General features: G+C 35.7%; 1 long non-coding RNA gene and 1 pseudogene across 1 annotated transcript; both read right to left on the bottom strand.

Moving 5' to 3' along the window:
- Positions 1-21,969: 21,969 nt before the first annotated feature.
- On the bottom strand, positions 21,970-22,088 carry LOC118605509 (annotated as a pseudogene).
- A 33,397-nt stretch (positions 22,089-55,485) lies between these two features.
- On the bottom strand, positions 55,486-130,708 carry LOC118601790. The gene is made up of 4 exons (XR_004950620.1): positions 127,909-130,708; positions 119,221-119,257; positions 64,335-64,462; positions 55,486-56,608 (listed from the first exon to the last, which is right to left on the bottom strand). It is a non-coding gene; the product is annotated as an uncharacterized LOC118601790 (long non-coding RNA).
- Between the last annotated feature and the right edge of the window lie 13,471 nt (positions 130,709-144,179).

Here is a 144,179-nt window from a genome sequence, read left to right as displayed (position 1 = left end):
TACAATTAGTTGGAGATTAGTTGGAGATTACTCTTGATAAAGTGGGTGGGCCTCATCCAATTAGTTGAGGGCTTTAAGAGCAAAAACAGATCGCTCGAAAAAGAGAATATAACCAACTCCCTCAGTTTCCAGCCTGTTGGACTTGCCAGCCCTCACAATTGCATAAGACAATTTCTTAAAATAAATCTCGTGTGTGTGTGTGTGTGTGTGTGTGTGTGTGTGTGTGTTTGTGTGTGTGTTTTGATTCTCTGGAGACCTCTAACTAATACAGTGAGTATGTGGAGACCCAAAAGTAAATGCTTAAGTGTCAGTGTCAGTGGATGTTTCTTATACCCCTTCTATGGGAGAAGAGAAGGCAGACCCTCTTTTTAAGTAGCACTTCTGGTATGATGGAACACTCTCTCTCTGTCTCTCTCTGTCTCTCTGTCTCTGTCTCTGTCTCTGTCTCTCTCTCTCTCCCTCTCTCTCTCCCTCCCTCTCTCTTTCAACAACTTGTGTTCAAAACTAATGACTCTTATTCTCCATTCAGCCAACCACCCTGGAAAGAACCTCTCCAAGGAGGGGGACCTCTCATTCTCCATGTATTCTCCCATGATTGTGTAATCATTTCAGAGCTATGAAGTTCTCAAAGCTCAGTTTCAAAACTCTAATTTTGCTGGCATCACCCTCCCCTTTTGACTCCTGTGCCATAGTTTGGTCTTATCACTGATTACTGTTCAGCTTCTGTCTGGATGTCATGTCACTGCCCAACATTGGTGCATTCCCATCTTAACTGTTGGCACCTCAAAAATCTCCTTTTTTGAATCCCTCTGTGTTACATGGGATGCTTCCCAAGTCTTCTTTGTCCTTGGCTTCCTCCTGTTCTTTCAGTGACACCATTCTCTCAAAGAACTTGTTTTATTTCAGGATGTTCTTTCATCACATCAACCTGGACAACTACCTGAGCCTACATTCTCTTCTTCCATGTGCTGTACCAGCTCACATGAGGGATTTGTACTCAGGGATTTGGGCAGCATGTGCACTGTCGACTCTGACATAGGATATACCTAAAATATGACCTAAGTAGGAAGCCTGAATTCGGAGCAGAAAAGGGCAGACAAAAGTATTTACCTGGGGCAGAAAAAGGTAGGTAGGCTCAGTGGCTGCATAGGTATGCTATCTTTAATATGATTTCTAATACTGATTTTAATATTTGTCCTGTTCTCCCTATGAACTATGTGTGCTTGCTGGGTGACATAGGCTGGTTTTGGATTCAAGTGATTTTTAAGCTCGGGTACAGGAAAGTCAGTGCTGCTTGGCTTCCTTTTCATATTGGTTCTATCCTTGCATTCTGAAGATTTTGCTAATATCTCTAGGCACTTACTAAGTGTATTGATATTGGAAGGATTTTATCAATCCATTTATTCTTCTAAAATTGTATAATAGGTTTTTATCTCACAATATTATTTTTTTCTCGCAGTATTTTAAAAACCTTTTCAATGGTTTCTTTATAAGCTTTAGTCTCTGATACCTCTCACAAATTTAATCACATTCAACTAATTAAATTTTGACATAAGACTAGCAGTGAAGATTACCAATGGAGATATCTAATGGGATCCTCTACAGCAATGTTCACCTGTATGGCTCATTAATATGGTTGGCCAAGGAATGCTGGACACTAATGCTCATTTGTGAACCTATTTTTATTTATCCATTAATTTATTCGATAAATGGTTGTCAAGTACTTCTCTGTGAAAGGTGCTCCTAGGGATCCACTGCTGAGCAAGAATGAGTAGTCCCTGTTCTCATAGAGCTGGTGAGCAAAATAAGTATCCGATGATGCAAGTATTTGATCCATTTGAGATATGTGCTATGAAGGAGAAAACTAGTGAGTTCTGGGAATGTGTAACTGGAGGACTTCACCCTAGGTGACTCTTCAAGAAAGCCATCCTTCAGGAAGAAACCTTTGGGCTGGGCCTGAAGGAATTCGAGAACAAGTTGACTCAGCAAGTTGAGGCAGAGGCAGCAAACTCCAGCGGGACGCCCGGAGATGGGCAGTAACAGGGTTAGTGGAAACAAACAAACCACAACAAATAAACCCAACACCATCAACAAAAAAACCACCAATAACTAGAAGCGCTACATGCTTATTGGAATTGCCAAAATCTAGAACACTGACAACACAAATACTGAGAATATGAAGCAACAGGGACTCTCATTCATTGCTGGTAGAAATGCAAAATGGTACAGCCACTTTGGAAGACAGTTTCCTAGAAAATTAAACATATCCTTACTATATAATCTAGCAATCACACTTCTTGGTATTTACCCAAAGGAGTTAAAAACTTACGTTTGCACAAAATTGTGTACATGGATGCTTTATTCATAATTGCTCAAATTTGGCAGTAACCAATATGCCCTTTGGTAAGTGAATGGACAAACCGTAGACAATGAAATATTATCCAGTATTAAGAAGAAATGAGCTATCAAGCTATGAGAAGATATACATATTACTAAGTTAAATAAACCAGTCCAAAAAGGCTACATACTGTATGATTCCAACTCTACGATGTTCCAAGAAAGGGAAAAACATGGAGACATTAAAAATGGTCAGTGGTTTCCAGGATTTAGGAGGGGAGAGAGGAATCAATGGCAGAGTACAGAAGAATTTTTAGGGCAGTGAACTACTTTGTTGTTATAAAGGTGGATACAAGTCATTATACATTTATTTAAACTGATAAAATACACAACCCCAGGAGTGACCCCTAATGTAAACTATGGGCTTTGGATGATAATGATGTGTTAAGGTAGGTTCATCAATTATAATATATCATTCTGGTGAGAGATGTTGATAATGGGGTAGGCTATGCATGTGTGGGGTATATGGGAAATATCTGTGCTTTCCCTTCAATTTTGCTATTAACTATAACTGCTCTAAAAAATAAAGTCTATTAAAACAAAACAAAAATCTAGGAGTTTCAGTGGAGTAGGTGAGCCAAAAGCAAGTTGCAATGCAGCAGAGAGGTGACCTGTGAGCTAGGCACAGTCATGGAGCAGTGCATAAATGCACAAATCGGACCCTAACATTCACACTTTTCTGTTTTCCTGTTTTCATTTTCTATATTTCTAGCTGACTCTTCCACCTCTCCTAAATAGGGTTAAAAAGAGAAAAAATTATGAATACTCCACAAAATAGTTGGTAATAAGAAACTTTAGTGAGAATAATTTATATTAGCATTTTTAGAGATAAAATATTTTTTTTTCAGGACTAGGATAATATTTTACTTACCAAGACTAGGTACATTCTATAAGGACACAGGACAGAGAAATTTAGAACAACATCAAAAATACTAAAATGCATCATAACGAGTCAGGAAATGTTGATGTAAACTCCAAGAATGCATTGAATAATAATTGTGTGATCTTTAGAAACCAATCCTTGCTTTAACTGGAAACGCACTCTTTAATGTGTATAGTCTAATTTCATTTGGGAAAAGAAAGAATCCGCCTGTCGCTGGAGCCCTCACTCATAGGCCCAGATGAGAACGTTAATACCTAAAACCCAGTTCCATGGTTATTCAGTCTTCATGTGCTCATAGCAAATAGCAGAGTTGAAAAGTCACTATATGCTTTTAAAGTATATTAATGACAAGTGCAGGATACGAAAATGTATATAGTGTATGGTAACTATTTTGTAATATGTTTGTGGGCTGACTTTCTCTAAGGGTCACCAGTTTATTCTATGAATACAAATGAGGTCTCATGAATGTGTGTCACAAATTTTACTGTCTAGTGCCTCTGTATAATTCAGTCTCATTGGCCATGCCTAGGAGGCTTTGAAGTTGTCTTATATGAACTTACAAAAGTTCTGGTTTCTTTCACTTCGGGTCCCTTTGTTGGTATACAGGGCCTACATAGTCCAAGGCACTCAGCTTAAATTCAAGCTGGGGCTATACACATACAAATTTAGGTTCACACAGAAAAATCTCTAGAAGAAAATTAACCAACTGTTTGCTCCATGGAGTGAGATTATGGATAACTTATTGCTGTACTTTTGTATTTTCCAAATTGTTTTCAATGAATTGTTTTCTGTTGTACTCAAAAAAAATTGATAAAGTAAGAGGAGAGAGAGAAGAATGGAGGGGGAGGGAGAGAGAGAAGGAAAAAGGGAGTGGTATGGAAAGAAAGGAGAAGGAGAGAGATTGAGAAGAAAGGCAGAAAGTAAACTTCACCTATTGGATTGAAGAAATGATTTTATGAATTATGCTAAAAAATGTGGCAAAGTCATAGGCTCTTTCCACATTGGAGGTTACCAGATGCAGAACCACATACAGAGCTGCTTGGAAATTCAATGACTTGCTGGGAGGCTAGAGAACAAACAACTTCTGCAAACCTTTCAACAACTCTGAGGGATGAGCAAGTCATTTTGCTCCTGTGAGTCTAACAATCCTCTCTGTAAAACAGAAGTCATGAGCTAGGTCTAATAAATTTCTTGCAGCTCTGTTATGTGATACTGTAATTCTTGTGGCAGCAATATTTGCTCAAGAGCCATAGAGATGGAGTGTGACTTGTGGGTGTCTGGTAATCCTACTTGTTTTATGGAGAGTGGGAGTCTGGTTTGAGTAAACACAAGACACTGCATGTGAGATGACTAGTGTCATTCCCTGGAAGATGGCTGGAAATGGGGCCAAAAAGAGCAGGTGAAGCTTAGCAGTGTGTTAAAGAGAGAGGTAGGCAAAAGACCATTAGGACAGTGGGAGATGAGCATGCCCTCATATTTCTGGCCAGTCTCCTAACTTTCTTGTTCAGCTCAGGAAAGATATGGCAAAATGAAAATAGATGGAAGACCCCCAGGCTGCCCCTTGTGAAGGAACGTTTATTGTATATTAGCATTTCCTAATTCTAAAATCCCCATAGTTTTTCTTTATTTTTCTAATAAAACTGACAACTTGCCAAAATAAATATATAAATAAATAAAGGGATCTGAAGTCTACTTTCTCTTGTAGTATTGAATATTGCCCTTCTAAATTTGATTCTTTGGTTACTAAGGCTACTTTCATAAAACCTCAGCTCATAGTTTGGAGTAATGATTCTCTAGACCAAGCTGATACTAGATTTTTCTTATGTTTAATATATTTGTTATTCTTATTCTTTGAAAGATTTCTGTAAGGGGTAGGTTTACTTAATAGTGTCTTATTCATGCTCCAATTCTGAAGGAGTAACATGAAGACCTTGAAGTGTTGCTGTTGGATGTACAGACTTTCATGACAAAGTAATTTGAAAGTCAGGGATTGAGAGTCAACAAAAATCTGTTTGAAGTGATGCCTCTTTTAAAAGTGCTTCACAGCACTATTTCATCTCAAAGAACCCTGTTGTTGCCTCAATCATTTTTGCTGCATCTTCTAGTGAACAATGCTATTTTTAAAAACTTTTTATTTGGAAATAATTTCAGTCACAGAAAAGTTGCAAGAGTAAGAATAGCACAAAGAACACCTATATATCTTTTACCCAGATTCACTCATTGTTAACATTTTACTGCATTTGCTTTATCACTGGCTTGTGTCACCCTCCACATCCATATATATATATTTTATATATATGCACATACATTTTTTTTTCTGAACCACTCAGGAGTAAGCTGCATGCTTCATTGTCCTTTCCCCCTTCAATACCTCTGTGTTTTTTTTCTAAGAATGAGGATATCTTCTCCTATAGAAATAATATAGCTAACTAATTTCAGAAAGTTCAACATTAATACATTTTACATAACCCATCTTTCACATTTCAACTTTTTTCATTTGATCTAATAATGTCTTTATTTTTCCTCAGTACAGAATATAGCTTAGGATCATGTTTTGCATTTAGTTATATCTTTTGGGCTCTTTTAAACTGGGATATTATATTGTGGTGTCAACATTTTTGAAGACTAATTTTTTTAAAAGAGAATGTTACTCACTTTGGGTTTGTCTGCTGATTTCTCTTGCTTATATTCTGGTCATGTATTCTTGGTTGCAGTACTTCATAAGTGATGTTGTATTCTTGTCAGGTCATCACCTTGAGGCTCATGATTTCCACCTGCCCCTTAATGGTGACGTTAATTGGAACCCAGTCAAGGTGTTCAATTCTCCACTCTGTAATCACTATCTTTTTCCTTGTAATCAATAAGCAATCTAGAGGAAACTCTTTAAGACAATCTAAATTTAATAAAAATTTCCCCCTACATTTATGCCCATTGATGGTGCTTGCCTGAACCAACCTTTAATATGATGCTTGCAAAATGGTACTTTGCCAGCTCCAGCATTTCTTCCACATTTTGTTGTCTGCGCTTGGCGTTTTACTATGAGCTGCAAAGTGCCATTCTCCTTCATTGATGGATATATCCTTTATTTATTTGATAAATGGATCACAGATTCCAACTTTTTCAATAGGTTGTAATTCATTACTGTCCTTAATGATTTTAGCATTCAAATTATCACAGGTATGACCAGTCAGAGCCTCTGAAGGTTTGCTTCTCTGTCTTCAGATATGCCCTACCATTTGCTGATTAATTCCTTACTTTTTGGCATAAGATATTCCAGGTTTTTTGTAATCCACATTGTCCAAGTTCTGAAACCAGCCATTTCTCTCAGGAGCCCTGGTGTTTTGTAGTAGGAAATGGTATTAGAGATTAATGTCTGTGTGCTAAGTGTACTCATCACTACTGGGGTGTCTTTGCTTCTAGTTCCTAGTAGGCCAAATTGGGAAATATTTGCTGGTATATATACACACACTCACGCATGTGTGTGTGCATACACATACATATATACATATATACATATATGTATATATACAGGCATATACATATATATGTTTTAGAAATAATAATTTATTTACAGTACCACTAAATCTAATTCTCCATAAGGTTCTTTTTTGCTTTTCTTTATTCCATATTTTTATGCCCCTTCTACAATGTGAACCCTGCTTCTCAAAACATCAGTATATTTACTCATTTGTTCATTCCTATAATTCATTTCAAATTGTTTCAGAATTGCTTTGTCCACACTATTACAAGTTAAAAATAAACCTACAAAAATGGTCTAGGATTTGTTTTCAGTTAGTTGTTTCTGGTGCCCATTTGGCACCCCAGCCCTTCCAGGACTGATGTAAAAGTTCAAATACTGTGATGATACATTATTTGGATTAATATTATCTCTCCCACTCCTTAGGTAAGATTATATTATTTACTTGAAATATTAGCAATTTCTTTCAGTTTGCTTTCAGCTTAAGGTTTGTTCTCCTTTCTCATTCTTTGATTTAACTACTTTTAAGTATAAAAAACATTAACGTGTTCCCCAAGTGTCAAAAGAATATAAGGTATTCTGAGAGAAGTGTCTCTCCCTCCTATATTCCTTCCACTTCATTCCTTCTGTCTTTATTTGTAACTAAGTTCATTGTTGTAGCAGACTGATTAATGGCCTCCTAAAGCTATTCGTATCCTAAGCCCTGGAGACTGTGAATGTTACCTTATATGGCAAAAAAAAAAAAAAAAAAAAAAAGAGGAGGATCTTCTCATGGTAATTAAATTAAGGATCTGCAGATGGGGAGATTATTCTGTATTATTCGTGTAAACTCTAAATGCAATCACAGGTGCTTTTATGAGAGAAGCAGGAGGACATTTCATACAAGTACAGAATAGCAGGCAACGTAACCACAGACACAGAGATTGGAGTGATGCAGCCACAAGCCAAGGAATACTAGCAGCAGCCAGAAGCTGGAAGAGGCAAGGAGAAGATTCTTCCCAAGAACATCTGGAGGGAGGGTAGGCCCTGCTGGAACCTTGATTTTAGCTCAGTGAAACTGATTTTGGATTTCTGGCCTCCAGAACTGTAAGAAAGTTAGTGTGTAATGTTTTAAGCCACTAAATTTGTGGTTATTTGATGCAGCAGCCATGGGAAACTAATACAGTTGCCTTTTGGTTTCTTTGCATTGAAAGGAGACTCTAAGTTCTATCTTAATTTTCTTCCTTCAGCTCATTTTCATGAGTGTTGATTGAACTTTTACTCTCTGTGAGAAACTGCCCAAATATTGGGTGCATAAACATACCTATGACATAGGTACCTCCACCAAGTGTGCAGAGTCTGTGGTGGTGCCAAAGGGACATCAGTTCTGCTAGGGGGTTGTGAAATCAAGGGAGGGGAATCCAGGAAGAAATCCCAGGGGAGGTGGTTATCCTGCCAGGCATAATATCTGCCTGCCTGCTGTGCTTTCTATCTATAGGCTCTGCCCAGGTTTCTCTTCTTGATCTGCCTTTGCCCCATGGCCCCATCCTGCTTTCTTTCCTGCCACCACACCTAGGATTTGATACATGCTTTCCCCCTAGGCTGCTTATACATGGCCTGGCTCCTGGGAATCATTCTTGCTGAGCTGCCTGAGTGATAACCACTCCCTCCTCTCTGTTGGATAGGCTCCGGAACTGCTCAAATACTGCTTGTGCTCTGAACTCAGGTGGTACCTGCACCAGAGGATTTGACATTGACTTCCTGTGAGGCATTTTTTTCTCTTAGAGATACAGCTGTAGGCAGTTCGCCACCTCTTTGACACTCCCTCCTGATCTTCTTCCTTTTTATGGCACTAAATATTTTTCTGGCTTAAAGTAATTAGCATGTTTTCAGAAAAGATTGTGAGATTTTTTTTAGTTCTGTGTTCTAGGAGAGAAGGATGGAATATAGAGGGTGGAAAGGAATGCTCTTGGAAGTCCATTCTTGTGTTCACTGAGAAGTATTGATAAATCCTGTCATCTCATGGCTTTTATAATGTGCCTATAAACTCTATGACATTTGCGAGAAAAAAAGGAGAAAGGCAGCAACAAACCCAGGCCTTAGAAAATGATCTACATACTGCTTTACCCTTTTGTTGTCTTCCTTTTCTTGGCAAATGGCGATTATTTTCTTCAGATGCTCAGAACAAAAATCTTAAGAGTCATTCTTGACATTTCTTATACCCTGTATACAATCTATCAGCAAATCCTGTTGGCCTTGTCTTAAAACCATGTCTGGAGTTTAATCACTACTCTTACCCAGGACCAGGCAGCCTTGATCTCTTGCCTGGATTGTGCATTAGTTTACTTACTGGTCTCCTGGCTTCTAACCTCGAGCCTTTAAAGTCTATTCTTAAGATAGTAGCCAGAGGGCCCCTTGTGAAAAGATAAATTGTATTCTGCCGCTCCTCTGCTTTAGGCCCTGGAATGGTTTTTATTTGGCTCAGCATGCAAGGCAATTTTCTTCTAGTAGTCTACAAGGGCCTCCAGGATCTGGCCCCACCTTTTTACCTAGTCCCACTCCCTGCTGTTTCTTGAATTCACTAAGCATGTTGTTGCCTTAAGGCCTTTGCTGTTCCATTGTCTGTAACATTCTCCTTTCAGTTATTTTTATTGTTTACTGCTCCTGTCAAACCTCCATGGATTAAAATATTAATTTACCGATAATATCTTTCTTGCTTACCCTTTATAAAACACCAACATCCCTTCGCTAGCATCCCTATCACTCTTTTACTGCTTTATTTATTTCCAGAGCACGTATCAGCGTCTGGAGTACTATTAATTTTTTTTGTTACTATCTGTTTCTTTGTTAATTATAAACTCCTTTAGAACTCCTTGTTTGTTTTGTTAATCGCTATATCTTCAATGCTTGAAACAATGCCTGGCATGTTTTCAGTTTTCAAATAATGGAATAAATGATTCCATGAAAATGATTGAGTTGGGGACCTATAAAACTAAATTCTAGTATGAGTAATTTAGCTAAGGAATTATGGAGAGAATTTCTTTTTAATGCATTATGTTCAATAAATAGAAAAATTCTAAGAAATATCAAAGAATCTCCGAAAGTCTTTAAAAGAATAAATGATTGTCTTTAAAGTTTCATGACGTACTTTTTAGAAAGCACCTCAACATAACACTTTAATTCTAGAAATTTTAGCAGGTTGTTCTCATAAACCTAAAATGTTAGGTGATGATAAATCCAGACTAGGGGAATAGGGACTAAGGTCTCCATAATTAAATGGGGTGGCATTCAAGTTCCTTTAAATAGCAGTTATGTTTTTCATAAGGAGTCTGGTGTCCAAGTCACTCTCTTTCTTGGACTTATGCACAGGTGGCTTCTCTTGTTCCTTAAGGCCCTTAAGCCAGTTCGAACCCGCGATAGCACTTTGCTTAATATACTTAAATATGAAGAGCCCAGCGAGAGAACAACTAAGTAAGGATGGAGACACACAAACAAATAAGATTGCAAGCATGCTAGGGTTTATTCATACCACATCCTGATGGCTTTCAGTCTTAGCAGACCACCTGGCGATGCTGGCTGAGACAGACACACGATGAGCAGGAACAGCGCCATATCAATGCTGGGTCAATTGCTGGTCGATCAACTGTCGATCAGCGAAGAGCCCTCTTGTTCGGATGGACAGAGTCTTGGGCCAAGAAGGGAATCAAGGTACAGAGAGACACGGTCTTGTGTGACAGAGAGAATGCTCTGATTCAGGCAGAGAGTCCTGGAGATTTTATGTGTAGTGGTGACATCTTCAGTGTCTTATCAGCCAGGCACACGGGTGTCTGGTTATCACTCTTGGTCAAAACAATTTCACTCTTGGGGGTAAACATTTTCAGTTCGACGAAACAGGTTGTTTACATTTCTGAGGTTTGACATTGGTGAGGCCATTTTACACACATGTAATATAATTCAAATCTAGTTCACACAAGGGCAAATAAACTTGCAATCCACATGTAATAAATTTCTATAACATCTGGGAGGATCAACGTTGATGGCAGTGATCAGCACTGGAAGTAATGATGTGCACATCACCTCTGCAGTAGCTAAATGTCGAATGAAGGGCAAGTGGCATGGACATAAGAACAATGAGGGCTCTTCTCTTACCAATTAGAATAGTTACAAAGGGAATCTCGTTCTTTTGATTTCTTGATTTTCCAGTTTCTACAGAGTTCCAGATCAGAGATATCTGGAAATAGGAGATGAATTTGAATGCAATTAAGCAATTCTAAATATATGCACTTTAAATGGTTATTTGTTCATAGGTCTCATTGAAATGGAAAAGTCCAGAGTGATTTCCTATACTCAAAGAACCCTCTTTCTACATTTTTAAATTTAATTTTTAATGTGAAAATTTTCAAACATACAATTAGAATATGATAGTGAACCACCATGCACTCATCACTGAGCTTCAATAATTACCACACTTTGGCATTCTCAGGATCCTCTTAAGACATCTACATTTCACACTGTGTGACTTTTGCATTTCTGTGTGGCTACTAGATGATTATATCCTGACAAAACAAAGACACTGCAGACAACTGAAAAGTCAACTGCATAAGAAAATACTACCTCACGTTGCAAAACATTTGTTTTCTTTAAAAACGGTTTTACTAGTTATAAATGATGTATCAGGCATAGGTTCACATCCAAAGAACTTCAGCTTGATGGCTTCTTTTCCTGAATCTAAGAGAGGATGGAAAATAAATCCTTAGATGAATTAGATACAGGAGAGACTAAGAAATCTTAAAAAAAAAAAATCATAGTTTTATGTAGATGAAATTATTTATGATAACAAATGTATAAAGTATGACTATTTTAATGGGAGAAATATGGGTTTTTAAATGAGAAATAGAGAATTTAGAGGATGTAAGAAGTTATTTTGGAAGATTCTGGGCAAGAACATATTTTATATGATCCCTAGTTGCGGGCCGAACACTTTTTAAACTGGACGTAAGACTATTTTGGCATGCTTCCTTATATAACTGGTTCTAGGTGTGGGCCTGAAGTCAAAGGTTGGAGATGGTGTGGTGCTTTTTTTGAATAGATCTTGGAGAAATTGGTTTTTTCTGTATTTGGTTTGCTCTATTTTTAGAGTGGGCAATCTTATGGCAGTTTAGTAATTTGTGAAGATTTATAGAACTTAACTGCTCTTAAATAAGGCCATGTTGTTGAAGAGCTTTTCATCATTTCCAGACTTATATAGTCAAAGAAAATTTATTACTCTATAACAATCGGCTAAGTTTTAATAACTTTTTATAGTGTTGTAAATTGGCATAAAAGCAGAGCTATTTTCATATTAAGTTTTAGTGGATGGCACAGAAAATATACTTTGTTATAACTTACAAATACTTTTTATATGATTACATAAGGATTTTTTAACTGTTGAAAAATGCAAGACGGAAGGAGAAAATGTTTATCACAAAATATTCACATTTGACTATCTGCAAGATACTTTATATGATAGAAAACGAGTACAAAGATACGATTCATCTGTTAGAACAGGAGGCTGTGATGAAGCTGGGACATATATTAACAAAGGCTGCAATGTTAATTAAACACTATACATGATATTATGCCTCAGTAAAATTTTGAAGCTATCAAATTATATAAGAAACTTTTTTATCGCAAGAAATTTCTCAGAATTATAATAGTAAAAGTTTTAATGAAACAAAAATTCAAGGATTTTCCAGTGGGGCTTGAAGTTTAATGCTGAGGCTCATAATTCTTTCAGCAACAAAGTTCTTTGATTTGGGGAATGTAGACTTATTAACTGCTTGTTGGCATACGGTACTGCTAGAAACTTATTGGGCTGGAGTTGAGCACATCTTGGTTGTAGCTCCTGCTGTGTAATGTAGTGTGGGAACTTATTTGTAATTTGATTATATAAGATCTAAAGATTTTAAAAATTCTATCTAGTTTCTAAAAAAAATTTGAGCTCCCCCAATGATTATTTTCTACTATATTCCTGCTTGATTTTCTTCTCTTACATCACTCACTTTTTGTCAGACTCTCTGATTATCACTACTTAGGGACTTAATGAAAGATTTGGGGAGCTAGTAAATGTTTTTTTGTTTGTTTGTTTGTTTTTTCTGGAGACTCAGAATATCCAAATTCTGCTGCCTAAACACTCCTTCTTTCTGTGAATTTCTTCGAGGGAAAATTATAAAAAGAATCTGAATACTAACAAAGTGCCCTTAGGTTTTCCAAAGAGGTCTTAGATATGGGGTCTTAACTTCTTAAACCCAGATCTCAAATCTACCTCTAATTAAGCACTGAAAATGAAACAATGAAATTGTCTCAGCGTTCCTGGTGGAAAGAAAAAAACGTGATTTGATTTTTCTACTTGTGGAATTTGGCATCGACTCTGTTTAAGGAATCACATTGACTTTTGAACAAACAATGACCCTGCCCACAAGTAAATACAGTCTGTTCAGTGTTCTGGAATCTGACCTTATCAGATTAGAGTTTCTTTCTCTTGGAAAAGGTAGGAGTGGTCTAGATATTTTTGCACCTTTTACCACTAATCCTGCCCAAATCCTGTGGAGAGTAGAATTTAAGTACAATTATCAGTCTGTGTGCTTCTGATACGGCTGAGTAAGCTTCTATAAGACTGACTCTCCCACAAATAACAGGTATAAACTCTTGAAAAAATACAAAGATCAACCACGGGAAGGCAATGGAGAACAAATTAAGCAGGCAGTTTCTGAAAGGAACTTAGCATTTATGTAAATGGAATGATAAAAGGAAATTTTCTTGAATTTTATAAATTGTGGATTGAGGGTAGACTCCAATTGCTGCTGTGTGAGGTGAGCAAAACTCTTAAAGAAAATTTGAGATCCCATTGCCCAAAAGATAAATTTCAGGGCAACCAAAAGCCACTGGAAAGTGAGGGCGAAATTGTAGAAAAGCGAGAACCAGAGAGGAAGGAAACACAAATTCTGTGTATAAACTTTGGCTGAACCTCTGGCAGATCCCTGAATCACGCATATGCATGGTAAATTGTGGGCAGTCCCCTTAAAAATTAAAAAATTAAATAAGATTTGAGCTGCTTCTCAAGACACAGAATTTACAGTTTTAGTCCAACCAAGTTAATTGACTTCTAAGCCAAAAAAAGAAAAAGAAAAAGAAAAAAATCAACATTCATCAGAGGACAATAACAGAACTTAATTTCTGCAACTGAACATTCACAATATCAGGTTACAATTCAAAAGTTCTTGTCAAAGAACACGAAAGTGTGTACCATTCTCAAAAGAAAAGATGATCAATGGACACTGACCCTGATGTTGAAAATAGTAAACAAGGGCTTTAAAGTAGCTCTTATAATTACTCTCAATGACATAATGGGATATATGTTGGAAATGATTAAGAAGATAGAAATTCTTAGCAGAGAAACAAAAAATTTTACAACAAACTAAATGAAAATTCCAAAACTAAAATATGCAATATCTCAATAAAAATTCATTGGTTAGATTTAACAGCAGAATGGAAGTGACAGAAGGAAGAGTTGGTGAATTAGAAGATAAATTAATAGAAAGATTGATGTCAGTACACTAATTGCTTACAGAATTTACTGTAATCTTATATCTTCATCTCCTAACCATGACTTAAAAATCTTTGCAGAACTAATATTAGCTCCATTGCCTTAACCATAGAATATGCTCTGTTATTCAACTCTAAAGAGAACAATAGTGATTCAAAAGAAACAGTGCAGTTGGCATATAGCAATTAACTAATCAACTAGAGGTTGATGTCTCTTTCTCCTTATCATAAAACCATTTGAGTCATTTTAGGAGTTAATGATTAAGTGCTTTAATTGGCATGGATGTTTATAAAATCAAAGCATTTTCCAATTAGAGATCCCCTACAATACTTAATTTTTAGCTCTTGGAGTGTTTTATAGTAATGAATCCCAGGTAAAAACAATAGCTGAAAGTTATTGAGTATTTATGAGCCAGGCACTATGCTTAGAATTTTCATGGTATACTCCTCAGAACAATCCTAAGAAGTAGGTATCATTTTAATACTATTTTTGTAGATAAAGAAATAGCGGCTTTATAATGCTGCCTTACATATGTTGTCACATAGCTAGTAAATAAATGGTGATGACAGGAGTTAAACCCGAGCTCTTTGACGTCAAAGGCCATGTACTTCACCCTTATATTACACTGCCTCTCAGGTCTTATTCATTTTGTAATCAAAACAGTCACAGGGGCAATGAGACTCTACAACCTTAAATACATGCAAATTAAAGCTGCATGTTTTTAATTACAAATAATTCTAACTTTTGTCAGTTATTTAAATTTAATCTCCACCAGTGACTTCCAAAAGCTAAACATTTAATGAAGTGTGACTAATGACTATGAAAAAATACTTGTCTTCATAATGTTTATTCATTGTTTCAGTGTGAACTCTGTTTAGAATAAACAGAAATTCTTGAACACTTTCTCTTCTCCAGGTTATCTGCGGCAATGTTTCTTCTGATTTAAGCGCTACAAAATACACTCATTATGATGATTAATTCACAGGTAATTTTAAAAATACAAGGCAACTAATAAGGATTTTGCATAATAGTATATTTTAATTAAACACAGGTAACATGCTATTGTAAAAAGAACTCTGAAACTACTTTGGTTTATTCATTTAAAAATTTTTTTTTTGTTAATTTCAGCCTATTTTCTAGAAGTCAAACCCCTTAATTATTTTCTTAACTTAGCTAGTTTCACTGGTATTTATCTATTTTTATGAATGATATGGATATTGTACTATTTTTTAAATTTATTGAAAATGTTGTCTATAGAAGTTATCCCATCAGTGAAGAAGGGCTATTTGTGGTGAGAGAATAAATTTCTAAAAAGACAGATAATACGAATGTTGCAAGGATGTAGAGGAACTGGAACTCTCACAAACTGCTGGTGGAAATGTAAAATGATACAAGTGTTTTGAAAAAGGATTTGTCCTTTTGTTTAAAAGTTAAATGTTTACCTACCATGTGATCCAGCTATTCCATGACTAGATATTTACCCAAGAGAAATGAAATCATATCTTCATACAAAGAGTTGTTCATGAATATTTATAGTAGCTTTACTTGTAATAGCCCCCAGCTGGAAATAAACGAAATGTTCATCAACAGATATATGGAAGCAAACTGGTATATCCACACAAAGAAATAGTACTCAGCGATAAAAAGAAATGAACTACTGATGCATACCATAACATGGTTGACTTTCAAAGTATTTATGTAGAGTGAAAGAATCTAGACAAAAGAGAGAATGTACTTTAGAATTCCATTTATACAGAATTCTACAATGTGCGAACTAATTTATAGTTGACAGAAAGCAAATCATTAGTTACTTGGAGATTAGGGGTATGAGTAAGAGAGAGAGATTACAAAGGAATTACAAAGAGAAAATTTTGGAGAATGATGGATATGTTTATTATCTTGATTGTGGAATTGGTTTTATAGGTATATACATATGTCAAAACTTGTCAAATTGTACATTTCAAACATGTGCAATTTATTATATGTCAGTTATATTTCAATGAAGCCATCACATATAATTTCAAAAGTTTTAAATCTATCTCTAATTTTATGCAGCCTAAAAAATCTGCACTAGCTGGGTCCATCTATAATTATTAACTTTCACTTTTGCTGAACCATTTTCATCTCATTCTTAGTCATTATCACAGTTTCTGAATTATATTCAAATGAGAGCTAACATTAGATTAACTTATTGAGCCTTAACTGTATGCCAGACACCATGCTTGGGTGCTTTCACTCACGTAATATTATTTACACATGTGTACATTTACTTAGCCCCTACCTTTTTAATGCTATGTTAACACAGGACCATTAACTGTCCCATGCACAACTTTTATTCCTGCCTCCAGATCTATGCTCAAGTGTTCTCTGCAAAGAAATTCCTTTGCATCTTGGTTTCTGGCCTTCGTTATTCATATTTTATTAAAAACCTAGCAGACATTCCTACTCCTCCAGGAAGCATAATTGTACCACTTTCATAATTAACCTCTTCTTTCCCTATTAAGCGCAGTCTGCCTTATATCAGTATCTTTTATGTGGATATATCAAGTTCTCTATTCTATTAAGCTCTGAATACAGGATAGAAGGACCATTTCTCATTTTTTCTCATACTTTCAACCAGTCCTTGCACTTGAGGGACACTAAACACATTTGTTGAATTGAATTTAGACTTTTAATGGGCTTGTTATTGTGTCTATCTACTGCATTCTACCCACAAAGATTCCTCATCCTTCTAATATTGTCTCAAGGAATTTTAGGTAAAAAAAACTTTTAATGTTGGAACAGAATTTGGGGGAGTGGTTAGTTTCTTAATTTTACCTTCTGCTTCAATTAAAAAAAAAAACACTAAAATAAATAAATAGATACATAAATAAAACCCTGAATATGTGAGGGCAATTTTCAGTTTTCAAAGAATTCTAAGGCATTACATGTATGTGTTACATGTAAAATATTTTTTTCAACAGTTTCTGTGGCAGCAGAAACTCACCTGGCCCCAGACAGTGCTTTTGTTTGCTGCCGTAACATTCTCTGAAATGTTGTTCTCACATCAGGATGCCCTCGGTGCAGTTCTTCTCAAAATCAGAGATTTGCCAAGCTTTGCTTCCAACTTTTGTTCTACAAGGTGTTTCTTTCAAATTCATTTTCCCCTTGAACTTTAGCTACTTTTGCTATTCACACAAGGTAATGGACTATGGGGAAGAATAGGGACTTCGTATGTAGGAGGTGAGTAAATGTTTATATCATGAATGAATGACTAAGTGGTTTTATGGGTAGAAAGCCATTACCATCTAGAGGAATTTCACTCGCTGCCCAGAATGTCAAGGTAAAAGAATTAAACCAAAATTATGTTTTGGGTATGTTTTTAGTTAAGATCCAGAATCAGAGAATCTGTTTTCAAGGCTTCTGACAAAATTCACCCTCTTGCAGTGTCTATACTGGAACTGTGCTAATTTTCTGGATGAATGTTTTATTAGTTTGGAGTAGAGAATTAGGTCAGAAATGCAAAGGAATATCTATCTTCCTTACTTCCAAACTCTAAATGAATGTGTACACACACACACACACACACACACACACACACACACACACACCTTCTTACATATACACTTGGATGTCTAAATGACATCTCAAACTTTATGTGTTCGAAACTGAATTCCTAATCTTTCCTCATCAAACCTATTCCTCAGATGATTTTTCCATTTCAGTTGATGACACCTTTGTCCTTCTAGTTCCTCAGGCCACTAGCTGTGAGGTCATCCTTGAGTCCTCTTCATCTCACCCTCATACCCTCCTCATCCCCTTCATGTTACTACTCAAATTTAAGCTGTCATGATATGTCGTCTGGATTATGGCACTTATCTTCTAATGAGTCTTCTTGCTTGGCTCCTTTATCCCTTTGTACTTTACTCTCTTTACTGCAGGCAGTATGATCCTTTAAAAATGTACCTCACATCAGAGCACTCCTCCACTCAAAACTCTGCAATTGTTCCTCATCTCACTCAAATAAGAGCTAAAGTCCTCTCCATGGCCAGAGGCCTTTCATGGTGTCACCTGCCCCCCAGCACTCCCTCTGATCTTCTCTCCTTTACCTGCTTCAGTCTCTCCACTCCAGACTGGCCTCTTCGCTTGCCTCCGACATACCTGGTATGTCCTACCTTAGGGCCTGCACTCCGGTTCTTTCCTCTGCTCAAAACATCCTTTTCACAGATGTTCACTTGGCTAATTTCCTTACTTATTTTAAGTGTCATCCCCATACTTCCAAACCTTCTTCTCTTACTCTACTCTTTCTTTTTGCCCTTAACTTTTACTTAAATTTATTTTTTATTGTCTGTCTTTCCCTGATAAAATATAAGTACCAAATATCAGGGATCTTAGTTTTATTAAAGGATATACTCAAAGTTCCTAAAGTAATGTGAGTCACACAGTGGGTGCACAACAAATATTTGTTGAAAGAATGAATTGGGAGCATTATCTTAGGAAAAAATACAGAGTATAAAACATTAGTGTCTGTCCATCTTTTCTGAGGATACCACAAAAACAGTGCAGCTAAAACAGCATAAGGGAATTAGGTTAGAGCTAACCAGTGTTCCAAATTACAGAATAAATCTAACAAATATAATGCCAGGATACAGTATTAGCAGGCAAAAGGTAATTAGGCAAAGTTTGGGACTCGTGCTCCACCTGGGAAACCTCAAGACTTTGCCAGATATTTCAGATATTGCAGAAGTCCAGACCTACCATGTTATAGGGTCTCTTTATCTCAGTTTCCTCTTCATGTATCATAAACCTGGACCTTTCAGGACAATTATTTCCATGCAAAACAGGCAGGTATGTCTGTTCTACAGTTACCATTGTTTTTACTCATCATCACTTTATGGAGCAAACTTACAAGAATAACAGAGAATGGTTTTTATTGATTTTGCCTTAGTTTTTTACTCTGTTGATAGAAACAGATTACGAGAAATGCTGTACACAGTAGTTGTAGTCCTCAGTTTGCCATCATACATGGAATCTGTTCCTTAGTTTCAGTGCAAGGGTATGGAAAAGCAGGAAATTTTGTCAATCAGAAGTGCCTTGAAGGACTCATTAAGAAAATCCTAATTTAAAGAAATGGTATACTTTAAACATGTCAAAGTGAACTTAACTTCAAAACAGAGATGATTTTTGTCTCTTTTATTTTTCTCTGTATGGGCAATCCTTGATACATAGTTGTGTTACCAGGAGAGTCAAGATTGGCAGTGGCTCATTCATTCTAATTGCTAGAGGGAGAATAGAGCAGAATTTGTGTGTTCCTGATCCTTACGTAATATCCTATCGGAATCATTAAAGTGTCAACATCATCTTCCATCTCATGCAATGGGTCTATAACATCTAGTAAATAAAATGGCTCCCTCTCTGTCATAATTCTATTATTCAATAATGCTGCAGATGTTGGAGTACTATGTCGAATCTTCGATATTTTATGTGCTGGATTTTAATTGTTAATCATCTTTCTAAGTTAACAAATGACCTCAAGGTAGAAAGCAAGCATTTGTTTTGCATTTCCCAAAGCTTTGTTACTTGGCATACCCCAGATAAAACGTCCCATGAATATATAGATTTAAAAATTACTTAATTAAATTTAAATTCATTAATTTGTTGTAAAACCATATATTCTTCAAAAGATACTCTATGTAGCAAACTCCTTATACTTTTTTGATCAGAGAAACATCTTTTAAAAAAATAATTGTCAATGTAATGTAATAATAGTGTTAAAAATAGACGTTTTGTTTTTACTGTGAATGCTGTCTCCTGCTGAAAAAATAAAAAAAGACAAAACACATTTCCAAGAAAAGCTTAAACAATTTTATGAGCTTAAGATGTTTAGAATTCACATATATTTCATATCGCATCCTCTGTTTTTAAAAAGTATTTTTAATACTCTGAGGGAAATCTATATCTTTAAATAATATTCAATATCGATATTAATATAGATAATAATAGTGCTATGTATGTAGTGGTTAGTAAGAAGAAATAGTATGCCCCAAATGTATGAGTGAACTATTGATCAGTAGCACATATATATTGGGGGGAAATGTCAAGTGACTAGTGTGTCTTGAACTACAGTTTGGGAAACAGTTTATTAGGTGATTGATTAAAGACACTTATGCCTTATATCTTATTCAAAGGAAACAAAAACATTGCTGTGAAAGGGATGAGAGCAAAACTTTAGTGACTGTTGGAGCAAGGCACCCACTAATCAGGATGGACGACAGTCTTCTAGTGTGTTCCTTTATATCGACACACTGCTTGTCCCTGTTGTCTTGAGGAAAAAGAGCTCAGGCTTGAGGTTTATTGATCTTTCACTTCAAAAACAAACCAAAACCAAAACCAAATGAAAACAAACAAACAAATGAAAACATAAAAGAGAGAAAGGATTTCCAAACAATGGAAATTAATAGTTACTCAAATTGGCCAGCATGGAAATCAGTGCCCTGAAGTGGCACATTGTAATGGGAACACCCACAAGTGCACTTAATAGTTAAGGACATATGACACATGAACATACTGTTTTTTGCATACATAATAAGTTAAGGATGGTCACAACAGTTGACTTATTATATAATTCTAATGGATTTCTTTCGTGCCATCATTGTTCCTACTGAATTTAGCTTATACGTTAATTTAAAAAATATCTGATTTTCACACCACTATTGGGAAACTAATTATATGTGTAAAATGAAGTATAATTTTGTCCAAAGACCTGAATTGGGAAATAAAGGAAATAAAGGCATTAGAGAGCACTCCAAAATTTACTGGGAGGGAAACTTTGGATGAGATACTGGTTTGTTAAGGTGTTGCAGTTTGGGGACTATGGAAAATGTTACTGATTTGGTTTAATTGAGGCTTCAGAGGCAATACTTTTGAAATTCTTTAGCAATGTCTTTGGCCCCATACCTACTGTGAAAATGACAGGACAATACAGGAACTGGAAAGTCCAAGTAATCATTACCAAAAAGAACAAAACCCAAAAGCTTGTAAAGGCTATTGAATATTAGAGCAACACGTTCATTTGGCAATAAAAGCAGATTGGAAAACAAGAGCTCTTTATTTGCTGGTAGTCACCAAGTAACAAGTTGTACATTTCCAGTCACTCTGTGAGGGATGAGCCTTGCCAACACCATTGGGAGGGCCCACCAGATGCTAAGTAACCAGCAGAAAAGAGTGAAACAACTGAACAGCCAACACCTTATATGTTGAAAGACACCTTGAGGTATTCAACAGCAATTGACCATGCAAAAAGCTAAGGAAATGTCAGAAACCACTGCTAATGCTGGGCTATACAGCACTAATCTTTAGTCCTGGCATATGGTAGAAAACAAAATAAGTTCCCAGAATTTTTTCAAACATGATTTTCATGAACATACATTTGTCTTCATTATTTTGTAACTAAAAAGAAGAAAAGAAAAAAAAATTCAATTAATGACCTATGTTTTATTTATTTGTTTGTTTGTTTGATTATTTATTTATCTATCTATCTATCTATCTATTTATTTATTTATTTTTAGATGAGGTGGCCCTTGATTGATCTCACAGATTGCAAGGAACTTGTCATCTTATAATCCTTCATTTTTTAATTTTTTAACTTAATTTATTTTTTTTTTTTTACGCCTACCGTATCTGGTATTCCTACGTGGTCTCCCATCCAAGTACTAACCAGGTGCAGCACTGCTTAGCTTTCGAGATCGGACGGGATCAGGCTTGTTCAGGGTGGCATGGCCGTAGAATATTCTTTAAATTTGGATTTTTATGATTAAAAGAGCAGCCATAAAACCTCATTCAATCACACGGGAGTTTTATTCTTGGCTGTTGTCTGGAGGAGAATCTAGGCTGAGAGATGTTAATTACATGAGAGGGGATGACTGCAGGTGACAAATAGGTTCAGTTATGTTCATAATTAGTATTAAAACCCGACTGTTTTTTCACTTATCATAATATAAAGAGCCTCAAGAAACACACTGCATGTGAATACTTACATAGAAGAACATTTGATTAAGAACAGTGAATGACCATAACATAAATAATGATTATACGAAAGTAATGGTTAGGCAAATATCTTAGTAACTGACAGATAAAGAATGAGAAACTACATTTTACCTTTCATCAAAGAAAAATTATTTTCTCAATAAAGTCAGTTTTTTTCCTTTTAAATTATTTAGAGCTCAGAAGATGCTCCTTTATTTTGTTCTCCCAATGAACCAAGGGTTACATTCATCTTTTTCCTCCTTTAAGTCCTTTTATCTTTTTGAAGTGGTTTTATAGTCTTGCCTTATCCTCCTATGATATAACATATATCTTTTGCCCAGCCTGAGTCAGTCTCTCCAGTTTCTGATCCTTTTTCTCCTTGGGGAATTTGTGCCAGAATCTGCTGGACTTTCTCACATCCCTCATTTTTTTCAAAGTTGTTTTTATCCAGGAACCTGGCAGAGGACACCACTATTCACACCTTCAAAGCCAGGTCTACAGACATCAATCTTGGCTGTGAAACCGAAACGGCCCTGGGGCTCAGTTCCAGCTTGGCTCAGCCACCATCTAAGGCCAGTCCTGCCAACCCTGATTGTTGAGACATGGAGATAATTCTCAACCTTAGAGAAAAAGTATTCACCATAAAAACAACTTAAAAGATGCTGGTTATCACTTTTACACCATTATAGTGACTTTGATTTTCAAATGAATGGACAATGTACAGTAGTAGCTTTCACAATGTGGGCACTGGTTTTAAAAATGCCAACCTTGTTTTTTCATTCACTTTTGTGAAAAAAAGGGGGCTTATATGTCAGTTCCTGCCCCCTCCCCACCAGAGTGAAGTAAAACGTGGCTAGCAGTTAAGTACACTACTGTAGTTATCCGTGCATTCGTGATTTTATCACTCTCTTATTTCCTGTTAACAAAGGGCCCATCCAGTAATCAGATAGGATCCCTCCCACAGAACTGGCATGAATCACGCTCATTTTACTTTAATGCAACACATTTATCTTTTTGAAGTAAATATATATGCACCCAACATAGAAGCAACTAAATATTTAAAGCAATATTAACAGAATCAAAGGGAGAAATGGACTGACATACAATAAGAGAAGAGCATGTCAATACCCCACTTTCAACATTGGATAGATTTTCCAGAGAGAAAATTAAATTTAAAAGAAAACAGTAGACCTGAATAACACTAGAAACCAAACATAATTAAGAGCATACACAAAATAAGTCCATCTAAAAGCACCAGAATATACATTTTTTCCCCAAGCATACATGTAATATTCTTCAGAATAGATCATATGTAGAGCCTTACAGTAAGCCTTAACAAATTTTAAAAGACTGAAATCATATCAAGTATCTTTTCCAACCACAATGGTATGAAAGTAGATATCAATAAGAGAAGGAGAACTGGAATATTCACAAATAATTAAAAATTAAACAACACACTTGTGAATAAACAATTGACCAAAGAAGAAATCAAAAGGAAAATCAGAAAGCATCTTAAGACAAACAAAAATGAAAACACATACCAAAACTTATGAGGTGTAACAAAAACAGTTCTAAGAGGGATATTTATAGCAATAATGTCTACATTAAGAAAAAAGAAAACTATCAAATAACCTAACTTTATATCTCAAGTTATTAGGAAAAAAAACTAAGCCAAAAATTACAAGAGGGAAAGAAATAACAAAGATCAGAGCAGAAATAAATGAAATAGAGACTAGAAAAACAGTTGAAAAAAATCAATGAAACTAAGAATTTTTTTTTTTTTTAAGATAAACAAAAGTAGCAAAATTTAGGTAGGTTAACCGTAAAATAAGGAAAAAGGACTAGCTAAATAAAATTATAAGTGAAAGAAAAGACATTATGATGTTACCACAGAAATAAAAAGAATTATAAGAGGCTACTATGAACAATTATACACCAACAAATTGAATAACCTAGAAGAAATAAAAAATTTCTGGAAACATACAGCCTACCAACTGAATTATGAAGAAATAGAAAATCTGAACAGAACGATAAAGACTAAGGAGATTGAAGCAGTAATAAAAAAAGCTCCCATCAAAGAAAAGTACAAGACCAGATGTCTTCACTGGTGAATTTCACTAAACATTTAAAGGAGAATTAATGCCAATTCTCTCAATCTTTTAAAAACATTGAAGAGGAAACACTTCTACTACACTGACACAAAAGCTAGACACAGACACTACAAGAAAACTATAGGGTACTATCCTTGATGCCTATAAATGCAAAAATTCTCAACAAAATACTAGCAAATCAAATTCAAAAGTACATTAAAAGGATCACATACTATGAGCAAGTGGAATATATCATTGGGATGCAAAGATGGTTCAACATATGGAAATTAATAAATGTGATAAACCACATTAATAGGGTGAAGGATGAAAATTATATGATGTTCTCAGATGCATAAATAGCATTTGACAAAATTCAAAATTTTTTTCATGATAAAAGATCTCAACAATTTGGTTATAAAAGGAGCATACCTTAACATAATAAAGGCCATATATGATTAGCCCACAGCTTACATTATACTCAAGACTGTAAAGCTGAAATCTTATCTTCTAAAATAAAGAATAAGACGTGGGTGTTCACTCTCACCGTTCCTATTCAACATAGTACTGGAAGTCCTAGCCAGAGAAATTAAGAAAAAAAATAATAAAAGGCATCCAAGTTGGAAAGGAAGAAGTAAAATTATCTCTGTTCAGGCAGCATCATGTTACATGTAGAAAACCCTAGGGACTCCACCAAAAAAAGTGTTAGAACTAATAAATGAATTCAGTTACGCTGAAGGATAAAAAATCTGTTGTGTTTTTACACACTAACAATAAAATATAAGACAGAGAAGAGCAATCTCATTTTCACAAGAAATGTCGATCTTAGCATGCCATCACCATATTGATTGGCGGCAAAAAAAAAAAAAAGAAAGAAAGACAAAGAAAAAAAAAAAAGACATCATTTGGAATGATCTACAGGCTTTGCAAAGCAATGGTTTTGAAAACCTGTAAAGGAGGTAGGAACAATCACCCCCAAGGACTGACTCCATGGCTTAGAGCTTGTGGAGGGGATAGTGTGACCACCTTGGTAGCAGAAGGTACACTGTAAAGAAAGTCTTCTGCTACCACTTCAACCTTCATGTATAGAGACAGGAGTAGCACTGTGGTTGGAACATGAACAAGCAATAGCCAGAACATAAGTCTACACACATGGCTCAATACAAAGGGTTAGTAGTGAACTATTTATGGACCAGCTCTCTGAACTCATCCTGTATGTACTGTGAGTGAGAGTTAGTTAAATCGTCATGCCAGGACGATTCTAATGCCTATTCTTGCCTAATTCTGTGAAAGAGGAACTATGCTGGACAATAGAAAAAATCTGCTTATAAGACTTCCTCCTAGAACTGGAGCCCAGCTATGTGAGCCCAGGGCAATCCCACAGGCTCAAGTCCCAGAGCTCTGGAGGACATCTACTTGACCCTCTGGGTAGGATAGAGGGGCTGAGAGAGCCTCAGAGATGAGACAGAGTGATGGAACCCACGTGGTTCTCAGTTCAGAATCAGGTCACTCTTGCCAGGCAACATTGTTGGTCAGTTTCAGACACTACAGGGGACTTAGAACATTTTGAAGAAGGCATTCTAAAGAGTGGGGTTATTCTGAGGTCATTTCCTGCAGCTAAGGACAGAACTAATCTCTGGTTTCAGTCCTCCTTCACTCCTGACTGCTGTGTGTCTTTGGACAAGTCACTGGAAATTAGATCACTGTCTCATTGTGTGTAAGGTGAAGTGATTGATTCAACAAGCAGTCATATAGCCCAAAATGTTTATAATTCTCTAAGTTTGCAGTGAAGTAGACATAATAAAGTTTAGGTAAAAGTCTAGGCATAAAGACATTTTAAGAAAGAAAAATTATACATTAATTTAAAAAGCTCCAACTTTCTTGGCACTTAGTAATCAAATTAAGTCTCACTTCCAATTAACCATTTCTGTTCTTTTACTCCTCAACCCTGCGCTTAGTGGAAGTGAGGACAGGTTGTCATTAACCTGTGCAAAGAATACTCCATAAGCTGGGTTCAGGAGATTCCTTCTCTCCACGAATGAGGTTGTACACAGGCTGATTATACATCTACCTTTGTGCTGAATTTTAAGCACAGAGTCAAAGAGAAGAATTCCAACTTACCTGGAATTTGCCTAATGTAGAGAATAAATCCCTAAGATCCTTTGAGGGAGAATTCAATTTAAGTATTCTCATTTTCATACGCAATACCATCCCTACTGTGAGATGAATAATTTGAACCGCTTTAGTTTACTGCTTTGCGTTCATCTAACTCCCCTTATTTGGACTCGAAGTTCATAAACAACTTTCTGTTTAGGATTTGGCTTCTTTTGTAGATCTGTCCTTGGAGGCAGATCCTGTCACAGTGTATTTCTCATAATAATTTAATAAATTGGCTTTCTGGTTCTATGTTTCAGTCTTGGAGAACGTGGTTCATGTGTGACGGCCCCTGAGAGACAGCATTACACTAGGAATGTTGACATTCAGCTTGCAAGCCTATAAGTCTGAAGCTCTAGGCTTGAATCATAGTAAATTCATCATGTTATAAATGCCAACCAGCGCAGCCTCTCAGAACCAGCATGCTAGATTCATCCAGCAAGCAGACAACCTCTCTGCAGTGTCAAAGGGTCCATTTCATGCAGGTCCTAATTTCTACACTGGCCAGTTAAATTTTCATGCTACTAACCTTAGCCTCAAAATATGCAACCCTCCAATAGGACATTTCCGAGGAGTGTATGAAATAGTAAATATATACCTCAAAGGTTTCTCACCCTTACAACTTTATGATTCTAGACACGTGAGCACTAACACTGGAGAGGAGATATCACAGCATGCAGGATGCTGAGAATTTGGTCTTTTTTTTCCTGGGGTGCAAGCATGACAAATGAGCTCTGGCCTGTAAATCTTGAGATCTGGCTTTGCCACTAACTAATAGTACCATCTTGGGGAAATTACTTACCACATAGGTCTCGTTTTCCTCACTTATAAAATAAAGAGGTGGGAGTAGATGGTCTTATAATGTCTTTATATCTGTTAGTTTCTATTAATCTCCATTATTTCCATAAACAGGAGGAAGAAAAGAGGTAATGTATATGTTTATGTTCCTAGGGGATTATTACTGGTATTGGCACAGTTCTGGGTATGAAGAATCAGGATATTTTATCTTTAAAATATGTATTTCTATATTCCTCCATCCTATGGATTTTTGCCCTCGGTTAAATAGATAAGTTTCAGATGGTCTGTGAGTTTCTTGGTTTTGGATGAAAAGTTTTGAGCGTATATGTATCTGTTTTCCATGGAGAGTGCCAGTAGTTTTTATCAGGCCTCAAAAGGTTTATAATGCTTATAAATACAAAGCCAATTAAAGGTGTGATAGGAGCTAGTTCTCTGGATTGAATTCCATCAGTTTGGTATTTCCATTCATTTCTAAATCTTTAGACACAAATGATTCCAATTAGGAAGGAGCAATTATATCCTAAGTGAATCATCTTCCCATCTAGGCATGGAAGAAAACAATTGTCCCGATAACTCTGTTATTATATTATCATTAATAACTATTAAACTATCTAGCTAATTTTTCATTTCATAAAAGTCTATGTAAAGAAAGCAGTCAAGTAGAAACAGTCATTTCTTGTACATTTATATTGCATTTGTTTTAAATAGTGAGAAATGAAAAGAACTTAATTGAAGAGATTTCTTCGGGAAAAAAATATTATATTTCACAAAATGATCCCTAAGCATATGAATCCAAATCAGCTGGGATTTAAAGAACAAAAGAACATAAATCTAAAGAGGTGATTACAAAATAACTAATGAACCACCCTGATATTTACTTCCTATAAAATATTATGCCTCATATGATGAAAATCTCTACTGTTTGAAATAAACTTTAGCATATAAATTTAAATATTTATTTAAATTAGTTTTAAGTATACAGTACATTGGTTAGATATCTATAATGCTTATAAAATGATCTTCCCAATTGCTCCCTCTTTCCCCTGGCCCTCCACTTAGCCATCATATTATACTAACTATATTCCCTCTTCCATGTTCCCCATGCTCAACTATCAACTACTAATTTGTACTTCATCCCATTCTCCCAGCCTCCCAACCCCCCTCCCCGCTGTCCGACACCAAATAGACAAACATATTTTAAAGCATCAAAATTCATTTCAAGAGACATGATGGACTGTATTTACCATTAAGAAACAAAAATTGATTTGAAAAATAATTCTGCATCTATATAAGATCACAATTTGTCAAATCTACCAATTTTAGAGAAGCATGGCCCTTCAAGAGTGCACTAATGGCTCATTAAAAGTAGAATATGTGTCTTCTTTCTAGTCCAGTATTATTTTGGGGCAAACATAAGGCACCATTGCTAAGAACTGAGATTATTGAATTTGCTTATATAAAGGCAGAAAGTTCCTCTACAATAATTTTAGCCAAGCCAACATATCTCTAATACCACTGATTTTACCAACAAAAAAATCATTTCCAACATCTATGAAACTCATCAACAAAACCTATATTGTTGATTAGAGATTTGAAGCATAGTAAGATACTTGTAGTAGCTGCCTCTGGTATGTAACTTTTTAATTAAATGTTAGTTCATCACCCTTAGAGAGCATATTCCAAATTAGGGCAACTGAATACCACTATGGTGTAATTAAAACCAACTGATAGACACATATAAATCACGCTCTCTAAGGTGAAAAAAATTTAAGGCAAATTACAAACAATATAAATTTATACTCTTAAATATTTCTGTATGCTCCTCTAAAAAAATTGGATTGTGATCTTACAAGGCCAAAATAATAGCATTGCATTTAATAAAATAAATAATACATTCCTAATAACATAGATGCTCATTCTATATTCATATTTTCCCAATTGTTCTTGTCAAAATCAAATTCGATCCAGGATCTCATTTTGCATCTGGTTTTCCTGTGTCTTAAGTGTATTTCAATATTTAATAGTATTTTTTTGTGCTGCCACTCTGGCTATTGAGGATTCATGCCATTTATCTTGCAGAATGTCTTTACTATGAGTTTTGTGTGATTGCTTTATTTAGTATCATTTAGCTTATTTCTATTTCTACTGTTGGAAGTCAAATCTAAACACTTGTTTGGGTATAAGTTAAACGTTTTGAAAAAAGATATTTTAAGTAATTTGTACATTTTTTTCCACTTTTAACCATCACATAGACTCATGAATTTAAAAATAGATTTTCTCTCTCTCTCTCTCTCTCTCTCTCTGCAGTATGACGCCCAAATTGTTATGATTTTGGCCAGTGGGGACTTGTTTCTGAATTCCTTTGACCTAACCTTTTGACATTAAGTTTTGAAAGGTTCTTTGCTTTCTAGAACAAAAATTTATTCCAGACTCACCTTGTCCCATCTTTTCAGAGTCACCTTGTACTATCTGTTCTTTAAATAAGGTATCAGTGTATCGGTCATTTCTTCGGGGAGTCTTGGTTCCTTTTAGTGGAAAATAGTATTACAGACCAAATTTAAAGGAGGTGGGAATTCCAGCCGCCTTGTAGCCTCTACTGACATCACCACGGTGGGAGAGAGGCCAAGTAGTGATCCTCCTCGAAGCCTCTTCTCCTGGGAGGGTGGGGGAAGGCAGAGAGGCTTCCCATGTAATCTTCACTGATAGCAGGGTAGGGTCCTTGTCACTCCAGCTCTCTGATACCTTCCGGGCAGGGGAGGTAGGGCACCTGTTTGCAGCCTTGCAAAGGTGAAAGGTCAAGGTTTACCACCACACCTTTGCTCAAGTAGATAGGGCCACCATTTCCTTTCTGTGCTGTCTGGCTGGAGTGGAGCAGTCATAGATAAAGGTTTTCGCCTTGTCAGGTTTCTTCTTCCCTAGCCCTCTGACTAAAGAGAGCAGGATTTTAATAAGGATTTTTCTATTTGTGTCCTTTGGCATTTCTGGTTTTCTGGCTTTTGTAGCTCTATATCTGAGGCCAAAGAAACCCCTGAGAATAAGGAAATTCACCACCAGGTTTCCTCAGGTCTTGAATATTCTAGACAGTCTGGCTTCTCCTGAGCACCTTTGTGTACTTATGTTTGTTTTACATATAACATCTAGGATTTTTAGTTGTGCTTAGTGGGAGGAATAGGAAAAAGTGCCTCTACTCTATTTTCCTGGAAGCGATTCTAGTCAATACAATTTTTAACTCTGCTATTTTGTCTGCTTATGAAATTTCTTAACTTATCTTGCTCTCTTTTCTGAGTTATATTTTCCTATCATGTATAGGATTCTCTTACCAGCTCAATGTATCATGGCAGCGTTTTCCCAGTTTATATTATTTTGACCCATCTTCAGTTTTGAGGTCTTAATAGTCCTCTAGAGGCATCTAAAAGAAAACTATTATCTTGGAACTGTGTATGTTTTGCAATGAACTCTTGAAGATTTGTTTGAAGTCTTTTTTTAGATCATGGATCGAAATGGAAACCTCACTTCAAATATGTATTACAAAATCCTGATTGTAATTTTAGGCAATATAGCAAGAAAACTGCAAAGTCTCAGAGTCATTTGGTTAAATACAAGTATACATTAATCCAGTGTTATAAAAATTAAGACTGTTAAGATGTATGACCTAAATTAAGATAATGTTTCATTAAATTATTAAACTCTTACTTTAAAAAAAGTGCCAGATATTTTATATTAAACTTACCTGGAAAATTCTAGTGGAAACTATTATTTTTAGATCCATTTTTTAGATTACTACCTGGCTTTCACTTAAACCACTTCATAAAAGACTAGTTTTTAATAATAGTTAGCATACTATAATTATATTTTTAATTTTAGTTATAATCTCATATTAAATCACATTTAAATAACTTACAGTTTAGTTTTAATGCAGAAGTTAAACTTTTTGCAAAATTTAGTTATATCATGGCCTCAAATTCTCAATTTTGCATTCTGTACTAACTGTAATGATTATCACAGAAAAAAGCACTAAATTATTGCCCTTTAGAATTAATATTAAATGTAAATCTTCTCTCATTATACATTATTTAAAATCACATTAAAATCATTTGTCTAAGCTCTAATTTTTTCACTCAGTAGCTTCACCTCTACATCAACTTCCTGTGGTCACTAATTTTTGAATGTTCAGTGATCTGCTATCACTCATCTCAGTCCTCCTGGAAATAGGTCACCTTACTGGGGTTAAAGGGAGACAGCTCTTCTTTATCTGTTAATCAATCACTTAGACTAAAAATGTATAAAAATTATATACATTTTTTCCAAATATTGATAAGCATTTTATCACCGGTCGTGCCCACATTTTTCTCTATTTTATTTCTTACAGCATATACACTGAGTTAAATATTAAGTAGGAGAGGCGATAAAACCCCCTTAAGTCAGGCTATCTTGCTGCTCCTAATGTTCTAATTTTTCATCAGTGGAACACCATGATCTGTTTTGAAATAGCCCCCAGGGTTCCTTCTGTCACAACATATGCATTTAGACAAACATGAGGACTAGTCCACACAGTTTTCTTATCTTCAGATTTTGCATTTTAGAAAAGATATTTGTTTTCTGCTTTTGCTAAATATCCATGTAAATCCTACCTTGCTATGTGGGCCAAATCTTATAACTGGTCTGAGCTAATTTGGTTGTTTACAATTATTTGGAGGTTTTGGGGCCTCCCATAGAAATAAGTTGAGGGCCATAGGATTTTTCCTTATATCTTGAACCCTGTTACACCAGTGACAATAAAGTCAGAACTCAGAATTTTATCACTTATGCAAGCATTTCTCATATCTATGTATAGAAACAGTCACATAAACCACTGTGAGCACTATTTTTTTAGGTGATGCAACCATACCTTGAGTGAAAAGTTTATTCAAAGCTTGGATTCTGCTAATGTTATAGATTGCATCATGTAACAGAACTCTTTGAATCGAGAATGAATACAGCACCTTCTGGAATCGAGTCTCAAATACCATTCTGAAGGGTAAAAGACTTAAGAGATTTATACATCTTGTTTATGAAAAAACAGGCAATGTTGCTAAAATAATTTCAGCCAAAGAATAAATTTCACTAATAAAAACCATTGGCTAACATCTATTAGAATAAGAAACAAAACCTGTGTTAATGGTAAGAAATCAAGAGCGTCAAGCCCTAGAGGCTTTGACTATATTCTACATAGTGCTCCCTGAAGTGTTTTCCCAATAGACACAATAATTATTGCCAGAGTATGATTTAAAACCTCTCTCTCTCTCTCTCTCAGTCTCTCTCTCTCTCTCTCTCTCTCTCTCACACACACACACACACACACGCGCGCGCGCGCGCGCAAAAAGAAAGGAGAAATTGTATTAGTGAAGTCTCAGAAGTCTCAGCAAGGCAAATCAAAAACTTTGAGTGTTGGAGAGGAGGCAGTGAGTTGTGCTGCAGGCGCAGAGCTGTGGAGTCACACTGGATTTCATGGTCAATCTAGCTCCTGGTAGATGTGAAGAATCAGACTGAAGAGTCTGGACTTGACCTGGATGGGCATCTAATCTCCCAAGACCGTAGGTTGGGGGATCATTTATCTATTCAACCACCAGTTATTGAGTGCTACCTGTAAATTGAGAACAATATTAGGCCCAGAGAATTCACAAAATAAGTAAACTTTGTGGAGGAGGGAAGAAAAAACTCAACAGTGATTGAGCCCTTATTATGTGCTTGTTTGTGCACTACATGCTAAATATATTATCTTACCTTACCATTATAAAAACTCCATTATAAAAACTCCGTCACTTTACAATGATTTGTAATTGAAGTTCAGAGAGGTGAAGTGACTTGCTCTAAGTCCCAGTTACTCAGTAGTGCTTCTGGCATTTGAATTCAAGTCTGAATCCAACTATATGATGACATATCAAATAAATGTGAAGTGGTTATCAGGACAAAGAAAAATGCCCAAGGTCAATTAATTTATGCAAATGTTTAAGAAAACATTCCACTAGTAAGAATGACATAATTCAATCCTCTAGTGCTTGACTTTTAAGAATCAACAGCCAAAGGCCTATAGTAAATCTGAATAGGCAAGAAGATCCTCAGTATTACTCTCAGATAGAGAAGAGAGAAATATAATTTTGCTAAATGGTTTATCTAATAATAATCATCACGTGTGTTTTTCATTTTAGAATTTAAAGACCATTTTTGTATGCATTTTACCTTTTAATCCTCACTAAATTATGCTAAGTGGAATAAGTCAGAAAAAAGTTGAGAATCATATGATTTCATTTATACATAGGATATAAAACTGAAGGCAACAATTGAATAAGACAAACAAACAGAAATTCATAGACACAGATAGTGGTTGCCAGAGAGAAAGGGGGAGTGGTGAGGTAGATAAGGGTAAAAGGGATCAAAAATATGGTGACAGAAGGAAATTCATCTTTGAGTGGTGAACTCACAATGCAAGATACCTATGACGTATTAATGAATTACACACTTGAGACCTGTGTGATTTTTATGAACCAATGTCACTCCAATAAATTTAATTTAAAATCCTGATACATGTGTGCATTTACATATGTACACATATGTATATATGAGTGTGTGTGTGTGTATGGATATATGTGTATATAATATGTTTATGTGTGTGGGTGGAAACTGAGACATAGAGAAATTGAATCATGTGGCTATCAGGCCATAGAGTTTGATTGACTATTTCTCCTGGTTTTTTGTTTGTTTGTTTGTTTGTTTTGGTGAGGCAACTCTTGGTTGACCTTGTGAGCTTACAATCCTTTATTTTTTATTTTTTATGCCTATAGCACCTCGTCTTCCAAGGGGGGCTCCCATCCAAGTACTAACCAGGACTGACCCTGGTTAGCTTCTGAGGTCAGATGGGATTGAGCTTGTTCAGCGTGACATGGCCATAGACTTTCCTGGTTTTATGCCTAATAATTTTTCAACTCCACTACAGCTGTACTGTAAGACACTTCTAAAGTTATATTTAGTTCTCTATCTTAATCAGATAAGCTGGGCCATATTAAACCTATCTTAAATTATTAATCTTCTGAGTATTCAATAGCTGCTGGGGAAAAAGTACCAAAAGATTCCACTGAGTACTTTAATGGCTATAAAGCCATTCATACCCTCTGAAATATTTTATTTAATTAGTATTTAATTTTGCTGCTTAGATAAGTTAGAAATTACTTCATTTTTGTTAATTCAGATCATAATTCACATAAATTACAATTTTAAAATGTCTATAATACCCCAAATCCCATTCCCTTATTGCTAGAATTGTTACATAACAATATTCCATATGTCAGAAACTTGCCGCCTCATGGTCTCTTCCAATTGAACTTGAAAATTTTTCTCATTTACAATCTTGCTAATAGTGTTTTTTTAAAAAAATAAATTTGATAACATTAATAATTTTAAGCCCTTTTCAAGAGTGATGCTTATGTTAGCTGAAAACACTTTTCGTAAAGCAATTTTATGGGAGCCTTCACACAGATTGTCTTTGACAGAGTTCATTATTTGAACATTAAAAGTAAAAAACAAAAACAGTAATGACTGAAGTATCTTAGGCTTAAGTTCGATATTTTTTCCTTTTTTAATAGAAAAGCTATTCTAAATGAAAATTCATCTGCAATATAAAGTACTTATAAATATATTTTATACTCAATACACAGTAGATATGTAATAAATATTTGTTTGCCATTGTTTTTAAAATTTTTAAATAACTGATTTGACTCCTAAGATTTCTAAGTTAGAATTATGTCTCCTTAAATAAAAAAATAAGATTCTCTTGAATTTAGCATCCTCCATTTAGAGATTAATGGATACCACTAATGTTTTTTAGAAGCTGTTTTCTTAGCTAAGAATAACCATTTGAAATTGGTTTAAGACTTAGCAAATTTATTCTTCATTGAAAAAGTCATGACCTTTTAGGCTGGTCTATGTTGAATATTTTCAAATTCTAAATTAATGGAATCTGATTATTAAAAAAAGAACATTTTATTCTCTTTTACAATGCAGTTTAGATAAGCATTTTTAAATGTGTGATTTATAGGGCTCCCTGGGGAAAAAATGTTCTGGGGGTGAAACACAATTGTGAAATTCTCAACTAAAGGATATTAAACAGATTTTCAGGACTTCAAAGAACCTTTGATACTGTATTAATGTACATTGTAAATCTCTGAAAAGTGGTTATATTTTAAAGCATTTCTTTAATGTGTTTGCCTACAAGTCTTTCATGTGGAGAATATTTCAGGAATGCTGTGTTCTTCCTAAAACCTCACTTTCATTATCCAACAGGATACCTTTGAGCTCATATCGGTGATATTCCTCCTTCCTTTGTCTTAATTCCAAAACTGTATGCATTTAAAAATATATTTCTTTTAAATTGGCACTTGTTCATTGTCTTAGTTAGGTTCCCATAGAAACCATACTCTGAGCAAAGATGGAGTGAATGAAGTTTATTTGGAGCTGCAGGGATCATTGGGGAGTGTGTGGGGGTGGAGTGTGGGGAGGTGATTTCAAGAAGCACAGACAACCAATAAAAGACATGCAATTAAGACAACTCCCACAGTGGACAACTAAAGCTTGATCCCTAACCCCATCACAAGCTCTGGCAATTTACACATACCTCAGAATTATCCCAGCTGAAAGGCAAGGAAGGTGAGGTATTTATATCCTCACAGCAACAGTTTCAATTTAGGGTCCTGGGGGCGATGTTACTTTGTTAATTTGGAATCACTTGCATGGCCCTCCAAGCAAGCAAGCAAAATGGGTTCTGACTGCCTGCGGGTAATCCTTCAACAAAAATACAATATTTGGTCTTTGGAAGTCAGACTGACAAGCATAACAACACTAAGAGGATTCAAAGGAATATAGGCTGAAGACGCACAGCATCCACCAAAATTAGGAAAGATGTGTTAGAAACAAAAGTCAAATGTTCGACCCTAATACAACTAATAATCACTATAGTAAAATAATGCAAATTAACATACTCTTTTATTTACTTCTCAGCCAACATAAGATATATCCCTTCCATCGTGTATCACTTTAGTGTGGAATAAAGGACTAACCTACTTATAAAACTGGGTGAAAAATCTTATAGTAATAGTTTTTAATCCCTAAATATGATCTTTTTCATATGAATACATAGATAGAAAGTGCAAGCCTTTTATTATTAAAGGAACTAAGCTATATCAGTGTTTATTTCACCAAAATGATCATAGAAAATCTTCAGAAGACAACTAGGTAATTCTAAATATGTCCTAATAGTCACAAGATTGTAGAGATAGGGAATTAGTATTGTGTAAAATAAACTCAAGACAAGACTCTTCTTGATATAAAGTGCAAAGAAGTCCCAAGAAAATTCAGGCAGTCCTGGAAAGAAACAGCAAAAAGGACAAATGAAGAACAAAAAGAATACCCCTGTCAGTTAGTAATGACACTACTCCCTACCCCATCCTGACATGGCACATGATAAAGTCGATTGCCCTGGTCACCTTGTGACCAATTAATTGTGACTAGAAGTGACATATATCGCTTCTGGGCCAGAACATTTAATTCTGATGAGAGACTCTACAATAGTCTCTCTTTCTATTTGACATGTGGACAGGCACAATCTGAGATGGTAGGCCCAATCAGCATGAGTTTCTGAATGATTAGGATGAGGAGAGATTTCTTATTGCTCTGAGAAAAAGCAACAAATCTTTGTTGTTTTAAATCACTGAAATTTTGTTTTGACACCTGAACCTCTTGAATCTGAATCTATATTTTAATGTTAAAAAATCTCTAGCCACAATGATTCATCTTTCCCCCTCCCCAACATTTACGGACTATTATAGGAAATAATGGAAATAATATTCCCTAAATACAGACCACCATTGTCCTTTTGCTCATGAAGTGAAGGAGAATCTTTAAAAAACAAACAAGTGTCTAATTTCAGAGATGAAATATCTGTATGGCACCACAAGTTTAGTTTCTTTAATGTCACCATGATTATATCGGATAGGCAATTAATTTGTTTCATAATAAGTAAGACTAGAATTTTGAGCTGGTAATTTTATATTTCATTTCTCACAGTTTCTTTAAATTATTTATTCTTCAATGATTATCATAATATACAATAAATGTCTGAAACAAACATACATATGTAGGATGACATCTTGGACAATTTTACTCTATAGATGAATCAAAATAAACAAAAAAGGAATGACTTATTGAAAGTACTCAATCAGTTGTTTAACAAAAGGAAGAAACATCTTGTCCTACTGATAATGACTACTAACATCGTGATGATTACTAGGCTGAGTAATGAAAAATATAGGCCTTAGAGTCAAAGAGAACTGAATTTCAATCCTGACTCCAACAACTTCTGTGGGACCTTGAACAAGTTAGTTAAAATCTTTAAATCAAGTTTTCTTTTATAAAATGGGCATAAAATAACTGAATCAAAGGTTTATTGTGAGAACCCAGTTACCTGAGGTACATTAAGCACTTAGCACAGAATCTAGTATATAAGAAAGCTCTGAGATAATATAAAATAGATTTGCTTTCATCATAAATTCTTTAATTCTGTCTCTTACAATCTTACTACCTTAAACCTATAACCAGTTGAAACACATTTGTCCTCTTTAAACTGCTTTACCTGTTTATACCCAAATAGATATAAACATACATATTTGATAAAACTTCAAAGAAAAGACCACTTAATTGTAGGTCCAAAACATCAAGGCCAATGTACCAATTATTATTTGTCTCAGGGAGAAAACACCCATCTCTGGCCCATTAAAGGACTTCTATCAACATCACTCAATGAATGACTGGTACTTTGGGATAGAGAAGGTAAATTTCAACTTCTACTATATTTTGAGTCTAATAATACTTATTCCTTTATGAAGGATGAAAGTTTAATCAGAATACAAAGCACAGGAAAACACGTACCTCATCATTTGTATAGGCCCCTACTAGGTAGAAGCTGCCTTAGGTTCTCAAGGTATTTTCCTTTGAAAACAAATGCACCGTGTAGTATCCACAGCATTACAAATCCCAGTAAATGTTATTGTCTGTTACTTGGGAGTGAAATATCCAATAGTGACTTAGAATGAATGAGAAGAAAGCTAGCCCAGTGTGATGGCTGAATCCGCAGCTTTTATTTGCTGTCAAATGACTGACGATCTAAGGGGTACTTTGAGTATACCTATCGGAAATTTCTTACACAAGCTTCCTTATGGAACAGACATCTCACTGTTTGCCTTAATCCCAAAGATTACTTTTAAAGATATGGATATTTTACCTGGTTTTGGGAATTATCTTGCCTCAAAGATGAAATAGATTAATTGGCTTTGTATTTTAACTAAATCAAGCAACCGATAATAACCTATAAGGGTTCTAGATCACTCAGATACAGGATAAGGAGAAGAAAGCAGAAAACGATTTGGAGCTTTTGTCAGGTTCAATGCAGGGCAATCAGTGTCGTACATCCTTAGAGAGCAGCAGAGAGATGTATGTCTTAAGAAGAGGGGTGGAGAAGCAAGAGCACTGAAGAAAAACAGCTTGATACACAAGTCTAGTTAAAAAGGATTCTGGCTGTGACCCCTTGCTTGCCCATCTAGACATTGTCATTATACAGCTATAAGCAGAGTCAGAGCCTGTCCAGGGCTGGCTTGCTATAAAGCAGCAAAATTAGGCCAGTGTGATAGGTGCTACCTGTGTGAATGGTGCTAAAAGCAAGCAATGTACTTCCTCTTATCTGGCCTTAGGGCATATTAGGCAAAATTATTTGTTTAGTGTTTTTCCATAAAGGTCTCTCTACTCACTCCCTTATATTTCTAGACAAATTTTTGAATTTATTTGTGTGGTATAAATTTTCTTAATGTGCCACTATTCCAGGTATCATTCTGGGACGATAAGGAACAAAACAAAAACAAAAACCCAAGATAAAATATTTTACTAATATAAACAGCATATTGTCACTTACATATGTCTTTTGTTACAATAATCTTGCTTTCTACAAAGAATTCAGAGGTCTTTCATAAAATGAAATGAGAAGAAAAATAATTTTATTTCAACTTCAATTAGTTTTTACTTTATATTAGAGAGTAAGTGGTAGATTTTATTCTGACAAATTATTTATTTATTGTTGGAATAAAGACTGTCTTCTTATAGAGGAAAAATTCTCCCTTTTAGTTTTCAATATTTACAGATTTCAAAATGGATTAAAGACTTAAATGTAGGAACCGAAACCATAAAACTATTAGAAGAAAACATAGGCAGTAATCTTTCTGATATTGCTACCAGTAATTTCTTTTTGGATATATCTCTTTGGGCAAGGGAAACAAAAGAAAAAACAGACAAATGGGACTACTAAACTAAAAAGTTTTGTACAGCAAAAACAAAAGAGAACCTACTGAATGGAGAATGTATTCACTTATGATAACATTAGATAAGGGGTTAATATCCAAAATATATTTTAAAAAAAACTCATAGAACTTAACAACAATGAAAAAAATAAAAACAAAAAATGGGTAGAAGACCTGAAAAAAATGTTTCTCCAAAGAGAAAATACAGATGGCCAATGGATATATTGAAAGATACTCAAGGTCACTAATCATCAGAGAAGTGCAAATTAAAACCACAGTGAGATATCACCTCGCACCTGTCAGAATGGCTATCATCAATAAATCAAAGAATGACAAATGTTGGCAAAGATGTGGAGAAAAGAGAGCCCTTCGGCAGTTGAATGGATAAAGAAGCTATGGCTCATATATACAATGGAATATTACTTAGCCGTAAAAAATGAAATTTTATCATTTGCAATAACATGAATGGACCTAAAGGTTATACTGAGTGAAATAAGTCAGACAGAGAAAGATAAATGACATATTTCACTTATATGTGGAATCTAAGGAACAAAAAAACCAAATTAATCAAAAACAGACTCACAAATATAGAGACAATCTGATGATGGCCAGAAGGGAAGGGGATTAGGGGGCTGGGAGAAAGGGGTGAAGGGTTAAAGAAGTACAAATTAGTAGCTAATAGGTGGTCATGGTTTTGGGGAGCACAGCATAGGGAAGACAGTCAGCAATAAGGTAAAAGGTACGTGTAGAGCCAGAGGGAAGGTAGAGTAATCAGGGGCATTATTTCATAAACTATGTAAATGTCTAACCAATGTACTATACACTTGAAACTAATAAAAAAACACAATTATTTCTTACCATTTCCATTTTCTCTAGATACTCTTCTAAGTCCTTTTCTTCACCTCAATCTCCCTATTTGGTTCCAGTTGTCAACTGAACTTGAAGATGTTATTATCACATGGCTGTCACAGTGGAGGCCATAGGGCACTATAAGTGTCACCACTGGCTTATACATACTCACTCTTCTCTATTTCACACACCGGGATTCTTTTCACGGTGCACACTTCAGAGAAAAATGCCTAATATGACTCACTGCTGGGTTAATATTTTGGTCATAGAAGGCAGAGGATAATACGTACTTGGAAACACTATTTTGAGTGATGAAAGACACTGAAAAATTTGTATTTCCCATACTCAGGATGATTCTCTTGCTTGGTGGTAATTCTCCTGCTTCAGTCCCACTAATGGGCTTCTAACACATTTTTTCCAGGCCACCAGAGGTTGCCTAACCCCCAGAAAGTCTTCTTTGTTGTTGCTACTTTCTTCTGCTTAGGAAGATGCTTCTGAAACTGCTCCATTAAAAATATGTCTCTAAACACTGAATACAGGGGATGCCTGAGCCCCTGCAGGAAGTCTGCAAATCACCTTCAGCAAGTGAATGGTTAAACCAACATGGGACAGCCATACCATGGAACACTACTCAATGATCAGTGTCGATACGTGCAACAACCTGGATAAATCCTAAGAGATTTATGCTGAGTGGAAAAAGCCAATCCCAAAAGGTTACATTATGTGTCATTCACTTATATAATATTTTAGCAATGAAAAATGGTTGAAATGGAGAATAAATTAGTGGTTGCCAGAGGTTGAAGAGGGAATGGGGGTAGGAAGGAAGTGGATGTGGCTACAAGATGGCAGCCTAGAGAATCATTGCATTGATGGAAATGTTATGTGTCTTGACCGGTTCAATGTTAATATCCTGGTGTCATATTGTACTAGAGTTTTGCAAGATGTTTTTATTAGGGGAAGCTGGATAAAGGATACAAGGGATCTCTGTATTACAACTACATGTGAGTCTACCATTATCTAAAAATAAAAAGTTAAATTAAAAAGATAAATGATGTGTCATCAGACAGAAAAACGCAATCGTGGACAATTGACACTAAAGATATATTCTGGCAGGACACTCACTCTATGTTTTTCATATACTCACATGCACACATACACATGCACAACACACACACATACACACACACACACACACACGATATTGGTTCTTGGAGATGGATTTTATTTTATACTTGAGGCTTTCTGTGAATCTCTGACAGAGTTCTATATGTTTTTTTACATTCCCTGAACTAAACAAAATGAAAGCAAACTTGTTGTCTGACCTTTCATCCAACATGTCTTCTTTCCTTGGTAACAATTTCTGTAGTCCTTTGATTAAAAGACCTGAAAATTGGGAAAAGTAGTATTTATAGAGACAAATCAGAACTGCTTACACCCAAAGAGAGAAAGTAGGAGGGCTGTGGTACTATTTGCACTTCCAGCCCGTTTCAAAATCCATCCTGAAACACTGATTTTCATCTGCATGACGATTCTCCAGCCCAGTGGGAGAGATTTCTTAAACCTGCTAAAAATCCCATCCTATCAATGCTGGAACAATGTCCCCAACACTCTTACTGGCCCCTAACGCCTGCAGTCAAGTTGTAGGCTGTGCGTCTCACACTGGCCTTCATGCCTACAGTTGTCCTGCTGTCACAGAGGCCAATTGCACTGGATGAGGCCTCTGGCTTCTTTGAACCCTAACTGTTTAGGATTTGGTGAGAGCAGCTGCAATGCTGTCTCCTCTTTTCCGTAATTGCTCTGCCCTGCCAGCACAGCGGAAGCTGCATTTTCGATTTCTCAATAATGACCTCGATTCATCATCCTATTGGGTGGCCTGACCTGGGTTCTATTCCTGGCATCACCATGTGTTCACTGTACTATGTGACTTGAGCAAAACACACACTATCCCTGGACTCCAGATTTTCTATTTATAAACTAGTGATGATAAAAAATTAGTGCTTACTTTGTCAGCTTCACAGTATAGTGGTAAAAATCATATCAGGTAATGTATGTGTAAGCTCAAGGCAAATCTTCTGTTTAAAACTGAGGCACCCTTAGGTCACAGCAAATTGAGGATGAGGACCCAAAGTTTTGCCCTTTGGGTGTCAAAAAATCCATAATTCCATATTATGCGAAATGAGGGAGCACCAGGAGAGAGTCACTAACAGTGATACGGGGTTACATTAACTTCTTTAAAGTGCTCTGGAATCTTATTTTGGTCTCTGCTCCCTGAAAGATGACAACTTTCAACGGCTCCAGTGCTTAATGTGCAAGCCACCTGGTGCAGGAAAACAAGCATGGGCTCTGATACTTAAGCCTCAGACTGGATTCAGGCTGTCACTCACAGGCCACATTAGACAACCTACTTAGCTTCTCTGAACCTTAGTTTAGTCTTCAGGTGAATGGATTTCTCAATAACTGGCACAAATAAGAGTTCTATATTAATCTTAATTCAATCTCATCTTTATACCCAATGTGGCTCCCCCACCGTCCCCTCCCCCTCCCCCGCCCCCCACCAGGGCTGGGAAAATGAATAGGAAAGAAGGTATCTTCTACCTGGGATAAGAGATGATTTCAGTCTTTCCTCCCTTTCTACATGACACTACCTACGCTACTCTTATTGCTTGAAACACTCTCCCAATCCTCTCTCCCAGCTAATTCCAAATCTTTCTGTAATACCCCAGAGAGTCATGCTTTCTTCCAGGAAGCTTTCTCAACCCCTCTGAGGAGGCCTACCTATGACTCCTGTGTGTTTCCTCATCCACAGCCTCCCTATTTACTTAGAAAAACAAATTTACTATATGCCCATCATGTTTTATTGAAATTGTCTTTCTATCTTGCAGTTAATAGTATATAACAGGCACACGATAAATGGGTACTGTCATAAACAACCACTAAAAATCTTAATGTAAAAAGAGATTTTTGCCTTTAGCAGTTCTTTCAGCTAGAACCAAACTTAAGAGGTATTTTTGTTATTTGCATACGAATGTTAAATGGGAGGGAAAGGTATCCCAAAGAATGAGGAGCTATCTCGGCCTTTGGACTTTTATTTAATTTGCTAGACAAAAGCGGTCACATAATTTAGTAAGAGGAGGTTGAGGGCTTGAAGTTATTTAAGAGAGCTTAGTTAAAACAAGGAAGATAAACCCAGAGCAAAGAGAAGGCAAACAAACATTATGAGAGAAACTGCGATGTCAGAGATGGTCAGTCTGCTGAGATTTAGTGATGGCCACTGTGGGAAAGCGCATCTTTCAGCAGTATGGAAGGTCACCCAAGAAGTAATGGCTAGTTCTTAAGCCATGTATATCTCATTGTCACTTGCCCATGAGTTGGGCAAATGGCCAAGGTCTTCTGTTTTATCTGACTAAAGAAGCACTAAATTCTAAAGCTTGAAAGAACCATTCATTTACAGTAAGCCCAATTTAGACTTACCCTTATATATTTATCTCTTTATTATTTTTTAATTGGGATATAATTCTCAGTTACAACTGTCATGTTAATGTATTCATGTAAAAAAGAGGAAAAAATGTATTCATGTTGCAAGAACCCAATACAAACCGTACACAGACCTGACATTCAAGCAGAAATAGATTGAATTTTAGAATCTGCTTCGTGCTTTCCTTTCTCTTGTCCTAACTGGGCTCCAGACATTTTTTCCCCAAAGCTTAGAATTTTAGCGATTAAATCATGGTTTGTTGGGGTTTTTTTGTTTGTTTGTTTTCAGTTTTCTAATCAACAATATTTTATAGTTCTTCTAAAAGAAAACTAATTTCCCCCTCTGTAGTTTAGAACATTTATGTAATTTAAGATTTTTAAGGATTAGAAAAGTATATAAGCTATAAAATAGTATGGCACATTTAATAGCCTTAATTAGTTGTCATATGAAAGAAGATTAGATTCTGAAATCAACAAACATGAATGGTGTTTTCTATGCTCTATTATTAATGTTTCTGGTTGTTTACTCTGGGATATGTATTGTTTTGGTAATGGAAAATGAAAGTAGTGGCTTTGAATTAGTAAAGTTGAACTATATTTATGAGAATAATTTGTATAAACCCCATTTCTCTTTGGAATATTTTAAGATAGGCTTTGGAATTGTATCCATTGCTTACTTAATTTTCAATTTCAATTTGAATACAGTTACTTATTGAATTTTTATTATCTGCCCAGCACTATTAGAAATTCAAAAACAAAATTGCAAGACTCCTTCCATCTGAGAATGTTTGGTTTCTCAAAGTGATAAACCAAAAAGAGACCATATGATCCGTGATGTGATAATTGCTCCAATGGAGATGCACGCAGAGAAAACATCTGAGTTAGGATACCCACATCTTACTGGAAAGGAAATAAAAGTCTTCATAGAGAGGGTGGTTCTCTGTTGTAATGTCTTTAGTTCTAATTGTAAGAGTATTTCCCTAATCAATCATTTATTCATTTTTAAATTACTAAAATATGTATAGGGTGCCTGCTATAATCTGGACCAGGCCCTGGAGATTCAGAGATGATCAAGGTACACTGTAAGGAAGTTTTAGCCAGCTTTAGCAGATAGACAAGCAACAGATCACTACAGTTCAGAATATGCAAGGTGATAGGGGAGGACATAGGGGTAACTAGTGCAGCCCTCTTGGTAGCAGAGGCTTTTCAGGGAGACATGACTTCTGAGCTCGTCTGGAAGGAAACTCTGTTGTTAAACCAGGTGAAGAGGAATGAAAGGGGCATTTTAGGCAAAGAGAACACCTGTATGTGCAGAGTCCTATAGGCAAGAGAGAGCACAGTATATTTGGGGGAATGTACAGAATATATAGGAAAGAAACAATGATACATAGATGAGATTGGAAATATTTTCAGAAGCCTGACTTTATTTTAAAAACAAAAAGTATCAAATTTGATCATGCCATTCTATTACTTAAAATCTTTCTATGGTTTCCTGTTGCCTATGCCCAACCAAAATGTTTAGGAATATGTGTTTGTCTGTATATCTGTCTGTGCATAAGTGAGGATGTATGCATTAATCGTTTCTAATTTCCTATATTTTATTATGCTTTGACATCTTGGGATCCTTGTGGACTCCAGGAAAGACTGTCCTTCCCAAGGTTAGCTAACTCCTAGAGATAGCAAACAACAAACTCGCCTTTGATACGTAAACCAACCAACTCAGAATTCCTGCCCTAACCATCTCTTTTATTAAACCCACACACCAAAAAAATATTATCCCTTCCCTAAATCACCCCAAGGCCAAGAATGATAAAACTAGGAACCACTCCTGTCACCCAGAATCCACCAAAATTATTCAATCTAGCCAATTATAAGCTTATTTAGTTTACCTACCCTGCCTCATCCATTCCTTCCTGCAAAAATCCCAACAAAGTCTCTGGCCCATGCTTTCCCCTCATCCCTTTCTGTCTCCTACTAATACAAGGGCTTCCCATGTGGCCCTGCATGGTATGGCATGCTCTGTCTTCTTGGAAATTGAATAACAAACTATCTTTCCATAGCAGTCTTCTCATGGGTACCTTTTAATATAGTGTGGAGGTAGAGAAAGGAATGGGCATAGTTAGATTTGCTATGGGAAGATCGGTCTGACATCATTGTGCAGAACAGTATACAGTGGGGTGAAAGTGAAAACAGAAAGAGCAGTTAAGAGACGGCTGCAGTAATGCAGATGAGAGATGATAATGTCTGAACAGAGGCAGTAGCTGTGGGAGTCAGGAAGAGTTGCTAGAGGACAGCTCCTTAAGGCGATAGGACTCGGGGGACAAGGTGATTGATTGGATGTGGGCGGCGAGGGATAAGGAAGATTTGCAAATGGTCCCTTGTTTGGACACGTGGGTGGTTGAGGCACTATTTGTTGAATTAAACACTTCAGGGAGAGCAGTTCTGGGAGTAAGGAGTGTAAAGAAGACACACTCAGTTTTAGACATACAGGAAGTCTTCACTTAACATCATGGATAGGTTCTTGGAAACTGACTTTAAGCAAAATGACATAATGAAACCAATTTTACCATAGGCTAGTTGATATAAACAAGAGACAATTTCTTGTGGCATATTTTGGATCACAAAAACATCACCAAACTTCTAAATAAAGAACCAAAACACTTCTCATATTAAACACTGAAATAAGTGTGGTCTATACATACATTTAAGAAATATTAATAAAAATAAATAAAATAATTATTTTCCAACCATCTTATTCCAGTTCAGGGTTGTGGGTGGTCGAAGCTTATCCCAGTAGTTCAGAGCACAAGTCAGGAACTAACTCTAGACCCATAAGTTTCATCCCCTAACCTCCATCCCCCAATTCTCAGCTCCCTACTGTGTACTCACTAATCCCATTGCTAAATTTCTGATGTTCTTGTGGCCATGTTGAAGGGGTTATGAGAGTTCAGAAACTGATTATAAATTAAGAAAATACATAATTTTATTATGGAATAACAATTTTCTTCGGTTCTTTTTTTGTGTGAGTTAATAAATGGTTGTCTGTGAATGGCAAGCCTGAAGAAATCTGTAGAAAACAGAAAAAACGTTGTGAGTCAAAAAAAAGTACCCATTCTTAGGATCTAATGAAGAGTTACTGGCTGATAGCCAGTTCTGAAAAATGGCACTGTGCTTTGGGAGAAGTAAGAAGGCTGGGTATTTGTGTATCAAGCAGCATTACAACAACAAAACCATATTCAGCACAACTTCAATCTGCCGCTTTTTATAACACCAATATTTGTACCTCAGAACCAAGGAAAAGAAAGGAATAACTCTTATAAAACCTTTCTTGAAAAAAAAAATAGTTGATAGAACATAATTCAATTCCACAAACACTTACTAAGTCTTTATCATACCTGAAACTACATTTACAAAGACCAAAAGGACACAGTCCCTGATATATATGAGATCTCAATGCAGAAGATGAAACGTATAAGCAAATAATTTTAGGTCCATGTGTCTAGACTCATCACACACTATAATTTTATTTCTCACTCATGTAAATGCCCAATATGATTGTTCCTGGTTGGCTGGTGGCTTAACTCTATATGGTAATTCAGGGACTCAAGGTTTTCACATCTTGTGACTGTCACCTAGGGCAAGGATCCCCAACCCCAAGGCCATGGACTGTTACTGGTCCATGCCTTGTCAGGAACTGGGCCACACAGCAAGAAATGAGCAGCGGGCGAGTGAGTGAAGCTTCATCTGTATTTTCAGCCACTCTCTCAGGCTAGCATCACCACCTTAGCTCCACCTCAGGTCATCCAGCACTAGATTCTCATAGGAGCTCTGGTCCCTGGTGCTAAAAATGTTGGAGACCTCAGCTCTCGATGTTCTGCATCTAAATGAAGGATGACAAAAATGATAAAGAAGGCTCTACTTATTTGGCACTGCCAATTTACATAAATGATACACAGTATTTGCCCTCACATTCCGGAGGTAAGAACTAGTCATGTTTCTCTATCTAGAAACAAGGACAGCTGGGAAATATAACTCTTGTTTGGGCAGGCCCTTTCCAGAAACCACTCAATAATGGAGAAATGCTGAACAAATTGTTGGTGGGCATTTAGCTATCTCTGTCTCAGGAATAATGAGAAAATTCATGGGGCAAAAGGGTAGGAGGTAACAGTGTGAGGGTAAGTAGTCTGGGGCCATATTGTGTTCACACATATGAGCTTATATACAAACAATTCCAGAGGCGATGTGAAATAATTTTCTGGAAAGAAAAATCTTGGGCATAGGATGCTTAAGGGATGAAGAAGCAACTAAAAGTAAGAGACTTTTCATGTGCCTTTTTTTTTTCAAAGACCCAATGCTCCAAAGATCTTAATGTTTCTATATTTACACAACATGTTTTTATTTCTCTCAAGATCCTCTTTAAGTGATGAGGACCTCAGTTAAGTCTCTCAAATTGAAACATGTGTCTTCTTCTGCTTCAGCTGGAGCCCAGCCCAGATAAAATCTCCTCCATTATGGTCTAAAACTCTCTTTTTTAGTAAAACAGAAAGTCAGAATTTGTATTTATTGTTGGCGAGAATGCCAGTTAAAACCCCTCAGCAATACTTTTTTTCAGTGGGTGAAAATTAGATGGGGCTAAAACATTTTGGCTGATATAAATAAAATGTTCACCAGCTGTGAAGTTGTGTTCCATAAAGAATTATAATAATTGTAGGCTTGGCGCTACTCCGGGACTTACACTTAATAGAGTTTGTAAAAGACTGCATTTTAAACTCAAGTTTTAGAAAAATATCCAAACACTCTCTTGGCACAAGCTCTTCCAATATTCAGGATTTTTGAAAAGCAGCTCATGCTCCTTTTCTTTCCAGATAGTGCTTTGATTATTTAATTAACTTTTAACCAAATTGTTCTGCATTTTCAAAGGACTCAATTATTGGTCCTATGATAGACCCACATTTTTTTTAAAAAAAAATCTAAATCTAGATGTTTATTGGTTTAGCAGTTTTGAATTTACATTCACCATTCACTCTGATCTTCAAAGGCCATTCATCCACCTTCCCAGACATGTTCTGAGTGGGAAACCCTGTTTTAGATAGACATGAGAGCACCAAGGTTGGAAAGGCATGGAGTCTGTATTAAAGCCTTTTTTATCTTTCTACCCACTCTCATTCACTGCGTTCACTCCCTTTCCATAGATGTGCACAGTGTAACAGGGAGGTGCGGTTTTTTTACAGGTCCTGATGCCATCAAATTTTGTCAAAGTCTCATTCTTGACACCCTGATTGCAAAAATATCAGTGTATAAACGTCAGGAACGCAGAGCACTTCTCATTTTCTTGGCTTTATCAGTGTGGACATTGGAACTCCTCGTTCCCTTTCTTCTTTCCGTCAAGCCTACTACCAAATATGTGAGAATTGCACTGTGAGACCGTCTGGCTCAAGCAAGGAGCAACTGCTCTCAAAAACCTGGTAACGATTGTTTCAAACGTTCGCCAGCTCCTGTACCCTCTCTTGGCAGATATTCTTATCTAGTAATTTAGTGAGACCCAGGCCCTTTGGTGAGAGCTTCTTCACAACCCGTCTTCTCTATTCTGCCTCTCTCTTCTCCTTCCTGTCTGTGGCAGTTTCATTTCTTCCTGCCTCCTGTCGGGCTCCATTTCATCAGTCATCTCTTTTCTCTTTTGTAACTTACATTTGCGATCTGTGTTTTATACATAAATAAACAATCAAATTCTTTGTATTTTTGCATGATTTCTTAGCACCAACTCCTTTAGCTACTGTTGGGTCCTTTCCTTTCTCCTCCCCTTCTTTTTTCTTCTTTTCTCTTCAATCTTCTTCATACTTGTGTTCCTCACTTCTCTTTCTTGACTCCTTTCCCTCACCCCTCAGAACTCGGGTAACTTCCAACACCATCTATATCACTGGTTCGCTTCCTAAGCTTTAAAGGCACTTTCCCTGTCTCTTTCATGGGCTCTTTTTACTCTCCTGCCTCTTATTATAAGCATTCCCCTAGGACCTACCCAATGCCTTTGCTTCTAAAGCTACTTTCTATCTTTCAGTGATCACTTTTATTTCTTGAGCTTTATTTATCACTTTTATGCAAACAGACCACATAGGAAGGAACTCTTCTCATCATCCATTTAGCCATATTGTAATAAAAGTGCTACAACTCAAAAGTTATAATTCATCATAGACATGGACAATGGACTAGTTGGTACCAGAGGGGAAGGGGGAAGGAGGTAAAAGGGATCAAATATGTGGTGACAGAAAGAAGTCTAACATGAGAGATGAACACATGTTGTAAATGTGTGTGTGTGTGTGTGTGTGTGTGTGTCTTACTGTTAAAATGCTCAGCTAAAATTTACTGGATTTCATTAACCAATGTCACCATAAAAAATAAATAATTCATTAATTTTTTAAAAAGTTATAATTTAGAATACAATTAAGCAATAATTCCATGGGAGGTAAAATATAATGCAAGAAATGTTTGCTTAGAAGCCCAGAGAAGAGGCTACTGTTCTGACTCTGTTTCTGAACCTTAGTTTTATCATATGAAAACAAAAATGTTGGACAATATCTTTTTCTTTTCCCTAATAGTTGTTGATTTATGTAGAATATTTAAAAATATATATATTTTGTTGTCTCAGTGTCTTAACTTTTATCTCAGGAGAAAACAAAACAAAACAACTTGCTGACTAGAAAAAGAGATGCTTCAAGATTTTTCTGTAATATTTCTTCATAAAAAATATTTAAAGAAATTAACTCCTTGGTATTATTTTTTTATTAATTTAGTGAGTGAAACATGAGGGGAGAAAGTTCAATGTATAGTTTGAAAAGAATTGCCTTGCCATTACTTAAGATTCAGATGTAAGAGCCGAGGCTACTATAATAAGAGCTAGAGTTACTATTATTAAAAGTCAATTCCTGTATCCTAGATCCTAGATATCTAGATGTAGAAAATACTCATAAGTCTGGCCTAAATTCACTTCCGTAGGGGGGAATTGTTACATTTCATTTGTCATAGGTCATTAAAAGAAACATTTGTCAACAAAAGCTACATATAGCCAATATGGACTCCCCAATCAAAAGAACTACATAATCTAACAATTTAAGTGTTAAAAATAAACTCCTTTTCCTTTTTAATAGGGTGTCTCAATAGAACTTTTAAATGTGTGACTGCTCTATTTCCAAAATCAACTTAATTCTTGCACATGACCAAATTTGAGCAGGAATTCACAGATTTATCGCTCTGTCTTTGCTCAAATTGACTGCCCTGATCAGTGCTGAAGGTCCAGCCCTTAAAACCTCTTGGTTTCCTCCTCTTTCAAGACAGAGCGAGGTCAGTACTCCGATGTTTTGCAAGATCAACTGGAGGCCGAAGTTTTAGTGTAGGATGAGTTTAAAAAGAAGTAATTTGATTAAAAAAAGACTCATGTAGTAAGTGCTCAGTTATGAATTTTAAACAACAAAATTATCTATTAAGCTGTGTTCTGTAATACAGGAGGCCGGATCTATACAAATACTGCTACTCAGTGAATTGAAAAATTTTAAAAATATCTTCTTTTGAATTTTACAATCAACTTTTTATTATTTAAAAGACACTAATAGATAACTTAAAATAGTATATCATTAAAAATTAAAGTTGTCTTTAGATCTCACTATTATTATACATTTCTTACATAGGAAAGGCTTTTAAAACCCTGCTTGAAACTTCTGTTTCTCAGTTCTGCCAGATGGGCTTTCCTTTCTCTTGTGTTCTTCTCTTCTCCCTGGCCCATCACTGCTAGGGACCTTCTTCCACCTACATCATTAATTTATGCAGCACATCTCAAGGTGAGTCTGAGAGGAGTTCTTATTGGCTGAAACGATGGTGAAGTCCAAAGGTTAATCAAACCTTTCTGACTATTACTTCTTCACTCACCTTTCATGGGTCTAATCATCCCCTCTTCACTCATCACTCCCAAGATGGTCCCTGTCCCAGATCCCACTTTTCTCAAGTGCTCTGACTCCATCCCAGCCCCAGTGATGATATGTTCAGGTAAATAGTGACTGCTCCTCTACAGAGCAGTTCGTTCTTTCTCTTGACAGTTGATCCTACTACTAACGTTCAGGTCTAAATATTGTTTACAGAAAGCCACAATGAGCTACTATATTTGACTTCGTCAAACAAATTTGGCAGTTTGTTTCTATACACATAGTTGAATATGGATAGATCAGATATGGGAAATGTTTTTAAGCAGGAAATGAATATGCATCATGAGAGTCAGAATTTTTGATCAGTTTTTTCTATTAATAAACTCAATACCGAGAAAGCAGAACATTAATCATCAGTAACTCAAAGTCCCAGCTAGGAAAATGACCCTAATAAAAAACTGTAGTAGAGGAAGGACATCACCAAGATGGTAAGATATGAGGCTCCTAACTCCCTCCTCCAATGGGTGCACTGAATTTACAGCTATTTCACCCTTGGCACAGAATCTTATGATTGAGAGGAAACTCTTAAATTCCACCTTCTTCCTGATTAATGAAGGGTTAGGACCAAACATACAGTACCCTAACTTTTACAACTGCCATATGAGAGATGGACACTCAAACTGCCAAGCTCTGAGAATCAATGGGACTTGCTTTCATGACTTCTACAGGACTATAGGAAACAAAGAAGCAGTGATTAAACTGTCGCAGGAGCACTTCCTATGTCTATGTCAGCACAGAGGGAGCAGGCAAAAATGCCTGTCTCTTATTTTCTTCCAGGAAGAGTTTGACCATATATTTTCCTAGCTGCTACCTGAGGGTTTGGCTTCTAATCAACCTGCATATGATAGCTGACTGAGTCCCTCCTAGAAGCCTAAAATAACTCGTGTGCATATCTCCTACCATCATACCGCTGGCTTACTCCAAAAGTAAAACTCTCCAACAGTAAAACCAAGTCTCCAGTTTATCCCTGGAAGGAGCTTGTCCACACATTGAGCACACCAATTGTTATGGCTTTCACCCAAGACACTGAATCCCAAATCACCTAGTTCTGGAAACTGACAGGGCTTGGTATTCACGAGTTTCCCAGAATCACACAAAACAAAGAAGTGGTTCTTTCTGGGCACACAAGCACTTCCAGAAACTGTTCCCTCAGCCTCAGTGCAGAGTGAGTAGGCAAAATCATCCAGCTCCCTGGTTTCTCCTAATAGGGTCTAGACTGCATATCTAATATCCTGACTATCCCAGCTTGTGTTGCGTGAAGGTCAGACTTTCAATTAATCTGCATTGGAGACGTGAAGGGACAAGCAATTAATAGTTCTCCAGGAGCCTGAACAGGTATGTGGGCATTTCCCATGTCTTTGGGACATGGACAGGTCTTAGCATTTCCTACTCTCCTGGGAGCCATGAAAAACAGAGATGGCAACTTGGACAATTACAAAGATTTGAGAGGCAGCCAAGAGCCCAGGCCAACCTGATTGATAACGTTTATCTCCTACATGATCCCAGTCTGTCAAGACTGGGAGAGATGGCTGTTTTATCTAATATGTGGAAACCAATAGAGAGTCAAGAAAAATTAAGAAACAAGGGAATATGCTGCAAACAAAAGATTAAGATAAAATTCCAGAAGTCAGCACCAATAAAATTGGACCCTTTTCTTACATCATTCACAAAACAACTCAAAATGAGTTAAAGGCATGATGTAAGACCTGAAACTATAAAACTCTTAAAAGAAAACATAGAGGAAAACCTCCTTAACATTGGTCTTGGCAATGATTTTTGGATTTGATACAAAAGCAAAGACAATGGAACAAAAATGAAGAATAACATCAAACTAAAAAGCTCTGGACAGCAAAGAAACTATCAAAAAAAAATGAAAATGCAACCTATGGAATGGGAGAAAATATTTGCGAACCACATACCCAATAAGGAGTTAATATCAAAATATATAAAGAGCTCATACAATTCAAATCAAGTAAACGAATAACTATTAAAAATTGTCAAAGGACTTGAATAAACATTTTTTCCAAAGAAGACATACAAATGACCAATAAGTATATGAAAAGGTGCTCAACATCACTAATTATCAGGGAAACGCAAGTCAAAAGCACAATGAAATGTCACCTCACATCTGTTACGTCAAATAACAAAAACATGAGATAAAAAATTGTTGATGAGGATGTGGAGAAAAGGGAAACCCTTGTACATTGTTGATGGGAATGTAAATTGGTACAGCCATTATGAAAAATAGAATAGAAATGTCTCAAGAAATTAAAAGTAGTACTACCATATAATTCAGAAATCCCACTTCTGGGTATATACCTAAAGGAAATGAAACGGGATATTGAAGAGATATTTGTACTCCCACATTTATTATTATTCGTGATACCCAAGATATGGAAACAACTTCAGTGTCAGTCAATGAATAAACGGATAAAGAAAATGTTATATGTTTATATGAAATTTTATTTAGCTTTAAAAAAGAGAGAAATCCTGCCATTGGTGACAACATGAATAAAAATTGAAGGCATTATGTTAAATGAAATAGGCCAGATAAAGACAAGTACCACATGACATCATTTATGTGTGAAATTTGAAATTCATAAAAACAGAGTATAATGGCGGTTTCCAAAGGCTGGAGAGTGAGAGAAATGAGGAGAGGTGGATAAAAGGGTGCAGACTTTCATTTATAAGAAAAATAAGTTCTTGAGATCTAATATGGTCATCTGAAGGTGATGGATATATTAACTAACTTGATTGTGGTAATCATTTTGCAAACTATATGTGTATCAAATTATCATGTTGTGTACTTTAAAATAATACAATTTTATTTGTAAATTATAAATCTGTCTCAATAAAACTGGAAAAGTAATTTAAAAATAACAGGGAATAAAGGAAAAACAGAGTGTTTGAATTTCAGAGAACATTACAGCTGGTCTGGGTAAACAGAGTCTGGAATATCAAAAATAAGGTACTGAACAATAGAGAAGCTTTTTGTCAATAAATTGTAAAGCAGATTTTGCAATATATAAACCCAAATTCCTCCAATTTCTCAGGAAATGATTATTTATGCAAAAATCCTGAGGCAGAAAACTTGACACGAAGATTAGCAAATATAGCATGAACTTCTTTTTAGTAGAGAATTCTTATTGTCAAATAAAATAAATTATTTCTAATTAAGTGAATTAGAAGTAGGAGCAGAGAACCTTAGCATTTATCAAAAGTGACCATATTTTCAACTATCTAATAAGGAAGAAGGAGAAATACAGAGCAAAGGTGAAAGAAGGTGACTGCTAACCATTGAAGTTGCTGTGTAATAAATCCTGGGCTACCTGGATGGAGTGAGCACCACTCCCAATGGCTTGCTTTTTCTAAACGTTCAAAAAGATGAATATTTCATTTTTTCTCTGAAAGTAAAATGCAAAGCCCAGAGACAGACATCATGCCCCAATGACTATGAGCCAAAAATAGAAAAAATTGCAAAGAATTCCAACTTTACCATATGGTCTCTTTATTTATAGAAGTTGGTAATGTTCCTCACCCTCTCCTCAGCTCATCTCTGACTTACATGACCATCAGGGCATAGCTATACTGTTGTCTTTGTTAAACTTAGCATCCTTCACTGTAGCTTGACTATACCAAGGAGTTTAAAAAACAAAAATCCTACTACCAGATTGGCTAAGAGTGTACCAGCATCAATATTCATTAAATGCCTTGGTTGATATTTTATTTCTGTTTTTGTTTACGTGTTGAGAAAGGAGGGCTGAGGATTGAGAGACAGTGTGTCAATGCTTTTGCTCCTGCACAAAGCAGCCTGTCCTCACCTACTTCCTGTGAGAGAGCAGCATTCCTTCAAGTCACACAATACCAGACTGCCATGGAGTCAGGTTTGAAGATTCTTAAAATCCAGCTCATGGATTGCGAAGGTGATCTTATCAGTATTTTCATTGTTAATATGATAATACTTGTGAAATGTCTGCATTGTGGTATAAACACCATAAAAGACTGCTTTTTTAATTTTGTGTTCATTTACTTAATTTTTTTTTTTTTTTTTTTATCATCTTCACTTGTTCTCTTTTACTGAGAGAAATTGTCTTGGATTCCACATTAGTCTTTTGAGGAAACTTCATGTGCAGCATGACAACTCATTTGTTCACGTCTAACATTTATTTATTAACTGTCTATCAAAGAAAATACCAATTTTGAACGAGGGTGCGGCTTGCTAGTCCAAATCGCCAGTGGCCCATTACGGTATTTTACCATATGAAATGTGGTCATTGAACTGTAAAAGAGTTTAATCAGAAAGAGATTGAGCTGTAGCTTTAGCCAAAAGAAATATGACCATTTTCAAGAATTACCGTGAAGGTTAATATGTGCATCAATAGTGAAGAGGCAGAATCAGGGGACTAAGATTCTGAGTATTCGATTTCCTTGCTGCCAATGAGGTAGCAAAGTCAGAGACCAGCAACGTCTCTTTAACTTCAAAAAAACTACTCAGGAGAAGTGAGCTCAGCAGCAAAATAGAAAAATGTCAGAGGCTCCTCATGCAATCGAGAGAATCCTTTTTAAGAGGATAAATCTGAAAAAAAAAAAGAAAAGGAAAAAATGTAAAATCATGACTCGTACAAATAAAATGAGCATGTCAAATATTTTTTTGATATTAATTAATAAGAAAACCAGTTTGATGTTATAATCAGTTCAAAGGAGAATTCCCAGAACCATTCATTCACATATAGGGAATAAGGAATTTTGAAATGAATGTACATTCAATGAAAAATGGAATCTATCCAAAGGGAAATAATTGTATCTACCAGCTATACTTTTCTTAAATAAGAATCATTTGTATAATTATCAGTTTTCTACAACTTATAAGTTTAAAATAGTCCAAAGACAGGGAAAGGCAGGGATAACCTGGATTAATGAGCTAGACAAGATACCCACTAATATATATATATATATATATATATATATATATATATGTATATGTGTATATATATATATATATATTCCCTATTTCAAAGTCTTTTACAATATTTCTGAATTCCCTGTAGTCAAGGGCCTCTCCAGATACCTGTGACTAAAGACCCTCAGACAATAGGTGGTGCCTCTGGAGTGTTCTGCGATTTAGTCGGTTGACTCAGTATTGCCTCACTAATAGTGCTTTACCCTCTAACTAGTGACCTAAGACACCATAAATTACCTACAAGCACCATGAACAAGGTGGTTTGGATATGCTAAGCATTTACACATCTTGTCTTACTAAGCCTCAAAATGACTTAAGATAATTATTATTATCCATATTCATATATCCAAAAAGCAAGGATTGAAGACCTTTTGTAAATTGTTCAGAATCTTATGGTTCACTAATGGCAGAAGTGGAATTCAAATCAAATCTATTGACTTTTGATGCTTTTAGCTATGACACAATAGCATTTGGGGACTCCTCTGGCTCCTGCATTATTCAATTAATGTTTTTAACAGTAAGCATTTGAACTATTCCCTGGCCCAAAGCTTTCCCATCACAGGCTTTTACTTGCTTCAAGACGAGATTTTCTGGCTGAGGCTGACAAGTGTACACATGAAACTTCCCGTATTTATGCTGAGGAAAGTGGCCCTATGGGCTTTAAAGGAGCAACACAAAGAAAGAAAGAATGCAGAATGGGATTTTCTGCGTAGCTCCGGTGTCTCTGTCTACACTTTGATGATAGCACCCTGCACATTGTTGTGTTTCATGTGTGTTTATATGATAAGAGCTAAGATTTATTGGAAATGTATTATGCATCTTATACTTTGCATACACTATCTCATTTAATTCTCAAAAATCCCTTATGAGTTGGGTACTACTATGATGTCTATTTAAACATTAGGAAGCTGAGGTTTAAAAGAAGAAGTAACTTGTACATAGTAATGGAGAGAGAAAGTGACAGAAGGAGGTGTTCAGTTCACTCACTATTATGCCTTGAGGCCTCTTGGCCATGGCCTTTTCTCTCTTTGAACAAAGAAGAGGACCTACAAGTCTTGTGAGGTGCTGGCTGAGGAAGACTAATTTTCTCATACATTTAAATGGAGAAGACACTGAGGTAGATGGAGTTACCACTTTTTTTTTTCTGTATGTTGGTATATTGAGACTCATGTGACTATGCAGGATTAATAGGTAAGTCACATGAGTTTAAATAAACATTGGAATTTATTAGCCAAAATTGTTAGGAAGTCCCCGGTGTGCATGGCTCTAGGCCTAGCTAGATTGAGAGGTTGATGTCATCTGTGTCTCCGCCCCCCTCAATATTTCTTCAGTTCTGCGAGTGTTAGCCTCACCTTTCCTGCTGCAGATTCTTCTTCCATGTTTCTTGGTAAGAAAGTGGAAACATCTGTGGTTTTTAACATTTTTATGGCTTAAGATCCTGGGGAAAGAAGCCTCTCTTTCCAAGCACTGATGGACAAATATTATGAAAAACTCTTTCACCCAGTTTGGGTCACTGTAAGGAGACGCATGGATACCTTGATTGGCCAGCCGGGGTCAGGTGACCACTGCTATCTCACAAGCTATGGATGGGACACTATGATAGAAGCAACCCAAGTCCAGATGAAGATATGGTCCTCCAAAGGGAATGAAGGATGCTGTTATTAAACAAGGAAGGAAGGATGCTGGGCAGGTACAAACAACAGATGTCCGTGGTGCTGATTTTCCCAAAAGATGTTTATATTATGAATGTAGTTTTTCTTTCAATTTATTACACAACATCTGACTCAATAAAAATAGAGTAGTTTGTAATTATTTCTAACACTAAAAGTTATTCCATACATGCACATGATTCAATATTCTTTTCATTCTGTTTTAAAAACTTACAAAATCTTTGAAAAACAAAACTGGTTTCGAGTTATTTTAGAACTTTGCTTCAATTTGAGCTTAAATATTTGTGTGAATTCTTATGACGTTTTGAGAAAGCTCAGTATAGAATAGAAGAAAAAAAGTAGACAGTGGGAGAGTAGCTGCTAGAGAAGGAGACATGAATATAAAGAAGAAAAAGAAGTATAGGTTGGGTGATTGACAGAAATGATATAAGGGGTGGAAGAGGCTAGGAGGCCAATTGTTTCTGGGCAATATTCTTGGGTTTTAAAGATCATAATTAAGTTACATGATTCACCACTTCATTACAGAAAACATAATCTTTCCTGGCTGGATCTTGGAAATATCTGGAAGACAGGGGTCCAGGAGGAAAGATTTCTGAATGAGGAGATGGTAGCATGTGGAAGTTGGTACATACATTTGAAGCAGACTTAGCCCAATTTCTCAGCTATCCTTTTTTTTTTCTTCTTCAGGCCTTTGTGTAGCTGCAGCTCAACTACAATTATCTATGCTACCTTTTATTTATTTTGTTTTGTAGTAATTGCCCTATTCTCCAGTCTTCTTTTTTATTTTCATTTATTAAAGAGACAGACTTTCATTTGAAATACTCCCCTTTATCTCCCTGTTTTGTGGTCTTTTCAAAGTTTCTAAGTTATGCTTTGCCATTTGTATTTATGGAGAAAGCTGATGGGGTAAAAATATTCCTCCTAAGCTTTCTTTTTATAGTCATCATTTTTCCTGTAGCTCTCATAAAAGAATCAAAAGCTATAAATACACGCCGGTGGTCTTTGTACACAATCAACTGAAGGGAGATTTTCACTATCGTCTTAGAGAAAATCCAGGCGACACTTATCTCAGCCGTTTTCTCCCAGGAGCTAAGACAGTCATGACGGCTCAGGAGAGAGACGTAGGCTGTGCAGGGGCAGCTAATTCCACTGGGAAATGTGTATGTAAGGTTGGAGAATTTAATGGCAGGCACCGTTAGTATAATCAATGCCCATGAGAAGTCTTGAGATAATACAATGCAGACCCTTTGCAAAACTGATTTTGTTATTCCTAGTCTGTTCACATTTTACACTATCTCTAAGCAGGCAACATTATAAAAAGCACATTGTCAAAGAACATCTATCTAAAACTGAAGTCACACCCTGGAGAAAACTTGAAGGCATAAGACTGAATACACTAGGTTTCAGTGAGCATGAATTAGTTTTGTCTCATGGGAAGAAATCAGTCATTATTCTCTACTGCAGTTATTTTGTCTTTTTTTATTATTATTTTTTATTTTTTAAGTGAGGCAACCCTTGGTTGACCACACAGATTGCAAGGACCTTGTCAGTTTACAATCCCTTATTTTTTATTTTTTATGCCTACAGCGCTGGTCTTCCTAGGTGGTCTCCCATCCAAGTACTAACCAGGCCTAACCCTGCTTAGATACACAGAATTTTAAAACTCACAAAGAAGTTCAAACACTGTATTTAATTTTTTTCTCTAAAATCCCATTGAGTTAGATATTTTTATCATGACCTTCAGTTCTCAGATCTATGTTTTTCAAAATGTAGAGTGTGTTCATATCTTACTGGTGATCTTTCGCTGATTTTAGGTGGTTCCCTTATATGGCATTAACTATCAATGAATTATCTATGAAAGGGGTAGCTTATTTTCAATTCCCTTTCAATATTTTGTGTAAGAAGAAAAGTTCAGTTTGGTGCTGATATGTTTATAAGTCCTCAGAACATATTTCTATTTTAATAAAAACAGGCAGACTCAGAACCTTTGTCAGGCAGTGATATCCAGACAAAATTTATTACATTATTTTATAGTTATAATAAATTTTACAGTTACCATCATATTTTGGCAACTATGAATAATAGTTTTCTACTTATGACAATCATGCAATATTTCCTTTTAACATAGATTTATTTAAATGAAAATATAATTATTAATAAGATAGAGGTATCATATGCAAATGACAAAAAAAATGCATAACACAAAATGACCAAAACACTATTCTAAGTGAAAAAACTCAGTCTCAGAAAAGATGATGACTTAGGAAGGCCAAATGATTAAGGCAGGCCCAAAGGAACTAAGATTCAGACAAGTTAAAAGTCTTTGCTATGTGTACTATCAAAGAAAACCAGAGGCCAACAGAAGTGAAAACGGTAAAGGCAAATTTTATGCAGAACTCTTGCAATAGGAGAAAGGCGGTCCCGTATAGAACAGGACTCTCTTACAAATATAAGAGGGACAAGTGGGGATTTATAGCCAAGAAGTAGAGGAGACATCAAATTTGGGGGAAAGTCTGGCTGAACTAACTAACGGGATTTCTTCTGAAGGCAAGCCAGCACGATCAGAGACCAAAGATAGGGAGTGAGGAATTGTCAGATTCGAGGGTGATCAAGTAACAAGGGTGCAGGATTCTTGCTAAACTGAATTAGCAGTGTTCTTGCTAAGACTGGAATTTATAAGGAAGTTCACAAATGGGCACAGGAAAAGGCTCAGGAGACTGACTAAAGTTTGGCTAAGCAAAGAATCTTTGCGAGGACATAAAGCACTGGTGACTGCCCTTAGACCAGAACCTGTCTTTTGACCCCTAGATTTGTGCTATTTAGGCTTCGAAATGGCTTTTCTTATGGATTGTTAAAAAGTCTTAGTGCCATCCACCTCAGCCCCCAATCCCATTATGTGAGAACGTAGGGACCAATACAGGCAGTTGAATTTTCTGCTGATTTTAAAAACAATACTAATTATAATATATTTATTCAATTTTTACTCTGAGCCTAGGTGCTATTTTATATATTTATACTTATTTATACATATTATATTTAGTAATACATTGACTCAAAATATTTAAATACTTATTATTATACTCATTCTACCTATCAATTCATTTAATATTCACACTAAATTCTGCAAGAGGGGTATCTCCTATGGTTTTTCAAAAGTAAATTTCTTCATCCTCATCCCTATTGGTTACCCTTCTGGAATCATTGACATGATAGCAGGTTAAAAGTTTAGAAATTCTCATTTTATGTTCCACTCTTAATATTATAGGAAAAAATTGATTTCAAATTTCATATATTAGATTATTTTAAGTGACCATACCATTTAACATAAATTGAACAACTATTCATTGGCACAAAAACATGTAGCAGATACTATTATGGTCACTTAGGATGACCCTGGGTGATGAGTAGAAAGAAAAGTGAAGACTCTCTAGACAGAGCTTACGGTTTGGTGGGGGAGATAGACCTAGTCACACAATCACACACTATACGTAACCATGCAATTATCATAATTGGTATAAAGAAAATACACATGGGCCATAGGAGCGTGACTCAATTTAAATTAAGGCCAAGAGGACTAGAGTAGTATTTCCTGAGAAACTGTCATGTTGACTAAAATCTGAAGGATGAGTAAGAGCTTCCAAGGTGAAGGCAGAAGTTCGAGCAGAGGGAAGAGTATTAAAGCAGAATAAAGAGCACTTACCAAGGCCCTGGGGCAGGAAGAAACATGGTGCTAGATGGACTGAAAGATGGCCAAGGTGACCAGCATGATTTGGGGGCAAACTGAGGTGGAGAGAGAAAATTGATGGAGTAGAAACATACATGGGGACAAAAGCCTTATACATGGATTAAGAATTTTGGCCTTTTAATAACAATAGGAGACAATAGAGATGTGATCAGATTTACATTTTGAAAAGATTACATTAGATAGCTATGTGAGAATTAACATTTTCTTTTCTTATCAAGGTAAGCTTCCTGTTCATCTTCCCAAGTTGTCACAATTTCTATTTTTTATAAGATAAGCCTTAAGGAAAAAGCGCTAAGAAAAAACTCTGCTTCCAAAAATGTAAACTATTTTTCTTTATCCTCTTTGATCTTCTATATTAAGAATATTTTATTGTTTTCTTTTATTTCTCTTGCAACACACACCTTAGATCTTATTTTGGTTTTCCTAATTTCATCAACCACGTTAAAAATCATATGCCTCCAGAATTACAGTTAATTTTTTTCTTTTTCCCGCAGCATATAGTAAAAATCAGTCTGATTTCATTTTAGCCAATAGAAAGACTAAGAATAATTAGTAAGTAGGCTCAATCTTCTCTGTACCACCCCTCACCTTCTCTGATGGCATTTTTCCTCCCATTTATGACTCTCTGTATCTTGCGCTTCCTCATCTGAATGCCTCCCTAGATTTGTTTTTGCCTGGTTCCCACATCAGCTCACTTGCCTTCCATTAAATGCAGTTATATTTGTTCTCAATGCCTAGAGGACTCTAATGTTGAGGTAACACACTATAAAAACTATATACCTTGGGCTTCAAATTAAGAAGAAAGGTAATTTTTGCAAAGACTGATTAATTTTTTGGTATATATTTTTTGTTCTCTTCCTAATTTCAAGAGGCAGGTAAGTAGAGCCCATTTTGTGTCCTCAAAATGTCTCTGTATTGGACACATCAATCGTGATGGTATCAATCATATTCACTATCTTTTTAAGGGTAATGAATAGCCTCTGTCCACAGCCCCAACATTTTTCTGATATATTTTTTACAACATAATAATTTATAAACAAATGGGCAAGGTCCTGGGGAAAAGGGAGACAATATTTGAGTTTTGGTCTTGGCTCTTTCAGAGCTATGTGATTCCAGGTAAGTCACTTCAATTCAATGGCCCTGTTTCCTCATTTGCTGAACTCTTGGTCTCTTCTCATTTGCAATTTCTATGATTATATATTTCTGTTTTGTTGGCTGATCTGATCTCATTCTGAAGAGTTTTTACCCACAGAATTATTTAAGTTCAGTGGTTGCTACATCTATAACATCAGGGTTACTAGTGAGAACACATAGTCGAGTTAAATTTATTTGGAAAAGGTTCCCATGAGCCAACACAGAGAATATCTATTTTGTATTAAAACCAGGGAGCGGGTGAAGTTTTACATCCAAAGCCATTATTCAGTGTCTGATGTATATTAGTTTAACATCAGCTATCCTTGTTTTCCCCTCAGCATCACATGTCGTTAAGTTTTTATTTTTACCATATCTTATCTCTGCTGTTGTATTTTTATCCTTTGGCTTCAATGGTGCCCTTCTTCAGTGTGTGTGAAGACACAAATACTCCCATTTGGGAACATGTGGTGCTACATTCTTCTCTGTAGTGTTTTCAGTAAAAATAGTTTCTCCTGATAAACATTAGGGATAAAAATGTAAAAACCTAACAGCCGGTGGCCCCTTTAACAAACTAAACATAACAACTTTTCTGTGCTGAAAGACAAATGAGAATTATAAGATCTGGAGGGAATGTGTGAGGAGCATTTGAAGGTCAGCCTCCATTGAAGGCCGAGGGCCTACAGAAAGCAAACAACAATTAAAAGTCACACATGAGAAAAAAGAGAACTAATTTAGAGGGGTTTTTTTGTTATCAGTTTTTTTACAACATACGGAGAAAATTCTCTCAACTTACCTCAAGTAATGAGACGATTTAACAGTTGGTTGTAGACAGAGCAGATGTTAAAAGAGATTTCTCACAAGCATCCGGGAACACAATCACAGCCACACTTCAGAAGGACTGGAACCAAGTCCAAGTTGCTCCTGGGACTACAAGAACAAAAGTCATGCTAAGCTTCTCAATTAATTTCTACTTCTTAATTACCTGCTACCACCAATTGCCCTTAATTTCTCCTGCCTTCTTAATAGTGCCTGCCTATTTATAGTTTCTGCTTCCCCATATCTCTGGTTTAATACATGGCCTTCCACGGCCTTTCTAAACTCTATCTTTCAGTTCCTGTTTCTACTGATACATTTCTCAGTCTCAAATCATTTTCCCTGTTGAAATTCCCTAACAATAGAATCAAATTGCCTGGTTCATTTTTTCTTACAGAGCCACACCATGGATTGCTGGCCCATTCATGGATTGACTGATCTTTGCTCAACTACCACACTTTCCACAGAGGGTTATCATCAGAAGAGGAATTATATGAGCCACATAATTAAAAACACACAATAACCTAAGGGGCAGTGGGCAGAGGTTATTCCCCTTAGAAAGATAATGAATATGATTGATACAGAGACATTTGGGAGTCATAAAATGGGCTCTACTTATCTGTCTCTTGAAATTAAGAAGAGAATAAAGCCTATAATTAGTACGATAAATAGTAGGGGTTGAAAAGAGATGGAGTTAAGCAAAGGAGGCAATTGAAAGAGATGGTTGATTTGAAGAGAAGTTTCTTGGAACAGTAATTCAGGATAAAAGAAGAGAAAGGAAAGGTGAGAGAAAGAGGCAGGATCAGGGCAAGGAGTGTCCCAGGGTGGTAAGAGATAGGGATCAAGGGTGCAGGGGAGTTAGGGAAGGGAGACCATGAGTTTTCTAGTGAAGGCTGAGTGATCTTAAGTGGTAAGGGTCACACAGACCTCCTGCTTACTAAGGCTGTGATTATCAGAGTGATTGCAACCAGTGCTACTGTCTTTTAAAATTCAAATTAAAGTCTAACCATACTAAGTGTTGAGAGTAGAACAACCAGAACTTTCATACACTGCTGGCATGAGTTAAAATGGTATAAGCGCTTTCCAAAACAGTTTACCTTGATCTAGTCAAGTGGAAGCTGCACATACTCGGGGCCCAGCAATACTACTTCTGTGTATAACTTGGAGAAACTCGTGCACTAGAACACACTTTTTCAAGAATGTTTATAGCAATATTGCTTCTAAATACCAAGAAATGAAAACAGCCTATCTGTCTATCAACAATAGAATGGATAAAATTTTAGTATAGTCATACAATGAATGTAATGAATATAATGAAAATTAATGAACTTCAGCAGTATCCAATTCGTGATGTACGTGAATCTTACAAACACAATGTTAGTAAAAGAAGCAAAAGATAGGAGAATATATATGTATAATTTCATTTATAGAATTGGTAAAACCAAGCTATCATGTTTAGAGACATACACTTAAATGATACCAAAAATTTTATATATAATTTTATTTGAAAAGGAAATTGCATGGTCATGCCAGAATGTGACAGAAGATGCCAGAAAAGAGTTTATGGTAAGATAGAGAAGATCAGACAGGAAGTAAATTTTATTTTTCTTTATGCATAATACTCCCAAAAAATGAGTTTGGAAAAAAGCAAAGAAATGTTTTTAAATGGTGACAAGTTTGATTCAATGTTGATAGGTTTATTTATAAGATTAAGAGAAGATGTGTGAACTTTTTATCAGAAAATTATATGTAGGGAGATATAAAAGAAAAAGAAAGCTAGAACTTAGTTTTCATTCTGTTAAAACAAAAAATTGGTTTCCTAGTGTACAGAATGTTCTTAATAAGAAATGATTGAAATAATTCTGGTTGTCTATGCCTTTGCTTAGTTAAAATTTTTTATATTACCTAAATAATTTTCAAGATGAATAAAACACAATCATAAGTATTTATAAGGGCTGGAACGATAACACCCAACAAATGTATTATTTTAAGAAAAGTTATTTTCTTGAGGTTTAAAACGCCTTTGTCTATTGATGATCATCATAAGCTGTACTCATAGTATGTTCTTAGGGGATGAATTAGAAACTTCCAGATAGAGACTTGTAGTGCCATCTCTCTCTACAACATACTTTTATTTTTCAGGATAATTAGCAACTGAATCCCTACAAGTAACTATGAATCATACTTCAATAGAGGACTCCACCGTCCTGCATTCTGACAGTGATCATTATTAAAGTAAATGAACAGGAGCCACTCAGCCTTATTAATAACAGGATGTCTTTGCATTTTACTTACGTTAGCCGAAACTCCCTAGCTATCAACCTGATATTGGAGACAGTTGTCTGGAAGAAGCATCAAAAATTGCCTCAGTAGATGACTCTTCTAGGTACTGGACTATTGATGTGAAAGCAAAGGGAGGCATGGGTGCAGGCTTCCTGGGTTAAGGAGGCATCTTTGCCATGAGCAAAAACATCTCAGCCAGTGGATTCAGTCAGGACTTCCAGGACTTTCATAGACTTTGTGAAAGCAGACTGCTTAACTCCAGATCAGCAAAATAAAATAATTACCTACAACTGCATGAACCTCTTGTAATTGTAGTTAATGTTCTGTCTTTGTTTTTTTTAATTGTGCATACAAGAAAATTTTTTTTCCTTCTTTCTAATCTAGCTGTAACCCTTAATTTAATAGGCTAGATTTGCACAAACTAGAATACACACTTTTTGTTTTTATTTATTTTTTTACTTAATTTATTTTTCAATTACAGTTAACATACAATATTATATTAATTTTAGGTGCACGACATAGTGTTTAAACATTTATATAACTAAGAAGTGATCACCTTGATAAGTCTAGTATTCATCTGACACCATACATAATTATTATAATATTATTAACTATATTCCCTATGCTGTACTTTATATGACTATTTTTATAACTGGCAATTTGTATATCTCAATTTTTTCCCCATTTTCTATTATACTCTCATCCTCCTCCCATCTGAAGACCGTTAATTTGTTCTCTGTATTTATGAGTTTGTTTCAGTTTTATTTATTCATTCATTTGGTTTTTTAGATTTCACACATAAGTGGAATCATGAAATAACATACTTTTAAAAATTTATCTTATTCCAAATGACTCCTCAAAGTTCAGAAAAAACATAAATCATCAGGCAAAATTACTATATAAAGAATAATGTATACTGATTTCCCTTGTATGCAACCCTGTTTGGAAAAGTGGATAAGTATTTTAAGTGCCCTTGCTGAGTTCCTTTACTTTCTATGACCATATTTTTATTTGCAGAAGTTTGAAAATTTAGATAAATTCAAAATTATAACATGATTACACCAATAAAGTCATATTTAAAGACAAATTCCATCTGATTAGGTTTCAAATCCCACTATCAAGAAACAAGTTATGAACTTTGCATGTAGTAATGGTACAAATAAGGTCTTTCCAGGGACCCAGCTTGCAACCTATTACTTTGCTTACAGAATCTTAGTTTTACAGGTAACAAACAGAATCATTCCTGTCACAGGGATATTGACAAACCTGTGGATATTGCTACGATTTTAGTCGGTCCACACAGAATCAGGGTAGAGGGGAATTACAAATTTGGAACTCCCAGCTTTGAAGTAAATGAACTGAATTGATAAGAGTTATGGAAATATGTCTGTCACATGAAAATGACCAACAGTGTGACCCTAGGGGCTTTACTAGGTTCCCAGACAAGAGTTAACTAACTCTCAAACCTTAGTAACATATGACTCTAGTTCTGAAAAACATAAAATAATAAATTCCATGTATATTAATACCTCTTGCTGCAGCTATGTAAATAAAATTAACTAAATAAAGAAAATATCAAATAAATAATACCGAATCAGAAAATAGTTTAAAAACAAAACAAAACAAAACAAAACAAAACTTATATGATCACTTCCACACTCACCATGAGGAAAGACAGCAAGACCAAAACTAAATTTAGAGGGTTCGTTATGAGTAAAAACATATGCATATCACGTCCCAGACTCGAGGAAAGAAAACCGTTACATCTTGAGCTTACCTACTCGCCCTCCCCTCTCTAAAGAAAATCAAAACAAACAAAACTCCAATAGGTCACTCTGTCAAATGAGCCATTTTCTGTAAGTTACTAATTCCCTAATCAAACAATCTTTTTAACTTTTGCAATACTGATACAAGTCCTATAAGAAAATTGCTGTTTTCCACCACAAAGAGACTAAGCTTGGAAACTTCAGTAACTTTGAGTCTTTCCTTTAAATATGTGATGAGTTTTTGTTTTTTTTTTTAATTTGGCGAGTTAAGTTTGGAGGTAAAAATCTTTTCATAATTCTCTTATATCTCTCTTTTTCTTCCTCTCACAGTTATAATATTATTTTTAAAAAAGCAAAGAAGTAATTTTCTAAAAGTCAAGATTACTTTTAGAGAGAGAGCAGGCTGTGCTTAGAAGGAGCAAGTATAGGGCTACTAGCATGCTATCAATACACTATTTCTCAACTTGTGTGGTGCTTAAATGAGTGATTGCCTTACAATAATTGTTTGAAGGCAATTTTCTATGGGTCACTCACATTTATGCATATTTAATGATGGGAATCACTGTCCGGTTTTGCTCCAGACTCTCTCTTGAAGAATAATGGATGTTAAATAGCCTTATTTTAGTGACTATTTATTTTAGTGATCATTTCTCAATATATACAAAAATTAAATCATTATGTTGTACACCTGAAATAAATAATATTATGTCATAACATAATATTATACATCAATTATATCTTAATAATGAAAAAAGAATAATCACTTAGGATATTCCGTAGGAAGATTAGGATAGTGTCTCCCTCCAGACCAGAGGGCAGGTTTGTTTGCTGTCCAGCATAACAAAGGTACTATTTCCCTTCAGAGCAAAGAACAGGTAAGCAGATTGAGAATTCTTAAGCTTCAAGTTCATCAGTTTTAGTGCTAATCCACTATGTGTTCAGCATCTGCCCTGACCACTCCATGTTAGCTCTGTGGGACTTCATTGGAAAGGGAATCAACAAGAACATGAAGGTCTTGCTACTCACTGTGCCCAAGTAATAAAGTCCTTTGTCTATGACCCAGGAGTTTCCTGACTTCTACCAGCATCTATGAAACTGTGGCAGGCTAACATGTTAACTTGCAAGTAGGTTAAAGTCCTTGCCCTTGATAATAATTTATTAAACTGTATATTTATAGTTTATGGCTTTTTCTTATATGTTGTAATTTATAATATAAGAGGTTTAAAATTCTAACTATTGATAAATACAGTTAGTCTGACTTTCTTTTCAGATTTCAAGTGTATTTTCAAAATACAGATATACCCTGATTTGCAAAAGTTCTTGTTGCTTTTACAAAAGACCTACATTAGTACCTGTTGTTTGCTAATCTAAAGAAATTCAGAGAGGATTTTCACTTTTATGAGAAATGTGAACAGCAAAAATAGTGTTCAGCGTTTGTCTTGCAGTGAGCCACTACAGAGGCAGCATATATCCAAACAGTGAGAGTGGCCCCACAAAAGTCGAAATCTCAGCATCAAGCCGCCATAGTTTTGAACTATTGTGAGCACTTGTGCTTTATCTTGATTTATTTTGTACATGTGTTAGCAAGATGTGTCCTAAGGTTTCAGAAAAGCCAAAGAGAGCTTGTAAGGGTGTTATGCTTGGTGTAAAATTGGACTTAAGTGTATTTGGCATGATTTGGTAGGTTATTTTTAAGTCTAGGGATGCTCAAACTTTTTCCATATAAATCAATGGTAATTGCTTCTTCACTTTACACCATTTCTGTCTATGAAGCTTTTATAGGAACACTCTACATTTGGATAACAGAAAAACCTGGAAAGGGCTATAGAATTTTGGGGGTTTTTGTTTTTGAGAAAATAAATTTGGGATTAGGAAATACTTTTAAGTCTTCAAAGATAATAGTAAATTTGTATAGCTGTCAGCTAAAAGAGAAGACTTCCTACTTTTTATTTTCTTGACCAGCTCCCTACTGTAATATAAAGGAAATTTTTAGAGTCAAAGAAAATGATACTAATAGGTTGGAAAGATTTATGAATCCTAATTAATGTAGCAAGAAATTTAGTCACTGGTGATGTGGCCTACTGAATGAACAAGAGCAAGTTCTGTATAAAAATTTTAAAAGGTATGAAAAATAAAATAGACATGAAAACAAAAACAACAACTTTTGTGTAATCTCCCTGCAGACTTCGTGGGATCCTGACTTGCTAGGAAGGGTCTAACCTCTGGGATCTCTGCTGGACAAGGGGAACATTAGGACTACAAAGATGAAAGGAGCAAGTTGATATGGAAAAACACTGACTCCTAAGCACTCTGATCATCTGCTGGCCAAATGGCAAGATGGGAACAGTTTGGAATAAAGCTTATACTGTGAACAGATGCTAGAAGACTCTTCTTGAGGAACTAAAATTCAGAGACAAAGTTAGCCAAATCAGTTTTAAAAATGAGGCTTAAAAAACTCAACATAATATTTTTAAAAAGTGAAACTCTATATCCAGTAACTAGCAATGTAATTAAAATAGCACTTTTGAAAGGTTTCCACTGAATTAACCCTCGCCACAGAGGAGTTCTGACTCATTTATGACAGTGACTAAGGTGAGTGAAACAGGTCGTAATGGCAAATGGAAAACCTGTAATGTATATCATGTTATTTTTAAAATAAATGTCATTTGGGGGCTCTTTTCACCATATATCTATTTTTTCTTTTTACTATAAATGATATTTTAAGTTTTTTACCATCAAGTAGAATTTATGCTTTAAGATCGTTGAAAAAGTGCTGCATTTTGAGGCAGTGACCTGTCCCATGATTCTGAAAAATCTGGGGTTGCAGCAAGATCTGGACACCACCCCCTTTTTCACTAAATATGGGTTCTGCTTGAAACCTCAGAAGGTATTTTTAAATCATTAACATTCTCTAGGTAAATAGGACTCTAGATGTCATCTATTCAAATTGTATTGTTTTAACTGAGAGAAAAAACAGGGTACAAGTTTCCTTCATTAATTTGGCCACAAAACCAAAACTAAAGTTACACTTTCAGGGTATATTCTAGGACATTAGTACAAAGTCTTGACAATTTGCTTGCATGACAAACCTTCATCCTATCACATATCTTATCACATTTCTGTGTTCATCCCTTGTCCCTGACTCCTAGCACAGAACCAGGTACATAGCGGTTACTCAATAAAATCTGCTCAAGGAATGAATATTTAAGTGTACATTCTTATGTGCGGAGTTGCTGGGCCACAATAACATGTCTTTTATATTTTTATGGATACTACCAAGGGTTTCTCAAAAATAATTCTTCTGTTTGCTCATTCTACCAACAACGTGTGAATATGTTGGGATACTGGCGCTCTCCCCAACAGTGACTCTCTTCATGATTTAAGTTTTGCTATTGAGACATAAAATATTAAATTTCTATGTTCTGATGTTCCTTTTGTTCAATTATGGAAGGGGGTGAGCATGTATTATCTGCTTTTGAGCATTTTATTTCTTTTTCTATGAATTATCTATGTATATCTCTCTACCTTTTCATTTTTGAGTTGTTTATTTTTTTAACCTTAATTTAAAGTTTTCTTAATGTTAAGCAAGGTAGCTTTTTTTTTACTGTTTTTACTGTAATTTCTTTTGACATATTAGTTTAAAATTTATGTTATCAAGCTTGTCAGTTTCTTTAATGATTTATGGCTTATCATATTTGCAAGATTATTTTTAAATCAATAATATTTTTCTCATGCTTTTATTATTTAAGTTTATATATTAATTCTCCAGAAACATATTTTGATGACTGGGGTGGGGAACTAACTAACCAATATTTTGGAACTATTCAATATTTAAAAGTGCAGTTACCTTAAAAATAGCTGTTATTGAATCAGAGGTGACAACTGAGTGGTGTCCAACAGTTTTGTCCTGGGGAATTTAAGTTTGTTTTTAGTCAGTTCTAATAATGATACAGGGAGCACCACTTGCTTTCTTCTAAACCCTGAATGTTGTATCTCTTCACGGATTAATTGCTGAGTCATATGTTCTCATCATACACGCATGCTCAGACTTATAACTTAAATTAGGAAACCTGGGTTCTAATCTAAGATCTGCCTGTCCATGTGAAATTAGGCAAATCTCTTTCCTCCTCTGAATTTCAATTTCTTTTTCTCTGAAATGAGAATATTAGATGATGACCTCCGAGATCTTTCCAGAAATAAAAGCCTACAATTCTACAACGTTTTCCATCTGTGACTTCTCACACAAACATCTGAAAATTATTCAACCTATATTTAGTCCCTCTATTTCTCATTTCAAAAGAATTTTCATTTGATGTTTTCTCTGTCTGAGATTCTTTTTTCTTTTTCTTTTTTTCTTTTTTTTCTTTTTTACAATTATCTGCATATTTCTTGCCTTCTCTTCCTTCACGTCTCTGATCAAATGCAACTTAAGCAGACAAGCCTTAGCTTAACAACTTAATAGCCAGCTCCACTCCCAAACTGCCACTCTTTTCACCTTATTCTGCTTATTCTTTTTTTGTATAGACCTTTAACATAATATATACTGATATATTGTTGTATACCAAAACAATATGTGTATCAGTCACTTTTTGCCGCAGCAACAAACGGTCCTAATATTCCAGTGGCCTGGAAACACATTTATCTCTTGGTTGTGTCTCATGATGGTAGGCTTCCACTCTTGTTCTTCTGAGCACACCCAGGCTCAGCTAAGTTTGCTTCCACTTCAGGACTTGAGTTGAAAAAAATATTCCTTCTCTAAGATAAACTGTCCTTATAGCAAAGGTCAGGAATACAAGTTGGACATGGGGGAGGGAGGCAGAAGAGAAACAAACCAGGAAATATTATTTTAAAATTCTCCTATGAAATGATAGTCATATCCGTTCAATTCCATTGGTTAAAGAATGCCATGTAACCAAGCACAAAGGCAAAGAGTCAATTAGAATATATACTCCTCTCATAGGAATAGGAGCAAGTCATGTGTAAGTTAATGGGAATATAGTTAGATGGCGGTGATCTTATTGTTAAGAACAATAATCCAATCTACTGAACAATAAAAACTCCACATCTTGGTTCTTTTCCTGTAGTATCCCTCAAGTCTAGAACAGTAGACATTCAGCAAATGCTATTTGAATAGATGGGAAAAAAATCTTCTTCCCAGCCCCACTTATTGCTGCTTGAACAAACTCCCATTTGGCCTCACCTGTACAACCATGGCTTTTCTGTGGCAGAGAGAGATGAAATGGAATGAAAAATCTTGTATGGCTTTGCTGGACAATAATTGGGGGTTGACGAAAAACACCTTTAGCTTTACAGAGAAAAGCCTGCATTTTATTGGGCTTTCTTAAACCACACGTTTTTCTCACAATTAAATGCTGCTCATTTAATGCTAGGAATATGGTGGCACTTAGGTCTGCAGCATCGTTGCCACAGCTAACTCTCCTACCCCCACTTTGTACCACTCCCGCTTGGCACTGATCACTCCTGAGACAGGATAGAAAGCAGACACTGTCAGTCTGGAAAGATAAAACCCGGCTCGTCTCTTCCTCACTGAGGTAGACCAGCTTTTTGGAAGATAAGTTATTTCATGAAAGAAGTTCAAGCCAAAATATGTGAGATACCTAAATAATTGTGTTGCCTTTTCCCTGAGCAACAGCCTAGATAGTAGTGGCTAGGAGCTTGTGTTCTGGAAGCAAACAGACTGGTTTTGAACTCCTGGTGCATTTTTCTAGCCGGTCGGTTTTCAGTTTGTTACTTCCCTTTCTAAGCCTGTTTTTAAATTTACAAACTTACAATAATAAGGGTACCTTCCTCCTGGATCATCACGAGAATTTCAAAAGTGAGGTGCAAAGTGTTTAGCATAATGATGACACACAGTAATAAATGACATCTGTCACTTTCCAAGGTACTTAAATATGTATTGGCTCATCGTAGTAAGAATATTACCATATTACCAATGAGGACAAAAAAACAAGTAAGGTAATATGCTCAATGCCACATGTTCAGGGCAGAAACTCAGGTTTCTTGACTAATATTCCTCTGTTCTCTGGACACAAATGGTAGAACAGACAGAATTATATTAAAACATTTATTTGGTTTCTATTTATGAATATTTAGTGTAGGACTTTCATCCTCGACCCTTCCTCTAGGGCTACTGCCCAGAGTAAATCCACTGGGATGTTGGTTTCTAACTCTTGTCAATAGTTGATCCAGGAGAAAGGGTCTGTGACCAAATAGGTTTAATGCTGTATTTAAAAGGTTAAGCAGTTTTCAATTTTGTACAGCCTTTAGTATGTTAATGTATATTTTTAGTCTCCAAGAGGAAAATGCAGAATGTGGTATTCCCACTTTTATTCGACCACAAAATTCTGTCTCCCCCCTTCGTGCCCTGCAAGGAGAGAGCCTTCTGAGGACACTCTTTGTGAAACACTCTAAGGGCAGTTTAAAATGAGAGCCAACACAACACAGATGCAGAAAAACATTAAGAGCACACTAGTGACTGGCTATATAAAACAATAGCAAAAATGGGATAAGTAAATAAAAACTATCAACTCCATGGAAAACTCGGGTAGTGAGGGCAAGTTGGGTGATGATGAGCACAAGGAGATCGAGTAGAACCAAGGAATGTTAACTTCATTCTGTGTGGCTTTAACATTGTGCAATAATATCATCGGATTCCCAATAATGAAGAGAGTTTTTTCTAGGTTAGTATTTTTCATATTCTTGGTGATAATGATTGTTCGTATTTTAAGTCTGGAAGCTTACCTAATTATTCTTTTTCCTAGCCTTCAAATTCTTTTAGCTCCTGGCATTTGTGCTTATACTTGAATTGGGTCAATGCTCTGATGTTTTAGAAACCAGACTCTATTTGGAGTTTTAGATCCTGTGTCACCAATGACTTAATGAAGATTCCCTAAGGACACACTCACTATTTAATGAAGCATAGGCCCCTGTATATAGGAGAATAAAGCTGCTGCAGGTTTAATTATTTTTCCAGATTCAGGTTTTTGATACAATATCCTCATGTCATATAGAGAAGAAATTAAAGATTTATAAATAGTTAGATGACTAAGTAAAAACTATGAAAATGTTCTGGTACTTTTTAAGTCTATCAACTGCAAAATCTTTTCACTTTTTGAGGTTACATTATTTTGCTTGAATATATCAACATCCAGCTAAGCTGTCAGTAAAGGCACTATTAGCCCTATCTAACACTGAATTTGAGAGAAAGAGAGATAGTTCCATGATAATTTACATCTTCAGGCTCTATTCTCCTCATGAGCACATTTATTATTTTCTTCATTAATGGTTTCTTTTTTCCTTCAGAATTTATGTTGTTTAAAGTACCATAGTCTCACAAAACCCTATGAGAACTAAGAATGAATGTCATCATGAGCCAGTCATATGCCATTTTCCAACTAAGATAGTGAGTCTACATGGCATTTGCAGGCAGGATATTTTTAGTGGGTCAAAAGCAGAAGTGGTCAACTGATTCCTAAATTATATCCCTAGTCTAGAATCTATCTCAAACTTCATATCCATTTATCCAAGTGTCTGCTGTCCCAGAGGCAGCTAAAACGTGTCAAATATTTAAATCAACAGCTCTCTCCCCCTCCCATCTTCTCTTCCCATAGTCTTGGTTTTAGCATCCACCTTAAAGTCTTGACTTTTCCCTCTTTCTTACCCCAATATCAAGTTAATTATCAATTTTCATTGCTTTTTCTTAAACTTTTTTTCAATCTCCTCTTGTCCATCCTTTTACTCACTGCCTGCATCATGTTCAGCCTCAGCCACTACTTACAGACTGATCTTGCTGCCTTCATTTTTGTTCTCTTCCCACACACCGATAACTCTGCTAGAGGGACTTATTTAAAAAGAAATTGGATTGTTTCATTAACCCATTTAAAAATCTTCATTTAATCCTGTCCACCTTCAGTAAAATAAAATCCAAGCTTCTTAGCATGACTCACAAAATACTCTGCCCATGGCTCGACTTGACTCTTGGTTCTCCTCCTCTTCCTGTCCTGCCCAATAATTATTGTCCCAAGAACCCTGAAACATTTGTACTTCGGTACATACACCATGTAATTTCTTACCTCTATGCTAGTCTTTATGATCTTCTCTCTGCTTGTAATACAACTCCACTATCATCGCTTCCTTTCATTTGCCTCTTTTTTTTAAGTCTCCACCATTTTAAAGATCCGTTTAGGCATCATGAGCTCTAGAAATCTTTGCTGACTTCTCTTCTTCTCTAATCCACCCAGATCAGAATACGCTTTTCTCCTGATTACTTTAGGATTATCTGTGAAAATTGCAATTGCTGTGCTTGCCACATTGTTGAATGGTTAGTTACCTGATGTGTGCCTGACTCCCCCACTGAACTGGTACTTACTTATAGGTAGGGACTGAATCTTACATGTTTTTATTTCTCAACACCTAGCACAGTACTTGGCAGAAAGTATTCACTACATGAGTATTGCTGAATTGAATAGCTATTCAAAGACATCTGTCACTTTGAGAAAATGTTTCTGTACGTCTATATTAAAAAATCATTTATTGGCAACATGCCTCACAAAAAATAATGTCCAACTAGGATACAGATGATATGTGGGCACATTTGGGAAGGAATCTAATAATTTATGTGATATCAGAAAAGCTCCAGGTCTGTATGATGAGTTTCTCTCTATAAGAAATTGGATCACAATATTTTTACCTACGTATAGGAAATTTCTGAACACTGGAGAGAGACAACTGGTTAAATGGTCTGTGCATCTAGCATGAGGTTGTAAACATCTGTTTCTCTCTGCCACAATAAAGTTGGGTATCATGTAAAGACAGAAAATAATTCTTACTCTTTTCTACTCTTTTCCCATTCTTCCCCCTCACTCTACTTACCCCCAAGTTTCCCTCTTTTGGAAAGAAGAGCGGGGAATTTGTAATTCTCTCATAGGGCCAAGCCATTAAATAGTCTTACTTCTGAATATCTTAGTCGTACTTCAGTGACAATTTTTGGACATTTTTCTGGCAAGAAGAGAATAAGACTCATGTAAAAGTTACTTATGTTCTAGAATGTCATACTTAATTTGTTTTGTGTCTGCGTGGTTTATTTTCCTCTTTAAAGAAGCATTTATTAAGCCTTTGCTGTGCCTCCAGCCCTGTGGAGGATATAAAGGAAATGCAGAACTTGAGTCTGTCCTCAAGGACCCCATAAACTTTGGATGGGGGAAAACACAAACAAGCATGTTGGTCAAACATGCTGTATATAATCAGGCATGTGAGGGCTCTCCCTTGGTCCCTGTTATCAGAATTGTCATTTTTTTCTTCACTCTGTTAAGTTGTTGAACCTCAACTACTGACCCATATAAAAAACATTCCTATGTTTCTATTTCTGAATAATAATTATAGAAAGTCTAATTGTTGTGCTTCCTCCTTTCATTTGTCTATATCGAAGTAGGGCTACAATTCTCCCAAACATCTATGCATGGTTCACGGTCCCACCTTAGAAATGCGGCAAGTATTTGTTATTCTGCAGCTTCTAATTTAGCACTAAGAATGCCTGCTGCCTCTGCAAATGCTACATATTTATAACATGTTTATTATTTGCTTCTTAGTATTTGCATAGCTTACTTATTATTGAGATGCTGCTGTTTTTTTTTTTTTTTAAATTATTGCCAGTGTTTATTATGAGAACTGGGCTGTTGGAATAGCCTCCTCCGTGCCTCTATTTCCCCTCTCTGCAATCGATTTTCACTTTATCCTGTTGACATCTTCAAGGTGCATGTCATCTCCCTGCTCCTTCAGCGACTCCCCATAGTTCACCATGTCAAGTTCTCAGCTTGGCTGCCACAGTGCACCTCCATCCAGACCCCATTTATCTTTCAAACCTCACTCATCTCCCTCTCTCTGTTTTCAAACTCGATGCATTCTCAACCCCAGCTGTCCTGCAAACCTTCTCATCCCTTTAATGTCACCCTTACTTTCCCTAAGATGGTCAGCCCATAGAAAAAAGTATTGGGTGTTGTAAAGGTGCAGGGTAAATCTTAGTTCCGCTTCCTCGAAACTCTTGCAAACTTGGACAACTTATTAAGCCATCTGCTTAATAAAATTAAGCAGAAAATTAAGATTGTAATATCTTCCCTGTAGCATTTTAAATATTAAAAGAGTATGGTCTTTTCTCTTCTGAACGGCCATCCACTCGTTTATTCAATCAATGGATACTGAGTGAGCATCTGCTATGTGTGAGAACTGGGTTAACAATAGGTATTCATCCACCCTGTTATGGTGCTCTGTTGATACTTCTCACAATACTTATAAAATCTTGTGCTACAATGGAAATCAAAACACATCAATTCTTTCTTGTACATTTCTGACCCTCAGTTTAACTCTAAGTTCTTTGAGAATAGAGGCTATGTCTTACTCATCTTTGTATTCCTCCATAATACTGATAATGGTGCCATAAACTCAAGGACTATTGGCTGAAACTTGGAAATTTTTATTGACTTAACTTTTCATGGCTATAGATTATTACTGGAGAAATTAAAAACAAATGAAATGAGTTGATCGAGTTATTCTAGTCTCAAAGAACCATCATATTAGATTTATGATTAAGAGTGATCTTTGGTTTATGATTGCCTGATTTAAAATTTTAGCTCCAACATTTGCTTGCCATATAACTTTATGCAATTTACTGTCTGTGACTTGGTTTTCTCATCTGTTAAATAGAAGGTGGGATAATAATGCCTACCTCACATAATTTTCATGAGGATTAAATGAATTAGTACATGTAAATTCACTTAGAGAAATGACTGGCACATAATAAAAACTCTGTACATGTTAGTTATGATTATTATTAATATTTGGATTGCTTCTTCTATGTTGTTATACACAAAAGATTTCATGTTGAAGTTAGGATGTGAGAAGTTGAAATGGTTTGAGAGTATAATACCTCCTTTAGTTTCTCCTCTGCTATTCTTTCGTGCAAATCTATACCTCTCCATAGACTTTCTTTATTTCATACTTGGATAACCCACACCTCTAGAACTCATTTTGGTAAAAGGATAATTGGCTGAGCTTCTTTAGAATTGTGCCACTTATGATTAGAAAATTCTGTCTCTTAAGGTTAGTGCTCAGCTGTCTCTTTTATTATGGTCCATATTTCATAGAATTTGGCAGGTGTGCCTGGTACTTTGTGGTTCTGTTTATCTCCTTATATAAGACCATGCACAAAAGACACTATCTGAGTCTCTGTTTTGGCCAAGACCTCACAGCAAACGATATCACACTCCTAAGTGAAATGGAAAAGCCACCAGAGGACTTACAAAGGAAGCAGTGGTAACAAATCAATATTTTTTAACCCATAGCTGAATACTTGCCATACCCAGAGAGCACCTGTGCTGGTAGTATTAGTCTAGCAATATCTCTGTTGCCCAATTATTCTCCTCTCTGTCCTCTGCTCCAACCTTTATGGGCAAAAGAGTGAACATGAGGAGAGAGGGAAAACCCAAGGCAAAGATAGAGAGAAGAAACAATTCCTACTCTTTACCATCGTAAGTACTTCTTTGCAGCTAGCTTAAGTTTTTCAGAGGGGAGAAAATTTAGTTTGGACAAAGACTGACCTTTTCACTACACTGAGCTGGAGAAATTAATTATTATTAAATTAATAAATTAATATTGATAAATTATTACAATACATTTAAGTTTTACTAAAGATATTAGAGGATTTCTAATCATCTGAGAATGACCAGAAGAACCAGGGAATCTGTTAGCATTTTCATCCAGAGACAGGGAACGACTTGGCCTCAGGAGTGAACAGTGAAGACACAGAGTTACTTTTAGATTAAACACTTTAGCTCCACTTGTAAAACGTTAAAATTACATTTGCTTTTTTGAGGATGAATTTTTTCCTCTTTTTTATTCTGTCTTCTTTTTCTGATTTTTGAGGAAAAGAATTGATTTAAAATGTGGTAGAGGATTCCTAAATCAATATGTTAAAGAATACTGTGATTAAACATTTCTTCAACTACCTGTAGGAGGAGAGGGAGGGAAGAAGGAGTGGCGAGTTACCTGAACAGCCCTGCCTGGGAAAGTTATGAGCTCCCTGTTGCCACCTAGCTGCAGGGCCCAGTCATCAGGGCAGAAAGCAGAAAAGCAGCTGGCAGAGAATCAACAGTTAATTTTTACCAACCACAGTTGCAAATCCAAGGCTGAGCTACAACCTTCAACCCAAAACCCAGATGGCCTGTCTCTCCATACCGTCTGAGACCGAACACTGTGGAGCCACAGGGCAATTTGAGCAAATGTTACCAAAATTGTTGCTAATGTTGACAGGGACTGAAACTGAGGGTAGTGAGCATGATCAAATATCTACCAGAAAATAATAAAAAAAGACATTATTAAGGCTTTATATAAAGCAGAGATCTAAGAGGCTTAAACGCCACCTACTGGAAACTAAAAAAAAGCACCTTCTCTTTTCTAAAAAGAGACCTATACATAATAAATCTTCTTTCTGGAAAAAAAAAGCAGAGTACATTTCCATTAATGCCCAGGGAAAGAAATTGTCCATTAAATACCATGAACGATCAAGGTGACAAGGCAGCTCAGAAAGAAAGAGAAAAATCTCCAGAAAATAAGCTTACGGACATAGAAATATACAACTTAAATGACAAGAAATTCAGGATGGTATTTCTGAAAAACTCATTGAGTTCCAAAATGAATCATATCAACAATTTCAGGAATTGAAAAAACAACTAGATGAGCAGAGCAAGGAGATCAAAACCCTAGAAAAAAACAGACTAGCTCTTCTGGAAATTAAAAGAAAAAACACTGCAAGAGATGAAAAATGAAATAGTAAGCTTGGGAAATAGAGTCAACTAAATGGATGAAAAGATCAGTGATACCGAAGACAGAAATCTAGAAATAAATCAGAAGGAAGAGAGAAACCATAGAATGAAAAATAATGAAAGAAATTCAAGACTTGCTGATACCATCAGGAGAGGAAACATAAGAAAAATGTGCATTATTGAAGGCAAGGAAAAGAAACAGGGATTAGAAAGCATTTTTGGACACAAATAGTTGACAAAAATTTTCCAAATCTAAGGAACAAGCTGGAACTTGGAATTCGAGAAATCTCAACCCAAAAAGGCCTTCGTCAAGACACATTGTACTAAAATTATCAAAAATCAATGACAAAGACAGAATTCTCATAGCAGACAGAGAGAAATAAAACCCAGTAACTTATGAAGATAAACCTATTAGATTATCCTCAGATTTCTCAGCACAAACCTTACAAGCCAGAAAGGAGTGGAATCAAATATTCAAACTATTAAGTAAAAGGAACTACCAGCCAAGAATAACATATCCAGCTAAGCAATTCTTTAGATATAAAGGAAAAATTAAGACTTTTACAGACATACAAAAAATGAGGGAGTTCTACACTACGAGGCCTGCACTACAGGAAATACTGAAAGGAGTCAGTTCACCTAAAAAAATGAAAAAAATACATAATTAGAAGTAAAATGACTATCAGGCAAATAGAAGCAGAGGAGTGCAACCCTTTCTAAGAACAGGGCATTATAAGCTTAAATAATAAAAAGAGAATTGTTATAACAATATAGTAATGAATGTTCAGTATACATAGGGACAAATTGAGATAACAATGATGAAAAAAGGGAGGATTCAAAGATACAAATTCGCAAAGGGGAATGGGGAGATAAGGCATGCGCTAAAGAAAATGGATGACTGGATATATATAACTATCCTGTATATATTCATAATGGTAACAACATTCCAAAGATTAAGAACTGAAGTATATAACATAAAACAAGAAGAACCAGAGGGAAAACCCACAAAAGCCAACCAAAATAAAGAAAATGAAACACAAGGGCATGGAAGCAATGGAAACACTGAGCTACCAAAAAGCAAAAGATAAAATGGCTATAAGAAGACTTCATCTTTCAGTAATCGCCCAAATGTAAACGGATTTAATTCACCAATAAAAAGACACAGGATTATAGAATGGATAAAAAACAAAACTTAACCATATGCTGTCTCCAGGAGACACATCTCAGATTTAAAAACAAATATAGACTCAAAGTGAAAGGGTAGAAAATGATATTTCAAGCAAATGGCATTCAGAGAAAAGTGGGAGTAGAGCTACTAATATCAGACAAAATAGGCTTCACAATAAGAAAGGTAAAGAAAGATACTGAGTGACACTGCATGATGATAAAGGGAATCATGCACCAAGAAGATATAACACTTATTAATATCTGAGCTCCCAATCAGGGAGCCCCAAAATATGTAAAGCAATTAGTAACGGAACTAAAGGGAGAACAGACCAAAACACTATCATATTAGGGGACCTACATACCCCACTGTCAGGTATGGACAGATCATCCAAACAGAAAATCAATAAGGAAATAACATCTTTAAATGATATAGTAGACCAATTGGACATAATTGACCTTTACAGAGTCTTCCATCCCAAAACAGCTACCTGTACATTCTTCTCTAGTGCACCTAGAGCATTCTCAAGAATCAGCCACATACTGGGACACAGAGATAACCTCAACAAATCTAAGAGGGTTGAAATCATACTAACCATATTCTCTGATCATATTGCTTTGAAACTAGAGATCAACTGCAGAAAGAAATAAGGAAGAACCACAAATATATGGAGATTAAACAACATGCTACTGAAGAATAACTGATCAGAGAAGAAATAAAAAGAGAGATCAATGGATACATAGAAATTAATGACAATGATAGTACAACATATCAAAACCTTTGTGACACAGCAAAAGTGGTCATAAGAGGAAAGTTGATATCATTACAAGCCTATCTCCAAAAACAAGAACGAGCCCAAATAAACAATGTAACACTTCATCTTAAAAAACTAGAAAAGGAGGAACTAATGATGTCTAGAGTCAGCAGAAGGAAAGAAATCATCAAAATTAGAGCAGAAAAAAATGAAATTGAAAACAACAACAACAAAAAACGACAGGAAAAATAAATGCAATGAAGAGCTGGTTCTTTGAGAAGTTTAATAAAATTGACAAACCCCTGGTTAGATTCACTGAAGAAAAAAGAGAAAGGACACAAATAAACAAAATCAGGGACGAAAGAGAAGAAATTATGACTGACATCACAGAAATACAAAGGATCATATAAGAATACTATGAAAAAATACATAACACTAAATTTAATAACCTAGAATAAATGGACTAGTACTTAGAGAAATACGACTTTCCTAGACTGAATCAAGAAGAACTGGAAAATCTACATAGTGATTAACAGTACGGAAATTGAAACAATCATCAAAAACCTACCAGAGAGTAAAGGTCCAGGACCAGATGGCTTCACCAGTAAATTCTACTAAACCTTCAAAGAAGATTTAATACTTATTCTTTTCAAACTCTTCCAAAAAATTGAAGAGAGGGCATTACTTCCTAACTCATTTTATGAGGCCAATATTACTCTGATACCAAAACCTGGTGAAGAAAACACCAAAAAAGGAAACTACAGACCAAAATCTCTTATGAACACAGATATAAGATACTGGCAAACCGAATACAGCAACATATTTAAAAAAATTATACACCATGATCAAGTGGGCTTCATCCCAGGGGCACAGGGATGGTTCAACATATGCAAATTGATTAATGTGATATATCACAAAAATAAATTAAACAATTAGAATCATATGATCATATCAATAGATGCAGAAAAAGCCTTCGACAAGATACAGCAACCATTTATGATCAAGACACTTAACAAAATCGGTATAGAAGGAAAGTACCTTAATACAATAAAGTCCTTATATAACAAACCCTCAGTCAACATTATATTTAATGGTGAAAAACTAAAAACCTTCCCTCTAAGATGAGGAACAAGGCAAGGCTGTTCACTATCGCCACCGTTATTCAATATAACAATGGAGGTCCTAGCGAGTGCAATCAGACAAGAGAAGATTTAAAAGGCATCCAAATAGGAAATGAAGAGCTCAAACTATTACTATTTGTGGATGACATGATTCTCTATATAGAAAACCCTAAAGACTCTACAAGAACACTACTAGAAACAATAATCAAATAGAGTAAAGTCTCTGGATACAAAATCAACAGTTGGAAATCCATAGCTTTCCTGTACTCTAATAATGACCATATTACCTAAAGCATTTTACAGATTTATTACAATCCCCATCAAAATCCCTTTGACATTTTTAAAAGAAATAGAACAAAAAGTCATCAGATTTGTATGGAAGTTGCAAAAGACCTCGAATTTCCAAAGCCATCCTAAGAAAAAAGAACAAGGCTAGAGGCATCACTCTGCCCGAATTCAAATTATACTACAAAGCAACAGTAATTAAAATGGCATGGTATTGGCAGCAAAACCGACACATGGACCAGTGGAACAGAATCAAGAATCTAGAAGTAAACCCATATTTATATGGGCAAATAATTTTCAACAAAAAGGCTAAAAACATACAGTGGAGAAAGGAAAGCCTTTTCAATAAATGGTGCTGGGAAAACTGGAAAGCCACCTGCAACAGAATGAAACTAGACTGTTGTCTATCACCACACACCAAAATTAACTCAAAATGGATTAAGGACCTGAATATAAGACCTGAAACAATAAAATGCATAGAAGAAAACATAGGAACTAAACTCAAGGACCTTGGACTTAAAGAGGATTTTATGAATTTGACCTCAAAAGCAAAGGAAGTAAAAGCAAAAATAAATGAATGGGACTACATCAAACTAAAAAGCTTCTGCTCAGCAAAGGAAATCGTTAACAAGGTAAAGCGACAACCATCAGAATGGGAAATATGGCTGGGAAGGACGAGAAGAAAGAGAAGAATCAAGAATTATCCCATGTTTCTGACATTTTTTAAGGCTGAAATGAGAAACATGAAATTGTTTATCACTTAGCCTAGAGGCACAGTCTTTTTGCTTTGGAGCAGATACATTTCTTCTGTTACGTTATCTGTCCTGTATATATCAAAGAGTAATTGGTCATGATAAGCTACTTTTTAAAAAATTTTATATTCTTGTCTTGTCTAAATAAAAACTGACTTTTGCTTTGCAAGTGATAAATAGAAAGACCAAAGAATAATATTTCCTATGAAAGAAGAGCAAAGCAATCACGGATAAGAAAATCATCATGTTGATAATATATTTGAATATTGGTATATTTCAAAAAAAAATGTATTCATGGAACACAAAATTAATTACTTTTAGAGAAAACGAAAGTCAAGGGACAGAGGTGTGTTTTCTCTAACACCCTTTCCCAAAGAGAAATGAGAGTGTTATAGTGTACACAATGAGCAAATCAGAAGACAAGAACTGTGGACTCACCTCATCCTCTTTTTGGCCCCTTGATATGTGGTGCTCTAGAGGCCTCAAGGAAGCGGGGCCTTGCAAATAGCATTTCTAAAAAGTTGCTGATTTTGAAAAATGCAACTGGTGAGAACTTTAGGAGGGAGAGACACTATATAAATTTTGAATGTATTGGTATAAAAATGAGAAGAAAACACTTGAAGGAAAGCATGGCAAAAAGATAGTTTGATCAGAGTTTCCAGGATTGTTTTATAATTCATCTTCCTGAGAAGAACGGAAGATGAAGAATCTCGAGGAAGACTCTTCAGTGAGAATTTTCAGTGAAATGAGATAAAGTGATTATTAAAGCAAGCAACAGATAGAAGCACCAGGATGATCTGGATAGAAACTTGTTCACTGGACTGAATCATGGAAATTTAAATTGAACTAAATTTAGTATGTGAAAATAATTGAATTTGGAACACTGCCAAGTGTTGATTAATTCTATTCAGAGTATTTAAAATTTTCTCATCTTAAAAGAAATGAAAAACATTTGTCTATGTTGAGGGCTGAGCATGTTCAAAACATTGAAGTCAAAAAAAATTCCCGGTAAAGTTATTCAAGGTCATCTCTCTTAGTTAAGTTTTTTCCCATAGAGCAAGATGTTATCTAAGAAAAGATGCTCTCTTAGGAGTTAGGAGTCCTGAACTGTGCTTCCACTACTGCCACCATCTCCAGTCAATCACACATGTCCCTGGGCTTCCATTTCCTTGTCCATAAAATGAAGAGTTTGGATGGGGTTATTTCTAAGATCTCCTCAAGTTCCAAAATTCTGAGGCTCCAGCATATTCGAATAAATGACCTTTCTGTGCACTGTTCACTCATGAAAGAATGACAGGTATCCATGGATATGCAATCTGGCAGACCCAAATCCTGGCTCTGCCATGTATCAGCTGGGTGACCACGGGCAAGTTATTCAATCTGCTTTAGCTTCCGTGTTTTTCATTTAAAAATAGATACAATGCTTTTCATAGGGTTGTTAATAAAGATTAAATGAGGTAATGTCTCCAAACCTAGCAGCTCTTAACAAAGATTTGACCTTTAAAAATGAAAGCTATTTTTGTCATTTTTGTTATTTCATAGGATGATAATGAAAATGGTAGCATGGCAGAAAAAAGGCATCAAGAAAGATGATTTACCAGGTTAGGTTTCCAAAATTGAAAGCTATCACCAAATGCTTGCACGGTAACCTGAAAGTATTTAATTGCCTCAAGCCATGAACCTCTTTCAGGTGGGCTTTGTATAAAACCTTTTTCCTTCTCTCTGAACTTAATGGTTTAACTCCGAAATCCCAGTACACTAGGCTTAACATCATAGGGGGAAAAAAAGAGATTTTGTTTGCTTACGTAAATTTGTCCCTTCTGTCTTAACAAGTCTGTATCTGGGACTTTTTTATTTCTTTCTGCAGAAAGATGTGAGAGAGTCTTTGCTAACTCTAGACTGCTCTCATCTGCAAAGCTTATTCCTTGGATAGAGTGATTCATAAGACAAGTAGAACTTAAGATCCATTCTGATTTACAGCCTGGCTCACCAGAAGCCTGGCTTAGTTGCTCCTTCCTGGGCACTGACTGAGGACGCACTAACGGTTTTCCTCTGCCCAATTTCCTTGGATATTCTAGGAGAAAGAAGAGAGCACAGAACTGTTGAAAAGGACCATCAATAAAACTGATGTTAAAATCTCTTGACATAGAACATCTATTTTACATGTGTTCTACATTTGTTCATGCCCATGTATGCATCTGTGCATGTGCATACGCGCATACATATACACACTACTGAAACTCCAGATGATGCTCAGTATAGATGGAGAACAAGCATCTCCTTCTTCCTTTACCTGCTATTATCTTTTTGCACAAAAATCTTTCATCAATGCTAAGAAATAATGACTTACGTGGTGTTTTACTGCGTGCGATCAACTGTAGAAGCTTCCCTTAGTTGGTGCAGTCTTCTGTGTAATTCTCACTTCCATTTGTCTTAAACTTCTCCTCTCTTTCAGAGCCTGGCTCTTCCATTTATTACATTGTTTTCATGGTTTCACAGTTTTAGTGAAGCTGTGCCTTTCATAGTATTCTGTGTTTAATACTTTTTGAAGGAAGTGAAGTATCAATCACACACACAGTGAAAATCTGTGAGGGAGATTTGGTCCTTCAGCACAGGACTAAAGTAAATTAAATTTCTTAACATAGAAATTATACACAAACTAATTACTGGACTTATTGCAGGAGCAAAAGCTTTACAAGTGCAAACACTCCCTCTTATAAAGGGAAGCAGGATACAAAAAATTTTAGGTGTGGTGACCTAATTAAGAAAGCTATTAGGATCCTAATAAACAGTGCTGATCATATTGTCACTCAGGGAGTTAGCTTTTCTATGGATATTTGTTTCTGTAGAAAATAGGACTTTTCTTCGGAAGGTAGCCTATAATCTAAACCTAGAGATGTTAAATATAGCTTATTAGAGGAAGAGTAGAAGTAAATTTGCATGAAATTTTTTATAATATCTATTGATTTTAATTTGCCTAGCAATTAATAAAATCATTGTTGGAAATGCTTAACTTATTCATCATATTTGTTAAAAATATTTTTCTTTTACAAGCTCTTTGGAAGTAAAGTAGGACTTTGAAGACGTCCAAATATGAGTTATAACAAAAGATATATTTTGAACTAATCCATTTACTTTGTCACAAAATTGTAGGCACTTCTAACTGAAATCCAAATTTCCTGTTCAAAATACTAGTTTGAACGTGGGAGTCCATCCTCTTCTCCCACCTTCCATCCCCCCCTCCAAAAATTTTATTGAAATAACAGAAGGATATGTTTCTAAAAGAATAAATCCATAATGACACTGTAAAACAGAAAAGTTGTCATCAGTGGATTAGATATTTTGACACATGTCAGCTGGTATAGGATTGATGGAGAAATCAGAGCAGAGAAAATTATAGCTCAAGACACTAGAGGTTTTATGGCAAGAGAAAAAAGCCTAGCAGTGTTAGATTTAATCAGAAATTTCCAAAAGAGAGAAATGTATAAAGAAGGGGAAAAACGGAAGCAGGGGAGGGGAGAAAGAAATAAGCAACTCCACCCAAGACTAAAATCATAACAAAGTACTCCACTTCCAGAGTTAGGTCCCCATACTTTGGCAATTGTAGAGATCCTCAGCATGCCTTTCTGTTGCCCATTATTTAGTCTTCAAGAAAATCTGCTCATCAAATGTTCTGTTCTTTTACACAAAGCCTATGGTGAGCCCAACTAGTCAAAAGAAGGATCTATTTTAAAAACGGGTTTACCAGTTTCTGAGAATACTCTTTCCAGCCATTCATATTAAGCAATGACATTCTTTATTCAACATGATTTAATCACTAAGGATCTCCGGACATTTAAAGGAAGTCAATAGCATGAAAAAGGAGCACAAAGGCAAACAAACAGAACAATTGACTTTGGAGAAGGCAAAGGTAATTCAGGCACCAAAAGTTGAACATCTTAAAAAGTCTATTCTCTGCAAAATTCAAGAGGCTGGCATAATGATAAAAACACACTGCTTAAAAAAAAAAAAAAGACAATGAAGAAAAAAAATTCTTGAAAAAGAATGTATATAATTATTAAATTCTCAGGTCTATATAACCATATAAACTAGTGGTCATCACCTATGATCTCTATGAAAAATATTTTTATTCTATACAAAAGACACTTGGTGAATCCTGAAGTAATATATTTTTTAAAAAGGGCGGATGAACAGCATTTCCAAAAAAAACTAACTTTCAAAGAGAAAAAAAAAAAGTCCATGGAGAAATATAACAGGTGGACGTGTAACATCTGGGGCTGTATTTCACAAAATCTTCCCATCATCCATGGAGGTGATTGGTAAAGCCAACTGCATGAAATTCTAAAAGAATTTTTGCCTTTTGGAAAAGAAACAGAAGTACTAGTTGGAGGAGAAAGCTCTCATTGAGAAACCACTGGTTTTAAGAAGATGACAATTCTTACCTAAGTCAAGAATAAAGACATTCTTTAATATCGTTTGGTGACCAAATTTTCCAAAACACCAGCATGAGCGAGTGGCAACCAGTTGGAAGCAAATTCCAAGATAAAAATGGTTAAGTTTTGTGTTAATACATAGAAGTAGATGGATTTAGAAAGATCAATTATTGATAATGTTAGAGTCCAGTGAGAAAAATGTCTTAAAACTGTGCATGAGAAGTAGTATTTCTTTAAAATGTGCTCTATTTTTTGGCACTCATTAAAAAATTTTTAGTAGCATTTAGTAACTTACTACATATTAATACTATGTTAGGTGCTGATGATATATCAAGAGACAGTTTTTATTTAAATCCATGGTGAAACTATAACTAATAGGTATTTGGTCAATAATGTTACCTCTTCACTTTATAGAGAATTCTATTTTTATTGAGAACAAACAACACAATATACTCAATGTCTGAGATTCAAATGGTATCTTCTAGAGAAATGTTTATGTAGTTGAAATGACTGCCATTGTCATAACTTATGACAGCATCCTTCACCTGTTAGCACTTACCAGAATTTCAAACACTATGCCCCCAGTGTATCACCTGTTTTTTATGGAACTCAACTTGCAAAGCTAAACAGGCAAGTGGAAGTGAATATTTATAGAAGATAATTCTTAAGGAAGCAGTATGGCTATGGTGTTGTTAAAAACATAGACTTTGGCACCAGACTCTGACACTAGAGTGCTAGGTTAGAATCCTAACCTCTCCTTTCATTAGTTTTTTCATATGCAAAATGGTATGGTGATAATTCCTACTTTCTAGTTTGACTGTGGGAATCAAAATTAAAATTGTAATTGCCCCTGCCATATAGTTAGTACTCAATAAATGTTAGCTATTTAATGAGATGAGTGGAAAGAAATAAGTTCCAAAATGTAAAAACAGCAAAGTATATGAAATATCACACAGGGAAAAACATCAGTAAGGACCAGAAAGTTCCTAAAGAATAGTCTGATTTAAGTAATAATTCTGATGGGAAAAGGCTGAGGTGGCAATGGAGATGGGGTACACTGGGGACAGCATAAGACCATTTCCATGACACCACAGGGCTTCTATGCAGTATTGAAATAGGTCGTGATGACTACATGGGCCTATGACAGGTGTTTTTCATTTGTTCTTTATCTTACTCTCAACTCATCATGCTGACAAGTAACCTCCTGGTGAATATTACTGAAAATTGCTGGAAACTGAAAGACAATTATAGAACTTTCTAAAATGTATATTGTGAACTGAGAGTTAGTGTGAGACATTTGATATAAAATAACCATCTTCCTGGGACCAGGAGGCATTCAGTTAGGTTCATACATACTTTCGGCCATTCGTTGCAGTATGTCTATAAATTGGGGAAAAAGGAGAGTACTGACCTTTTCATCTACATACCTTGACCCCTGTAGATTCTCAGTTCTATGTAGAAATGTTGACTCTATGTAGATAATCTACTTAGAAGATCATCAGGCTTACAAAAATACAGAATGAGATGACTAAGTGGAATAGAAAAAGTATAATCTAGTGTCCTATATTAACGAAGACTCTAGAAAATAAACACAAAACTTCTGTTTAAGTTCCATTACAATCTCTTTTGGTATAGTGACGTTTAAGCAGACAGGGCATTGTCCCATTATGCCAACCAAGCATATGTCCCTAAGGGTGTTTTCTACCAACCACACATGGAAATATCAATGTGGTAAATTACTCATATATATTGTGACCATTTTCTGTGGAATTAGTGAGCCATGATAAGTGTTTAACTGTGTAGAAACAGAAGACAAAAGGAAAACACATAGACAAATATAGGATCTGTACACATTTTAAAGAATGACAAATTGAGGAACAATCAAACTAATGATCTCACATGTGGACCTCCCCAAGGCTCATCTGCTTGACTTCTGTTCTGGGCTGAATGCTGGGTATTATGCTAGGCCATTTGCCACCAGAAACACACCATGAACAGTCCTTTCTTGTTCTCTTATGGCATGCTATAGTCTTTTAGAAATCCAGATGAAGTATGAACATTCACTCAGGAGAATTTTCCCAGACTGATTCAATCAAGACCATTGTAACTTTTAGGTCCCATGACAATGCATAATATTTAGTTATTTAGAATGTGACCAAACAGCAGCTGCAATTCATTCTTTGTAACCATATGTAAAACATAACCATAAATTCATAAAATTCCCCCTTCCTCAAATCCCATAACTGCTATATCAGTTAATAATATATAAATACTCTAAAAAATTTCTCTGGGAAGAAACTGAAGATAGTCCTTCTGCATGTCAATTAACAGTTTATCAGAAAAAAAATTGATTAGATTACTCCTGTACAAGAAACTCACATTTACAGACACAAAAATTCTACCCCACATACAAATATTATAAATAGATCACATCTATTCAGAGCTCAAAATTTTGAAACTTAAAATAATTTTTTAAATGATTAGAATGAAAGAAGAGTGTTGTTTTGGAAGAACTTGTTGAAGGATTGGAATACAATTCTCTAAATATTTATGAGTTAGATTACCATGTTCTCACGGGTGTGCTCTGTACATTTTTAAGTAGTTGGGTTAATGGATATGTCAGCAAATGTCATTACCTTTTTATTAGCTTGAATGAATTCCTAGTAGCTATTTTAATAACACTAATCAATTTGTCATGAATTTATTTTTGGTTAGATCCTTAAGTCAAATGCAACAGATTAAAATGTCAAGGGAGAATAAAAGGAAAAAATTTAAGTAATGATTTATTTGATGTAATTTAGGTTTAGGTAACTTATAAAGAAGACTTACTTATCTATATGTGTTCCCTGTGCCTGAAAATGTGGGATTTATGATCCCAATAATGCAATATACCATCTGAAATTTCTATAAGGGGAGAACTGTCTAACAACAGGAAAATTTTCAGAGCTTTTATCCAAACCATTATTATTATTTCATTGTTGGTATGTCTCTTAACATTGTATTAGCAGGGTCCAAGTTCTGATGACTTTAAATTTTTCATTTCAAATTCCTTTGATTGCATGAGAGGGAAAATTTGGTTCTGAAAGGCAGAGATTGGTCCCACCTGGTATGGCAATTCATCCTATAAGGCTGACACTGGTGGTAAAGGTAAGTCCCTATCAAAGATAAGGAGCTGAGAGAGTGAGAATGAACTGGGTTAGACTCCTCACTGACATGTGCCCTCCCTCTCCCCTTCCCCTGCAGCACCCTAGACTGATGTCATGGATGAGCTCACCCTCCCATGCCCTGTATCCTTCATAAAACTAATACAAGGGCACCCATAACATCCCTCAGGGCCACGAGGCACATATAAATTTACTCACACACCCTACCCAAATTCAGGTTGAAAATCTAAAACCTTTATGCAGACATCGCTGCACGCATTCATTCTACAGTTTAATAACTGTTTGCAGAATAGGGTCCAGAAGGAAACACAAATAATATAAAAATTTAATATGTGATAGAGGTGACATCTTGAATCAAAGAAAACAGGATAGTCTACACAATAAATGAAGCTCAAAGAATAGGCTCTTCGTTTGAAAAAAATAGATTATATTAAAATCTCAAATCATACAGACAAATAAATTCTAGGTAGAGTAATTGTCAAAACATAAAAACCAAAATTATAAAGTAACTAATAATAACAGCCAAAATATTTTTTCTAATCTCCACAAACTATGGTGCCATTGTTATCACTTTGAGTTTGGACTCAGCTCACAACAGCCACTTCTCCATCTGCCCACCAGTTCCCTTCCTCATCTCTCCAAATGTCCATCACCCCCTTATTTGTGTCACATCTGCTTTTACTTCCACTTTGTAAATTCTTTTGAGAAGAGATTCTGCCTCTTGTCCTCTGTTCACCATGGTGCTGAATGAACATGACGCTTTGCACACATAGGTCTTAAAAACATCAGGTTTGTTTTTTAAGAGCAGAATCGGATGGCTTGAGTAGTATTTCAAGGGCATGTCCTTTAGGACCCAAAGTAAAGACAGATTTCCATTTGTTCTAAATGGGCAGAGGAACAGAAACAATAAAGTGGAAATTACCATCATATATAGGTTGCAAATGAATTCTGACTGTAGATACAAGAAGTCTATAAATAAGAAAGCTAATTTCACTTCTTTGATGGTGTGAGAAAATGAGAATTGTGGAGTTGAGAGATGAGAAAGCTGAGAAGAAGGCTTGGGAGAATGGAACTAGGATAATGACCACCTACATGATGTGTATGTACTAAATGAAAATGCATAGTCCATTGTTCAGTAATTATCAGGGGTTCCTAGACAATGACAAAAGAACATTAAACCAAGCATGAGGTCCTTTTGAGCATAGGATCCTGCGCAGCTGCACAGGTCATACATCCATGAAACTACCCTAACTGGAGTCCCAATTTAAGTACGATTTTTTTTAAATAAACCAGCTGCTTATTCTTTTACATCTCTGGTCCATATTTCTTTCCTGTTGTCCTCTTTCTCCTAAAAATCTCATACTTTTCATTACTTTTTGTTTTCCAATATGGTTTACAACTCAGATTTTAGAAGTATGCTTTATTCCAGCATTAAATGATTTCAATGTTAAAGCAAGCACACCTCCTAATTAAGTGTCCTTTCTTTCACTCTGTTGAATGCCATCTGTGCAATCAGCTAAGAGTGAAGTTTTTTGGTTCTGTGGGGACAGACTGGCATTTTTCTTACATAAGTCAACATTAGAAAGAAAATACTTATATCATCCAAAATTTTCTTAAATCTGATGTGACAGAGTGCTTAGAATGGAAATTTTTTGAAAAGGGATCCTTTTTGGAAGAATCTTTTCTTTTAGAGAGAGCTTAAAGATACAAAGGTATAGGAGACTGGCAGACTTCCTGTCAAAAGCCATAAAAGCAAACATGGGACAAAAAACAAGAATGAAAGAGTCTGATTTTTCTCTTATAGCCCTTCCCATCACTTGAAGTGGCTTGTGTTTATTTTGGCCAAAGAAAAGATCTATTCGTTATGAAATTGAAATATTTGCAAATTAGAGAAATAAATAATATGAAGAGTTAAAGGATACTTTCTCAGCGAATCAAAAAATGTGAGTTTTATATGTTTTAAATGTTTATAGAAATTTTTATGTGTTAAGTAATATAGGTACATATGCTATTCTCATTAATTATTGTAGATAACAATAAATGCTGATTCTTTTTTTAAAGCACATTTTAAATGTGTGAATTAGAAATAAACTTGGATCTTTTGAAATATGGCAGAGTGAGAGACGTCCCCAGATCTCTCCCCTTGAAACAACAATAAGCTGAACATCTAAAACTCGACAAAAAACACCCAAACTGCACACCAGCACATCTGAGAGTGGGATCTGCTCATAAGAGCTACCACAGGTCAGAACCCTGGGTGTCAGGCGATATCTGAAAAAAATAAAGAAGCTCCCTCTTGCAGCCACTGGAGCTCCCTATAGAAGGGGGGATGGTGGGGGGAGGAGTGGTGAGTTCCCTGAACAGCCATGCCTGGGAAAGTTGTGAGCTTCCTGTGGTGGGCTGGTGGCAGGACCCAGTCATCAGGGCAGAAAGCAGAGAAGCAGCCAGCAAAGAAACAACAGCTGATTTTTACCAACCACAGTTGCAAAACTAAGGCTGAGCCAGAGCCCTCAACCCAAAACCCACAGGGTTCTTCCCCTAATGCCCTCTGAGACAGAACACCACAGAGCTCCAGGGGAATCTGAGTGAACACTACCAAAATAGTTGCTAACACAGACAGGGACTAAAACTGAGGGTAGCAAGTATGATCAAATATCTATAAGAAAATAAAAAAAGATATTATTTAATTTTATATAACGCAAGGATCCAAGAGGCTTAGATGCCACCTACTGGAAACGTTAAAAAAAAAAAAAAAAAAAAAAACACCTTCTTTGCAACAGGTTAAAGAGAGACCTTTATATAATAAATCTTTCTGGAAAAAAAGGAGAATACATTTCCATTAAGGTCCAGGGAAAGAATTAGTCCATTAAACACCATGAACTACCAAGGTGACAAGGCAGCTCAGAAAGAAAGAGAAAAATCTCCAGAAAATAAGCTTACAGACATAGAAATATACAACTTAAATGACAAGGAATTCATGATGGCACTTCTGAAAAACTCATTGAGTTCCAAAATGAATCATATTGACAATTTCAGAAATTGAAAAAAAAACTTGATGAGCGGAGCAAGGAGATTGAAACCCTCAAAAAGAACAGACTAGATCTTCTGGAAATTAAAAGAAAAAACACGGCAAGAGATAAAAAATGAAATAGCAAGCTTAGGAAATAAAGTCGACTAAATGGAGGAAAGGATCAGTGATATCAAAGACAGAAACTAGAAATAAATCGGAAGGAAGAACAGAGAAATTGAAGAAGGAAAAATGATGAAAGAGAAATTCAAAAACTAGCTGATACCATCAGGAGAGGAAACACAAGAATAATGTGCATTATTGAAGGCAAGGAAAAGAAATAGGGATTTGAAAGCATTCTCAGACACAAATAGTTGACGAGAATTTCCCAAATCTAAGGAAAAAGCTGGAATTTGGAATTCAAGAAGTCAACAGAATACCCAATTATCTCAACCCAAAAAGGCCTCCATCAAGACACAGTGTAGTAAAATTATCAAAAATCAATGAAAAAGACAGAATTCTCAGGGCACCATGTAGAAAAATAATGGTAACTTATAAAGGTAAACCCATTAGACTATCCTTGGACTTCTCAGCGCAAACCTTAAGCCAGAAAGAAGTGGAATCAAATATTTAAACTAGTAAGTGAAAGCAACTACCAGCCAAGAATAATGTATCCCGCTAAGCTCTCCTTTAGATATGAAGGAGAAATTAAGACTTTTCCAGACATACAAAAATTGAGGGAATTCTCCACTACAAGGCCTGCACTACAGGAAATACTGAAAGGTGTCAGTTCACCTAAAACAAAATGAAAAAAAAAAACATAATTAGAAGTAAAGTGACTATTAGGCAAATAGAAGCAGAGAAGTGCAACCCTTTCTAAGAACAGGACATTATAAGCTTAAATAATAAAAAGAGAATTGTTATAACAATATAGTAATGAATGTTAAGCATACATATGGACATACTGAGATAACAATGACCGAAAAAAAGGAGATTCGAAGATCCAATTTCTCAAAGGGGAATGGAGATAAGGCACATGCTAATGAAAATGGATGACTGGATATATATAACTATCCTGTACATATTCATAATGGTAACCACATACCAAAGATTCAGAACTGAAGTATATAACATAAAACAAGAAGAACCAGAGGGAAAACCCACAAAAGCCAACCAAAATTAAAACAAACAAACAAACAAACAAACAAACAAAAGAACACAGAAACACAAGGACACGAAAGCAACGGAAACACTGAACTACCAAAAATCAAAAGATAAAATGTCTATAAGAAGACTTCATCTTTCAATAATCACCCAAATGTAAATGGATTTAATTCACCAATAAAAAGTCACAGGGTTGCAGAATGGATAAAAAACAAAACCTAACCATATGCTGCCTCCAAGAGACACATCTCAGATCTAAAGACAAATATAGACTCAAAGTGAAAGGGTAGAAAATGATATTTCAAGCAAATGGCATTCAGAGAAAAATGGGAGTAGAGCTACTAATATCAGATAAAATAGGCTTCACAATAAGAAAGGTAAAGAAAGATACTGAGTGACACTGCATGATGATAAAGGGAATCATGCACCAAGAAGACATAACACTTATTAATATCTGAGCTCCAATCAGGGAGCCCCAAAATATGTAAATCAATTAGTAACGGAACTAAAGGGAGAACAGACCAAAACACTATCATATTAGGGGACCTACATACCCCACTGTCAGGTATGGACAGATCATCCAAACAGAAAATCAATAAGGAAATAACATCTTTAAATGATATAGTAGACCAATTGGACATAATTGACCTTTACAGAGGCTTCCATCCCAAAACAGCTGCCTGTACATTCTTCTCTAGTGCACATAGAGCATTCTCAAGAATCAGACACATACTGGGACACAGAGATAACCTCAACAAATCTAAGAGGGTTGAAATCATACTAACCATATTCTCTGATCATAATGCTTTGAAACTAGAGATCAACTGCAGAAAGAAATAAGGAAGAACCACAAATATATGGAGATTAAACAACATGCTACTGAAGAATAACTGATCAGAGAAGAAATAAAAAGAGAGATCAATGGATACATAGAAATTAATGACAATGATAGTACAACATATCAAAACCTTTGTGACACAGCAAAAGTGGTCATAAGAGGAAAGTTGATATCATTACAAACCTATCTCCAAAAACAAGAACTAGCCCAAATAAACAACCTAACACTTCATCTTAAAGAACTAGAAAAGGAAGAACAAGTGAAGTCTAGAGTCAGCAGAAGGAAAGAAATCATCAAAATTAGAGCAGAAAGAAATTAAATTAAAAACAACAACAACAACAAAAAGACAGAAATAATAAATGCAATGAGGAGCTGGTTCTTTGAGAAGTTTAATAAAATTGACAAACCCCTGGTTAGATTCACTGAAGAAAAAAGAGAAAGGACACAAATAAACAAAATTAGGGATGAAAGAGAAGAAATTATGACTGACATCACAGAAATACAAAGGATCATACAAGAATACTTGAAAAAGTATATAACACCAAATTTAATAACCTAGAATAAATAGACTAGTACCTTGAGAAATACGACTGGAAAATCTAAATAGTGATCAACAGTACAGAAATTGAAACAATCATCAAAAACCTACCAAGGAGTAAAGGTCCAGGACCAGGTGGCTTCACCAGTGAATTCTACCAAACCTTCAAAGAAGATTTAATACTTATTCTTTTCAAACTCTTCCAAAAGATTGAAGAGGAGGCATTATTTCCTAACTCATTTTATGAAGCCAATATTACTCCAATACCAAAACCTGGTGAGGAAAACACACACACACAAAAACTACAAACCAATATCTCTCATGAACACAGATATAAAAATCCTAAATAAGATACTGGCAAACCAAATACAGCAACATATTAAAAAAATTATACACCACGATCAAGTGGGCTTTATCCCAGAGGCACAGGGATGATTCAACACACACAAATTGATTAATATGATATATCACAAAAACAAGTGGAAAAAATAATTCCTTTTGCAATTGTAACAAAAAGAATACAATACCTAAGGATAAATACCTAGGAATAAAACCCCCCAACCAGCACAGCCCCCGGCCCCATGCAGCTTTGCTGAGCAACTTCTGTGGTTCATCCTGACTGGGGAAGGAGGTGACTGTTTGCAAGGCTGAGCTAAAACTTTTTACTGCTTTCTTACACATAGATCGTAGTTATTTGTCTTCCAAACCTTAGACTTTAGTAATTTTTTATTCTAATTTCACTGTTATCTCTGATTATTGTCTTTTTTATTGAGATGTTGGAGAAGCAGGAGATAGTTATAATCAACATGACAAGTAATAACAAATGTTAGAGAGGATGTAGAGAAAAAGGAACCCTCATACACTGCTGGTGGGACTGCAAAGTGGTACAGCCACTATGGAAAACAGTATGGAGTTACCTCAATAAACTAAGAATTGATCTACCATATGATCCAGCAATCCCACTACTGGGTATTTACCCCAAAGACTTGAAAACCCATATCAAAAAAGATATTTGCACACCAATGTTCATAACAGCATTATTTACAGGGGCCAGGACATGGAAGCAACCAAAGTATCCTATGGTAGATGATTGGTTAAAGAAGCTGTGGTACATATATACAATGGAATATCACTCAGCCATAAGGAGAGATGAAATATTGCTATTTGCAACAACATGGATAGACTCTGAAATAATCATATTAAACTAAATAAGCCAGACAGAAAAAGTTGAAAACCACATGATATCACTTATATGGGTGATATAAACCTAAAAGCAACAGATGAGCAGGACAAACAAACAGATACTCACGGACATGGACTGTAGACTATTGGTTACCAGAGGGCAGGGTGTGAGGTAGGAAGGAGGAGGTAGATAAGGTAAAGGGGTCAAATATAGGGGAATAGAGGAGGGTGAAGTGGGTAAAGGGTATCAAATAGATGTTTGATGAAAGAAACTGGACTTTGGGTGGGAAACACACAACAGAATATACAGATGTTAAATTATAATGTTCACCTGAAAATTATGTAATTGTATTAACCAATGTTACCACAATTTAAAAAAAGTAATAAAAAAAAACCTAAATATGATCTTCCAAAGCTAAATATATTCTTACCACATGAAAATAAATAAATAAATAAATAAATAAATAAATAAATAAATAAATAAATAAATAAAATGTGTGAATTCAAGAAGCCTTAATAGTGTCTCTCCTCCAACAAACAGGAATCAGGATTATTGACCAGAGCTGTGCCATAGGCAAACTGAAAGACTTGATGTGAGAACTGCTGAGCACAGGCAAAATCCATAAAATAGTGTCTTCTTCTTAACTAAAGTTTATGGTATGCTACACTTCTACATATGTAACAACAAAATCATCACATGAAGAAATAAATCATATATAAAAACCCACTGGAGTGTGTATTTTTTATTCTATGCTGTAACTCAGAAATAATTCTCTATATGTTTAGAAATGTTCGGTGTCTTTTCCCATGAGTCCTCAACCCATCCCAATCCATCTACATGTACTCCACACACAGTATTAGCAGTGGGTTGATTTAAAATGCAGAACACAGGTAGATTCTCTCCAAGATTCAAAGATACCGAAAACCACAGGGAGAGATGTGCTGCACTGATGCTGTGGTAGAATACTCATGGTCAATTCCAGAAACCTAACCATTGCCAGGACTTTGGGTTGTAACAGAAAACTAAGTCTAAGTGGATGGAACGTATGGTTGACACACTAATGAGAAAGTGGACTTCGGGCGTTGCATGTAGTCAAGGTTCGAATGATGTTGTCATTAAGATTCTTTTTCTCTTTCTTCATCTTTTACCTGTTCTCCACAGCGTCATTTTTGATCTCATGTATCTTTGAGCTTTAGGATTCCATTGTTCTTAGTTCTCCTAATCTCAGAAAATCTTTCTCTTAAAGGGCACACACTAACCTACTATTCAAGGTCTCTGATAGACTGTCCTTCAATAATAGTCTAAGTCTATGTTTAGGGGATGAAGTTCTCTGATTGGCTCAGTTTGCCCAGATGTACACATCTGTGGGGAGAGAGTCAGGATCTTTGACTGGTAACCTCACAAAACTCACAAGGAGTGGGGAAGGGGAAATCTCCTCAAAGCACAACATTCACAGAGAAGAGAAAAATAAACATTAAAAGTAGAGATAGACGTCTAAGGAGGAGATATGGGATAAGTAAAGTGTAAAATAGAAAATGTTTTCAGAAGAATGAATGTTGACTCTCTCCTTTCATATTTTAAGAACCTGTTCCTTTTGTACTTAATGAACCACATAAATCTATATATGAAAATAAATATTTTCAAAGACAAATAGATAAATGATTTATAATTGATAATTGACAAAAGTTACAATGTTAATAAAGAAAAAATGTTCCAAACTTACTAAAAACAAATTGAAAATTAAAGCAAGAAGAAAATAATTTCCAACTCCAGCCATGATGAAATAACAAGAATCTGATACTCAATAAATTAGAAAACTGGACAAAATATGTAATTCTTGGGAGAAGGGAAAGAAAGTAAGCCTTATGATTATACTAGATTAGTGTCTGGAGGGTTTCTGGCCATCACACAGGAATGAGAGTCCAAACGGATCCCAGCTGTCTTAACCATGTGAGGAGACAAAAGTTAACATGCGTGCATCATTTTTTAAATCATCAAATTGGGAAGTTCTTCAACCTTATTGTCTAAGTTTGGACTACTATAACAAAATGCCATAGACCGAGTGGCTTAAACAAGAAATATTCATTTTTTATAGTTCTGGAGCCTACAAAGTCCAAGATTAAAATGCCAGCAGATTCAGTGTCTGGTGAGAACCCTCTTTTTGGTTTGCAATTGGTAGCCTTCTTGCTGCATCTTCGCATGGCAGACAGAAAGCGCTAGTTTCTACTTCTTCTAATATGGACCCTGATCTCATCATGGGGCCTTCACCCTCATGACCTCATCTAAATATAATTACCTCCCAAAGGCTCCACTTCCTACTATCATCACATTTGGGGTTAGAGTTTCAAAAGATGAATTTCAGGGGGAACACAAACATTCAGTTCGTAACACCGATTAAAGCCATCTAAAAACAACCTACAATTAACATCATACTCAATAGTGAGAGACTGAATGGTTTCCCCATAAGATTAAGAATAAGGCAAATTCCTATTAAATATAATACTGGAAAACTTGGCTAGTACAATAAGGCATAAAGAAATTAAAGGTATACAGATTATATAGAAAGAAATAAAAATTTTCTATTGGCAGATGACATAATTGTCTATTTAGAAAATCCCAAGTAATCTAAAAACAAACAAAGACACAAACTCTTAAAAGTTATATGAGTTTTCAAGGCTACATGTTTCAAGGTCAACATATAAAAATTAATGGTATTTTTATATATAAACAATAAACAAATGGAAATGAACACTTTTAAAACCCCAGTACCATTTCCAATAGTTACACCCCTCCCCAAATGAAATACTTAGATATCGATCTAAAATCATGCACAACACTTGTATGCTAAAAACTACTGAACTCTGATGAAAAAGATCAAAGAACTAAATAAAGAGACAACATGTTCATGATTGGAAGACTCAACCTACTAAAAATGCCAATTCTCCCCAAAGTGATTTAACATAATAAAAGTCAAAATCTCAGCTGGAATTTTTGTTAATATAGATAAGCTCATATCTTTCCACTTTTCACCTCTTCTCTGCACCACCTCTGGTCCAAACCACCATCTTCGCCCTCCAGTACGGCAGTTTTCTTATTAGTTTCTCAGTTTTTACCTTTAATCTTTTTACAATCTATTCTCAAAACAGCCAAAGTCATCTTCTAAAAGCACAAATATAATTAAATCACTTTCCTCTCACCTTGAAATCCTTCAATAACTTCCAATGCACTTTAAAATAAAATCCAAACTCTTTCCCGTGGCCTGTGGCCTGCATGATCTACACTCTCCATACCTATCAGGCTTATCTTGTCTTAAACACCCCAATCCCTCACTCATTATTCTTCAGTCACACACATTTAAACATAATTATCCAAGTTATTAAGCTCTTTTCCATCTCAGAGCCTTTGAGCTCACCCTGCCTGTAAAAGTGTCCCTCAATCACCCACATACGGACACCTTTCTCTGCCCACACTCCCTTCACATGGAAGGCTCCTGCTGATCCGTCACTCTGTGCTTCAGTGTTCCCTCCAGAAGAAGTCTGTTCCTGACCTTCCTGTCTAATTAAATCTTCTAATTATAATCTGTCATCAAATCTTTTTCATGTATTTTTTACTACTTACTAGAATGCATAATTATCTATGTGTTAGATAATTTAATCTCTCACTCTCCCACAAGAAGAAAAGTTCCAACAAGGCAAAGGCAGTGTCTGCTTTGTTTTCCACTCTAGTTCTGCATTTAACACATAAGCAGTGCTCAGTAAATATTCGTTGAATGAATGGGCATATTAACCAGTTGTCAGTTACCGTTACCTTTGAATAAATTAGGTTTATTCTCACCAACTTTAGAACACTACATGAGTGAAGGAGGGTAGCTAAAAATGTAGAAAATATCAAAGGACATCAAAAAAGACTCTTCTTTTTTTAGCAGGTAGAACATGAACAGAGGGTGATGGGATTCAGCCATGGTAAAGAAGAAGGATCAGCACATTTGGATTTAGAAGACTAAATGTTTTAACCAGATTCAGGAAGCTGAACTATTCACTTTAGGCCCTATGATAGGCTGAATGGTGACTCTCTAAAGGTGTTCCTGTTCCAATCTCTCGAACCTATAAATGTTGCCTTATGTAGCAAAAGAGACTTGGTAGGTATGATTAAATGAAGGACTATAAAATAATCCTGGGTTATCCAGGTGGGCCCAGTGTAATACCAGGGTCTCAATAAGAGGAAAGCAGCAGGAGAGTCAGAGTTATAGATGGAGATGTGATGACAGAAACAGAGTAATTCAGGGCCATGAGCTAAGGAGTGCAGACAGCCTCTAGAGGCAGGAACAGACAAGGAAATGGATTTTCTTCTAGAACCTTCAGAAGGAAAACAGTCCTGCTAATCCATTTTAGATTTCTGACCTCTACAACTGCAAGAAAACAAATCTGTGTTGCTTTAAGCTACTAAATTTGTGAGAATTTATTATAGCAGCAGTAGGACATTAATATAAGCTCTGAGATTCATCTGTAAAATCTTATCTACTTAATTATTTTTTACTTTTGTTACTATTGTTATTTTGCTTCATACTAATATGTTATATAATATTAAAAAAGACTATATCTCCATTGTCCACTATTTTATCCCTAGAACCTAGAACCTAGAACAAGGCTTGGCACAGAGTAGGTTTTAAATAACTATTTCTTGAATCAGTGAGCAGATGAACATAACTTCCTATCCAATGGGGTTATTGTGAAAGCCAAACATGCAACTCTGGGTTATAGACTACTTGCAAGAGTTGAGAAGAAGCCTTTTTTTGTTCTGCTGTTATACTTTTCTTTTTTAACTCATTCATCCCTTCTGTTGCCCTCCCACCCAGTCTCCTTTAATCCTCTCTGCATTTTTTCCTCCTTACTTTAATGCCCTTTTACCTACTTCTTTCCCGAGGGTCTCTACTTAATTATATTATAAGATATATGACTGTCCTTATCGGGGATCTAGCAATGACTGTATTATATAAACACAGAGATAGCCACTTTTGATTTAAATATATGCCATATATGCAGCCCTTTGCCTTTGATTGAATTTAATATGCAGTTGTGATGTATTCATTTACCCTAATTTGATTATACCATCACATATGACAGAAATCCCTGGTTCTGAAATTGCTCATATTATCACGAAAATGCACCATAATATAGTGACTTGGAGCACGGTCTCTTTTCAAGAAACAATCATGTTCCTTGCAATTTTAATCGAGTTAGGCTAAGTAATTACTCTGAAGCAGGGCAGTGTTGAAAAGTGAGTTTGTGATCCAGGTTTCATTTTCTCAAAGGCATTTTGGATATAACACTGTCATGCACTCTGATTTACCAGGCATCGTCTCTGGGTTTTTCTAGGTTGTAGATTTTAGCCAAAATTATACAAACTATGGGCAGGGCAGGGGGCAGGGAAGGGGAGAGAGAAAGAGAGAGGGAGACAGACTACAGAAGGGAGCAAGTACACTGGGATGTAATATGAAAGCATCTAACAGCAGTAAAGGAGACTCTACATTTTTAACTTGTAACTAGTGGTTTCAAATGTTCATTATTTTTTAGGTGAGATCATGCAAACTTCACAAGGAAGATTCTTTATTGAGAGGGGGAGATGGTGTGCCTCTGCAATATTGGTCCTTCATATATTTTCCCTGAAATGCCATCTCAATATGCTTCCAGTGTACTTTAAAATAAAATCCAAACTCTTTTCCATAGTCTATGGAAAGAGTTGACAGAATCTTGGAGAAGAGGAGGTTGATAATGGTAGCCTTCATCAGGCAGGGCTGGGGAAGCGTCTGTGTGAAACTTTATCCAACTCACGTTTCAAACAGATATCATTTGGGTGAGCAAACTTCTATCTTGATTTTTTACTACTTAAATTTATGAACATTCTTTCCTGAAGATGGCAGCCTTGTTGATGCATTAGTCCAAACAGGCTTGCTCAGCGCATGCGCGCGCGCGCCCACACACACACACACACACACACACACACACACACACACACACACAATCAGATTGCTCCTACCCTCTATTAGACACAGATAAAATTACAAAGAGTGGAGGTACTCTTGATAATTAAGAGATAAGCACTTCTTAGGTGGTTAAACTTATTACTCATTCGTATCTTTACTTTCAATTACATAATTAAAGTAACACTTATCTAAATCAATATATAAGGAATTATCTTACAGTTTTATATATGTATCATTGAAATTGCATCTATGCATTCTTTCATTCAGTAAACTTTCATTTGGTTTCTATTATATTCTAAACTCTGTTAGTTGCTGGAATTGCAGTTATGGAAAAGAAATCCTCCTTCTCTGTTAGAGCTCATAGAACACTGGAGAGAGGAATATAAAACAGGTGTATTGCCCAAAATTGTGATAAGTCTTGTAATTGAAAAAAAAAAAAGGAATAAAATACTAACAGTGGAAATAAGAGCCTGAAGAGAAAACTTTTGAAAATCATTCTAAATTATTTCATTTTTACTTATTTAGGAAAATAAATAATATGGCATTAAAATAATTATTGTATTTTTCTGATACTTTATGATTATCAAAAAATATTTTTTCCATACATTTAATCTAGAGTGTTAAAATTCCTAGGGATTTATTCACAAAATTTCTGGGAAGATCAATCATCTTTCATTTATCTTTAGAGCAAGAAAATTAGATTAAACAATACTTTTGGATTTTTTGTACATCATTTATTTTGTCACTGAGGTTGGCCAAAAAAATCAAAAGTTTCGGAGTGTGCGTACATGTGCGTTTGTGTTGGGGTAGGGAGTCTGTGGGTATTATTTATTATTTATGTTTTATTTTAAAAAATTTATTTTTCAATTACAGTTGACATTCAATATTGTATTAGTTTAAGGTGCACAGCATAGTGGTTAGACATTTATATATATTATGACGTGATCCCTCCATTAAGTCTAGTACCCACCTGACACTATACATAGTTATTATAATATTATTAACTATATTCCCCATGTTGTACTTTATATCTCTGTGACTATTTTGTAACTGTCAATTTGTACTTCTTAATCCCTTTACTTTTTTACCCATCTGGCAACCATCAGTTTGTTCTCCATATTTATGAGTTTCTTTCTGTTTTGTGTATTCATTTATTTTGTCTTTTAGGTCCCACATGTAAGTGAAATCATATGATATCCCTATGTTTATTGCAACATTATTTACAATAACCAAGATATAAAAGCAAATTAAGAGTCCATCAATAGATGACTGGATAAAGAAGAAGATGTACATATTTACAATGGAATATTACTCGGCCATGAAAAAGAATAAAGTCTTACTATTTGCAACAACATGGATGGAACTAGATGGTATTATGCTGAGTGAAATAAGTCAGATAGAGAAAGACAAATACCATGGGTATTATTATTGTTCTCATTTTACAGATACAAATAATAAAACTCAGAGTGGTTAAATTAATTTTCAAGGATACATAGCTAGTGAGTGGTAAACTGTGATCTGAGTCTAAGCAATCCTGATCCAGACACGTCCACAATAAGCATCTCTCACACTCTTTGAAGTGGAGGAGACTAGAATTAAAAAGTTGAGTAGTTTTAGTAGACTATAGCTTAGTATAAGTTAACAATACGCAGTGGCCAACAAAAGTTTTAAAAATAGCTAATGGGAATATAGCATCTATTTGTTTAATTATCACTACATAACAAATTACTCTAAAACTTACTGCACAACTATTACCATCACACATTTATTATTTCACAGTGTAGGTCAGGAATCCTGGAACAGCTATCTGAGTCTTCTGACTTAGCGTCTCTCATAAAGCTGCAATCAAGTGTCAACCAAGACATCACTCAGCTCAACTCGGACAGTGGAGCACTCCTAGCTCACTCCTTGGCTCCGTGGCAGGATTCATTTTCTCAAATTCTCCTGGACTGCAGATCTTAGTCCTCACTCCCTGTTGGCTGGAAACATCTGTTCCTTGACCCATGGAGCTCTCTATAGAGTTACTAAAAACAGGACAGCTGGTGTTCCTCAGAGCAGGGGCTTTGAAAGACAGCTAAGACTAGTGAGTCAGGGTGAGCAAGACAGAAAGCAGAGGTTTTTAAAAATATACAACTTAATCTCAGAAGCAACATCTCATCACTTTTACTTGTTAGAAGAAAATTACTCAGTCCAGCCCATGCACAAGGGCAGGTGATTATACAAGGCTTGGATACCAGAAGGAACAGACCTTGGGGATCTTTAGAGGTCATAACACACTGTTCCCAGTACCAGAACCCATCTCCCTAAAGTCATGGCTTCTAAACATTTATTAGTATCTTAAATATATATTTTTGTAAAAATATATGAAACGTATAGAAATAAAAGTATATATATACTTATACATAGCCATACATATACTTGTATATAAATGTAAGACGCTACTAAAAATAATTTAGTTATAAGGATCAAAGATCTTCAGCAATTTCAATTTCCACACAAAAACTACCATGTCAGGAAAGTCAGGCATCTTTCTAGAGAAAGCTCTAATCAGACAGAGATGCTACCATAAAATTTTACAAGCCCTCTATCCAATTTAATCCTTACTCATGGTCATGGAAGCCTATAAGTAAATGGAAACAAAAAGTTGTTAATCTTTCCCCTGGGCTATCAACTGTTATTTCAAAAAAGTCTTGAAAATCTCTCCCATACACCATTACATTAATCAAAGATTCTTAATTGCTCAGATTTTATATACCAAACAGGGAATCTCTCACAATTATAGTTTTATTCACAGGAGAATAACTGATTTTAAACAAAAATATTATTAGTATTCCAATGAATTGTGCTTAAGAAAACAAAACAAACAAAAAGAAATAGAATAAATAAATAAATAAATGACTAGAATATCAGTAACAAAATCTCTGCTTTGAGGAAATACTTATTTAATGTCAGATATTAAGGAAGGGTGCGATTTTGAAAGTCCCTAGACCCTTGAGTTTTCTTCTAATTATATTTTGATATTAGGTACCCATGAAATTAATGTTAATTTGCTCCATTTGCTGATGAATGATGAATTTTATTCTAAAATATTACAGTTAAGAAAGTAATGATTCTGTCCTGGTCTACATGGGTAGACCACAACTGTGGCATTGCTCTCTATTCTGGGAACTCCACTGAAATTGGGTTTTAGCAAACAGAAAGAGATTCAAAAAAGAGAAAAAGGTTGCAAATAAATTTTTAATTTTTTTTTTAACTGGATATTGGCTCAAGGCAACTGTTAAGCTCATTTTGTTTGACTCCTGTCAAGTCCACCTTAGGGCTTTTTCTTACAAATTACCACGGCCTCCTCTTTACGTGTTCACTACTTCCTGTCTCTATGCTTTTCTTCACTAGGCATTGCATATGCCCAGGACATTAAAAAGCAATGTCACATTGATGATTGCCATATGGGAGGGTGGTTGAGGGACTGGGTGAAAAAAGTGAAGGGATTAAGAAGTAAAAATTGATAGTTATGAAATAGTCACAGGGATGTGAAGTACAGCACAGGGAATACAGTCAATAATATTATAATACCTATGTCTAGTGCCAGATGGGTACTAGACTTATCGGGAGATCATTTTGTAAATTAATATAATAAATATAAATGTCTAACCACTACACTATACAACTAAAACTAATATAAAATAATATTGAACATCAATTCTAATTGAAAAATAAAAAAATATTAAAAAGTGTCTTGTGAGAAAGACAGGAAGACACTGACCCCTGGTGATGTTTCACAGGTTGAACAAAGTGCTTTCTGCTATTGAAGTAAGAGAGCTTTTTCTCTATGCTTTCTGTTGTCACATCTTTAATCTGAGGCAAGACCACTAATGTCTTGGCTATCTTATGGGGTGGGAGTACGATGGAAGAAGCAGATAAATTATTAGAAGGAAAAAAAGTGGTGGCCATTTCAAACATTTTAACTATTCTACCACAACATTGAAGCTATCTTCAATGGTTTATTATTACAGGAAATTTTTTTAGCCTGAAGACAAAAACTCTAAAGGGGATGAATATGATAGCTGTCTTCTAATTTTGAAGAAGAATATAACATTAGCCCTTGAAACTCAAGTGTTAGGACCACTGGGTAGAACCAAGGGAAGGTACATTTGTCTCATGGTAAGAGAATATGGTCCAATAGGCAGAGTTGTCATATTGTACAATCGGCTGCCCGGAGAAGTGGTAGACTTGTTATTACTGGGATGGTTCAAGTACAAAGAAAGAAGAGGGCCACATCTCTCCCCAGTTCTGTCCAATGATGTCAGACATAGTAAGAGAATTTACACCACCAAAATTAGAAAATTATAGATCAATGGCTTTTTTTCCCCAGATCTAGCTCTTAAATGTATACCAGCACACCACTGGGTGCTTGCTCTCTTAGAGGATGTAGTCTTTACTCTGAGCCAGGAATCAATTTAAGATACTGTTTCATTTTGTTTTCCCCAATAGACAGAAGGTATGGCATCCAAAGACCAAGGAAGTAGAAGTGAGAGGGGCACCCCTCACTATAACACCTACTGATTCTCAAAATTTTTCACTTCCCTATAAACTTAATTAGATATTTTAGTATTCAAGGAAGAATGTTTTCATCAGAGGATACATTGAAATGAAAGTTGGTAATGATACTTAGTCATTTGAGATTTTAATACCAGAAAAATAACCGACCGTCCTCCCCCCCCTCACCTCCCCGCCCTCCCCTCCCCCCCCCCCCCCCCCCCCGCCACACATGCAAATAGGAAGTTAACTGGTTAGAGATGAGGATCTTGGTCATCAAGGGGAAGTCATTTCGTTGCTTGAAAAGCATAGCGGAGATCATAGGACATGAACTTAGCACGTCCTCTGAGTTGCCTCCTAGGGCTGCAGTGCCCAGTGGTAAAGTTAATGGAAACTATAGTAACCCTATACAGATGAAACCAGCAAGACACACTGTGCCAGATAAAGAACATTAAACCAGCTGCAGTTTTTCACCCAAGGGCAAAGAAACAGGAAATGGAGTGCAGATAAAAAAAAGTTATAAATATCATGTAGAACATCAAGCTGCAGAAAAGGGGACTGTAGTGGTAACCACTTTTACTTTCTTAGTTTATTATTCATGTATTGATATTATTTACTAATTGTTTTTCTTCTCTTCTTCACCTTCCATCTGATAAAGTGATTAACTTTATTTTTTAGTCCATATGTTATAGGAATCAAGAAAGAATTTCAAACAGCCTGAAAGAAAAATGAATATCACTCACAAGACTTCAGATCTCTCCTTTGGGGGAGAAGATGAGAGCATTTTTATTTGCAAGAGAAATAGTTATTTTATATTAAGTGGGAACAATTGTAGTTGCTATTTCACTGTTTAGAAGCTCAAATTTGGGAAGAAGAATGCTGAGTAGACAAATATGTGGACAGTGGTGGATACTATGAATTGTCTCAACATTTGCTTTAACTCTTTTCTGCATGTTTCCTAGATTAAAATGATTTAAAAAAAAAACATAAAAAAGGAGACAAAGAAGAAAAGGGAAGAGGAGGAAGAAGAAGAGAGTTGGAGACAGAAGAGAAGAAGGAGGGAAATAAAACAACCAGATTCTCTGGAAGGTAAGGTTTCAGGCATGGCTTTGATTTTGCCAAGCACATACAAGTCTGCAAGGAGAAATCGACCAGGGTGAGGAAATGGCTGTGTGCATGGATTTTGGATCTTCTTGCAAACATGTTAGCAAGGAATTTGACCCTTGAAGTCAGCAATAGTGAAGGTTTAATACCTAGGCTCTATGTCATAGGCATCGAGCTGTGTGAGATCATAGCAGTAGGGTTTCTGTGTTATGGTTGGATATCTCTCTTAACTATTCTTTTTTCTGGTCATGTAGCTATGAAATTACTTTTGTGGCCCTCAAGGAAGTTCTTTAAGCTACCTACACCTTTTAATGAATCCTTTCCTGTTTAAACTAGCTGCAGTGGATTTTATCATCTGCAGTGAAGAGTTCAGACTGACACATTATTCTGACACATGATTTCTACCAGCAACCCCATTTACTCGCACATTATTACTGCTATAGCTAGTTCAAGTACAACAGAATGAAGGGTGTACCTTCTTAGATTTTGGATGAGAAAAATTTTACTAACATCATTTCAGCAGCATGATTGTAAGACATGTTAGCACCACAATATTTAGCACAACTTAGAGAGTTAACTACTTGAGAAAAAAGACCAGGTCTCATTCATCCTTCTCATGCTGCCTCACAACACCAAATACTGCACTGGACTGAACCTGAAAGCAGACTGTTCAGTGGAAGAAGACAGGACAGTTCAGTGCTTATTTCAAAGCCAATGAAGTCAGGGAGTTCACATTCTGCCTTTAGAAATCATTTATACTGTAACTCAGAATACGTCAAATGCTCTCTGGTTCAAATGTTTCATTTGTAGAAGTGAAATTGCAATACCTGATGACCTCTTGATGATGCCATGAATAATTATAATGATTAATAATAAAAAATTTCTAGGTATTTACTATGTGACAGTTTTATTAGCATTAACTTATTTGATTTTCACAAGAACCTTATAAATTACATATGTTTATTATGTGCATTTTATAAATGAGGGAACTTAGATGACTCAAAATTATATTTGTAAGATTCTGGAATTTGAATCCAGGAGTCTGGCCCCATATTCTATACTTTTCATCACTCTGCTTTATTATAAGTAAAAGAAAATATTATCATATGTCACACCAGACATTGAAAGAACAGAGAAATACACTAAGAGTAACATGGAAATTATAGCTTCTGGTGGATAGAAACTCTGAAAATGGCATCGGATAATTTTGAATAGATTTTATGGTAAATTATTTTTTCTTTGACTATGTATAATTAATAAATCTAGTGTGTATTGATTATTAGTGTGTAGATATGTTCAAATCTCTATATTAGAAGCTTTGGGTTGGATGTAGGGGTCCTGTTAGTATTAGATGTGAATATGATCCCTTTTATATATATGACAACAGTAAACTCCTGAAGGACAGTAATCACATTTTTCCTTAAAATTTCTATATTCCCAGTTTATAATGCCTGAACCTTAATAGATAACGATATTTGTTAACTGGAGAAACACCAGTCACCTTGTAATAATATTCTATAGGAATATGGGTGTAAGAATCTAATAAGACCTAAAATAACCAAGATTTCAGGAAGAAAAGGGAACTTGGGCTTTAAAGGCTGCCTAAGAGTTAGATAAGAAGAAAGAAGGTGCAGGTGTCTACGGTGAGGGGGAAAAAAGTGGAACCATAGAGTTGGAATGAGTAACATAATCTGACACAGCAGCCACTGTGATATTCTGTCCATTGGACACCATCTATTTGCTTGAAGGCTAGGTGGGCAGCTGGATATCTGAAAGACAATATTAAGCTGTAATAATGAGCACATTGTTTTTAAAATGTTCTTTGAGATGAAATTTAGCCAGTTTGAAGTAAATGACTTTTAAGCCTCATTAACTTTTAGTGGTCAATTTTAGGCATTTATTACCTGTGAAAATGTAAGAATGTTGTGAAGAATTACTGTCGAGAAGAGCATTATTTCCTGTACTGTTTTTATTTTATAATGAGAAGGAATATATCTGAAATATGCTAACAAAAACATAATTGCCCTGTAGTTATTTTCCCCCAAAATCTATGATGCTACCAAGAAAATAAATTACTTCAGGAATCTTGATAATTAAACAGCAAGAGAAAATAACTGGGGTAGCCGGCTGATTTTGAGTCCTGACTACTCAAATATAAATCAGTTGCTTCAGTTACATCTAAAATAGTGAACTAATTTCAGAAACAATTATGAATTGTCTTCCCAAAGCTTTCTCTTCACATATTCTTGTTAATGGGCCATACTATTTCATTGTTATGTCAGTTTAATCCACTACCAAATATCTGTGATTCTTTTGCAGGACTGAAAATATAAGTTCTGAATTAAATTTGGGGGAGTGACTGGGGCTAAGTTTTGGATGAAATTGTGGAGTGCTATAAATCCTACCTCCAGCCCTCCCTGATGCGGCCACCGGTCCTAAAGTAAATGCCTTCCCACTTCCCCAGGAGCCGCTTGCATCAATGTGCCCATGATGTTGCCATGTGTGCTGTCCTTTTTCTCCCTCTTTCCTTCTGCTTCCCTCCCTATCTTCCATAGTACTGTGTTAAATGAGGCAGTCTAAAGCACCTATAATATTGAGGTGACATGAAAAAGAATTTTGAGTCTTTGTGGGTTTTTAAAGATTCTTTCCCCATTACTTCAACACTTCTACTGTAAGGAGAACGCCTCTGGCATTATGCTATTTTCATTCCTCCAAATTTTAACACCAATGAGACTTGCCCTCTGGAATTCCCCCCATCCTCACTCCACCAAATTTTAACCAGTTCCTTAAATGTTAAACAAAGTTATATCTTTTCAAGATTAACTGACATGGTAAGAGTGTTGTCTGCAATCATAGAGTGTATTGTCCAAATTAGGAAAAAATAACTCCTTTTGGTAAAGAGGTATTTTTCAGAATATACAAATATCTCTATATACACACGAAAGCAGACTCTGTTACTTTTTTAACAATTGCTCTATCTCTGATAACACTTGGATAACTATCAATTCACAGATAAATAGGATGCATTAGAAAGTCTTACTTATTTCAAAGGAATTCAATGAAGTTAATAATCCATAAAATAAAAAATTTGTTAGCTACATAGAGCTTGACATGAAAAAGATGATTCATTGTTCAACATCTCTATTAATAATAAATCAAGTGAGAGTTATAGTAGGTTAAAGCAAGTTGACCTTAGATTACATCAGAAGCAATTTTTCACCAATGAGCATTTTTATGCTTGATATAACCTGCGGACTATCTTCAAATGAAAGACTTACATGTATCTGTGTAATATAATTATAATTTTCCATGAAGGTTGATTAATATATACCCTGTTTAGTCCATATATACACACACACACACAAAAAAAATTGAGTCAGTTTTTTAAAAATGTACAATAAAACAAGATATAAAAAGTAAAATCTCAGAATCAAGGAAAAAATTAGATTATTGCTCCCACACACACCAAGAATATTTTTAATGACTTGCAATTTGGTGTAAAGCAATCTGTTTATACTGAGGTTCATTTAAAAAAAAAAAAGAAAGAAAAGCTCTATAACACTCATTATTAAATCAAATTTGAGAATACTGTCAAGATTGTTGTTTCTTCTAAATGTGGTTTCCAAGGAGATATGGTAAGGATGGTGAGATCTGGCCGGCAGGGATTAATATGATGTCCAGTATTTTCATAAAACAACTACTTTAAGTTAAACATTCATATTAAGTTTTATGTTATGGAAACGCCAGGTAACGTCTGTTAGTTGGGCTGCTATGGCAGCGGGATGCCAATTGGCTTGAGATCACCAACTAATTATAAATTAATGTCTCTCGCCCATTCTGTCTAAACCTGCCTAGATAGAATTCATTTGAAAGCAGAGCAAAGATCCAGAGGACTAACAAATGAAAGAGAAGTTAGAGAACCAACCAGAAGCCTGGATACCGGGCCACATTGGGGGAACCCCAGATATGTGGGTATCAGAGGACAGCAGTGGCTAGAAGCAATCTGGTCTGGATCTTCCACTGCCATCATGATAAATGTGATGTTCTTTTTCTCTGTGTCACATGATTAAGATTTAGAGTCCTGAGAGGAAACACCTGACTGTCCAGATTAGATCATGAGATCACTTTAAATTTCCTCTTTCTCCTGAAGTAAATGATTCTGTTTAACTCAGGTGGAAAATCTTGAAGTCATCTTAACACTTTCCTCTCTCTCACCTAATATCCCATGCTTCAGTACATCCTGGAAGCTCTATTTTCAACATCTGTTCTGAATTCAACCGCTTTTCAATGGTTGGGACAGGCAAGATTCTACCTATACACTTAAGATTGACTCTATAGCTTAATTCTTACCATCTTAGCCAGTTGGATCATGAGTTCATTAAAAAAACACTAGAAACTTCCAAACTGTTTTTTCTCCATAGTGGCTGTACCAATTACATTCCCACAAACATCCTCTCCAACATTTATTTCTTGTCTTGTTGAAATAGCCATTCTGACAGGTGTGAGGTGGTATCTCATTGTGGTGTTGATTTGCATTTCCTTAATAGCTATTGAAGTTCAGCATCTTTTCATGTTTGTTGGCTGTTTTTATCTCTTCTTGAGAGAAGTGTCTGTTCAAGTCCTCTGCCCATTTTTTAACTAAATTGTTCACTTTCTTGTTGAGTTGTATGAGTTCTTTATATATTTTAAATATTAGCCTCTTATCAGAGGCATTGTTTGCAAATAACTTGTTCCATTCAGTTGGTTTCCTTTTTGTTTTGTTGAGTTTCTTTTGCTCTGCAGAAGCTTTTTGGTTTATATTGCCACTACGAAAAACGGTATGCAATTTCCCCAAAAAATTAAGAATAGAATTACCAAAAGACCCAGCAATCCTTCTTCTGGGTATCTACCCAAAAAATTTGAAAACATTTTTCTTTATGATAATAAAAATTTTATTAACCAATGTTGCCCCAATAAATTTAATTTAAAAATAAAAATAAAAGCACTGGGGTGCATGAGGAAAGAGGTTACTCTGAGAAACAAAGGGCTCTCCACAGGGAGGAGAAAGCCAGGCATAGGCATACAGGTATTATCTGTTTCTAAATTCACCATTAACTACATACAATTCTCCAGAATAGATCAAAGAGAACTCATGTGGATGAGTGTCTTCAGCTAATCCATACAGCAGGGCATGGAAGAGAGAGCAGAAGCTTAATTAATATATGTCAAGACAAGCCAATAAAGTGAGACATGCTCTCTTCAACATTCTGTCCTCAGGTTAAAAAGATGGTAGAATGGTAGCTAGCTGGAATCTTGGAAAAGACAGCTTTCCACATGTCTGTCTCCTGAGTTATACTACTTTGATCTGTTCTAATCCTCCATCTCAGGTACTCAGTTGTCATTGTATTTCCCAGAGATCATTCATGACCTTGCCCACTGGTTTCTCTGAATAATAATCCAGCAGCTCTATTTGGTTTATCTTCTCCTGGGAGCTGGCATCTACTAGTGACAATATTACCCTTTCTTCTCTTTCTTCAAACAGTTATATTTGTTCTTTCTAATCAGTAATTAAAAACAAAACAAAACAAAACAAAATCTAACCAGTGTATTGCTTAGAAATACATACATATGTAGTAAAACTAAGAATTGGATATATATGAATGATCATATATATATGAATTTATTACAAGGAATTGACTAATGCAATAGTTGGGGCTGGCCAAGTAAATGCAAAGTTTATAGGCAAGCAAACAGGAAGGGAAAATCATGAGCAGTCTGGGATGTCCAGGGGATGGGCAGAAGGTTGTTGTCCACAGTGGTCAATGAAAAAGGAAGATGGAGATGGAAAGTAGAGAAGACATAAGTTCAGCTGCTAGTTGGAGTCTCTGAGCTCAGAGAAGTCCTAAAGTCCTGTTTTAAAGAACTTCTGGCTTATTAAGTTTAGGCCCAATAAGATAGTTTCCTTTTGATGAACTTAAAGCCAACTGATTTACAGCTACAGAATCTTTACACAGCAGAGTCTAGATAGTGCTCAACTGAATAACAAAGAGAAGGGATGTGTATGCCACAAAATGGCCAATGCTTCCCTTCTATCATCCAACTGTCCTGGGAGAATATAATGTAGACCACCCTAGCTGGGAGGAGACTGAAAATAGAATTCTTAGGACTGTAATTCATCCTAGCCAAGTTGACATATCAAAAAGCCATCACAGTACACTCTTTGACATGAGGGATATATTCCACAATTTTAAACATTAAAATTAAATTCAATTATTTCCTTTCTGATAATAAATAAAATCACTAGGTAATCTGTATAGAAGTCATTAGAAATATCAATAAGGATGGTTTTTATTGCTAACATATTTCTTGCTAGGGTAATTCAAAACAACAGTGACAGTGTAATTATAGAAAAACATTCTTTTTTCATATTTGAATAAGATCATACAAAATGACAAAAGTTTGAATGGGTCACCTTAAATTAGTTTTTAATCTTAAAAAAATAAACCATTAAAAACCCAAATGAGAAAACATATCACATTTTAACATGTTTGAAAGCAGGATTTTACCAAAATTTCTTGGGAAACATGACCTGTCTTCTATTGTCACCCTGAAATGCAGCTTAACATGTCAGAAGCCATTCAAATTGTCATTGGTGTTATTGTATTTTTATTTCAATTGTTTGAGTTAAGCTTGCTATAACGCTGACAACAGCATCTTCATTGGCTGCATAGAGATGGTCCACAAATTATCAGTAACTGACTTGTATCTTCAAAAAGGTGATAAATGATTATGTGCAAGAAGTGATCACTATCCATGTAGCCCCAAGGAGTACATTTAAGATGAATGGGTGGAAATATATGGGGAGAGAAACATTAGCTCAGGGTAAGGAAAATTGTATTGACAGAGCCATCTGGTAACAGAATGGACTTTCTTTGAAGATTTCCACTTTGCCTTTAGAAGTATCCAAGCCTAAGATGGTAGGCTTGCTGGGATGCTAGCATCACAATTCAAGCTCTGAACTGGTGCCCAATTCAATGAGAATACTGAGCATTTCCACCTCTTTTTTACTTCTGGGCCAATCATTTATCACTACTACTTGCTCTATTAAGTAACCAAGTTATATTAAGTCAACTGCACTTGAGGGTCTGTCCAAAGAACTTTTTCTCCACCGTCCCTTTTCTTTCTTTTCAAACCAATTCTATCCATGTTGGACTTTCCCATTTTCTTCAGTTTTTCAGTTCTTAATTCATTAAATTCCACTTTCTCAGACATATAAAGCCTCACATCTTCTTTAGCTTCTTTTCTACTTATTCTTGAGGAGAATCTCACTCCTTCACCTCACATGACTGTGAGTGAACCAAAAACTTGAATTATAACTGATGAGTGTAGTACTGGTGTAACACCAAGAACAAGGAAAATGAAAGTCATATGTTTCGAAGTACAATTAGACAAAATAATGAATTCAGACTAATAATTTTAAAGTTAAAAGTCATAAATCAGCAATTATGATATTGTAGCAAGGTCTAACATACATCTTCTTTGATTCAAAAAGCATTTATTGAATGTTATTGTATACCAGACACTGGGTGTGCTAGCAATAGAAAATGGAATGCTGCTATGTTTTCCAAAGGGTAGTGTGTGCATTTTTCAGAGTAAAATCCCCTACAGGTTTTAAACTTGAGATGGGTCAGAAATTTGGGTCTTTCTCATTTTTTTTCTTTTAATTCTTATCTCTGACAAAATTTTTTAAAGAAAACCTATTTCTCTTTTTTCAATTAATCAAGCAGTTTGTTTTTTACAGACAAAACTGTGACTATGACTTGGGATTTTTCAATTTATTTTGTAGAAGAGATAAAATCTTTGACAAATGGTAATGAAATTCAGGGTGTGTTCCACACCATGGGTAGCACCACTGTCCTGCTGTTTGGGAGACAGAATGAGCCAGGAAGACACGGATCCATGCTCATATACTTACATGCTACATGCCCTTGTTTCTCTGAATTAGATGTCACCTGAAAAAGGAGAACACAAATAATAACAGAGGTGTCATATATTAGAAATAACATGTGCAAGATAGAGCATAAATTACTAATATTCAGGATTAACAATCTACTCATCTCCTCTGCTCTCTGAGGATAAAAGACAAAAATGAGAGATGCAGAGTCATAGAAGGAAAGCAGTAGACCCAATGCTGAAAACTTGCCAGGATGCTGTGGAAGGGAAAATATAACGGGTGGAAGTGGGAGTCACTGAGGAGATGGCATAGCTCAGAGTGGTGTGTAAATGGAATGCTAGGAAGACACATGTGTATGAGAGAAGGGTCTCTCTTGGGGTAGGCAACTGAGAGTTTTTTGAGAGTTTAAGGATACTGGAGAATGACAGAGTGCAGAGGATTTTAATAAGAATGTCTGTGTATCTTTTAAATATTTGAGAGAGCTCTGAAAGTGAGGGATCTCTTTGAACTTTACCTCTTTAATTCATAACTATGCAGGGAATGAGCAATGATTGTCAAGAGGATTGTCTTCCTTGACCCTACCTGTAATTGACATACAAATCATTGACCTAAATATGAGTTAATATGCTTTTTCACTATGGGCGTCAAATGCAAAACTTTTATAAAAGAGGGATAAAAGAGATCTAGGGGAAGCAGCAATGATTCTTGGGGTACCACTCCACAAAGATCCAAATTAGAAGTATAATTACATGCCAAAAATAGAATTATAATGTGAGACAAATGCAATATTCCAGAAAGAAGTGTTGTGATATTAAGTTGAGGAAGTCTACGAAAAAAGTTTTATCTGGGAACTTTTTGCTTATGAATTTGGAGTCCTTTCTGCATGAGCCCAGAGAGTTAATGATGGATATGGAGACCAATGCAGTTGTGTATATTTCTCTGCCGGTTACTTGTCCCTGACACCTACTGATTCACTAGGACTGCCAATGGACAAGCATGGCAATCAACTATCTGATCACTTTCTCCCAGAAACTGGAGACATACTTAGGCATATTCTGCTGAGAATGGAATAAAAGAGACTTTGAGTAATGGTTAGAATATGCTCAAAGAAGCTGCAGGAATTCCAGCTCCATATGTAGAAATGACAAACACTTAGGGTTGTTCGGGGACTTGAGTCATCTGCCTCAATGCCCTGGAATCTGTTAGGGGGTTGGAAACAGGGACATGGGTGCCATAACCTAGCATCAGTGAGCTATAGGCCTATGATTTCACATTCTGAGTAGAAAAACTTATTCTATGGCAACAACCATGGGCACTAGAAATGGTCTTAAAAGCCGAGAAGGATAGCTAAGCCATGTTTGGCAAGGAGGATGAAGAATCAGAATTAATAAACAAGAACAGATGCCATTGCCTCTCTGAGAAGTCACCTAAATATTCTTCTTTGATCATTTCATCAAAGCTGGAGAGAAAAGGAAATAAAACTTATATCCAGAAGGAAGCAATCCGCTGAAGACCTTCAGGCCTGAGGTGCTTCATCCCAGAAAACTGACTCCCCAAGCATAATCTAAGTGTCTCTCACTATCCAGGTGACAAAACCAGTCTGGGACTCAGATTGGAGACCACAACCCCTGTTCAGTTTCCCATGTGCTAGAGTGAGAAATAGACAAGACCACTGAATCAATTAGCTGCTTTCTACAACATGTTTCAGATTCTACTGATCTGTGAGGGGCATGAATCCCACAAAGTGGAGGCTGGATCTAGTCTTCCCTGGTCTGAGCTGATTAGAAGGGTCTTCTAGTGTTTGCCCACCATCTTTCCTCCTCTATTTGGAAGATAAATACATGTGCAATAGATGAACATTTCCCAGTTCCCACATTCCAATACTTTCCAGAAGAAGCTGTGGGAAAAGAAAGCTGGGAAGAATTATTAGAGGCGATGACATCTAAATCAGTCTCCAAAATATAAAACAATGGTGAGTGTGTGTGTCTTAAATACACACTAAGACCAGAACAATTCTTTCTAAATTGCTCATTTTCTGCTATATATATAGTAAGGGACTGCTAAACATCTTTTTCAAAGTGTTGGGAGGAAATTCAAAAGAGATGAACATGAGGAACTTGCCAAATAATATGTAAAAAAAGAACACAGATAGTGTCTGTAGTTTCACTGTTTAGAAACTTAAATTTGTGACAGTGATTCAGATAACAAAAAGGACTGAATTTCATGCCAAATCATTTTTTCCTTGCCTATTTCCCTCTGTAAAAGAAAGGAACATATTCTTGATTTTGAACAGAAACAATGTGCCAGAAATTGTTTTAAGAGCTTTACTGTGAAATTTAGAATTTAATTTATGTCTCCAGAGAATAATAGATAACTCTGATATGGCATTCATAGAACAGTTCATTGCACCTTTAATTGTATTTTATATAAGAATTTTCCCCCAGGAGAGCAACACATAGAAAAGAAACAACATTATCTGTTATCTGAGTAAAAACAGTCATTAATAACGATGAAGAGTTATGACTATTTTTTTCTGTTAGCAGGATAAATCTATGGATGACATTACTTGTTAATCCTGGACTAAGTAGCCAGATATGGCTCAGTCATAATAAAAGACTTATCAAGATTATATCAATGGAAAGTTCTTTCAGAGCATGGTTATAAGCTAGCTCATTTCAGAACATAGTAGGAATGAAGACCGTGAGAAAATCAATTATTATTAACAAACAAGTGTGTGTTGTTTTCATAAACTTTTGGCTCAATTCGTAACAATAATATTAATCATCAACTATAAAGTGTTTTCAAAAGCTTCATGGAAAGGGTTAACCCCACTATTGTTTACTCCTCCAAGATTATAATTGAAGCAGCTGCAGGAGAACTTAATAATATTTTGATTTTCTTAAAGTATATAATTTCTACTAATTGTTAGATTATTGTGTTTGTAGATTATAGCATTATGATGCCAATGGACTTTAGGCAAAATTTCAATGCAAATTGCAATTCAAAGACATGATTATCACATTTAAAATGACAAATACTAAGGAAAAAAATTAAAATCGTCAGATTTTGTTTGGCCAAGCAAAAGTTCAATTCGATCTTACTACTAAGTTATGCAAGTTATTTTTACATACATAATTTATAAAATGCAGCTCCTCAACAAGAAGAAAAATTATCTGAGATCTTACCTTGAAGATAATTGTTATCATATATTTTTAAATTTCCATATAAGCTTGTGTATATATTCATATACATAATTTACTTTGAAAAAGAGGGGAACACATTTGTGTTCTACTTCTAATAACATATATATATATATAGTGACTATTATTTCCTATCATATCATTCTATTATGTGATACATAATTATATATTATAAATTATTAGTAATAATTATTATTTTCATAAATTGTTTAACCAATTCTTTATTATTGTATATTTATTTGTTTGTTTTGCAATTATGATCAATGCTGTGATGAAGGTTCTTGACACAATGTCAAATAATGTAGATAGTTTCTTGAAATAAATTTTCATGAGTGTAATTGTTACCTCATAATATAAACAAAAATTCAAAGCTGAATTGCCCGCCATAAAATATGGATCTAAACTCTGAAGTACAATTTAGGTGGTCAAAGACTAGCAATAAACATTTCACAGAATAATATATAAAAATGGTCAATAAACATTGAAGATATGCTTAATCTCATTAATAAATCCAAGAAATAAAAATTAAAATATCAAAGATACAACTTCACACTCTTTACATATAAAAATTTTAACAAACATTTAGAGATAAAAATTTAGAGAGAAACAATTTTTTATTTGATGATAGTAAGTGTTTCATCCACTTCTCACAAAGTGTAAGTCAATAGGCCCATTTTGGAGGGCGTTTAGATGAAAAATATGTATATCCTAGAACACAGTAATTTCACTTCTGGGAATTTAAGCTAGAAATGTACTTACACATGATCCAGAGCCCAGCCTGAGTCACACACCTACCTCCACTGCTGGATGGGCAGGCTATCAGGACCACATGGACTGGCACTTCACCAATAGAAGAACTGGGCAGACCACCAACATGTGTCCACTCAGAGCCAGATAAATCATTATGCTCTTTTGAATTCTGAAATCACTTGTTAATCATCCAATTTGTGTCATTTAACATAAAATCTCAAGTCCCTCAAAATAGCTATAATTTATTAATGTTGAATGGACACATCAAATTGTCATTGAGCCAGGGGCCCTTTGTAAAATTCTGAGTGGAAATACATCTTTTGCACTTTTCAACTTCACCTTTAGTTCTGTTTCCTCCTGTTAGCAAACTTCTTTTCCAGGGGAAAGTATCCATCAGATACTATCCTGATTTACATTCTTACTGTGTCAATTAATATCTGTTAAGGAAGGAATTCTCTGAAAATTAAGGGTAGGCACGTTGGCGCTCAACTTTTCTGCACATTAGAATAACCTGAAGAACTTTAAAACATACTGATGCCTGTCCCACACCCTCATACCAATTCAAACCAAATCTCTGGTGGTGGTGCCTGAGCATTTGTACTTTTTAATAAGCTCCCCAGGTATTTTCATGTATAGCGAGGTGTATAAACTGCTGTCTCAATGTCTACCTGGGGAACATTTTCAGTTTAAGAGAGAATCATCATATTCCTAAGGAACAATATGATAGGTGTTATTTTGGAACAAAAGACCTCTCCAGTATTTCCATCTTGAGCCACATCTCCTTGGGATCTTTTCTTACCAGGATGGCTTTCTCTGGTTCTCAGGGATGGTTGCATCCCTAATCTAATGGCCACATTATTTCATGTAGTGCATAGAAATCTGAGCAGCAATATTGTGGGGTTTTTTGGTAATTATTAAGTTGTATCACAGACTGGGGGAAGAAAACTCACACTACCACATCAAATATACATGTTCATTGTAAGACTCTTGAGAAAATTCTTAGAATTGAAGATATGGGAATTTTTCAATTATTGTTATTAGGAGGTTGAGTTGAGAGTGGAGCTCAGGTGATTGACAGAAAATAGTTTTGTAACTTGCATTTGGGAAAGACAAAGAAAGAGAAGACAAGTATGAAAGTTTTGAATTTGCATTCCTGAGGTATGTCTGAGAGTGCCGAGTCACATAGCCTTCACATCCACATGGTGAGGAATTATGTAGAGTGGAATTAAAGTTTTATGACCCTAATGGTTACAGTGCTTTCCCCTGAGTTTGGCTCAGCTAAGAGTGTTAATAAAAGGTTAATATAAGGTCACCCAAAGCTCTTCCTAGCAAAGCATCTAAGAGGGGCCCAAACTATCTAACAGGCAATGTCTTTGTCCCAAAACTTAGACAAATCAAAAATAGCATTTGGAGGCACAGTTATTCTGGGAGATAAGAGCTCCCAGTTTAGACTAGAATCTACTGGCTTTCAATGTGCTACTTTCCAAGAGGCATCTTGTTTGACACAGGGAACACAGCTCAAGAGAGCCTGTGGTTTGTAGGTAAACTTGAATAATTCTCTTAAGTTTTGAAGCCTTTGTGATTTCCTTTTAATAAACCAGGGGTAAGGAAGAAGGAAAAGACGAAGAACTGTGTAACCTGAAGTCAGAGTATGCTCAATTTGGGGAGTGAGATGGGGTAGGGAGTCGGGGTGGAGCAGACAAGCTTAAAGCTCTTTGAAAGTGACTCTATGGCATATCCCTTTGGAATATGGTAGGCCAATCAAATCCTGGAGAGAGGTCTCTCCAGGAATAAAAACAGGGATGTCCCGACTTAGGTCAAATGGAAGTAACCAAAATTAGGCAGGAAAAAAATAAGGGAAATCACAGTTTGGAGTAGAGACTTCAGGTAAGATGGCAGTTGCATGATGGGGATGAATATCCCAAAAAATAAATAAATAAAATACCAAAACTTATCCCCACATTTAAGACTGCTAAACACTCCTTCAGAAACAAATAACAACAACAAGAAAACCATGGTAAATCTTCCAGAATATACAAGACTCTCGGAAACTCTGCAAATCATTTGAGAGTGTTCTGGTAACTTAAGAATACTCTTTCTTCCTTCAGAGAAACCAGAGTGGTTGCTGGATAAAAGCCCACCCAAGAGGCAGTCCATTACAGAGTCTGTCACTGGACAATCAGAATTAGAAGTCAAGCTGAAAAATTCAGGATCTCAGGAGGAAAATAAAAAGTGAATTTTGAATTTTGTTCTTATAGACCTTAGATGCATGTAACTGGATTTGATACAACCAGTCATATTTCTGTTTGTGGCACACAATTCTCCATTCGATCTGGGTTTTTTATTTTTTATTTTTATTTTTGTTGTATTTCCTTCTATTTTGACTCCATTCATCATACTCACCTCTCCCCCCTGATGCGTTTAATGTGTTTCAAAAATTAGTTACATAGAAATGTATTTGTGAACAGATATAGTATTATTTTAGGTATTGTGTCAGTAGGGTCACCTGAAGAGAGTATGTTAAGATGGATATTGAAGAGTTAGCACTTTATTAGAGAGTGATGCCTGTGAGAGATCAGAAAGAGAGGAAAAAGTGGACAAGGAAAGCCTTCAGTGTGTGATGCAGATTTGACACCATTGAAAGGAAAAGGGGAGGAAGCAGGCTAGAAAGTGTCCAATACAGACAACTTGCCCAAAAGTGATCCATTGTCTTCCTCAAAAATTAGTACCATATCAGGGACTCAGTGTTGGTCTCTTACAGGCAGGTTGGGACACCCAGAAGCAGCAATTGCTAGATTAGACTTGGTAAGTAGAAGTCTCATGTGTGGCCTTCCTCTCGCCATGGTGGCCCTTCTGTTCATATGCCCATCATGCTACTTCTGGGATGACCAATGACAAAATTGACCAAGTCTACTGACCAAGTCATTTTTTCCACTCAGTTGTTTAGTTCCTCTGTCAAGGTAAAAATGGTTTTAGGTATGTGTTTACATATGAAACAAAAATCTTCACTCTCATATGTTCATGCACTCTACCTACACCAATGATATCTCTACCCCAGACCTTTATGTCTCTGGTCTTATAGTCTTTACACTTCAAGGCCCTTGACTAGCCAGCCAAATCATTCACTCATGCCTGTGAACCCATATATATTCTTATTTTGGGCCACTTCTCTATGTGCACAAAGTGAACGAGCTGTTTATTACCCAGAACTCACCAGTTTGTAATATTTTCCCTTACCACTATCATTTAAGGTCACCCTTGAGTGTGACTGTAATACAGCTGCTATTCCTGTTTTGGTTTGTATCCACATAGAAAGCCTATGTGTCCATAAACCCATTTTGGGCTTTTTCTTCTTTCTTCATTTGATTATATGGAAGGATCTCTTTATGTAGTTATAAGTGCAAACTGTGGGAGGGTGCTGGTGCAACCATGGTGGGTAATACAGCTTTCCAGGCTACCTCCTCATGTATTTACTCACATCATGTGCTTCTACTTGGGTTTAATTACAGATGTACCTTTCCCATCTCATAGATTACTCCTGGACCCACATGACTCTTATAACACAGTGGTTTGAACAGAATGCAGCTCATGATGTGCAGGTCCAGGTGCATGGCCACTTGATATCCCATTGTCAACTTTTCCACCTTTACCAGGGCTCTGTAGCACACCAAGAGCTATTTTTCAAAAGGCTTATAACTCTCAGCTGCAAATGCCATGAGCTTACTCCAGAAACTCAAGGACTTGCATTGTGATTCTCACATTGTGCCTTTTCATAAATCTTATCTTGGACCTTTTTCCATCACTGACACTAATGAAATGAAAAAAGACAGCAGCAGGATTAGGGAAGGGAGAACCTCAGGTGAGAGTGGCCTGAAAAACTCCTAGCCAGCCCAGTGGGGAGGTCCAGAGCATAGATTGCCCATTAACGAAGCCCCACATTGGACAGAAATGACTGTGTCCCTAGTCTTCCCACAGTTCTCAGACTTTGACTGAGGGCTTCCCTAGAAGAATGTGGGCTGAGTTTGAAAGCCAAGGGGCATTATGAAAGCTCTAACAGATGGAGGCTGTCAGCTAACTACACTTTCAGTAAGTGAATGGCAGGTTCTTTCTTGAAGGAAGACCCAAGTGATGCTCCTCCATGGCTGCCACAGATATGTTTTAAATTTTTTACATAAGTGGGGTTCTACCATATACCTTTTCTGATTCTTTTTGCATTTAGCATAATTTTCATGCTATTCATAGATAACATTGCATTGTATACCTACCTATTATTTTATTTACCAATTTCCCTATTGATGGTTGATACCTAGATTGCCTTTAATTCTTGCTACCACAAGCAATGATGTAATTAATATCTTTGTGCTTGTTTCCTTGTGTGAGAATTTCTCTAGGGTACATATTGGGAAGAATTAGGCTATAAACTCTCATATACTCAATTTTACTAAATACTGAATATTGAGTTGTGAGATGGTTATTCAACTGGCATTTTAAAGGATATATTATGGGCTAAGTGGATTTTGATTATTAAAATTAGCCTGATTGTCTTTGAGTTTCTAATAGCTCTTAATTCTTTTGCTCTTTTGTACCTAAAAATCCCTAAGGAAGAATTACTTTCCATACAGTGCAATAAAAATCCCTAAAATAAATCTTTTTGAACCTGTTTAGCCTAAGTTAGGTCATGGGGCAATACCTGAACCAATCATCATGGCCAAGGGAATAAAAACAATTTGATTAGCTTAGATGAGAGTGAATTCTTTACCTTGATTAGAGAATGGTGGAGCAGTGTTCCCTCTCAAGAAATCACACCGTACTTATAGAATAATGACAAATGGAATCTGGGTATCAAAAAAACAAAAACAAAAACAAAAACAGAACAAAAGACTTGATTGTCTGTTTTCAATGGTAGCTTCTTGAATTGTCACCTGGCTAAGTACACAGATCCAATGCCAAAGCTAAGAGACTGACCTCCTTAAATGGTCACATTGAGGGGAGAGGGACTGGGTGCTACTGGAAGACAGCTGACTTTTACTGTTCATGTCAACGAAGAACATTTAGAATCCTGAAAAGAATTTTCTCTGACCTGTTCTGTGCTTCAGTGTGGGTTAACAGATATCCTATGTTATAAGTATCAGGGAAGGTAACTTGGAGGGCATCAGTCATCTGCCCTCAGACGAAGGTGATGAGACAGGGAAGGGTTCCCACAGCATGCTTCCACTCCTTCCAGCTGTTTGCAAAGTATTCTACACAGTTAGCAGAGACAAAAAAGACAGCAGTGCAAAGCATGAGCTATGCAGATATCAGAGCTCTATAGAGTCCTAGTCCTGCAGAGCTGGAATCTGAAGGGTCCTCTTGACAAAAACATGCCCTCAGAGAGCAACAGTGATCTTTAGCTGAAGTCGCCCAATGCACTGAGGAACCTGTGTAAACAGGTCTTCGTTAAAGTGAAATACCAGTACAGTCCAATGGGAAATGGAGTTTGTTAAGAGACAAACAAAGATTAGAATGACTTGCTCTCTGTTCTCTGGTTTACTAACTAGGAAGAATCACAGAATCATAAACATTTAGTCATTTTAGATACAGAAAAGCCCAGACACAGATTACCAAGGGGAAACATGCGAACTTCACTGATGGTACTGTCTTCAGAGGCAAAGTGCAGTAGGATATTAGAACAATTACTTGGGCAACCTAGGTAAGTCTACCATTCTGAATAAGAAAACACTTTTATAAAGTCTATACCCTCTAGAAACATTACCTGTTTATATTTCATCTATGGATAGTAACAAATGTTATGAATAAAACTAAACAGAATAAGAGAACAAAGAGTAACTGGCTATATTGGATAAACCATCTATGAAGAGGTGACATTTGAGCAAAGAATTGAATGAGGAGATGCCCTTTGCAGAGAACCTCACACAGCTATCTCATGGCTTTCATCCCATCAGTCCATTTAGTTTATGGAGTACTGAAGTGATTCCCAAACACACGAGCATGTTAACGTTTGGCGAATATCATCTCAAAAGTATGTGTATTACACAACTACTCTTCTTGATTCTTGGGACAATAAGTTGAGCATGTGCATATTTAGTAAATTATTAAATGAATGGTATTAGCATATTCCCTTGGCAAAATCCAGCAGACATGATTATCCAACAGCAAAACTAGCCTTATCTTAAGGAGTAACACCTCTCAAGGACCTACAATATACAACATCACAAACTAAATCTCTAAATATCAGAAATGAAATAATAATAAAGATACATAAAAGGGGAAATACTGGCTTTGGGTTTTGTGAAGATCCTACCTTAGCTCTCCTTTGGTGTGGGCTAATGGATGTAAACTTCTACTCTCCATCTGAGCTTCCATCTGTTCTCTTCTTTCATGCTTGCACTCCCAGAACACCATTGCCCATTTTAAAAGCTTATTTTCTCTTTTGTCACAAGCAGAACAATTGCTGATTTCCTTTCTCTGTCAGCCAGATTAAGAACATCCTTCATCTCCTTTTCAAGAGCCACATTTCAGACAGAAACTTACAGCACATGATGTGCCAGGTACCATTCTCTTCTATGTTCTAAGATTAAGGATAGATTCTCATAAAATTTCTTTATAGTAACTCATGTGTAAAGAAGCAAAATAAGCTCAGAAGTGTGCCCTTAAGAGATTTCCTCCTCAAATGTCCTTGGATGCAAAATCCAAGACAATTAAAAATCATTAGTGATTCTAGGTTATCCAGGCCCATTCTAATCAGGGAGAACTTGAAGGGTGGCAGAACATCCCACCACAAAATATGCCATTTTGGCAAAAGGGTCATTTTGAGCTAGAGGAACGTGATAAATAACAGGTTCAAGAAGAACACTCCGATCTTCCCTCTTCTTCTTTAAAGAAGGAGATAAAACTCCCGTGTGAAGATTCTCTTCCTGTACCAGGAGGAAAGAAATGCTCTCATCACCAGAGAGGAGATTCAAGGCCAAGAGAATTCTGTATAAATAGATGTAGCAAAAACAATTCTTGTCTTCCTTCAGCCCCTCTCTGTATTTTACTTTTCCACAGTTGCTTCTTTGTTCAATCTAATATAAAACATTTAGGTTTTGCCACTTCTTTGAGTTTTCAGTTTCTTATGAGAGTTCCTCTGTTATATTAAAGAAATTAGTAAACTTTTCTCCTGTCACTCTGTCCAAATTTAGTTCTTGGGCTCAGCCAGAGATCCTAACAAGGGATCCCCTGACACCTACATAGGTCGATTTTACATAAACCTACAATTCACACTTCCCTCTATTGAGATCAAACATCAGTTAAAAACTAGATCCATTATGTAGGCACGGTCCAAAGGCCAGTGCTGTGCTTCTTCCAGGCTGTCCACAGCAGACACCAGCTGCAAATCTGTATTCATTCTGTAGAGATTGATTTTTTCCCAATACCGTTATGAGCAAATTCCCAATACCCTTGGCAAAATTCCACAGTAATTTTCAAACAAAATGAAAGCAGAACTCTCATCATTTAAGAAAGGGCATTTAAAAGACCTCTCTTTTACTGTGAACTTTTTATTGTAAAATATATCATATGTGCAAGATATGCATGTCTATATAGACTAAATTTTTGTGCCTCCCCAAAATTCATATGGTGAAATCCTGATCTCCAATGTGATGTTATTTGGAGTTGGGACCTTTAGGAAGTAATTAGGTCATGAGGGTGAAGCTCTAATAAATGAGATTAGTACCTTTATAGGAGACATGAGAGAGATGATCTCTCTTCCCATCATATGAAGAAGATACAGCAAGAAGGCAATAGTCTTTACATAGGAAGAAGGCTCCCATCAGGAATCAATTTGGCCAGCATCCTTATCTCAGACTTCAAGCTTCCAGAACTGTGAGAAATAAATATCTGTTGTTTAAGCCACCCAGTCTATGGCATTTTTGTTACAGCAGCCCAAACTGACTAAGGTCTCTCCCTGTCTCTATTTCTGTCTCTCTCCATATATATAAACACACATGTACATACATATACATCCACATTTATTTAAGCATTAAAATGAAAAATACCCATGTATTACCAGTCAACTTAACAAAATAGAATATAACTGGTATTTTTGAAGCCCCATGTGTATGTTCCCTTCCTATGTCCCCCTTCCTCTACCACCCTCTGCTACCCAAAAAGTAACCAAAATCTTGTATTCTTAATTAGGCATTCCCCTGCTCTTTTGTATAGTTTTACCACATATGCACGTACTCCAACACAATATGTTGTTTGATTTTTTTCTTGATTTTGCACTTTGTATAGATGAATCACACTGTATGCTTCTAGGACTTTTTTTCACACTCAACATTTTGATATTTAACCACAATGACGTGTATGGCAGTAGTTCATTTTGTTCATTGCTGTTTAGTATTTTGTTTGTGAGCATAATATAATTTGTTTACCTATTTTACTGTTGAAGAAATTTTATGCTTTTATATACAGTGCTTCTTGGAATTCTTGTGCATGGCTCCTGGTATGCATGGGCAAGATTTTCTCTAGGGGGATAACCTGTAAGAGTCATCAAGGCTAGTTATTTATATTCTGCTTTTGTTTTCCATCAAGGCTCATGTTCAGATTACACTTCACTGACCACTTCATTTAGGTATGGCCGTGTTGGACTAATAAAATGTGAGCTGAAGTGATGTGTTACATTTCTGGACAGAAGCTTTGAGAAGCAATACATGAAATGTTCTTTTCCCTCTTCTACGGTGCCTGGAGGTATTCCACATAGCAGCTGCTCCATCGGCATGGGCCTCTGAGTAAGGATGACAGTGACATAGAGTCATGTCTCCAGTCAACCTACAGTGATCATATATAACGAGTGAGACAGAAACTTCTTTTTTTAACTTGTTTTAAGCCACTATGTATTTGTTACCCAAGCATCATCTAATTTATCTTGACTGATACAAAAATTGGCACACAGAGTAGATTTGTTTGGTATGCATATATTTGGCTTCAATAAATTATGCCAACTTGTTTTCCAAAGAGGTTGAGTCAATTTTTACACTACTTACCAAAAGTGGATGAGAGTCCCTGTTATTCCACAGCCTTGCCAAAACATCATATTTTCAGACTGCAATTGATCTGATGGAACCTTGGGAAATAGTGTCTCACTGCTTTGATTTTTATTTTCCTGATAACTAATGATATATTTTTGTATGTTTATTAGGCACTCAGATTTTATATAACATACTTGTTTATAATTTAAACCTCTATTTCTATTGATTTATTTTTTGTATTTCAGTAGGATTAGTCTTTTTCTTATTGGTTCATTTAAGTTCTTTAAATCTGCCCTCTATGCCTCCTTATTCCTTCTTTCTGTTTTATTTTTCTCCATAATCTTTATCATCACCTTATATATTATTTATTTATGTGCTGAACTGTTTATTGTCTTTCTTTCTCAAGCTGGATTGTAGGCTCCATGAAGTCAGAGTCCTCCTGGACCTTTATCACTAGTGAATCCCCAGGGTCTTGCGAAGGGTCTAGCACATAAAGGGCATCGGATAGCTACTTGAATGAATGAAAAAACAGTCATGAGAGTTGGCAACAATATCTGAACATTGAGTTTCTTGACCATAGCTAGTTTCCCCATGTAGGCATATTTTTGTCCTGATACTTGTAGACCCTTAAGCTTGATGGATTACCGGCCTGAGTTCAAAATTTTCAGAACAAAGAGCACCAAATGTCTGAAAGTAGAAGATGGATGTTTCATCTTAAGCAGAAAGTGCAAATTCTCTCCTCCTCTACCTTTTTGTTCTACTTAGGCCCACAACAGATTGGATGATTCCCACCCATACTGGTGAGAGAAATCTTCTTCACTCAGCCTACTGTCAAATGTTAATTGCTCTGGAGACACTCTTACAGACAACCCAGAAATCATTTTTACCAGCTAACTGAGCATCATGTCACCAAGTGAAGTTGACACATAAAATTAACCTTCATAAGGCCTACCCTTGTCAACCTGGCACCCATATATAATTGCTTAAACCATACTTGACCTACAAATAAAGATAATAACAAGATAATTCCACTTTACATGATACTACTACCTGTGTACTGATGAAAGCACATTAATCCCTTCCCCAGAAAAGGGGGTAAAATCCTTGAGTGATATTTAGTTTTCTAATATCCCATAACTTAAATACTATGATGTAAAATTAACAATATTTAAATACTGATATAAAGTCAATACATCTTATGTTACATGATAAGGAAGAGGGGAAAGAAAACAAAGATATTTGCTTAATATCTCCACATAGAATCACATATATATTCATAACAAAATAAGGAGGAAATAAATACTCATGAAAATTACAGTCTTTGTTTCTGTAGTTGCTGACATCATCATAGCTGGTATTTACAACTACCTTCTACTACCCATTCTGTAATCCCTTTGCCTTCAGTTTATGACCATTCGCTTTCATTCTTCAGGATACTTCTGTCTTCTACACAAACGAAATAGGAGGGCTGAATGGGGATGTAGTGAGAATCACTATTCCATCTCTTTTAAGTCCTTGACAGTGGTGCTAATTTCTGTAATCCCTCCAGGGTTGCAATATTGCTTTTGATGTGTTATTTTCCCATGATGCTCATGGCAGTTTTAGTGGCTTCCACTTGTCTTTTCTCACCATACTAAGCCTCATTCCATAGGTCAGAGAACCAATGTGGGATTCTACCAGCTGCAAAGTATGTGTGTTTCAATTATGAATTCTGGAACTGGGAAAATAACAACAGGATGGGTCTGAAGAACCACTGGGTCCACTGAAATAGACCTGCACTAAAATTACATTGATCACCTGACCTTAATAAGCCCCTACACTGACTGGAGGGCCACAGTGACAATTTGGGTCCCTGAAATCAGTGGCAGTTCAGAGTCACTGTCCAGTAATTCCCAAAGGGTTTGAGTTTTTCCTTTTCCCTGATGTACATGTGGATGAGAATAAGGGGTTCTATGGAAAGTAACCTAACAAGCTGATCTGATTATAAATTGCTAACTGGGCAGGTCATGGTGGGTAGTTGTGCCCCAGGCCTATAACTTCCAGGCCCTGTCCATTGTTCCCCTATATCTAGGTTAACACACCTTTGAAATGCCAGAAGTAATACCCCTAGAAGGGGCTATTAACCCTCAAGAGAGCACATAATCTTGTTAACTACCATTGAGTACAACAAGTGGCTCCTGCCATCCAAGGATCCAAATACTACCATTGCATTTAGATGTTCCAATTGGAAATACAGGCATTAAATTTGTTAAAAATATGGCCAGTTTCTCCTTCACCTTCTACTGCTGCTGTGCTAACAAAAGAGCCATGTGTCTCTTCTTTCCCGGAAAGGGATTTTCGCTTATTAGAATTTAGTCATTTGGCTTTCTTTAAGTCTTTAAGTCATTAAAGGGTTTTTTTGTTGTTGTTTGATTTTTTTTTTAATTTAAACTATAATTTTGCAGTTTATATTGCTTATAAATATTCCAAGCAAATGTTATTCTTTTCTTACATAAATATTTTTAATGAGAAAAATCAAATACCAAAACTCTCCGAGGCACTTGGAAAGCCAGGCAATACAAGATGAGAATCAACAGCTTTTAAGCTCTCAACTATTGCATTTGTTCTCTGGAAAGTTTTAATTAACAGCCAAATGAGATAACAATACATTCATTAAATCTTTTTCCTAATTTTAAAGATAAAAATACTCATTTAAAAATACAGTGCAATTTTAATTCTTTAGAAACAGATATGATATAAATACTGGGTCTAGCAATATTTTTAATATTTTTATAATTGCCCTAGAGTAGTTTGGTTTATTTTTTTTCTAAAAGAGTCCAAATTATTTTAAGCTCTTACATATTTTCATCTCTCAATCATTTCTATATACTTAATAAGAACAAGGGCAAGTAAAACTACTTAAGAAACACTAGAATTTATTGCCTAATTTTGGTCTATAATACTCTTATTATTTCTAACAAAAAATAATTAAGTACTTATGTGTATAATAATATAATGTAATATGTAATGTAAAATATAAATATATGTGTAATATATAAAAATGCAATGAATAATACAAATTGAGGTAGAATCATAGAAATAGAAGAGATCTTAACAAACATCTGGTCCAAAAATATCAATTTATAGAAGAAACTGAGACCTAAAGAAGAAAAGAGATGCGTCTAAATCACACAGCTGGTTGGTAGCAAAGCTAAGACTAGAAATCAAGTATTGCATGTTCTAATACAAATTTCTGACAACTGCAGTGGGCTGCCTCTTACAGTGGTAAGAAATAGATTCTTTGATTATTAGATCTTGGTGCTAAGGGAAGTTTGAAACTCCATAACTTTGAGCAGGAGTGACCCAAAAAGTAAGTGAGCACCTATTAGGGTCGCCTTAGGGTTGTCAGCTCAGTCAGGCCCCCTTATTTCTGAGAAGCCAACCCCACCCATATTAAGGCTCTACTTCAGCAGCCACCACACAAAGTAGGTGAATTGTACCTGGATGGACAACTGATCCAAGCTTGGGCAGTGTTGAGTTACGTGGTATTAACCGGGCCTTGAGAGGAAACAGATGGCACACACGAATGGAGTGATTGAAGAGAGTTTAATGAAAAGACTATTAACACGTGTGTGGACAGAGTGCACACTCCCAAGCTCACAAATGGTGCAGAGGTGAGCACCACTGGGCATGAAGGGGCAAGGAAAGGAAACAGTTACCAGAACTCAGAGAACTCAGAGAGAAAGCTGCGGATGTAAGAGAGCACCTGGTGACAAGACCTGTGGCTTTCAGTATAAGAACACAGAAAAATGCCAATTCGTGGTCCAACAGGGAAGGTGGGGAAAGACTCATTATCTTAATCTCCATCTCTCTGTTTCTGTCTCTCTCTGTCTCTCTGTCTCCACCACCCCCCCCACCCCCCCCCACCCCCCCACCCCCCCCCCCCCCCCGTCTCTCTCTCTCTTCCTCTCTTACCTCTTTCATCTTTTGGAGTTGTTTCCTATTAGTTGAACTCAAACCAAGAAAGCAGGCAGCTTGTATAACCAGACAGCAGAGGGCAGCCTCCCACGGGACAGAGTAGCATGGAAAGGGGTGGGTAATAGATCTGGAAATGAAAACAGAGAATAATCCACTTCACATCCCAGTTTTAAGAGGATAAGACAGAACTAGGGCTACACTATAGATCTACATAATTCAGTTGTATTCTTTATACTGTTAACTGACCAATATCGAGATCAAATCCATAACATAATTTTCTTTAACAGTAGCTCTTAACATTCTTACAGACATGTATTTTAGTAACAACTTTAGATAATTTCAAATGTAGATCAAAGAAAGAAGATTACAATAATCTGAAAATACACTTCTCCATTCCCGGAAATATAAATTGACTGACTCTATCAGCTTATTTATTTATTCATGAAGACTTTATGGAATTTTATTTTTTAAAAATTTATATTATCCTAGTGAATACTCAGAATGAGCATCCAGAGTTTAAATTTAAGAATAAATATGTTATAGCTGGAAACCAATTCTCACATCTGCCCAATTTCTTGAAATATGTGTGTATAATAAACACATATGATTGTTTTAGATTATTTTCTCTTATTTCCACAAAATAATAGTGGCTTTCTAAAAACTTCAAGACTATTAAAGGCTTAAAACATATATCTACATTTAAAATAAAATATGAGGAGTTTGTTCAACTACTCATAGATCTTTCCTCCTCTGATATTTTTTCTAAATAACATCAAAATGGCTTTGAAAGAAAGAAAGCTCATTGCATTATGTGTTCTATGATTTTAAAACTATTTTATTTAACAGTGAATGATGTATAAAATCTCAATAGGAAGTCTTTATTTAAAAAAAAAGCACTAAAAACTTCAAATGTAAAGTAACAAAACAAAGCAACCATAGAAAACAAAGACAATTTCCAGAATATTATTCTCTTTTCTAGACTCTATATGAGGTGGGAAGGAGGTTAAGGAATACTTCCAGCTTTTGTTATTAGCAACCGTGTAGATGCTTGTATATGTACTTGAGATAGTCAATCTTGGAAGAGGAGCAGGTTAGAGCATGGGGTGGAAAAAGTAGTTTATTTCTGTACATGCTGCAGTTAAGTTTTCTATACAACCTCGAATTGTAGATAAAGCATAGAAATTTGGACCTATGCATCTGCAGCTCTGAAGAAAAGTCTGGATAATGTTAAAATTTGAGGCATCAAGGATTTATAGATAGTACTTAAATATCTACAAGTGATATAGTGCAGAAAGATTTTCAAGAAAGGAGAAGGATTCAGAGAAATCTAGAGAAAACAAAGGTCAATTTCTTCCTCTTCTAACCAACATTGAAAGACTGGTTGAAAGAGGAAGAGTGGTCTTGAGACACCAAAGGCTAGTTGGAAACACAGAAAAGAGATGTCACAAAGCCAACGAGCAAAGCATGTTTTAAAAAGGAATAACTGTTCAATAGTACTGATGGCTGCTAAGGTCAAGGATGGTGGGGACTGAACAGTAGTCACTGGACCTAACCACATGGGGATAGTGATAACCCTAGAAAGATACTGAGAAGGGGGGTGAGGGTGAAAACCAAAATGGAGTTAAGAATGAATGTGAGGAAAGAAAATTATGAGAGTTGGTAAAGGCAGCTTTTTTGAAAGTTTTGAGTTTAGTGAAAACTTTTATTGTAGCCGTTTTAGTAAACAAAAAGATGTCAATTCTCTCTAAACTAATATTTATTTTTTTCATTTTATAAATCTTTGGAATGAGGTCTAATTCATATACAATAAATCTTAAGTACAGATCTAGATACATTTTTAGGTACGTATGAGCTGTGTAATCATCACCCAGATCAAGATATGCCCCTTCCCAATCATTAATCTTCTGCAGATTTAACCACTTTTTTGATTTCTATCACAACAGATGTTTCACCTGTTCTTGAACTTCATATAAATGGAATCATACAGTATATATTCTTTTGTCTGACTTCTTTTACTCATTTCAATGTTTTTATATTCATACATGTTGTACCTATCAATTTCTTTTTTTCCTGTTTTCTCTTTATTTTATTGTGTAGCATTCCATTATATGAATATACTTTTTAAATTATATTTATTAGGGTGACATTGGTTAATAATATTATATAACTTTCAAGTGTGCTTACCACCCAAAGTCTAGTTTCCCTCCATCACTATATATTTGACCCCCTTTACCCTCCTTATCCTTACCTCAAACCCCTTCCTTCCCTCTGATACTCACCATACTATTGTCTGTGTCTATGAGTTTGTTTATTGCTCTCTGTTTTACATCCCACATGTGAGTGAGATTATATGGTTTTGTCTTTTTCCATATGACTTATTTTGCTTAGCTTGATAATCACAAGATCTATCCATGTTGTTGCAAATGGCAGTATTTCATTCTTTCTTATGGCTGAATAGTATTTCATTATATATATATATACACACACACACACACACACACACACATACACACACACACATACATATATCATATATATATAATTATACAATATATATCACATCTTCTTTATTCAATCATTGATTGAAAGACACTTGTTTCCACGTTTTGGCTACTGCAAACAATGCTACAATGAACATAGAGGTATATATATCTTTACAAATAAATGTTTTTAAATATTTCAGGTAGATACCAAGAAGAGAGATCACTGGGTTATATGTTAGCACTGTTATTAATTTTTTGAGAAACCTCCATACTATTTTCCATAGTGGCTGTACCAATTTACATTCTCACCAGCAGTGTGTAAGGGGTCCTTTTTCTCCACGTCTCCCTAACACTTGTAATGTCTTATCTTGTTAATAATAGCCATTCTAACATGTGCAAGGTGGTAGCTTATTGTGGTTTTGATTTACATTTACCTTATAGCTAGTGAATCTGAGCATATTTTCGTATATCTATTGGTCATTTATATGTCTTCTTGGGAAAAGTGTTGGTCCAGGCCCTCTGACCATTTTTTAATTGGATTGTTTGTTTTCTTGTTGTTGTGTTGTATGAGTTCTTTATATATTTTGGATATTATTCTCCCCTTGATGGACATTTTAGTTATTTCAGGCATTTGACTGTTAAAAACAAAGTTGTTGTATTTTGTACATAGTTTTCAGTGAAAAAAAGCCACTAATTTCTATTGTGTGTGTACCTAAGAGTGAATTTGTTGGGATATAAAGCTGCTCAATTACTTTATCTAAGAACAAAAAAAATTTTACTTCTTCCTTTTAATCCACATGCTTTCTGTTTCTTTCTCTTGCATTATTACCCTGGCTAGTTCCCCCAACACAATGTTGAATAGAAGAGGTGACGATGAATATCCTTGCCTCGTTGTCGGTCTCAGGGGTAAAGCTTCAGTATTTTACTAAGGGGTAGGTGTGGTGATAACTGCCCCTCTGAGACTCTCAGTGAAAGCCAGAACCCTCAGTAAAAGAGGAAATCAAGACAATTTTTTTTTTTTTTTTTACCTGCACAAAGAGATGACAAAAGTGATTTCATCTGGGTCAGGGCTTGGGTAGAAAGTAACAAATTATAACAACCACATGCCTGCACTCATATAAGCTATGGTTTGACTTTAAACTACCTACATAGTGTAGAAATTCCCTCAAGTAGAAATTACATTAAAAGTTGATCACTAGGACATTTAGCATGATCAAATGTAAGCTTACCTGAAAGAATGCATCCCTGGTCCAGGGAACACAAGATTTCTACAAAGACCCACTGAGGATGAATTGACAATTTGAAACAACAAAGCAAATGAGGAAAAAATCCAACATGATCAAGAGTTTTTATACAGAAAGAGAATATTTAGATCTTCAAAAACTACAGGTAATATAATCTGATAGACACTAAAAAATGATGTTAAAAATAATATACATCTGATTAAATCCACTTGATATTTGTAACAGGGATTGAAAAGAAGAAAACAACACTAAATTTCTCATCTTAACACAACAATGAGTCAATAAATACTTTTTTTCATTCCTAAAATTAATAGTTAGATAATTAATTTTCACTTAAGTTTCATGGCCCCAGCTTTTCTAAGCATCCCATGTGAACTTGCTACATAATCATGGACCTGTCCTCTTGAGGGGACCACTGTCATCCTGGTAGAGAGCTGAAATTCTATCAGCTGGGATAGCATATTCTCTCAGAGGTCCATTTTTAAAAGAACAAATGCACGCATCTCAAATATTTTACTATAGTCTGTTTAAATTGATTTTCAAAGATTTTGAATCTATACAGAGTGTTACAAAGCATTTACTAACATGCAAGTCTTTCAACAACATAATGTTGCATATAATAAGCAGATGGCATAGCAGCATGTATAATATAAACCTGCCTATGTAAAATTATCTTTCTGTGGATCCAGAAAGCCATATGGTAGTACTCACAGAGAGAGGGCTAAAAGAATAATCTTGAAATGGTGATAGTGGGTGGTAGGATTTCCAGAGATTGTTGTTTTCATTTTTATACCTTTTTAGTTTATGTGAACTTTTATAAACAGAAAAATTAAATAAAGAACTAAATGAAGGCCTAACTTAAAATTTATCTTTAGCTATTATATTTGGGATTAGGGTGGCATTTTATTTAAAAAGAGGACTTGGTATCCGAGATCAGAATTTCTGCTGTAGTACTTCATGTTTAATGAAAAGATTTAAACCACTCATGGAAATCAGAAACATCAGTCCTTCGGCTTCAAAGGCCTTCTAAAAGCTCGTGGCTCTGGGAAAGAGAAGGTGCAGAGTTGACAAAGGTATAGAGAAGAAAATAGGACTAGTGGGGGCCACTATGGCCCTGAGGTGTGTGTGCATCTCATCTCCAAGCTAATCCAAGACACAGTTCTCTGAGACAAAACTTCTTAGCATCATTTCTAGTAAGTGGTCATTCATTCAGCGTTTCAGTAGGATAAGTAATTCTCCATCCCCAAATACATTCACTTGATTTTCAGTTGGTAAAGATTGTTTAGATGATCTTCCTATATGTAATCTGATTTCTTCCCTCAGAGCTCAAAGAAAGCCACATCCCTCTTTCACAGGATAATCCTTCATACACCTGGAAACACACCCAGAATTTGTTCCTCAGCCTCCTTACCTGAACAGTTTCCTTCTCCAGGTTAAATATTTACAGCCATGGCGATAAGTCACCTGCACATAATCCAGTTTATCATTACTGTCTGTACAGCACAGAATAAAATGAAAATGTCACCCCTTTTTTGGGGGGGACTCTTTGGTTCTAATTCAGACTAAAATCAGATTAGTTTCGGGGAGGTGGATCAAGTTTTCTTAGAAGTCTAATTATTTACACTGATCTTGTCAATGAAAAAATTTTATTGATAAGTGATATTACTTAGTCATATCTATAATTATAGAGATAGTGTTTTTAGCTCAAATGCTGTCCTTTCATTTATGTCCATTAAATATTTTACATTAGAACCAGACATGTATTTTTTGGAGACTGTGTCCAGTTGGTAGTTTGACCAATAAGTGACACCATCTGAAATTCAGAGGTGAAGATTGAGGTTAAGTAGTACCTCTTTGCCAGGTTGCTATGGTTTGGTTCTGTTCCTCCACTAAACACCACAGCTCCTGTTATCACTCCAGAGAGGAACTCTCTCTGCCTTCCAGTAACCTGTCTTTCTTTTAGCCTTTTCAGGCACTGGGTAATAACAATTCTCCATTGTTTCCAACCCCTAGGTACTGTACCATCCCATGGTGGTTTCCCTAAAATATGCCCCATCTTTACAAACAGCCCTTTTATTGAATGCTTTTCAATTAATCTGCTTGAGTATTTCATTCTTACTGGGATTCTGACTGATCACTATGAAGTGCAACATCATCCAGACCACATTTGTTGACGTTTTTAAAATGTTAATGAAAATAACGTGAAATGCATTTTGGGGGAAAAATCAACATATACAAGATTTAAAACATTACTTTTATTAACCATCCTATTGACTTACCTATAAAAGGTAATAGAGTTAATATTGCATCATTTTTGTTACTTATGCTAGCCTCTAACGATCACCTCCTCTAAGAGTGAGATATTTTTCCTGGAATTTTTCTTAAGACTGACAAGAAGTTTATCACTATATGATCTGAAATACTTAAGTCTCACACCCTTTTTGAAAATCAGTTTTTTGGACTAACACTAGAAAAACCTTGAGAATAAATATGTTGAAGGAACATCCCTAGATTTACTGATTATAGTATCATATGTGTTTTATAGAAAACTGATGATACAAAGAGACATATAAAATAAAATAAAAACACCTACATTTTTACAACTCAGAGATAATAATTATATTCCCTGTATTTTTATTTGCATTTTGCATAGCTTAAATCATTATATATGTCTGTATAGTTTTATACCTTACTTTTTTGAAAATCTATATTATATGTTGATGTTAACATGGAAAACCTTTGATGAACTTTGACTCAAGGCAGCCTAGTTGTTGGGATTTCCATGCTACAACTCAAGGCAGAACATATAAGTCATGAAAGCATACACAAATCATGATCTGCAGAGAAAATAGGACTCTCTAGAGCAATACTCTCAAACTTTAATATGCACAAGACACATCTGGGATCCTGTGAAGATGCAGATTCTGATTCAGTGGGTCTGGGATGGGACCTGAGAGTCTGAATTTCTAACATGTTAACATGCTCTTGAGTGATATCAGTGGTGCTGGTCTACAGATTACACTTGTAAGAGCAAGAATTGTTTGGGTAGTAACAAAATTCACAGGCACATTAAAGTTTGAGAAGCACAGACCTAGAGCATTGGCTCTTAACCCTGCCTTACATTTGAACTACCTTATAAATATGTGAAAAATAACACCCAGAGATCCATGTTTTTTAAAATCTTACCAGATAATTCTGACCCACAATGGAGATTAACAACCACTTCTCTACACCTAAATATATAGCATGATTGCAAATGTAGCAATTATAAATGACTCCCATAACCTTTGTTTTTAATTTCAATTAGAGAGAGAAAAAATAACAATAGCTATACACACACACATACACACCCCAAAACCAACCAGCCAAACAAACAAACAAACCTGACCATTGTGAGGAAGGCTAGAGCCAAAGCTGAAAAGCATAAATCAAGATTTTGATTTGGATCACACGGGGAGTTGAATTAAAATGAGCCACCTGAACCCAAAATTGGTTTGGAAATCTCATCAGCACGATGTATCCTGTATGATTTCCATGGCTTCAATTTAAGTTCTTCAATAATCAACTTAAGCAAATTTTAGAGATGGCATACATCCCAAGTAGGATTGTCTGAGTATTCAGTCACAATAGACACCCAGAAGCCATCAGTCAGAAAAAAATTGTGCACACAATCTTCAGAGTCATTGGAATTGAGAAAGTAATCACCAATTTTTCTTAGCATTAGCTTTATTATTTCAGAGCAGGACAGGTCAGTTTGCATTCAATGTTGGCTAGAAGACTTTGTAAACAATCAAAGGCTGAAAAGTGTCAATGCTTACAGAGCCCTGACTTTAAAATACTATCAATGACTTCAATTATGTCTTTTTTCCACTATCTGGACAGGACAGTAAATTGGATAGGTATGGCTGCTGTCTGCATTTCATAGAACAGGGAATGTACTGAAGCTTGTGAAAGTACAATTTTCTTTGTTATGACAACAAGATGGCAGAAGGGCCATAAAGAGGCAGTTTAGAGAACTTGCCATAGATCTCTGGGACTACCTGCACTGCCCTTGTGCATGGTTACCTTACACATGGAGGAATTCTCTGTTGGGCTATATTTCTGTGTGTAAATGCATTACTCTGAGGGGAAAGGCAGGTCTAGCTCCTTGTAAGTACATACATCCTATACATCATGACACAGAAAAGGTAAAGAATGACTAAGAATCTAGAGACCTGGATCTAGACCTAGGTCTACTGCCTGACTTGGAAATGTCAATATTTATCAATGACCCTTAGGTTCCTCATCTGTAAAATAAACTAATATGACAAAATCATCTCTGAGCCCATTTTGGAC

Source organism: Rousettus aegyptiacus, unplaced genomic scaffold (assembly GCF_014176215.1).
Source record: "Rousettus aegyptiacus isolate mRouAeg1 unplaced genomic scaffold, mRouAeg1.p scaffold_m13_p_1, whole genome shotgun sequence".
Taxonomy (NCBI): Eukaryota; Metazoa; Chordata; class Mammalia; order Chiroptera; family Pteropodidae; genus Rousettus; species Rousettus aegyptiacus.
This window is presented reverse-complemented; position numbering and strand designations above follow the sequence as displayed.